Source organism: Netta rufina, assembly GCF_964035555.1.
Source record: "Netta rufina genome assembly, chromosome: 1".
Classification (NCBI taxonomy): Eukaryota; Metazoa; Chordata; class Aves; order Anseriformes; family Anatidae; genus Netta; species Netta rufina.
This window is the reverse complement of record NC_140123.1, coordinates 199,068,300-199,206,718: the sequence shown is the minus strand read 5'-3', so window position 1 is coordinate 199,206,718 and position 138,419 is coordinate 199,068,300. Positions and strand designations below refer to the sequence as shown.

The 138,419-nt window shown below is 43.0% G+C and overlaps 1 protein-coding gene across 1 annotated transcript; it reads left to right on the top strand.

Annotated features, from left to right (window-relative positions):
• Positions 1-32,089: 32,089 nt before the first annotated feature.
• Positions 32,090-131,362, top strand: ELAPOR2 (endosome-lysosome associated apoptosis and autophagy regulator family member 2; the record flags this gene model as incomplete). The annotated part of the gene is made up of 22 exons (XM_084299442.1): positions 32,090-32,209; positions 82,481-82,601; positions 97,417-97,612; positions 98,625-98,772; positions 101,800-101,886; positions 104,273-104,378; positions 105,002-105,154; positions 106,224-106,312; positions 109,485-109,665; positions 110,379-110,507; positions 111,469-111,559; positions 114,208-114,310; positions 115,395-115,532; positions 115,768-116,031; positions 116,940-117,113; positions 118,584-118,773; positions 123,447-123,543; positions 124,578-124,679; positions 126,081-126,207; positions 126,975-127,153; positions 128,119-128,284; positions 131,303-131,362. 22 exons carry the CDS (start codon positions 32,090-32,092, stop codon positions 131,360-131,362), a joined length of 3,021 nt encoding a protein of 1,006 aa, XP_084155568.1.
• Positions 131,363-138,419: the final 7,057 nt, after the last annotated feature.

Genomic DNA, 138,419 nt, shown 5'->3' with positions numbered 1-138,419 from the left:
TGACTCCACCACCTCCCTGGGCAACCCGTCCCAGTGCCTGACTGCTCTTTCTGACAGAAATGGCTCCTCATTGCCAACCTGAACCTCCCCTGGTGCAACTTGAGGCCATTCCTTCTGATCCTATCACTAATTACTTGTGAGAAGAGGCCGACCTCCAGCTCCCCACGTCTTCCTTTCAGGTAGTTGCAGAGATCAGTGAGGTCTCCCCTGAGCCTCCTCCAGACCAAACACGCCCAGCTCCCTCAGCTGCTCCTCACAGGACTTGTGCTCCAGGCCCTTCACCAGCTTTGTAGCCCTGCTCTGGACACGTTCCAGGGGCTCGATGTCCTTCTGGTACTGAGGGGCCCAAAACAAATTCATGGGGTGACACAGGGGGGCCTGCCCAGGTTGGCAGTGCATGCTGACAGGAGGAGGCTTCTTGCCCTTCCTCCCTGTCAGAAGCCCCTCTTTCCATTCAAATTTCCTTTGTGGCTCTATCTGTCATTTCCCTCCTGCTTAAGTAACTGATAAATCACGTAGTAACAAAACAAACAAACAAACAAACAAACAAACTAAAAAAACACAATCAAACAAAACCATGCAACACCAAACCAAACCAAACAAAAACCAAACCCCCACCTCACTAAACAAACAAACAAACAACAACAACAACAAAAACACAAAATGCTCAAGCCCTAAAATTGGAAATAAACAGGCATCTGGCAGTGTGTGGCTTGTGGTACTTGCCACCTCATGGGCCAGGTGATGCAGGTGGCCTGGTCTTGGTCAAAAAGGCACCTTCTGCCTCTTCTCAGAGCCCAACCTGGTAAACCAAAATGTGATGGATATATCCCAGCATTAAAGGTGTGAAAGGTGTCCCCCAGCTTCATTTGTCCATGAAATCAGCTCATTGCATTTCTACCACAAAATTATTTTTTGGTTGCTTTGTCTTATAAAGTGGACCTTCAGTGGTGACCTCCCCAAAACCTTCTCAGAAGCTTTGAAAAGTGCTCTTGTTACTGACAAACAGCTCTTCTGCACACCTATAGGCTGTAGTGATCCCAAAGTGGTTTGTCTTTTTTTTTTTTTTTTTTTTTAAATCATAAAATCCATTTTGTTTTTCTAATAATACTTTTATAGGAGTTCGAGCAATAGTTTTCAATGCCAGAATAAGTATTGTATAAATATTTCAGTGAAAATGGGCTAGAGATTTTGGTTGCTCAAGAAGAGGCATGGTTTCACCTGTGGTGAGGAAACTTGTCAGTGCAATGCTGGGGGGACCAAATTGCTGAGGAGGCATCATTGGGAAATCCCACCCAGATTTAGCCAAGGTGGGAGCCTTTGAAAATCACAGCTGACATGCTGTTAGGAGACATGTAGGCAGGATTCAGTTTCCCTAAATGTCTGATGCCCTTTAATACCTGAAAATCCCCAAACCATGAAGATGCCCTCAGGGAACGAGTGAACATGACCCAGGGACCTGTGTGCTTCTGAACCAGCAACAGGAGGGAAGCCAGGCAGGAGAGAGACCCCATCTAGTCTAGGATATCTCAAAAGGGACTAGATGTCCATGGTTCAGCAACTGCATCTTCTCCATAAAGTTTCAGGTCTTTCTTCTGTAGAAGGGAACAAAATGAAGCCTGTCTTTTTACTGTCTCTTATTCTACATTAAAACATAGCCATGAAGAAAAGCTGGGAATTTATATCTGTAAAACATAGGTTTGTACTTTGTACATGAAAACAGAGGGGTGAAGACTCAATTTTATTGGGAACACGAAACAGGTTAGGGAGGAGAAGAGACATTGCAGCTAATTTTAAGGATATGGTTTAGTGAGTGATACTGGTGGTAGGGGGGTGGTTGGACCAGATGATCTCAGAGCTCTTTTCCAACCTTAAGGATTCTATGATATTATGGTGGTGAAAGATGAAGAAGAAGTTCATGTCTGGGACAAGGAGAAGGTAGGTGGAACAAGGAGCTGAAAACAGGAGCTTTTTAGCACCTGATTTTTTCAAAGCACACTTAAATTAACTTCGGTGTCTATATACTTTGTTCTCCTGGACATCAAATCTTGGGGATCTCAAATTCCACATATAGGTGTTGACTTCCACGGAAAAAATATCTTAAATGCCCTGTGTCCCTAGGTACTCCTCAGCAAAAGCAGAGGTGGAATCTGCTTTTCTAGGGTTGCATAGAGCTGTTTGATTCACCAGCCTGTGAGATCCTGCAGATCCCTGATTATTATCTATTTATTTATTTATTTATTTATTTATTTATTTATTGTTTCATACCTTATGATTTCTGCAAGAAATGAAGCAGGGACCCTACGGGTGCTTTTTTTTTTTTTTTTTTTTTTTTTTTTTTTTTTTTTTCCTTGCTTGCTATAAAAATATCAACATACCAGTTGGTTGACCTTTACCAAAATGGATAGTCATTTTAATAATCAAAAGGCTGTGTTCAGATTATACAGAAAGCAATGATGTTGACATTTCTTATATCTCAGTCTTCATCACATGAAGAGTTCTAGAAAGACCTCATGTGGTACAAAGCAGACACAGAGGACTTTTTCCATACCAGGTTTATTTTTCTCATATGTTATCCTCTGTATAAAATATAAAGTCTTTCTCCTTATTCTCTTTTTATCGTATTTATTGGGATGTACCTTCTAGAAAACAGTAGTATAAATTCAAAATCCATACCTGCTTTTATGCAGCAATGTTCTGGGATGCATCGTAGTGAGATATGATGATGATGAACTGATTCTGTAGGGTCACACAGCAGCACTTTGTAGACTGGGAACAATACAGCCACACTCAGGAACATTTCCTTTTTATTGAGTTCAATCCACACATATGTGGAAAAAGCAATGACTGCAGTTCTCTGGCGTTTAATGAACAGGATGAAGTCTTGTTCTGCGGAGCAAGTGGGATTCATATATCCTGATTTGTCTTTTGTTAAGGAAAAAAATATATATGCAAATATACGCACTTAGGCGTATAAAAGAATAAAACACAGAGTTTACTATGGACCTAACAATTCCTCTTTTAATTAGCATTTTTTTTTTTTTTTATTCATTCATGTTGTTTCTTCCATAGAGCCTATTTTCCCTAGCCACCAGGTGTCTCCACTGCAGCATGCTCTGAACCCACCAGTTGCATCCCACAGATGGAACTTTCCTCCCTTGGATGTGATGAAGATAAAGTTCAATTAACATTGCCCTGCAGGTACGGTACACTCGTTCCTCATTAAAGGAAAGGAACCTGTTCCTTTACCTGCATCTTTTCCTTTCCCTGATGTTGCTCTTTATTAAATCTTCCTGGGCAGGGGCTCCACACGCTCCCCTAACCGGCTGGTGTTTTGACACACAGTGGCTCATTTATGGTGGTATCAGAGCCAGCTGGAGCAGATGTGACTAGACAAGCCATGGCCTCATCCCACACTGGACACCTGCAGACTGTGGCTGCCCAAACCCTGCCAGCTGTGTAGCAAGCTGTGTAGCAAACCTGTGAAGCAAGAGGGCTTTTCACTCCTTGTGCTGCAGAAAAAGGATGGGGATCCAAGGGTTTTGACTCCTGGAAGTTCACATTGGACATTAAATGATTAAATGCAGGATGAACTATTAATTTCAGTGGCACTGATGGGCATCAGGGCTGCCATGCAGTGCTTTGGGATTCACATTCTAACAATGCGTCTTTGTGTCAGTCATAACAAATTTTGCTCCAGGCAAAGTCCAAGTCCACAGAGAAGACCAACACTATCTCCTGCAGACTATCCCCTTTCTGAGCCTTTATATGTGCTTTTTTCCTGTCCTTCCCCGAGGAACTGCATCTTGCTGCCGCAGACATGGAGATGTAACCCTCTAGGTCAGAATTTATGAGTGGAGGTAGCACTTGGCACAAGCTGGAGGGAACAAGCCCAGAAGGAAAGACAGCTCTCCTCACTGCACCATCCTGCAGTCTGCCTCCTGTTTGCTTATGAGATTGTTCTTATTTACATAAATTTCTGTCTGTATATATATATATATATATATATATATATATATATATATATATATATATATATTACACGTGGGAATAGCGAATATATTCATTGCTTATTTATAGAAAAATATATTTATACAGATAAACAATCTAGTATTTCTAAAACACTTGCTCATTTGTGCACTTACAGCTTGGTAGGTGCTAGCTATGGAGGATTGCTCAGGATCTGAAGAGATGGTGTGAAAGAGAGAGATGCAAAGAAAGAATAACAGAGCACGATGTGAACCTGTGTGGCTTCCCCACACAGACAGAATGTCTCCTAAGAAAAATAATTACCTTGGTGCCTGGCCTAGGAAGAATCCTATAGAAAGCTGTGAGTCATCTGGAGACTTCAGACCTTGTCTGTGGTGACAATATCAAATGTTTCCTCACTGGAATGTTCTGATCTCCCTTGAAGGATTCTCGTGATGTATTTTGAACACCTGCTGTGTCATTTACCCTCTGTTATAGTCCTGGAAAAAAATAGAGAATGTGGAAGTATTCAGGAACCTCCATACACAGTCTGTGGAGCTGGGAAGGAGGGCAGTTTCCTCTCTTTTTATTTCCTGAACCCCTTACCTAAATTAGGGTCACAGTTGGCCTTGGTTGTATGGGCAAGCACCACTACCACCCGGGTGGTCACACAGAGGTGCCCAGCTCTCCCCATAGTCCCAGTGGCAACCCCTCCTAACCTAACAAGCCTAGCAAAGTTTGTGTGAATATTGATACAGCTCAATGTGAAGACAAAAAAGGAACTGAGGCACAGAGAAAGTGAGAAGAGGGCAAGCTGCCATCAAGGTCTAAGTGGGTCTGGGCTGCCAGAGACATTGGAATCGTGCATCCTGCCTGCTAGTGAGTACAGCAGGAAGGGAACTGCAATCCCATAAAGGGTTTGGTGGCTGGAGGGGTTATCTATGAGAACAACGAGGAGGAACCTGTTTCTGTAGGATGGGCACATGCACAGCAGAAGAGGAGAAGGAACGAGGCTTCCCAGAATTGCTGGTGGAAGAGGAGGGAGAGAAAAGGATAGAGCAGATGGGAGGAGCAGATGGATCCCAGTTGGGAAGCGACTTGCTGTGTGCCACCGAAATCAGAGGCGCTGGTTGCAGGGGGAGGCAGGGCTTTGCATGAGGGCTTGGCATGAGGGTGGCAAAATTCAGGCTTTGCCGTAGGAGGGACAGACAAAAGTTGACAGGCCCTTTCTGCATGGTGTCTTACAGAGACTGGCTGTGAGGGCTACGGGGGAAAGAACTGCAGCTGTGTGGGGACAATATGGGGACAAGAGCTGGTTCCTTGGCCAACGCCACCTGAAAAATTCCTGTGGCCGGAGCTGTATGATCACAATCCTGAACTCCCTGAGGAGCTGTGGGGAGGATGTATTGCACCATGGAGAACCATGCCCTGGTTTGGAGATGAAGGCTGATTTAGCTTCCACGTAGGCTCAGCATTTTGGCAGTGTTTGCTAAAAGCTGGTTACCATGAAAGCAATGACAAAGCTCCTGTGCATTTGAAGGGGACAAGATGCTATTTCTAGGCAATATGTACGATTTGTCATGTAATTCTACTGTCGGCTGGCAGATGGTGCTGTGATATGTCCTGGGCCTGCGAACCAGTTTTTCAGCTCCTGGAACGCAAGCAAGTGACATCTACTTTGTATTTTTGTTCTGGTTTGTTCCTAAATTTATTTTACTCACTACCAAATGAATTTCTTTGCCTATTTGTTGTTCTGCTTCCAACTTCGAGTATAGAAGCAGGCCAGCCAGTTTTATTTTTGTCATTTTGGATTATCACAGAGCTGGCAGGCAGAACTCAACTTCAAACCCAAATTTTTCTATTGGTAGGAAAATTATTCATGGCATTATTCCTCCCTGATGCAGGATTTTCTTGTGTTTAAAAACCCAGCATTTTGGGCCCAAGCTGATCTTGCAGCCTCCCTTTAACAGTAGTTTGGAGTTTCTGTTGGTGGACATACCAGTTACACAGCCTAAGCAACCTCTCAGGGTCACTTCTGTCCCAGTTTTTGTTTTCTTTTATCTCACTTTTTGATACTGTGGTGCATTGGTGATGGTTTGTCTTGCTAAGTACAATGCAATTAAAGGTTTCTCTCAGTGGTTTCTTTCTGGGAAACAACAACAACAACTACAATAAAGCCCTAACATTTTTCTACTGAAAAAAAATATAATGGGGGGAATTAATAAAGGGTGGGATCAGTCTCTTTAATCTCTAAATTTAAAGGTCTTAAAAGTTGCTAAAAAAACATACAAAAGGAAACAAGCACCATGTTCTTTTAATAAGAAACCAGTCCATTTGGGATGTATTCTGAGGTGATGGCCAGGTGGATGGGTCTCTTAAGGTGTTGGTACCAAACTGGATGCTTTACAGTCAAAAAGAGACAGAAGCTAACTTCTCCAGAAATCTCCAGAGGCGCTTTTCTCCCTCCTCAGACATTTCAAGAAATGTCTGCATTTGCATCAGAAGGACCAAGGCTTCTGAAGTATAAGCATACCTGGGCATCAGGTAATAATTTTCAAACACTTCGTAAATAACACCAAAAACCAACCCTGCATGACTCCAAGTTCTCCAAACACGTATCTCTTACTGACTGCAACACCAGCTGAAGTCACAAACAATTAAAGAGTCTCGGTGCAAGGCTGTCCCCAGTGCTAGTGCCCAGTTTCAGTGGTGATATGATGCACCCATGTTGCTCTCCAACGTGTTCAGAGCAAGGCTCAGACATGCCGAGTGCTGTAGGACATATGTCTGTGCCCATAGTCGATACACTGATATTAGGGATGTTGTGCATGGGTGCGAGGAGTTCATCTCCTGGAAAATTCATTGCAGGGTCAGGTTTGAATCCTGAGCCATAATCAAGCTGTCTTTTCCTACCAGAGATGTGAAAAAAAAAAAAAAGGTAAGAATAATCTTCAGAAGCAATCAAAGCAATAAATCAAATTTGGCAATTTACAGGGCAGTGGCCAGGATAACACTATCCATTTCCCAGTGCGTCAGTGATGTTTCTGGACATTGAGCAGGTCTGCATTTCCATGGGATTTAGAAGAAATATATTTCACATTCTAATCTGATTTGCTAGGCTAGAGAAGAAGTGACTAAATGAGCTGATAATACTACCTGGCAGCTGTCAAATGACTTTTTGCTGTCAAGAGAGAAAACGGAAGAACATATGTTCTGAACCCTTGCTACTTAAGTTAGAGGAGGAAAGAAATAGAAGGGGTTTAAGTTGGAAATGAGATCATGCATCACGCCCTTTGGACAGCATGTAATCTGGCTAATGGCATCAAGTAGCTATATAAATAACTTCATTAAAATGAACTTGTTTCAAATGAGCTAAATAAATCAGGCTCATTTGTCAAAGAGCTGGGATGAAATAATCAGGTTAATTTAAAGCTGTGTGCTGGGGGAACGATTCCTGAACTTCTTCTCCTGGTGAAACTGCCACCAGTAGATCCGACAGAGAGAACTAGTGAACTTTGGCAGTTTCTGTGAAACTCAGAAGGATAAATTGAGCTCTTCAAGCTACAGATGGACTTGCTGCTCTGTGTTCCCAACAACCTTTCCCTTTCTGGGTTGATGTAAACCCACTACGCTCCAGTGAAGTCAGCCGAGCTGTGCAAATTTAGACCAACTAAAGATGTGAGTCCTGGGATAGTGAATGAGGGGGAAAGTTGTCCCATCTTCTTGTGGGCTATCCATCCATCTGTCTGCACACACTTTTCTGCAAACCTGAGTTCTGAGCTGCTTGAATTGTCCTCTGATAGAGCAGTAACTGCCCATACCATCATCACACATTGGCTTTTTTTTTCTTTTTCCTACAAGGTGGAGGAAAAGGATGTGGATCTCACAAAAAAAATGAATTTACAATGAACATTTACAGACAGCTGCCTTTCAAACAGAGGAGTGGGAAATCAATTCTTCACTTTTATACTGCCGACATCAGACTTTGGGGTATGACATGTTGTGCTCTTACGCAACGAACCTGCCCTGAAGCATCTGTAGCTGACAGCTATGGATTTATTGAATGAGAAACTGGACCGTGAATAAAGCTCTCAGCAATAAAAACCCTTTCAGCTTTTTAATACGTCTGGGTCCTGCCCTTTGGTTGTGCTCCTGCAGTGATCCCTCAGCTCAGGTAAAGGGCTGTGCAAATGGCTTGAGGCTACCAGAGGAATTCCTCATCCCAGGGACTCTGGTTTATCCAGCTTGGTTGCTGATAGCAGCTCCTGGGCTGCTTTAGCCCTGTGAAGGGAAAGAGCTGTATGGATCTGCTCACTGAAGGCTTGGTGGGTATGTCAACCACGCTCCTTGCTCCTTTGCTTTTATCTCTGCCAGCTAGGTGACACGGCCTGAGGACAGGTTGTCCTCTGGTTCCCAGCCCCATCTGGAGATGTTCAAGGCCCATCTGGATGCCTACCTGGGCAGCCTGCTGTAGGGCACCTGCTTTGGCAGGGGTGTTGGACCCGATGATCTCTGGAGGTCCCTTTCAACCCCTACAGTTCTGTGATTCTGTGATCTGTACCTGCAGAGGGGTACACAGTTGCTTCCCTGTGGAGTGCTCTGGTCCTGTAGGGTCTGCTTTGCTGTTTTAGCTTGGTGATTTATGGTTTTAGCAACTTGGGACCTCACGTGGTCGTGACAAAAGTCACCAGCCAGCTCTTGGAGCAGGTGCTGTGCAGAAGCTAAAATGCCTTCCCAACATTTAGGGCATGGGGTGAGTGTGGCAAAGAGATCCCCAAGAAAGGGCTGCAGAACTTAGCTCACAACCTTCTTATAAAGGGCCCGAGCTAACAAATCCTACACTTTACCATCCAGATTCTTCCCTTGTCTCAGGTTCTCTCTCCCACCTTCAAACCCAAGCTATGGGGCTGCTGTCCCCTCAGCCAGACGTTTCCAAACACAGCGCCTCACCTCGGGCTGACACATCTGCAGCGTTCATGCGAGTCCTGTTGGCACCAAACAGCAGCCAGATGTGTGGGGCTGGAGGTTTGCCCTGCGGTGAGTTTGCTGCGGTGTGGGACGACGTGCTAATCCCTTAGCAAATGTCGGAGTGCTGTCTGCGGTGGAAATGGGATCATGTCCAAGCAGAAGACTTTGCCTCAAGTATGAAACTGGTTTGTGGTGCTACGAGTTTCTTCGTTACAATAATTTTGATAGTGGCAGTTTCTCTCTGTAGGACTGTGACATGTTATCCTCCAAAATGAGCCTGCTAGGGATTTGAATGCACATGAAAGATCTTTTCATTACATCTTTATTTTATTTTATTTTATTTTATTTTATTTTATTTTATTTTATTTTATTTTATTTTATTTTATTTTATTTTATTTTATTTTATTTTATTTTATTTTATTTTATTTTATTTTATTTTATTTCCTGCCAGGTGGGTCATACCCTTCCTATTTAAATTGCTCTAGAGGTGGATTTCTCCCACCTGGCAGACCCTCATCAGAATCTGTCCAGTGATTTTAACAGATTTTCAGCCAAAACCGATGGAGTTGGCCAATAGAGCCACTCTTACTAGTGAACTGAGCAGGATTTACACTTCGGATATCATATTCAATCCCTTAACTCCCTTGTAAAAATGTTCCAACGATCTCAAGCGAGCTAGAATTAAAATAAAGCACAAACTACTACTCTCACAAACATACGGTTGCTTTCTTTTATTGTAGCAGTGAGTGCTATACTGCAGCCTGGCTCCTGATATAATTTCTGTTCTCATTTGCTCTCTTGTTTTTGAGATGAATTTGTTCTCAAATTAATTCTGCACTCTAAAGAAAAATGTTGTGGGTTTAAAGGGAAGAATATATGCTATGGATGGAGTATGGCTTGCCAGCCTGAGCATGCTGCCCAAAGGCAAGCCTGTGGCTGCTGGCAGGGCACCTTTCAGTGCAACTCATCATCTAGATGGAGAGGGATGCAGGGGAAGGAGGTGCAGGTGATGGCAGAGGTGATTCGGTGATAGCAAGGGATTTGGAGGGGATATTTCAGCTAGTGGCAAAATCTGCCCCTGTATTTCCAGCTCCTTTCATTAAATCCATTTTTTTTTTCCTGAAATTTACAAAAAAACCTTTTCAAACACTGATGCCAAGGCAAAGCTACCAGCAGACAATGAGTCATTATATCATTAAAAAAGCAGTTTTAGCCATCAGTCTAATGAGCAGTGAAAGGACATCTGGCCTGCCTCTAACAGGTGATTTTGAGTTATCCGAGTAAGAAATTCTTTTTTGTCTCTGCAGCTGGTGAGGCATGTTAGCAGGGATCAGAAAAATCTCTGCTCGAGAAAGAAAGGCATCTCTGCAGCAGGAGTGACAAGAAGAAAAAGGAATAAAAAATAGCATTTTTTTCCCTCAAATGAACAGTAAGCCAATTAAAACGTTCTGTCATCAATCAGATAGTTTGGAAAGAAAGCTGAAAGTTGTCAATGTTAAGACTGCAGTCTTGAGATCCATTTCTTTCCTATTCTTACCTCTACCACAACGTGACCATCCATATGAAGGAAGCGCGTGCACTCAACACCTGCAGGGGCTTCACTTTTTTCGGCACAGTCCTGCTGGGAAATTGAAAATATCAACTCTCAGGATTCACAGCATGTAAATACGTAAATATATTCTGAACCTCAAGCATGACAAGTTGACAGGTACTGTGAATTTACATGAGGAACATACACTTTGGGAGTCAGTGCCAAACTCACAATAGGACCCTCTTCAGACCCATTGAAATCGAGGGAGTATTTTGTAGAATTTAAAGAGGTTGAATTTCAGGTCCTTCCACAATTACATCAAATCCCTTTCAGACTTTTCTTTGCAGATCACTGAGGAATATCATTCATTATGTCTTGGACAGCTATGGCAAACAGCCCTGTGATCAGGAAGCCTAGCAACTCCTGATGCTTTAAGAAAAAAAAAAGTCAGTTCTGGTTACGCATATGAAAATACCTAGAAAAATACCCAAACCAAATGCATGGCTGAAAAGATGTCAGATGTCACATCAGCCTTTTCAGGTATTTTAAAGCATCTCAGCCCTCTTGAGTTGACAGCTTTCAATAATTCAGGTATCGCTGTAGTGTGCATTGGTCGTCACATGTAGCTGTGAGCAGTAAAAGGGAAATATGGAAACAAAGCCAAGACATTGCAATGTACAGTAAGGGCTCAAGTTTTTATTCAATAAAAAAACAAATAAATATTGCTGATATATGTGTAGAGAAGTGGCTGAAATTGGTGGCTTAATTTGTTATTTTGTGTTTTTCTACCTTTTTTGCCTTTTTATGCTGTGCCTTTAATCCCAGAGCTGCCTGCAGCCTGCTCTAGCAGCATCTGTGAGCCAGGCCAGTCTGATTTCCAGGTTTGATGCACACCAGGTCTTGCCTTTTTCCCCTGCCTTTCCCTTTGTAATGATGATTCAGCCATAGAAGCCCTTCTAATTGATGTTAGGGAGGATCCAGCCTGTTCTATCCTGCTTTTTCAGGCTGGTGGAATTGTGCTGGCTTTAGGACACTGTTCATTTGCAGGAAAAATGTCAGACTCCAACATTAAAAATTAGGTTTCAGGTGCGTGTTTCCAAAGTTCTCTCCACTCAGTTCTGAATGTTTCCTAAACTGGAAGCTGCTCGTAGCTGAGGTCAAGGCTGAGAGGCAGAAAAGGCCACTTGTGGAGACTTTATCTACATGCAGCCTTCACCCAGACTTGGTAGCATCCAGATCAGGGAATTTGGATGTGACTCCTGTCTAGGTTCATCAGGATAAGTTGTGTGCCCGAGTACAGTGTGAAATTGTGCAGAGTCCCCAGCTCTGTGACCTTCAGGGAGCCTGCCAGCTAAATTCAGTCATTTCTGTGCAGCTATTCTTTATCCTCGTGGTGCGTAATAGCTCCATTATGCGCGTGAAGAGCTCGGAGAGATGTGAAAATAGCACTGAAGAAGTGACAAAAGCATGATGCGCTTTCCCAGAAATATTCTATAGAACTTCATTACATTGCTTATTCTCAAAAAAATGTCAGAGAGAATTAACTTCTTGGTAAATTAACAACAACAACAAAAGGTCTGTTTTGTGCTCTGGCTGTGGGGAATAGGTGAGTCCAGATTAACATATTTATCACAAAGAGAAAAAAATAATGCAAAATCATTTCAAAATGACAGTAACAGCCAGCAGCATCTATGAGAGATGGATTTCCTCAGAACTTTCTCTGGTTTCCATTTTCTCATGGCAAATAATGATTACCTTTCAATTTAACAGCTTTATGTGAATGCATTACATCCCACAGCTGGATGGAAGAAATCCCTGACTGCTGTTGGCATATGGAAAGAGGTGAGGTATAGGGGTAGGGTCACTCATCCTGGTCAAGAATAAGCACTACTCAAATTTCAAATCACCCTTTTCTAAAAATGAGGCTTTTCTCAAAATTAAATGAAATAAAATGTGATAAAGCCATTATTAGTGACATTCTTGGGGGGGGATTTGATCACACACTAAAGAAGTTTTGAAACAAAAATTTCTGGTTTTCTCTTCAGTAAAATATTCATTGACATAAGAAATATCATTAAAAATATTGTTATCAATACTCAAAGTCTTTCTCTGATAAGGAAAATTCTGAGCTTAAAATAGATTTGTCTCTGGAGCATCCCCTGTAGCACAGCTGTTCTCATGGTGTGACACATCCCAGTTCGGGCTCCTGTACAGACATTCACGGTTTCACGACAGGGTTTTGTAGCACAGTTCAGTTCCACCTAAAGGCAAATTTTAAACTCTGGTCCAAGCACAGTTATAGGCTAATGTATTTTACCACCTCTTTATCTCTCCCCTATTGTGAGTTTGGCAAGTTTTCCACTTCTGAGGTAAGAATGACATTATCTATTGTCCCAAAATGCTGTGAAGTTTGATTAAAATTGATGCAATAGCCCCAAAATACCTCGCTGGCAAACATCTGTATTAGTTTGTTTCTTGAATTTGAACTCTTTCTTTAATGTTGCCTTCTAGCATGGCTACTTAGACAGCCATTGCCAGTTTCATATCATTTTCCAGATGGACGGGCACGTGGATTATTGTGTGTTTGACCATTTGTCCATCACAGTTTGGGAAATACAAATCTTATCAGAGCAGGGGAAGCTGGATTTGCAGCTCCAGCTGTGCTTGCCTCAGGGTTTCAGAAGCAGCAGTTCCCAGTGGCACAGACAGAGCAGAAATAGCTGCAGGAGGAGGTGTGCTCAAGGCTTGATCCTGACCCGGACCTCTCCCTACCTCCTGAGAGCCCCAGACCCCCTGACTGCTAGCTCCTGGCATAATTCTCAGTTTCTCCCATGAGATATTTTCCACTTTTTCTAAGCAATTAAATAATCTGGTCAGCCAGAGATTTCTCTGCCTTGGAAGCAGCCCATTTCAAGGTGGTTCAGACACAAGGATACACCTCACAGCCCAAACAAGCCCATTTATACAAGGATCTTGGCTAGTCTGAGGGTTTTTTTCCTCCACCTTTGCACAAACGAGCTTGCTGCGTGGTGCAGAAAGCAGGCTGACAGCAGGCTCCAAATATCACAAGATGGAAATAAATATTTCCGGGCTGTCAGTGTTCAGGATGCTACGCTGGCAAACAAAGAAATAAATAATGGGATTGGATAACTGCTGAATGATTGATAACTGGAGACTGGATAACTGCCGAATCTTCTCCCCAAACATCACTGCTGGGGTACCAGTGCAAGTTCTATTTATTTGCAGGGGCTCAGCATGTGTTAGCGATTAAGGATGAAATCTTATTTCTTATTTACTGCTGTTTGCATGGATCCAAAATATCACAGCCAAGACCAGAACCCCCTCGTGTGGCCCAGAGCACAAAGAATGAATAAAAAGATGATTTTTGTACCCAGAGTTTATAATCTAATCTTCTTATCAAAGAAAAGGCAACAGGTGGATGTGAATAAACAGACTGGGGAATGATACAAATCAGGGATCTTGATCAGCATGATCAACGGTGATTTGGGTCTATTTGGTGCGTTTTCATGGCCAGCTTGTTTGCAGGGACCACTCCTGCATGGGTGAGGATCTGAGGATTTTTATTTTATTTATTTATTTATTTAGGACCAAACTTTTTTTTTATGTGTTGTTTTGAACCAAACCAGGTTGTTAAAAGTAAGATCTGACCTTTGCTCTCGCTCTGTTAGCATCCACGGTTCCAGCCTGCTGTTTATGAGCACTGCTTGAAATCCATCGTTGCTGAGCCAGCTGCTGTTTGCTTTGGCTCTTGTTTGCCCTTTTTCTGTTACACCTGCAGTGGCAGTTTTATGGCCTTCCCTTTCCCCCTGTGGCTGGAGAGTCAGGCAGGGAGAAAAACTCTCTCATATAATGTAGATGTAGGCAGACATCCACCATAACATGCAGCGGGCTGAAACCAACCCTTGTTAGCAGGTTTCTTGTTCAAGCCATTCTGAAGGGGCAAATGGTGCTCTGAGCATCATCTTCTGCTCGATGGCAGTCTATGAATTAGACCTGGAGACCCCACATTCCAGTTGGGAACAGTATTGTTGTGCATCCATGCCTACTTTCAGCAGAGGTGCCACAAAATCAGATTCTAGTTAGAAGAGAAGGGTCCACTGTTGCCTGTAACTCCCCTCATGCATGACACAAACCCTCCCCTTCCACCCAGCAGTTTCTGGGGAATTCTGTTTCAGCTGTAGCACACCTTTTGGAATAACATCCGGCCATGATTTCAGGATTTCTGGTAACACACAATCCACACAACCCTCCATGTGCTGTTCCATGACTCACCTTTCCTGTCACCTTTCCGTGCCTTATCTTATTTTTAGTGTGAGATTATTTAGCACCACCTCCAGCTGGATGCCTTTTTTTTTTTTTTTCAGGGGGAAGAACCACAGTGAGCCCAAAATATTTATGTTACATGGGGTGTTAAAGAAACGCCTTTTAACTTTCTTTGAATAAATGGGGGAAATGGAGCATCTTTTTTCTCTTGCTGCATGATGAACTCCTCAGACTAATTTAAATTAATTACATGTCTATCTTTTTTTTTTTTTTTTTTTTTTTTTTTTTTCCATTTGAAGATATGATAGGGGTCTTCAGTGCCTGCATTTTCTTTCCACCATTTCACAGCCTCAGTAAATGTCTCCTGTGGCTGAGCCGACAGCCTCACACTGTAAATATTCTGTGGAAATTCAGAAACCATCACACGTACGTTTATTACAGCTGTGAAGAATGGGAAATTGGGGGCACCCAGCACTGCAGCTCCCGTGCCTTGAACAAAATGGTTATCATCTCGATTAAGGAATTAATCTCCTAAAGAGCTGGGCTCCTGCCTCCAAAGCGTGCATTTCCTAGACTGTATCAAGTCAGTACTTCTCTCGACTGAACACATAGTTAATATCTACATAGCTTGATGCACTAATGTAGCCTTTCACAAATGCATTAAATAGTCAAGAAAAAAGAAGTGAGAAACAAGCAGATATAAAGCTTCTCTATTGCTTTGTGTCACATATCCAGCAAGGCGTGTCTATTTACTAAGTCTTTTCTTGTTTCCAGTTCAGCTGGAAGGGCCCTTCAAAGATATCTCATCCAACTGCCTGACCATGTCAGGGCTAACCAAAAGTTAAAGCATATCACTGAGGGCATTGTCCAGTTGCCTCTTGACCACTGATGGGCACAGGGCATCAACCACCTTGCTAGGAAGCCTGTCACAGTGTGTGACCACCATCCTCACAGCTGGAGCTGCGCTCCAACCTTTTGTTTCCCAGTCTGTGCCAGTGTCCAGCATTACTCCACCCCAGGTGCAGACCCTGGCATTGACCTTTGTTAACCCCATGCCATTGCTGATTGCCCAGTGCTCCAAACTATCTAAATCCCTCTGCAAGGCCTCTTGTCCCTCCAGGGGGTCAACACCACCTCCCAGTTTAGTGTCATCAGCAAACTTGTAAAGGATGCACTCTAATCCTGCATCCAGGAGTGGCTATATATATATATATATATATATAGCTGTATTGTCAGTCTATTGCTAGGAGACAAAATAGTTTGATTCTCCAGCAAACCCTGAAGTGAGTGCTCACTTATAGTCCAGGTGTTTATGACCCATTTAGAGCCCATTTAGAGCATTATCAATTTAGGAAGAAAGAAGGAGGGGGGAGGGAAAAATGGGGGGAGAAAAAAGCAGATTTTTGTTCAGATCTGACCTCTGAGTAGGACGCATCTGGATCCTGCAAGAGCCCCGACATACCTGAAGGAACAATATTGGATAAGTGGGAGAAAACTCACTCTCTTCTTGCATTTAACTTTTGTGGGTGTTTTAATGCTATTGGGATGTGTTAAGAGGTCAAAATGTTAATATAATCTCTGTTTCTGCCTTTAAAAAACTCTCAGAGAGCCTGAGTTGACATGACCAGACCTATTTCTGCTCCGTGAAATTTTAAAATCAGCCCTGCACAAAAACACATGGGCACACAGTTAAATTCTTGTAATTTTAAATGAGGGCACTTCCAATGCAATCAATGCGATCACACTTAAGACTCTGCAGGAGCAAGACAGGAAGGATTCTTCAGAACTCGTAAGGGAAGCTCGTTTTCAGCATTGTGCAGCTCTGCTGACTTCAAGAGGATGGCAGAGAGCTGGCCTGGAGGAAGCTGTGGGTTGCACATGGAGCCAGCACCAATGTGCTTCAGTCTGCATCTGCACAGGACCAAATCACCCAGCTCCCATCATCAGTGTTACAAGGAATGGAGTTGGGCTTTTGGAGCAGATGCTCCCTCTACACAAATCAGCCTTCACACCCTACATAAATTTCATGGCTGGTGTGTTGCTGTTGCCAGCCTGGTGTTCAGCTTTGTGCTTCATTCCCAGAGGGATGAATGGCTCAGGCTTTAATTTGCCAAATGGGGGAAAGCTCACGCAGTTAGAAGCAACAGAATGACACATGCAAAGGCCAAACAGGACAATTCTGCACTGCCTGCTTCCCGACATTGTTCACGTTGATTTTTCTGGGCATCCAAAATGAAAGATAAAAAGAAACGAGGACGTGAAGAGGGAGTTCCCCTCTCACCTTTCCTCTCCTGTCAGAGCATTCACCTCTGGCTTTGTCAGCAATACGCTGTGCAGCCTTTGCGTATCACTCCTTTACGGTTCTGGATTCCTCTCAATGCTTTGTGAAAAAGAATTGGTTATTTCGGTGCAAACCTTTCCAGAAATTTAGCATCTTACCGATTATAATCGCAAACCATCCCATGAATTTGTAAAAAAAAAAAAAAAAAAAAAAAAAGTGATGTGAATGATTTATTAGGCAGATTCCAAACTGATTCTTCAGCTGGCACAAATGAGAAGCATGAGTTTGTCTTCGTGAGTCTCCAATCATTTCCAGACTGAAATAACCTCAACATTTTCCATTTGCTCCCCGATGCCTTTAGGGGAAGGTGTTTGGTGTATCAGAAACCCCAGAAGCATATGTCACAGGAATTAAAGATGACATTCTTACAAATTTCATCATGATTGCATCTGATCAGCTTATTTGTCTTTGTGATTCTACAAGGTTTCTAAGCCCTGGAGCTACACTCACCTGGAGTAATCATTGTTTCTGAACAAACCAGCTTCAGACTGGGGTGCACGGAGTGTGAAAATCCAGGGCAACAGGCACAAAGAATCAGAGCAAACCTCAGCTGGTCTGACACGCGATATTTAGCTACATGAGCATCAGCTGCCCTAGCAGCCAGATGGTTCACAAAACCCTTTTTATGGCCTTTGCTAGTGTATGAGCATCACATTCATGGCTATGACCAAAAACATCTATATTTGGAGTGGAAATGGTGCTGGAGTGGAAATAAGGTTTGAAGGCAAGAGCAGGGGGTCTCATTCCGTTGTAACCTAATGGAGAGGCCATTCCTTCCTTGGCATGCACAGGGGCTTGTTAGGCAAAAGGGCAGGATTTGTAATGTGTTTGACAATTTAAAACGTACGTGTATCCACATGCTTTCAAAATAACATCGCCTGAATTATATAAAGTCATCTGATTTCAATTATTACTTAATAAAGGTTAACAAATCCTATGCAAAACCACATGGCATTGCTTTTCGCTGTAGCTCCTCTAGAAAATGAATTTAGTGTAGTTTTTCCTTAACCTGCTCTGGCTGGGTAAAGGGAATAAATTGTATTAACTGCTCTTTTCCTTTAAAAGGTTTATTTGTCCCAGAGTTGAGTAGGGCACAATCATTTGATTTTAACTCTATATTTTCCAGGCAACTACAGGAAAATATATGAAAACTGAACGTTAAAGTTTTGGGAACCCAGAATGTTGGTGATTCAGGAGGTGTTTCCTGAAGCACTTTTGAATTTTGAATTTCAGATGATAAAGACATATAACAAAAATTTACAGGGCTTACCAAAGGAACAAAAAAAGTGGTTTATACAATAATAGAGGAGAATTCATTACTTTTATGGAAATGGTCAGAGATTCGCAAGCTTCTGTTACACTACAGTTTTAATACATTTTTATATATACTGTGAAATGTGAACACATACAAATTGCCATTTTTAATGCGTACTTTCAACACGGCACATATGTTCTGTGCCATTATTTTTGAGATAAACAAGATGACAAGGAAATGGGTACCATGATTTGCTCTGGAATACCTTTTGGTATTTTACAATTTTTGCTAGCTTTTCCACCCATTGTTCTGTTGTTTTTGGGCTACAAGTAATGGATTTTGACAAGATTTTATCTCTCACTTCCTTAGGTGTCCTAGGAAACAGCAAACATTTCTGCAATGATGGAGACCCTAAGTCAAATTTGTCAATATTGAGAGCATACCAGAAGAAAGCTAAAGACAGCAACAAACGCAGCAGCTGTCCCAGGAATCCCCAATTCCCTCAGGGTAGAAAACTGCTGTTCCTGGCCCCCTCACCATCCAAGGTGAGAACTGTCATCAGCCATTCTAATTTGCCCAAGGTTTTTTCACTCTGGCCCATGTTTCACAGAACCCTTCAAAGCTTGCTGTGACCACCAGAGATGACCATGAAGAAGTAGCTGGCCATAGAAGATCTAAATCCAAGAAAATATCTGTTTTTCTTATGAAAGGGCTAGAGAGGTCAAGAAAATCCTCTTGTTTTAGAAAACTGGACCACATTCCCGCCCATGCTCTATAGAGACTTCCCATCTTAAAGATCAAGAGAAGCTTAGGCACCCCTGATAAGGCCCATTTTAGAAGGGCACTGTTAGGCCACAACATCAGCCCAAGGACAGCAGCGTGTACTGGTGACACTCAGGAAGGTAGAGATCACCCAAACCAAATTGCAGCTGAATCTTCACCTAAGGATGATGACTTCTTTAAGGTGTCTCCTCTTCCTTGCCCTTGCCACAAGCTGGTTTCAGCCCTGCTGGTGTTACCACTGGTCTGGACCTACCTTGGCTCCTAGTTGCAGCTCTCTCAGCCTTTTGGTTTCTGGAGATGCTCCCCTCCTAATTCACCTCCTTCATGGAGGTTTGCCTCACTTTCCTGCCCTGCTCAGCTTTTAGAATTAACCCCGAGCATGTCTAGTACCCTGACCCAGCCTCAACCAACACCAGATTTTGTTCTCCATTCCCCTGGCTGAATCCTACAAGGGCTGAAGAGATTCCTGCAGAGCCACCGCAGTGCTTCTGCAGTCAGGCATGGCCATTTCTTCTGAAATGCATGAAATTGGATCTGAGGCTCCTAATCTTTTTTGTCATTCTTCTGTCATTTTAACTTCCTACTCGGTCTTCATTTTGTAGAGTATTCATTTTGCAGTCTTACTGTGCTGGGATATTAATTTCCCATTTGCAGTCTATAAGAAGAGATTCTTAAATGCTCCTTAAGTAGATGGCTCAGAGTAAAAGCCATTTCACTGGATCTGACCCAAATCTGATGTTTATGACTGAGTATACTCTGAGTACACTTCAGGGTTTTCTTCTCTGCTAGTAACAAGCTCATCAAATTTGTGGGGAAGTCTCTTTTTTATTGCTCTCAGAGAATGACTTTTTTAAAAAAAAATATTTATTTATTTATTTTTCTTTCTCATTTGCTATGAGTAGGAACTGAGAAACAATTCTGGAGATGACAACTTTTTGCAAGGCTGATCTGGAATACTAATTCAAAACACTTAAAGTCACATTAAACATCTGATCAAAGTGTTTTGGGTTCCATTATCATGAATTTCTTAAATGGAAACAGATGGTATTTTACTGTGTGAAAGCACCAAGAGTGCTTGCATTTCTGTTTTTATCTAGGAGAAATACTATTCATATGAATTCTTATGTAATTCCTAAAAAGAAGAAAAAATAATCTAGCTTGGTTAACAGAACTCTTCCTACTGTGGTAAGTCATCCATCTCTGTATCACTCTTTATTGCACCTTCCAAAACAGAACTTGGAAGTATCTGATTCCCCATGATTAAAACACTGGCACTCAAACAGATTTCATGCAATTTCTGTCTTTGGGTCCAGCAATGTTCCCCTTACAATAAAATTGGAGCAGGAAATCATGCCTGTTCTTAAGCATCACCACAGACAGCAATTATCTAGGAAGCAAATCCCAGATGTGAGGGTCATGATGAAGTCCTCTCTCTTATAATTGCAATAATCACCTGAAATTAACCCCAAAATTATGTATAAGCTCAATTCTCCTATGAAAATTACCATGGGGCTTCACCCAAAAACTCTGCCGATGCCATCAGCTGGCTGAGAAGAGGCCTACAATCAACGCTTCTGTATATTTCTCTTGAAAATCACTCCTTTTTTTTTTTTCTTTTTTTTTTTATCAAAGAAACACAGGAGTGACATTGCTCCCTCCACACCAGCGCTGCTTCTGCTCCATATATTCTTTGCCATTGTGGTGAAATTGCAACTCAATAACTTTGTAAGTCTGCAGGTCTGCCTCTCCTTTACTTTCCAAAGAAACATATGCTCCAGGGTTACAGTGCAGACTGAGAAAGCAATTTATGCCACTCCCTGCCCAAATCTGTTCTCCAAGGCAAACCAGGGCAGCTCCGTGCCTCTGCAGATCTGCGAGGTGACTCTCAGACTGGTGTGATTAAAGACAGAAATTCTTTGGGTGACAAAAGTGGGAGCTCTGGGGGAGATTTTATGAATTGAGCAGGCAGGAGTGATTCTGTAAGCCAGGATTTGCCTCACCTGCTCTAAATCTAAATGAAAACTGAACCTTTTTCTTTTTTGCTGTATGGAATAATAAGGACTTCAGGAGTGTCAGACTATTACCATGTCAGATGTAAAGTGAATCCTGGCTCTTGACGCTCTGTTTCTATGAATTTTGCATGGAGGTTAACAAAGATAATGATCTTCATAAAAGCAGCTCCCAGGACCACTGCATGAGGCTGAGTGTCGGTGCCTGGAATGTGGATGAGGATCCTGTGCTCTGGAGATCACTCCCAGACCTGTCTTTTTAAGATTAGCAAGGGTCTGGCTTTTGGTTATGCTGCATAATGGCATCATGTCAACGGGGCACGTTAGTTTAATATCATTGTACACGATGGTTGTGAATTTCTGTTCAAAATAGGTTGATTGTTTTCTGGCCAAAAAAATGAAAGCACTGTTAAAAAAAATATATAAAGCATTTAAAATTCAGTTTTATTGAGAGGAAAGAGGCAGCTTTTGCAGTTTGGACTGCCTAGCGGACCCTGACTTGGAGAAACAGCCTTGGGTTTGGACATGGTTTTGGTGAGAACAGCAGTCTTGATATGGGCTCAGTCATTTGAAGGCTTTCTAGGAGGTTGTAGGGTTACTGCCTAGTAAAACAAGTGGAAATAGCAATGTCAGTGATTTTCAGTTAGCCTCTGAAGCTACCACTAGTTTGAGATTCACCTGAGCAAGCGTGCATCTATAGCACAGTCCTGCATTTCAGCTAGCTGCCAGACTCTGCTAGCCAGTGGAGACAAATAGGTATCTATTGGACATCATTCATCCCATTTTTCAGTGCAGATGTCTGAAATAAGCCGTATGAATCCAAATGTGCAGCAGATGGCTCTGAAACATTTGATATTCAGGCTGCTCCACCTTAAAAATCATTGAGAGCTTTCGCCTATTTTTAGCAAATCTGTGTAATGGGACAAAATCCTTAGATAACTCGATGTGTCACAATCATCCCACCATCTTGTTCAATCAAAGCTGTGGCTGGTACAAAACACTCATGTTCTTAGCTCGAATAGTAAATATCTATTATAAACTCAATGTTATAACCGTGTGGAGACCCCAAAATCTCTCCCCCCAAGGCCTTGTTGAATATTACAGCAGCTTTGGTTAACACTTGCTGATGAGAGTCCCTTCTCCATCAACTTAGCTGCCAGCTTCGCAGCAGCTCTGCCGGTGCCAGCTTTTGGGGACTCCTGACTCTGCTTCGGGATGCTTGGCACAGCAAGCTGGCTTTGTTTTAATAGTGTTCTTCCTTGGGTGACGCTCTGCCAAGAATTTTTGCAGATCTCTCTGAAATGATCAAGGAGGATTTAAGGTAAGAATGAAATGAGCATCACTCACTGAAGCACAAAATGAGAAATCTGTTATTAGATTTAGAGTTATCTACCTTATGGTAGGGATGGGATGCCTGAGCACTAGGTGGTGAATGTATTACAGGGGGAAAAGGTCCTGGCTGGCTGGCCTGATATGGGCTGACAGTCCATTAGCACAAAACCCCAAGCTTGTGGGGTTGCAAATTGTGGCATCAGACTTCATAGTGGATGTTGTGCTTCTGTTGCCTCCGGATACCTGAATTTTTGTTGATACTTTATTGACATCCCACTCACCTGTGTCTGACTGAGTTTGCTGGAGACATGCAAAGGGATACACACAGAGGGCAGCCTTTTGGGAAGCTGGGTGTTCGTCTGTAGATATCCATGTAAAGAGTGAGGAGAGCTTAAAAGAGCCCAGCTGCAATTGGGGCTGGATGACTGACACAGTTCATCTTACACAAGTGCCAACAAAATCTTTTATCTTGTCTTTCTATCGAGCTCAGTGCCATGGGGTTGGTTTTCCTTGTTTTCTTTCCAGTGGGGGTTGAATGTTTTCCTGAGATTTCCTAGGGAGAAAACAGGGAAAGCACTTGGCAGTCTAAGCCAGCTGCATTGGCTAGATAAGAAAGTGTTGCATTTGGAAAGAAATCACCCTTTCCTCATTTGCTATTTCTGACTTTGTGGTTTGGCTCCACAAATTCTTGTCTCCTGTGCTTGCATCATGCTCGGCAAGGCAAAGACCCATCATCATCAGCCTCAGGCACTGATGAGCTCCCTGTACAGCAGCAGCCTGTGCCTTCAGCCGGCCAGCTCAGCACCTGTGACGTGGAGGTGACATCTTTGGTGACACAGCAGGACAAGGGCTGAGTCACCTCTGTCATCCTCGGTGCTTAAAATGTCTTTAGCCTGCTGGATCGTCTGGAGCATTTGGGGGTCAGGTGGGTCACCTCTACTTATCGGGCCACTTCGGTCAGAAAATCAGAGGGTAATTTTTATGGAACTGATGTTAAAAGCACGTATACCCAAAGATGTCCCTCAAGTCAAGCTGATGGCATTTCTGTGCATTTGTTAAAAAAAAAAAAAAAAAAGCATAACATATGTATAGGTATATGCTATATAGTATATATATGTTAAACGAATATAACTATAAGTGAAAATAAATAAATAATAAAAATAAGTATATATATATATAAATATATGTATATATTTAATTAACACTGATGTTTAGCAGGAATTTGCTAGGAAATAAGAACCAGCAGCCTACAGGATTTGTCCCTGCCTGTTGGGATGGGATAGAGAAGTGAATTGTCCAGCTGCTGCAAAAACACCTCGTTGTTACAGTGTGTGAGTTGAGCACAACCTCCCATCAGCTTTTGAAAATGCTTGTAGTGTTTTCATTACCTTGATAAATATCAAGGGTCACTCTGAGCCTTAAAACAGAGATTGCTTTGACAAAGCTTTTAACTTCAGGCTGACATTTTGCCATACCTCAATAGCAAAGCACGTTTTTAGAGATTAATTCAAACACACTATTCACTCCGCAAGGTTAATTTCAAATTCACTCAGTCTGGTCTCTTGCAGGTCTGTGAGTTTCTGATGACGCTAATGTTTGTATTTTTTAAAGCCGGAGGTACCAGAGATTCCCCTTGCTCTCACCTTCACTGATTCTCAGTAATATCTAGGGGTGAGTTAATGCATGGCCTCACAAGGGGTTTAAAAAAACCTTTCAAGCCCTCATCAAGTAATGAAATGAGAGTAAAACACAGGCACTCTGACCACTTTTCTGGTTGGGATGGCCATAAGCTGCCTCACTTAGAATCGTAGAATCCCAGAATCATTAAGGTTGGAAAAGCCCTCCAAGACTGTCTGGTCCAACCAACCCCCTATCACCAATGTCACCCACCAAACCATGTCCCCAAGCACCACGTCCAACCTCTCCTTGAACACCCCCAGGGACGGTGACTCCACAACCTCCCTGGGCAACCCGTCCCAGTGCCTGACTGCTCTTTCTGAGCAGAAATGGCTCCTCATTTCCTCCCTGAGATGCCTGGTCCTCTGCATGGATCTGGAGGCCTGGCTGAGCCCATGGAGCTTCTGGCAGGCCCCAGCTCCTGGTGTCAGAGACCTACTTGTGTCTCTTCTTGGGCAGGTCTAGGAATGAGCACCCAAGTACCAAGTGCAAGCCCCCAAGTGCTCCAGCATGAGCATCTCTGGTCCTGTAGGGACTTGGATCAAGGAGACATGGACTCCAGCTTCACTTGCTAGATACCGCGCTTTTTTTAACTAAAATCAGGTGGCAGAAAAATGTCCAATTCCTTCTGCCTAAGTCGATCTCTTCCTAGCATCTCAAAGACTGAGTCATAACCAGGGGGCTGGTAATGAAGCTGAATCTGTACCAGAAATCAGGGTTTAAGGTGACCCAGAGTGCCACACAGACTTTTCACAATATTTTGTTTCTTCACAATATTTTGTTTCAAGTGAATTTGTATACAAAGAGTGCATTGTGAAAGACTTTGGGGAAAGTATATCTTTGGGGAAGGTAATAAGTTCAGCAGTAGTTTAAAGAAAGGGGAAATCTGACACCAAGAAAAATCGTAATGAGAAAAGCAAATCTGTAAGAGAACAATTAAGAGATTAAAATTACAAGTATTCTACTTAGCCTAATGCCACTTTAGAACTAATATGTTAATGATATAGGCTATTTATAGTGCAAAAAATCACTTCACCCCTTGAATTGCAAATTTCCATGTGTATATTTTGAAGACTGTGGTGTGTTACTAAATTTAAAGGAGCTGACAGAGCAATCAGTGCTTTGTGGGGCAAACCAAGCTGAGACTTTTTGTCTCAGGGAGGTGGAAAGGCAAACAGATGGAGTCAAAGGTATATTCGCTGTTCAAATACTGTCATATTTCATGTGAGTGAAACAGCTTTGTATTCCTAAAGAGGTCGTAATATGCTTTAAGCTGTAGGACTCAGAGCATCTGGTCAAGACAGTTTGTCAACAAACCATGTGCAGAGCATCTGGGATTGACTCAGACATCTCCTGGAGGTGGGGACAGGGCTGTGGTGGTAGGTACACATCTGCTCCCTCCTGCAGGAAGCCCAGTGATGGTGTCTTTATTTTTGAACATGCAGGCATTGGCCCGCAGCATCTGAATGAATGGCTGCAGGGGTTGTTTTCAGAAATTCAACATAACTGGGCCCAATGCACTGCATAAATGCTCCATGACTAATACAAACTGCAGAAAACCTGCACGGTGGCTGTAGCAGTGGTAGGATGAAATAAATTCCCCAACGCTCGATGCATGTGACAGTCAGACGTGCTCATCTAATTGCAATAACTGACAGACAGAAGAGGAGGTCATTACCAAGGCTTTGCCTTAGTGCACACGTTTGATGGCATTTATCACTGCTGCTGATGGAGACAAAACCCTCCCAGACACTGACAGAGCTACTAACAGTGCTGTGCATTTTCAGGTCTACCTGCTGTAGCTGCTACAACACCTAACACCATGCTCTGCTTTAGCATCCGTGGATCCTTACCCACAGAAGGATGCTTTGCAGCACTGGGAGCCAGGTATTAATGGTGGAGTGCATGTGGCTCCTTCCAGCTGAAGCCTCCCAAATATAATTGGGACTTCAGGTCAACTTGTAGGTCATCATGTTGGGGTAGATCAGGCTGCTCAGTCATGACATCCCTTTGGAGTCACCATAAAGACCAGTTTTGGCAGTGTGCTGGTGTAGGGTCAGCACAATTTCACACCCACATGCGTGAGATCAGAATCGGGCTCTCCACATCATAAATCACATCTCTGCCTTCTACTGAAATGGCTTTGTTACAATCTTTGACATTTAGTTGGGTTCTTTTTATTTGGAAAAAACTGTTCTTTGAAAGTTTACAAAGGCTCTCCCGGGAGCAGAAAATCAATACCCATGTTAATACCGAGTTACGGTTGTTTGCTGCCATTGTGTGTGTCAACACTACTGGCAGTGTCAGTGCAATTAATTCGGCTGCCAACCGCAGCGGCAATGCGGTAATAAAATATGTCATATCTACAGAAGTTCCTGTTTATCGAGCAGGTGGGACTTTCAAAGCATTTTAATGTTGGCTCACTATGACTCCCAATGATGGGCATTGCTTTCTTTGAAGCTTTTGAAGAGCAAGGAACTGTCATCATTGATTCTGGAGCACAAAGACCATTGAGAAGACCCTTGAAAATTCACCTTTTTAATCACAAAAACCTTCATCAACATCAAGCTAGTTAATGGAAAATATGAACTTCCTTCCTTTGGAAAATATAATGGAAAATATGAATTTCCTTCCTTTTTCACACCATGTGAAAGCTTCATGACATTTAATTTAATTTTTTTTTTTTTCTGGAGATGAGAGGTGCCTCTGGTGGGGTGGATGGGAGATGGAGTTTTTCTACCACAGCATGGGATGGTAGCACCTGATGCTTCCGTGAGGATGCGAGGGACAAATGGTGGCTGGAGATGATGGTTAGCATGGGGACCCTTTGGGCAGGGTTACAGCACTGCGTGAAGGCTGCTCTGCCTTCACCTCTTTCCTAGAACCAAGGACATGCACCCGCAGATACCCTAAAATGAAGATGATCAGCCTCAGTATTCCCAGCATTGCCATAGAAAGGGCTGCAGGACTAGCCCAAATAACCCTTTTTTACCACAGAAAGTTATTTATTCAATGTCATTCACCCTGTCATTCACACTTCATGCACCAAACCACCACAGCCAGATCGCATAGATTTTAGCTTTTTAACGGTTTGCACCTCTATAAACAGAGCCACATTACTTTTCAGCTGGCTCACAACCCCCAGGCTGCATGTCCTTGCCGGGCATAACCACGCTGAGCTGGGTCCCCAGGTGTCGCCTAACAAGGCTCAGCTCTGCACGCAAAGTCAAGGGAGCCATCATTAGTCAAAACACTCCCGTGACCTGCGAGCAGATAAATAGCTCTGCTGGGAAAAGGCAGCCGTGGATGGATGGCTGAGAAACTCTAATGGCAACAGCAAACGGGGTCGGAAGCTGATCCTGCTGCCTATCAGCAGTTATCTTGGCAATATTTACCGGTGCTGTTCCTCCGTACTCAAAGCAAACACGCTCGTCGATTTTAATGCAGCGGTTGCTGCTTTTTATTCTACATGCACCAGGGGAAAAAGAAAATCACCTGGACTATATGTTTTAAAACTGAAAATGCATATTTTCCCTTTAGTCTGGAAAGCAAAGAAGGAGCTGTCAAATCATATTGATATCTCAAAAGCAGAGCAATTCCACTCATATTGCTGAATTTCTTGTGATTCAGATTCAAGCAAGGCAGCTTAGCTCTCTAACCTCTCTCTCCAGGTTCATAGATTCAAACAGCATCAAGTGCTTTGGATCTTTCATGCCTAACCTTTGCATACCCAGTATTAAATTGTATGTATTAAAGAAATTCTTCTAATGCCAACCTGTGAGTTAGATTTACAGGAAAAGTCAACTTAAGTCACAATGAGGAAGGACGAACAACTGGAGGGCTCTCAGAGGTTTAAAGGGGATCCAGAAGATGAAGTGTGCTGGAAAAGTAAAAGACAGATGCTCTAAGCATCTCTAGGGAGAAGATGTGAAAATACAGCATTTAGAAACAGGGATATTAAGAAAGGAGGGGTAGGGATAAGTGCCGAGTGTTACATATGGGAGTGAGAATTATGAGAAGGCAGTATAAGCCAATCCTGACTTATCTTTAGCCCAAAACACAGCCTTTTGCAGGGGTTTTGCAGGTACAGGTTTACATAAGGACACTATGGCTACGTGATGAAGCCTGCACAGCCCAGGTCACGTAGCCCAGTAAGCATGCTGTGCTCTCCTAGGTCCATCTCACCGTGTTGCTCTCTGGTTTGGATGCAAGCAGGGCTGGGGGTGTGCTGTATAATCCAGCCAGACACGTAGCACATATCAGACACCGAAAGCTGGAGGACATGAACCTCATCCAAAGAGCACCCTAGGCAGAAAGAAATTATCTATGGTGGGATTCATCTGACGATGTGTAGGTGTTCATGTCTGAGCTAGCTAGACAGATAACGGAGAGAAAAGACATTTCTAGGGTGACATTCAGCTCCTCCCAAATATCTGATTAAAACATGTCAGAAAAGTGCTGCTATCGCTTGCAGCTCTGGACACTTCAGGGTACCATTTAAAGCAGATTTTAAAAGTTTAAAACATGTTTGAAATTTCTCATCAGACTTGGGAAGGAGCCATGGAAGGAGTCCTGCATCTCCTGGGAAGCCACCTGAGGGCAGGTAAGGAGTTTTCTGAAACAGAAAAAAGTGAAAAAGGGTTAACAGTTTCCTTTCCCCTACCAAGTAATCCCACACAAGGCAATGTCAGCCTATGGGCCTGACTAATCCCGAGTGCAATTACTAATTGCTGTCAGCCCAACGGGAGCTGGCAGCCCCCAAGATTTCCCTTTCTCTGGGTGTCATTAACAGCAGCAACAAACGGCTGCGCCTCTGCCCCGGCCAGCTGGCTGCTGGGGGAGCTCATGGCCTGAGCTCTGCAAACACCAAAGTCCAAGATTAACTCCAACATCGCACCGCTGGCAGGAAGAGGCATTTACAAACCTGGGTTCTCAGTGCTTAAAAGCTGTCAGTTTTTTTTCTGAGCGCAGCACGAAGGTGCACTTTTAAGAGCATCTTTAACACCAGACACATGGAGAGGCACACTAAAGCACAGGAAGCTCTGGAGATGGAGCTTGAAACAAAGCTCACAGTGGTTGCACTATAAATTATTACTATGTAGCTTTCTTCTTCTTCTTTTTTTTTTTTTCTTTCTTTTTTTTTTTTTTTTTCTTTTCCTTTTATACTTAGAGGTAGAAGGGCAGGGCAGTTGTTTGCAACCCAGATTGCGTGATTCTTCTGAACTGCTTTTGCATCCTCTCACTTGAATCAAAATATTAGGTCAAGATTTCAGATACAGGTCTAAGAGCTGCCAGAGTCACTTACTGTTGTGTGCTTTTAGGAGATACAAAAATCCTTTAACTGTGCTACTGCATACATGTTACTTTTTTTTTTCTGTTATAGTTACATGATGATTCCAAAATCCTGCATTGCTTCTCTCTGCCTCATTTGTCTATCTAAGCTGATTAATTGTTATTGGAGTATCTTTTTTTTTGTTGTTGTTTTTGTTTTTGTTTTTGTTTTTGTTCCTTTTTCCCATTTATTTATTTATTTATTTATTTGTAGGCTTCATGCCTACTGGGTACTGCAGAGTTTTGGCACGCTCCCTTCAGGTAAGATTTTCAGAATTTAACCTCACAGGCATTTCAGACCTTATTCAAATAAGGTTTTTTTGAATAGACCCTATTCAAATGGGTTGAAAGGGACCTCAAAGCCCTCCCACTGCCACCCCCTGCCATGGGCAGGGACACCTCTCAGCAACCCAGGCTACCCAAAGCCCCATCCAGCCTGGCCTTGGGCACTGCCAGGGATGGGGCAGCCACAGCTCCTCTGGGCAGTTTCACCACCCTCAAAGTAAAAATTTCTTAATATCTAACCTATGCCTACACTAAGACAACCAGAGCAAGAAGAACACTTTTCTGGAAATTATGTTTTTTCTTTTTTCTTGTACAAAAGATGTGCTGAGTCCAACCAACATCATTTTCTTCCGTATATTTCCATGTGACTCCCCTGCTGCATGTCTAGGAGTGCCTGCGGCTTTGTGTGCTTTGTTTTAGCAAATGTTAAAAGAACTGCTGAAAGCTGCTGAAATTACTGTTCTCAGACATTTCACTCTTGGATTTTATCCTGCAGTTAAGGTGAGCAATGAATCCCTGGGACAGACTTTGGGATCTACCTGAACCCGGAGCAACACAAGGCTCACAGGTCCAGAAGCACAAAACATGAAGCATCACCACAGCTTTTTTCCTGTTCCCCATTTCATCTGAGTAGAAAACATAAATTGACTTCATTTTTTATTTTTATTTATTTATTTATTTATTTTTGTGAAATGATGTACACAAGCTGCTTTATTTGACACCCTGGCGAGGGCTGGGGACCCTCAGTCCAAGGGCTGATAACTCATTTTCATTCCTGAAGCTAAAGCCAAAAGCAGAGCAAGGCTCAGGCTGAGAACAAAAGGAAATTTCAAACTTGTCGGTGTTTGCAGAGCAGCACTGAGCTCCCTCCAGGCTGCTCCAGCAAGGTCCTCAGATGACACACAAAGATTTAATGAAACTGTTTTTGTGTTAGCATGGAGTCACGGTGATGACACCAGGCAGGGGTGGTGAGAGGGGTCACACAATGCAGTCAAAATCTGACTCTGCTCCTCTCCTCCTGATTTCCCTTCCAGAGATGAATAAAGGCTGAGTCAAAGCTGGATCACAGTGAGCAGGAATTGCAGTAAAATTGCAAAAAAAAAAAAAAAAAAAAAGTCACTCAACAAATTAGAAGTACAACAAAAAAAAGGCATTATGTATTGGAGTTAGAAAAGGTGGATCAATAGGGCCAGGGACATGCTGTGCTGGTGACGTGGGGTGGCTCTGTGGCTGTGCTGGGTGTTGTAGGAGATGGAAAGGGGCAGGAGGGAGCAGAAATGTGTGTGAGCACAGCAGTGATGCCAGGCAGGGTGAGCAGCAGTCTGAAGCACTAAAGCGCTTCATTAGGAATGAGTGGTTGGGCACTGCTGGGGAAGGGGAGACAAATTCCAGAGCTGAAACACAACCAGAGGGGGAGAAGTGGGTGTCATTCTGGGGGTGCATTCAGGCTGTGAATGAGCCGCTCTTCTCTCATCCCATGGAGAAGGGTCACTGTCACACTTTGGTGGGCAGGGGAGCGATCTGTTGTGCATCCAGCTGTAGATCCCCACTCCATCCTATCTGGAGAGCTCCCCTGCATCTTACTTGGAGTTCTTCCCTGTATCCCAGCTGGAAATCCCCCCTGCACCCTACCTGGAGATCCCCCTGCATCCAGATGGAGATCCCCTTTATCCTACCTGGACTTCCCCTCTACATCCTACCTGGAGATCCCCCTTTATCCTTCCTGGAATTCCCCCTGCATCCCACCTGCAGCTCCCCCTCGCATCCCAGCTGGGGGGATCCCACCTCCGTGGGGTACCCGAACAATGCAAGGACCCAAGGAGCAGGGAGCTGGGTGCCAGCTCTCCCCCGGCACACGGGGGTAGGAGCAGAGCAGCTGAAAGCAGGACCGAGGAGGATTTCCCCCAAGCAGTGCCGCTCCCCCCCAGACCCTTTTGGGGCCGGGGAAGGTGCAACGGGGGTGGATGCAAGCACCCAGCTCCTGGGCTGGCTGAACCTCGGCAGCATGCGCCTGCGCTGGCTGCCTGGTTGGCTGCTCGCCTGCCTTCCTCCTCCTCCTCCTCCTCCTCCTCCTCCTCCTCCTCCTCCTCCGGGCCCCTCCTCCGGGCTCTGGCGGTGCCTCCAGCCGGCAGCCGGCGGCCGGCGGGGCCGCTGTCACCCGTGCCAGCGCCGTGCCCCCTTTTTTCCCCCACCTCTTCCCAGGGGTTATGCCCCGCTGCAGGGGGGGCTCAGGGTCAGGGCCAGCCCCTCCCGGAGGCAGGGGCAGGCAGGAGGTGTCCGGCAGGGAGCGGGGACGGTGACCTCCCCCCTCCAGCCCCTGAAGGATGCGGAGCCGAAGGATGCGGAGGCTCGGAGCGGAGCGGGGCTGCGGGGGCACCGCCTGGCTGTGCTGCTGGCTGCTGGGCTGCCAGGCTGCCGCCCTGCAGCTGCCGCCTTGCCAAGAGGTGAGATTTGGGATTATTATTATTATTATTTTATTTTTTTTCCTCCCCCTCGAAGGGTTTTGCCCATAGATAAGGCGGCACCCGGGGGCTGGGAGTGGGGATGGGGATGGCTGTGCCCCCGCCAGGGCTGCCCTTTGGGATGATAAGAGGAGATGGGACCCCTCTCCGAGCAGCTGAGCCCCCCCCCTTTGGGGCTCCCCCTTTGCAGCTGCCCCTTTGCCTGCCGGTCCGACCCCCCAAACCCTTGCTGCTCCCTCCCGTGCGTGGAAATAACCGAGACCCCCCCCAACGCCCCCACCCCAAACCAAAAGGACTCGATTGGCGCTCGCTGCTTTTCTAAATACTGCCCTGAATCGGTGCAAAAAGGGATGGGTGTGGGGGTCAAGCTGTCCCACGCTCCCCCAGTGTGTCACTCGGGGGTGTCCTAAGCTGAGCCATGAGTGTGATAAGGGCAGAGAAACTTTCTGCCTCTCTTCTGCTGTAAAAACCCGACCCAGGAGGGACACAGCCGTGGGGCTGGTGCTGTGGGACTGGGGTGCCCAGCCCAGGATGAGCCTCCATGGAGGGGACTGAGGCTGCCCCTATCTGCTCCAGGGTTTACGTCCTTATCCCTACAGGCAGGGAGAGTCTCTCTCCTGCTTTTCAAGAGCAACCGAGTCCTTCCCGTGCTTTAAATCTGGGTGTGGGGGCTGTGTACCACCTCCCCAAACTGCACTCGGTGGCTGTAGAGAAGCAGAAACCTGTGAGGTTGTTGGCAGTGATTGGTCCCCTTCTTATACCTCTCTGGGGATGCTCATGGAGCTTTCTAACCCACTGGGGCTGCGGTGTTTAGCAATAAATATCTGTGTATCCCTAGATAGATGGAATGGTGGGCAGAGGGTCCTGTCCTGTTCCATGCTTAGGGGCTATTGTGCCCTAGGACCTCAGCTGGAGGTGCAGAAGCCCCTGTGTCCTCCCTATGGGGAGAGAAGGCATCCCCAGCTCTGGGAATATTCCCCCTTTGGCTCTCAGATGTTTTCTTTTTGCCTTCCAAGCCACAGACCCTCACTGGGAGAGCTCAGGGTTAGGTTAGTGTGGGAAGTCTCACAGTACGGGGAAGTGTGGGATGCCCGAATTGGTGGCTGTTAGGGGCGTGTTTCTGCTAAATGTTGGCCATCCTGAAAGAAGGGGGGTCACGGAGCCACCTGCGTTATATCACCTGCCTGCCTTTGCAGCTGGTGAAGGAAAACAGGCCCCGTGAGGGCTGCTCTCATCCTAATGTCTTTGCTCGGAGACTGAACCTCTGCAGATAGTTAAAGGTGACAGCTCAGTCTCAGCAGGGGTACCCCAGGGGTGCAGCTGGTATTTTGAGATTTGCAATTTCTCTGCTGGGACCCAATTTCTGTGCACCTTTGGATCTGGACCTGAGAGCTTTCCCCTCCTTTTCAGAAGGATGGACAATATTGTTTTGCCTTAAATTTTCACTTAGGTACCCTCTGAGGCAGAGACTTCCCTCGCTCATGTGGTGAAAGAGTTGTATGTAAACTTGTGTGTGTATGCACCCGTGCAATCTTATATCCCAGGGAATATAATTGCAAACATGTCTGGATTGATTAAAAAAAAATAAAATAAATAAAAACAGCTTGCAAAGAACCAGGCTGGCAGAGCAGCTGATTTGCAAAAGGGACGAGCAGAGCTGGTGGCTCATGTAAAACATGGCTAATGCCTGGCTGTCATGTGTCGGTCTCAAAACTTTTTGTTGTAACTCGGCCTTGTTTGAGCGATCTGGGTGTATTGCCTTTAAAATCACAACTTCTCCTGCTGTGATTGACTCTGGGCTGAGCAGATTCACAGTGAAAAAGCACTGCCTGTAACATTATTACAGCCCTTTGAAGACTCAGGGAAGGTCTTACTGGCTTGTACCCAAAAGGCATGAGAAGCACAGGGCTTAATGCTCTGGCAGATAGTTCACTGTGAATCTATAGGGGATCTTGCCTTTAGCTGCACTCTTTTTTCCACCCCCTTCTTTGACAGCTTGTTTTTCTTTCTCCTCTCTGCTATGAGAAATACGCCTGTCTGCCAGTCTGTGAGGTTTCCACGCTGGTGCAGCATTTGCAGCAGTGGGATCTCCGGCTGTGCCTGAGGCTCCACGGTGCTCTGATAACACAGATAATAATGATAATAGAGTGTCGCAGTGTCACGTTCCAGAAATCTTTTTGACATTGCTTTCTTTCGTCGGGGCCAGAAGTAGTTCGGCACGCTGCATTTGGGAAGGGTACGTCTGTGCTGCACACCAAATGTGCGAGCAGCGAGAATGGATGTTCCCGTGGGTGGTTTTCATGGAGCACATTGATGTAGCCACGAGCTTCTGGCATACCAGTGTTCATCCCTGGTGGTGATGCCCATTTGTATGTACCCCGAGCTCTGTGGTGCTGGCAGCTCATCCGAAGGTGGGCTGGGTGCGACCCCAAGAGCTAGAGGCAGACTGGGCTTGGGTGGTTGGGGTCCCTGTGGGGTGCAGGAGCTGGGAAGCCTGACCCACTGCTGCATCCCATGCTTCTGGCTAGCTGGTGACTCGATTAGGATGAGAATAACCGCTTGGTGAATTCCTTCTGCTTGTGCCAGTGATGAATGGGATACTGATGGAAACGTTTCACGTGTTGCATAAATTCTGACTTCGCGGGGAGTTGATGACACCCGTGTTTGTCACTGGCATTGAGTACGTGTTTAGCTGTTATTATGGGAATGATGAGATACTCGTGCCCATCCCCCTGCCACCGCAGGGTGCGTTTTTATTATGCCTCGTGTTCTGCTGCCTTCCTGTTGCTCTCTCTAAATTTTCAAATTGAATGAGTCTTCGTTGGCTGCCCCTTAGAGGCTCTCCCAGATCTGAATGCATTTTTCTTTTAGGACATTTTGGCTGATGCTCAGCCTAAATGGATCATTTCTTCATTTAATCATTCCTTTCCCTCTGTTGTTTTTGTAAAAAAAAATGACTCTTCTACTTCCCATTCAGCCAAATTGTTTGCAAAGAGAGATAAGAAGTATCTGAGCTGCTAGACAAAATGTTTTCTCTCATATACCCTCTTTGCCTCTCAGTCAGTGTGCAGGGTGAGAGCAAATGCACATAATAATTTTGATGAATGTCTGACTGTGATGCTGCTATATTGGATAGTTTACCTGCCTCCTATAATGGCAGGCAAACCAGGTACAGAATTATAAAATGAATGAGTAGAAAAGGTAATGCTAAATGCCTTCTATATGACAGAGTATTTTTGTACTAGTCTGCTGGGATATTTCTGGAGAAGATAGAAGCAATAGAAATAATTTATTTGGACAATCGAAAAACCTTTCACGAAATCACTTGCAAGACACAGCCAAGGAAATCTAAAGGAGAGAGAAACTGGGTCAGGTGCCGTGGATTAACGATGTTGAAATAACGTCCATTTTCATGATGAGAAAAGGTTAAAAAATGGAATGTACCTAAGTTAAGTAAGAGGTATTTTAAGTATATTAGTATGTTAAATCAAGATAATAGGTACTAAGATAAGCAGTTTGGGAAGCGAGGTGAAACTCTGTCTTTCCATATTAAGGATGGAGAGGAGATATGTGTCAGTCTTGGAAGGATGTTGTGTAACAGAGCTAGATAAAGTCAGCACACCTGTCACCAAAGATATGCTGGCAGGAAAAACAGGAACATCTGCCAGAAGGAATCCAAGTGTCTTTGGCACTGCTCTGTTGTAAGAGAACTGTACCTGCTGTGGAAGAGGGCTGGGGTCATCATGGGGGGCCCCGCAGGGACAACATCCTATGGGTGATGGTGAAATAGGCTGGATGAGTGATTTTAAAAAGAGAGAGAGAGAGAGAGAGAGAGAAAACATGTAAGAGTGTTCTTGTGCCTTATCATTAGTGCTTGGGAACTGTGAATAATTGTGTTTGTGCTATAATTGGTTAACAAATGTATGGTGATCAAAGCAGAGGGAGATGGTGCTGAGGTAAGGAAGGAGTAACTCAAAGGAGGGTTAAAAAAAACACTTGTTAATGCAAGGGGTAGAGAAATCTAAAGAGATAGAAGTCTTTAGGATAAAGTAGAACTAAAAAGGCTCTCTGTTTCTTTGTAAAGCTAAATGTTATTACTGTTAAAAGGATATGTTTTTATTTTCATGTAGCTGTAAACAGCCAATATAATGTCTTTGTTTCTGGGATTTAGTCTCTGCTGGCCTTGAAGTCTCTGAAGGGATTAGCTCATCACTAGACATTTAGGAAGGAGTTTTACTTCCCAGTAGGTTCTGTCACTGTCCCTTCTTATTATCCTTGTCCCTTTCTCTGAAGCATCTGCATTGGCTATTTTGGCAGCAAAGTAGGACCTATCTGTACCAGCTGGTGGGGTGACCTGGTGTTGTATTCCCTGGTTTCTAAACACCCTTAAGAGTCTTAGACTCCTAATTTATGAGCAATTCCTATTCAGCAGAAGAAGCCGTGGGAAGATTCCTAGATAGTTCATATTAATTTTATCACCTCTTCTTATGCAGCCTTGTGTCTTTGAGATGAGAAATGGACAGCTTCCATTTGCCACTGTGATGGAGGGTCATAAAATGAGGAAAGAAAAGCAATAACACTGCTATAAAACTGCTGACAATAAAGTCAATGGAGTGGAAACAGGTGCATAAAAGGTGAGAAGGCGGATACCAAGGCCTAGGTCCCCAGCAGAAAGCATCACCGCCATAGCACATAGGCAGACCGAGGTGGGAGGTGGGGGAAGCACAGGAGAAACCAGCATTGTGTCTGAATTTGAAACCTGAGATGGTAGTTTGAAAAATGGAAAGTGAGCCGTGGTCATAAAGACTTGAAAATAAGAAAATTAGCTGCAATAGAAGATGCAATAACAGGCCATAAACTCAAAAGACTAGTAGACATTAAACCAAGAAAAGATTGCACTACTTCCTCCATCAAACTCTACTTGATCATTCAGGATGAGTATTTACAGTCTGTAAAGAAGCCTGAGATTTTATCTCTTCTTTTTTCCTCTTCTTTTCTCTTCTTCTTTTCTCTTCCCTCTTCCTCTTCCCTCTTCCCTCTTCTTCTTTTCTCTTCTTCTTCCCTCTTCTTCTTTTCTCTTCTTCTTCCCTCTTCTCCCTTTGTTCCTCCAAACTTTTGTAGCTTTAGAGATGGCGAGTGGGGACGCAAGCACTGCTGGTATTCCTGACACATCCATGCACAGTGTCGTGTTGGGTCTTCTGGGTGCTGGGAGGGGTGTGTGCAGTGATTTGGGTTATCTGTTGATTTGGGCAGTTGCCCTCCCCACCTGGGCCACATTTTCCACCGGGCATCAGCTGGAAAAGCCTTGGCCATAGTGTGCATTCATTTATGCTGGCTGAGGACCTGGATCAGAAATATTGGATCTGCTGGAAGGATTTCCATTATCAGAAATACTGGACCTGCCCTCGCCTCTGTATCTGACCCCGTGCTCATCTAAGCCATTGACAGGGCTTCCACTGACTATAACAACCATGGGGTAAAGCCAGAGGTTATCACATCAAGACCTGAAGGGCTCGCTCTGTGGACAATGGGAAGATGAAATTAGAGCAGGCTTTCCCAGTGTCAAGGGAACGCTACACATGCATATGCTATACATATGCATAAGTCACTATCAACACCTGTTGGAGGAAGCAGTGAGCCCAAGTTAAGCAGAAAAAGCATAAAGTGGAGAATAGATCAGGAGCAGTAAGAAGAAAGGCAGCCTTGAACCCCACATGCTTGAGGTAAGAAACAGTGTTCGAGGGGTGTCAGGGAACAGGTCCCATACATCTCCCAGAGGTTGTCATGGTTTTTCCAGGGGCTGCTACTGCAAAGGTGCTGTGCTGACATCCAGTATGGCCATGTATTTCCTGACTCTTCTGTCTGCCTGGAAGAAAGTATCCCTCCCACTCCCCATTGGTAGCATTTTAGGTATTATTCTTGGCCTGAAAATCTGTTTAGGTTTTGATTGTTGGTAATAAAACCCTTTTTGGTTTTCAGTCTTTTGAAAGTGAAAATCTCTATAAAGAAGAGGAATGCTCAAAAACCCTTTTCTCGACAACCTCTTTTTTTTTTTTTTTAGTTTATTTATTTATTTATTTTTTAAATGAAAATACTTTCAATTTACAAATCATCAACCAAATCTAATAATGACCTTGTTTCAAAAGCTTCATGATGCTCAGTTTTATAAATAGTGCCAGACAGTAATCTCTGTATGCTTGGGACAAGGGCTCACAGCCGATTTAAGGTGATTGAAGATGACGAGTGCAGCTGAGCTGCTGGCTCCCCTGTGCTGGTGCTGGTGACCCCAGCAATGAGTCAGAGCAAATGCTGATTCGGCTGAAAATGAAACTGCCAAAAAATAAAAATATAAAAAAAAAGGAGGTGGGAGGGAAAAAGATGAGTTTTTAGCTGGGTGAAATGCAGGGATGACTCAGTGTTCAGTCCCCAGTGGGCCTTTAGAACTCACCAGGCGTAAGGGTGGTCCCCTCTTGTTTTGGCTGTGGAATATAAAACTGTGGTCAGATAGAGCTAGTCTGGATTTACACTGAGAGCATGGCAAGGAGACTATTTTCTGGTGGAGGAACAAGAAGAAAATGAGATATTGGTGTAGAAGAACTGGATTGATGTCCTCTGTTGTGGAGCTGTGATTTCTGCCTTCAGAGATGCAAGGAGAAGGATATTTGTTGGCTATGAGGCATGCTTTCAATGAAAAAAACAATTATTTCAAATGTTGGGCTGTTCCCAACTAGAAGATTTCTCTGACAAATTATTTTTTTTTTACTGCTACAAAGAGAAGGCAAATCACTCGGCCACTTGGTATAGCACTAAACTCTCGTCTGTTAGTATTTTATGGTCAAGGAGTATGGCACACAACAGAAATGGTTTATGGTGATATTTGAAGATATTTGGAAAGTGCCTACAAAAAATAAAATAAATGATAGGAACTTCATTATTTGGTGGTGAAAATGCTGTGAAGCTCAGCATTTTTTATTTGTTTAGATTTCCTTCCATCTAAGAGGTGCAGATATTTTCCAGGGATGATCTACAGGATCAGGGTGTTTGGAACTAGGTAAAAGTCTACATCCATCCTTCTCCCATCAGGAGAAGAGATTCTCGTAAGCAGAGGGAGCCAATCCATGACACTGGACAGATCCCTGGCTTTCTTCTAGTTACCAGGGTAGGCACAGCCAAAACATCTGGTTTCTATTCAGTAATTGCCATTGTGGGTTACTAACGCTAATCTTATAATCCAATTTGATGAAAAAAAAGAACCTGTTTTGGGGAAAAGATGAACTTTTCCTCTGAGTTTGGAACTATTCAGAGCTTGCTTAGAGATATTTTTATTGTAGCAAATAAAGTCAGGAAATTGAAATATGTTGGATAACCAAGCTAAAGAAAGAAGCAACAGGGAGTGCAAAACCTTAAGGTGCCATTAACATAACTGCTGCTGGGTTGATTAAGTACAATAGATGTTTAATAGTAGAGGAATCAGTGTGTACAGTGAATGTATACTCCCAGAAAATGGAAATACTGTGAAGTGGCGACTCCCAGCAGCAAACTCAAGGGTAGAGGTGATTTAGACCTCAGCTGTTGACTCTCAAAGTGTTAATTTCCTGTGGTGCTTCTTGCAGCATATGAAATCCTTCTGGTTTTGTTCTTGCTCTCTGAACTTTCTCAAAGGAAAATCCTCATATGGACTGGTTGGGTTTAAAAAACATGCAAGGGTAGAGCCGTGCCTGTCGAGAGATGTGCGTCGGAAAAGGATGGCTTATGATTTTTTTCCCAGGCTTTTATATCCATGGCTCCCTCCTGCTGGCAAGTCAACAGTGCTGATCAAATGCTGCTTGTTTCTGGTTGGCTCCTTTTTATCCCCAGCACTGTGGTTCCTTAAAGCAAATGAAGAAGAAGAAAGATTTCCCAAGACAGTTCTTTTGTTTGGTCTTATTTCATCCAATTTAAAAAAGAAATAATCAGACATTTCTTTGAAGGAAAGAAACAGGGACCCTAATCAGCCTCCTTTACAGCAGGATTTATGCTTGCATGAAGGGAATGTGACCTGATGTGCATTTCAGGGATGCTGGGAGGCTGCTCAGTAGAATTAGAGTGGAGAAATGATTCAGCTCTTAGCACTGCACCTTTCTTGGCAAGCATCCATCCTGCAGACCTGCTGATGAGCAGCTTGTCTTGCCTTGTGACTAATGTCAAGTGTCCTGGTTAGTAAGGTAATGGCCGTTTTCCCTAGAGCTGCTCAAATAACACCTGAACCCTGGCCAACTGAAGAGCAGACAGGGTGACTCTGTTGATTAACGGTGTTTTTGGATACTGAATATAGGAGTCACCAGGACTCTGAATTCTCCTTTCTCTTTTGGCTGGAAGCCCAGTGAGCTCTATGTTAGCCTTTGCACGGAAAGAGGCAGGGGGTCTAAAGGTGTTGCTAAATCCTGCACCAAAGCAACGTCCTGTTAGTGTTGAGGGATTCTTATAGGGGTGCACACACCAGGCATCACAAATAATTCAGCCTTCAGCCCTATCTCCTTACTGAAATAGCTGTAATTGATGGTCAGATTCCCATTCACTTTAGCTAAGAAGAGCCATAAAGTGAAAAGGAATCAATTCCTCTCTCCTTTTGTTTTGCAGTATTTTTAACTGCACTTAATGCCAACACTGCTTACATGTTTGCTGGCTTCTCTGAAGAGCCATCTAATTTTTAGTTCCAGCTTTTAAATTTAAAAAGAAAGCTGTTTTGCAGCACTGTCCATTGCGATACTGACCTGCTAATCTCCTGAACTGCTTTAGTAAATGAGGGAAAAGATTTCTGCAAAGCCTCTCTGTGTGCTTATGCAGGAATCATAGTTCTCATTGAGGGGGGAGGGAGGAAGGTAAGTCTGCTCCCACTCAGGATTGCAGAGAGAAGTTGGAAAATGTGAGAAGTTAAATGAACTGGAGCTAAGTTGTATCATGTTTTAAGATACTGTGGCACTTGAATAAATTGCGTGGATTTTATGGGGCATAGGCAATGGTGCTTGACTCAAGGTTTTGGGAGGCTTTATGTGGCTGTTACTGAAAGCACAATTTGGTTAACAAACTTTGCCATTATTCACCCTCAGTGTTTACCCTGTGGAGTCAAATGGAGACCCAGCGGCACCTCATTAGGAGCCAGACATATGGGAAATAAAAGTAAATTATTTAGGCAATATCCTGCTTTCACAGGCAGCCTCTGTCCTGTTAAATATGGCAGGCCTTGTGTTTGGTTAGCATGTTCTCTAGCATGGTTTTGTCCCATGATAACTGGTGCAGTGGGTGAACGGCATTGTGTCTGACTTTCTCAGCAGTTCTCCAGCACCAGTCCTCATGTCTACCCCAGGACCTGCCACGTACACCGAGATTCATGACACATCAGTGTTTTATTCTACTGGGCTGCAATATCGCCAGCCTGGTATTTCAAGCACTATGACTGGAGAGGAGAACAGTTAGAGAGGAGAACATCCTCAAAACACCGGTGCCCCAGGGCCAAATGCTTGTGTGAATGAGTCTCTGTGTGGTCCAATAGACTGTGGAGATATTTCCGACGGTAAAGGTGAGTGGAGGTAATTTTGCCATGGGATCACTGTAATCAAGTCCAGCTTCTTGAGTACCTACCACATTAGAAGGACATGTAGCACCCTCTTAGCTCTTCAGGACAGCAGAAAATCAGTGAGGACAAAAAACTTGCTCTAGTGACCCATACACAGACCAAGCATGTGGTCCTGGGTGTAGCTGAGCACTGGGCAGAACCAGCAGTTCATACCATGAACAGGACTTATTTCACTTTTCACTACAGAAGTTAGGTGTCTAGGCTGACCTAAATGTCTAATTGCCAAAAGTGACAATCACCCTTCAAGGCTAATTTTTCCCATCCTGTAAGGTTGGTGTGATTTTTCTGCTGAATGTGCCCATTTTTTCTATTGACTACAGAGGGATGTCAAGTAGACACCCAACTTTTTGTTATCTAAAGTAAAATAAAGTGAATCTAGAGCCATCAGTAGAATCAATCTCTGCTGTAACTGAATTACAGTAGCTGTTATACAAGTCCAAGGTTGCTTGCAAACTGCAGGGGCAAGCCAGGATATCACAGTGGCGGAGCTAGGTCTCCACAATGGCCTAATTACACTGAAGAAGGAACTTAAATCTTTGCCTGTGAACGACTGAATTAAAGTGGAAACACAGCAGGAGCACAGCCTTGGTCCTTAGTTCTGGGGAACTATTTGTGAGCAGAGTTTCATTGTTTTGCTTTATGGCAGCTTCCTCCAAAGAGGTGTTATCACACAGCAGTGTCCCTTCCTATCAGAGGAATAATTAACACCAAGTTCCTGCCAATGTAAATTTTTGTTTATGATATATACAGGATTAAAGCTGTAAGCTTGCATGTAATGATCAGATTGTGATTTCTTGGGGCTGTTTGTCAAATGGGCTAGACCTGTATTTGGATTTATTTTCCCCGTGTGAAAAGGAGGGTGTTGAATTTATGATTGCTTACAGAGTGCATGATTACAGGCTGACTGTGTTACCCGGGCAGGAAAACCAGCTACGAATGCATTTCTTAATGTTGTAGACTAGATCATATCTTGCAGGCACAGTCAGTAGCAAGGGACAGCTCAGAAACCGTGCTTGAGCACAACTCTAATCTCTTCCTTGTCCTGCCTTTTCTCCACTCTGGGGGCTGGTGAGTCACTGCTGATTTATTTGACTGATCCGGCCGCAGCGATAACATGTGGTCCTGCCCCTTGAAGAGGATTTAATTGTGCTGCAGCCCAAGTTGTGCCTACTGCTGTCACCCCTGTCTCGCATCTCAGCCCCAGCCATGGTCTTGCATGAGAAGGAAGCTTGGAGCTCCAGGCACCATCTGGCTGCTGGAAATGCTAACGAATTTGCATTTATAGCTGCCTTAGCCCTGTGGGTAAGTCTGCTCATCAGAAGAAGTGTGCACTGAGCAGCGCTTGGCTGGACCCCACTACTGAAGTTCAATTTGACTGGGGTTAGCAGCGTGCATACAGGGAAGAAGCTAGGAGCTGAATGCAGCCGATGGCCATGTTAAACCTGAACTGCTTTTTCTCCATTGCTGGCCTAACTCAGGGAGCCTTGGGCAGTTAGCATGTCATGGGTTTTATTTATTAGTTATTCTTCCAGTGGAAACAGACTCTGTGGGCTTGGAGGTAACCCAAGAGGGAAATATAGGATGAGATTTCCTCATAAAAGTACACAGCTATGTATTTTTTCTTGTCAGGCTGTGATTTAAGATCTTGCTTTGTTCAACGAAGGGGGTAATTTCAGACATGTAATGCAGTAAAGCACTCACAAAGGGCATAGTCCTGTTCTGGGACAAGTGGTTGCAAGGCAGGCAGAAGTTCTTGACCTCCCAGACTTGAGCTCCATATGATGCTACAGGTGCCATCAGTCTTGTTTTTGTCTTTTTTTTTAATTTTCTGGGAGGCAAAACTGGGATATTCATTAAAACATTCAGTATTCCCAAAGTTCAATATCATAGAATCCCAGAATGGTTTGGGTTGGAAGGGACCTTAAAGCCCACCCAGTGCCACCCCCTGCCATGGGCAGGGACACCTCCCAGCAGCCCAGGCTGCCCAAAGCCCCATCCAGCCTGGCCTTGGGCACTGCCAGGGATGGGGCAGCCACAGCTTCTCTGGGCAGCCTGGGCCAGGGCCTCACCGCCCTCAGAGTGAAGAACTTCTTCCTAATGTCTAATTTAAATCTACCCTCTGTTATTTTAAATCCATTCCACCTTGTCTTAGCCCTACATTCCTTGACACACAGTCCCTCCCTAGCTCTCCTGCAGCCCCTTCAGGCCCTGGCAGCCCACTGGGAGGTCTCCCCAGAGCCTTCTCTTCTCCAGGCTGAACCACCCCAGCTGCCTCAACCTGACTCCTGAGCAGAGGGGCTCCAGCCCCTTCATCATCCTCGTGGCCCTGTTTTTGTCAACTTACTCATCACTGAATATGTCTCTAGCCCTTTATTTGTAAATTGAGTTCTTCCATTTTCTGAGATTTAAAATTTAATATTTTAGTGAAACAAAAGGTTACTGAAAAGGGTTCTGACAAGAACCTCATGAGGTTCACACAGGCCCACCTCTTGGGCCTGCCCAGGTCCCTCTGGATGCCATCCCTTCCCTCCTGCGTGTTGACCGCACCACACAGCTCGGTGTTGTTGGCAAACTCTCTGAGGGTGCACCTGATCCCACTGTCCATGTCACCAACAGAGATGTTAAACAGTGCCAATCCCAGTACTGACCCTGAGGAACATCACTCGTCACTTACCTTCACCTGGGCTCTGAGCTGCTGATCACAACTCTTTGAGCACGACCATGCAGCCAGTTCCTTATGCACCAAGTGGTCCACCCATTGAATCCAAGTCTCCAGTTTAGAGACAAGCATATTGTGTGGGACTGTGTCAGATGCTTTGAGCAATCCCAGGTAAATGACATTAGTTGCTCTTCCTCTATCCCTCAGTGCTGTAACCAGAAGGCCACCAGATATGTCAGGTCTGATCTGTCCTTAGTGAAGCCCTGCTGGCTGTCCCCAGTCACCTCCATGTTTTCTATGTGCCTTAGCATAGTTTCCAGGAGGATCTCCATTATCTTGCCAGACACAGGGGTAAGACTGACGGGCCTGTAGTTCCCTGGGTCCTCCTTTTTTCCCTTTTTAAAAATGGGTGTTATGTTCCCCTCTTCCAGTCATTGGGAACTTCACCGGGCTGCCACGACTTCTCAAATATGGTGGAGAGTGGCTTAGAAAATACATCTGTTAGTTCCCTCAGGACCCATGGATGTATCTCATCAGGTCCTATGGACCTGTGCACCTTCAAGTTTATTAACTAGTCTTGAAGCTGGTCTTCTACACTGGGTGGTTCTTCGTTCTCCAAGTCCCTGCTTTTGCCTTCTGGGATTGATGAAAATTCAGCTAAAAGATGTCTTATTTGCTGTGGATTGCCTTTTTTTTTTTTTTTTTCTTCTTTTTTTCTTTTTCCCTGTTTGAAAATATGCAGCCATCTGGTCAGCAAACAAATAAAATGCTGTGTGATATTGGCAGCAAAGAGTACACTGAAAACCAACTAATCAGGGAAGAGAACTGGTTTTGGTTTTGCATTCCCCCACCCCCCAAAGACTCCTGGTGAAATTAATGTTTCTAAAAAGCAGAATCTGGTCATGATTTTCATATAAGTAAATACAGCTTTGGCAATAAAACTCAATACAAACATTTATATTTTTACTTTCCCCAAGAATTAATTAGGTTCTGCAAAAGAAGAGTAAGTTTTCCTCCGTATTGGAATCCTTGGTTTGTAATACTGCATTGTACGTGAAACAATTAAAAGTCCTGGTTAGAAACAGGTTTTCTGTCAATGTAACTACTTTGCTTAAGTAGTGTTTCTATTGCAATTATGTGAGTTTCACTTGTAGTGCAAAATCATTAGTCACAGAAGTGATTAATTCCCTAGCTCTTATTCCTCTTCTTTTAGGGATTGTACATACTGGTGGAGAGCCCTTGTTTTGGGCTAATACTGGCACAATCCACGTTCAAGGTTCATTTCAGCCTATCCCTGGTACCTAAAGCTCAGCATTTGAGGGAGTCGGGGTCTAAAAGTGAAAAACTGCACACAAAAGTGAGCCAGACCTATCCGTCCCCATGTCCTGAATGAGAAACACACCAAAAGTACACAAAACTGTGTAAATAATGACAAGGAAATGAGGGCTGGGCTTCTCACGGCTGTACCCTGCTCCTGCCCTGCCCAAGCTAGAGAGCTACCTGATGTTTTCCCATATAATGTCATCTCTCAAAAGAGAAGAGGAAATGTGAAGTGAATGCAATTGGTAGGAAATTGTAGAGGAGGTGACAGGGCATAAAAATGCTACAAGATTAGATGAGGGAGCATAACCCAGACTTCCCTCTAATAACAATGTTGTTCTTTTTCTAATATTTTCCTGCTACCTAATGCACTGTGAAAACCCCCCACACCTGACAGGAACTGATAACCAACAGCAGAAGGGTGAGCTGGGGCTCTGCAAAACACTTATATGCTTGTTTTTAAACACATGAATAATTCCACCAAAGATTTTTTTTTTAAATTCCTTATTTAACATGAATTTTATGCTGAAATACTGTGCTGTATTGAGGTCAGGGAATTCTGCAAATTGCAGAGAATCAGTACTCTGACATAGCTGAGATATATTACTGAATTAAAACCTTTTGTTTCCATTAAACCGAAGACTTAACTTTAGGCGCAGTGTTGAAAAAAATGCATTTATTGATGTTTAAAAATATTTAAATGTTAAGTCAGTTTGGTGGTAGTTTCATGCTGTCTTTTGTGGGTTCTTATAAAAATACTTATTTTGTGCTGTGTACATGCAGTGGACTTTATCAGGCTACTTGTGATGTTCTTTTATATGCTTTTTAAAATTTAATTTGTGTAACAGATTGGACAGGATGCTGCTGTGGGACTCTGTTACTGGAGAGGAAATGCAATGAAATGGGACCCATTGATTCTTCAGATGATTAATTCTGGCCATAGTTCAGGTCCTCACTGGATTAAAGTGGACGACTTGTAAAATTGGATTATGGCTCCACATGAACCTGCCTTAAACCCTGCCAGGATGAGACGGGCGGTTCGGTGATAGTTTGTGAACCGAATCCTTGAAGATTTATTCTCCTGTAACTTCAGAAGTGAAACTTGGTTCAGAGCCATGGCTCAGTGATGTAGTGACCATATGGAAGAAGTTGCACAGGCTCTAGGATGTACTTACACGTGTCCAAAAGTGTTTCTGTTGCCCTAAATGTTTAGGCTTAGATTGGGGGAGCCTCATAGATAAGGATACTATAATATTTTCTTTAATGCTTGCTCCTTCTGTCTTATTTTTTTTTTCTTGAGCACAGAGATATTTTTCCCATTGAAATTATCAGCCTAGGTCCTCTCTGAGGTAAAGTGTTTTATCCCACTCAGCTGTTTTATATACAGTTAACTTCTAGTTTTTTAACTTTATACCTTCTCAGGAGTGCCAAAGTTGGGGATTTTGCTGTGTCCTTTATTTTGAGAAGATCAAAAAGGGCCCAGATTTACCATATTGTCTTACATCTGATAAAGAAAGGTTGTGAGAAGACATGACAAGAAGTGTGTTCACTTGGCTGATGCTGAAGGAACCACTGTAATTGGGCACAACATTCGTGCAAGCATGCAAAAGAGGGAAAAGAGGCAGAAACGAAAAGGAAAAAGTAGTCTGGGGGAATGGAAAGCTGAATTCTCAAGGGTGGTCTGGGGAAAGCTGGTAGGTCTGTGTAATGGAGACCTCCTGGGCAGGTCTCCCCTGATGCTGGGGACCAAAACCTGCTTACCTTGAAGCAGTTGACTCCTCTGGTTGGTATTTCAGGTCTGGAGCCTCCTGATGGCCTTGACTCCTTCACAAACAGAAGCTCAGAGAGTTTCCCTGTGGCTTTAAGATATTTGATGTGATTCTGCAGGTACCATAGGTAATGGCTTTCTTGGGATTTGCTTGTGGGCCATAAAATACTCTGAACTCTTTGTATGCAAATTATCTTCTGAACAGGCAACAGTCAGCAGCATATATACTTAAAAAATAGGAGCTTCTTTCATTTATGAGTCTTAAGCCATGAATAGCTGGGGATAAAACATCAAGGTTGGAAAGGAGGAGGAATGAATAAAATCCAGCATATTAAAAGTTATAATTAGACCTGTGATCAACTTTGATACTGTCAGGCCTTCCCAACTGTAATACCTCCATAGCTCTGAATAAAAAGCCTAACCATATTTGCTGTGAAACGCAAATCTTGTTCTTGGAGAGTGCTTTGGTTTATTACACTGTGCCAATGTGTGTGAATTAGAGTATGCTCTACTGAGATCGTGTAGGTGGCTTTATATAGTGTCCATATGCACGCAATGTTTGCATAAGACATACCGTATAGTTGATGTTTGTGTTCAATAGGCACTACAATGTAATTCTGGAAAACAAAAGCTGGTTTGGGTATGGAAGTCGCCTTGTGTCAGTAGATCTCCACTGACGTGCCTGAAAGTCGCTCTGTAGAGAGTAAGTGAGGGGCACCTGGCATCTCAGAGTGCTTTGGGGAGCACCTTCCACCACTACCCAAAGCTTTCCTTGCTGTTAGGGAAGGCAAACGTGTGTCATCACATGGGTGGGCTTGGAAGAGCCGTCAGTAGACAGCGTGGACATCACCTGCAGCTCTTGGCTGAAGCAAGGTTTGGAAACTCCTTGCAAATACGGCACATGGAGTTGATGTAGGATGATTCCCTCTGCAAGACTGGTTGTTTGTGCTGTGGCTGTTGAATAGCAATATTTAAACAACAACATATAAGAATTTTGTGAGTTTTCTTCACTTTTTAACGTAGAAATTTAGGACAGTAGGTGAGAGAAAATATTATCAAATCAAAATAATGAGGTGCTACACCTCTTTTTCCTTTTTTTTATTGATACTAAAGAGTAGATATAGAATAGATTATCAGCAGTTACAAAGGCAAGTACTTGAGCTATGGATAGGATGATTAAATATTGATAGTTAAAGGCTGTAGCCCATTAATTCTATTTTTGACGGAGCTGCATGGGATCATGAATAATATCATTGAATCTGACATTTTCTTCCTTAAGCCTAATGTATCTTTTAATGCTTAATCTTTCAAGCTGGTAGGAATGTATCAATTACTTCTATATTTCAGGTTTAAGCCCTAAGATTCTGCTTTGGCATGGCATTGAAGGGATTGGTCTTTTTGACTTGAGGCAAAGTTGTGCCCAGTACCACTGTGACCTTGCTGTCCACCAAAAACTTGCACATGCAGTCACCTGAAAACCTGTTGTCATAAAAAAAGAATAAGTGAAAAAAAAAAGTACTTTTAAAAATAGTTGTTTTGAACATTGGAATAGGGCTTTCTGTTTTAGAAGAGATAACTTCAAGAAAATGTGTTATCTCTGGTCTGGAAATCTGATAACTCCTGGAGAAGCTGATTGTTGCTGTGTGGAAGGAAAATGATGTGAAGCAGTGGGGTGAATATTTTTAGGGTACTGTGACATAATCACAGATTTACTAACTGAGATAGTGAAAGTGTCACTGAAGAAGTTTAGCCATGCATCAAGAGCTGTGAATGTTTATTAAACTTTTAATTATTATTACATGTGCATTGCTTTGCTTGTAGTGAGTGAGGCTCTCTTAAAACAAAACAATAAACCCTTCATGGATAACCCTTAAACTATAAGATTTTCCTGTTGTGAATAGTGAAGGATAGCTGTCATATATTACTTAGTAGTAATAGAAGCCATTCTCCCTTTGTGTGTTCACTTTGTGAATATTTATTTGGCTGTAAATCTAAGAGGAAAATTAAAATTGGAAATGTCCTCCCTATTGCCAGGAGGCGCTTGGCATTCTCCACGTTTCTGTTGACATTGGGCTTGATATCAATATCTCTTTCTGTATTTACATTTACATTTCTTACCTTTACATCTCTGCTACAGGCAGTGTAGCAAACTTGGGGCTCACAAGAGGGAAGAGTCTGTGAGATGTATCTGACCTATCTCATGCTAAGTACTCCCTCCTCATGTGCTTGTTGACAAGTCCTGCCTCTTAAACGTCTAAAATTAAATGAGATGGATCCATCCCTCTTCTTCTGGTGTTCATCTAGCAATGATGGTGGACAGTGGCAGTGCTAGAGAGCTGGGGAAGTCGTGTCTTGGAAGTGTATATTGTGTGAGTGGGACTTAGAACAGTGAATTCATATTCATGGAGGTTAATTTTCAGGAGGGAAGACTCTGAACTCTCCTTTGGGCTCTTTTAATATTTGTAGAGCTTTACAGGGATGAAAGGCTGTGTTACAGTTTGTAGAGATGGAAGATGACATGTCGCTGCCCTGTAGTAAGCCAATGTACTGCTGACAAGTCTATTACAAGTAAAGTCTGACTCTGGCTTATTGCATTCAGTATCTTTTTACAAAGGATAAAGTGTTTTAAAGAGTTTTGTGGGAGGACTGTGACAAAATGATTGCACCAATTTACTTGCTCTGTGCCAAAGACAATGCCTGTGTCAAAGTAGCTGACCCCCTCCCAAGCAGTTGTTATTTAAGGCCAGAAAGTGTAAAATCTGGCCTCACAGTCAAATCCAACGTGCTATTTACACCACAAAACCCTTGGAGAAAGGTTGTCTGGATCAGGACAAGCAAAATCCTGAGTGGTTTAAGCATTATAGCTGGATGACAGTATGTCAGAAATACATTGGGTTGGTGCTGGGAATCCTGAAAGGTTAGCAAAGGTTAGTGAAATATTAGAGGCAATCTAGGGACTGGGGAGAACAATAATTCAAATTGTGGTGAGATGCTGATGGTGATAACTGGGTACATCACAGCTTGGCAGGAGCAGGGATTGTCTGGAAAGGGGGGATCATTTGTGCAGTGGAGTCCATTTGATCTGCTCCCTTGTCTTGGAGACTGGCTGGCTGGAAGCTGGATGGGCTGATTATCATTTAGTTTGCCCATCCATTCCCCCCAAATTGTATACAGTTACACTATTAACTAAATTATATATATATAAAATCTTGCATTACCTAAATAGGCTATTAGCCCAAGCAGTACTCTTAACTAGGCAGCTCCTTATGTTCTCCTGCTTGTAAAGTTTGTATTAACCCAGTGAATGCTGCTGGATTTCAAGGCACAAGTTACTCTAGAAAGGCTTGTGACAAGCTTGGGGCTTGCTAGCCTTACTGGCTGGGAAGGACATCTTCTCGCCATGAGAAGTCCCCTCTCCTTGATGGGCTGAGAGGTGTGAGGGCTGTGTTGGCTGACCGATAGAGATGAAGGGAAAGGATGGATTAGGTGAGCTGGTCAGGCTGTAGGTGGCAAAAAGGGTGAGTTCAGAGGTGTGGGGAGTACAACTGTGCTCGTTTCCCCCAGTGGCATCCCAAAGATGTTTTGGAATCAGAGCAGAAAGCTCTTGTTGTTTATGTGAAAGGAGAATCCATATAATTGCTGCTGTCCATTATTCACTGAGTTGAGTTCAAAATTCATTAAAAAAAAATCAATGAGTTTTGGTGCTATTGGAGAAAAGTCTTAAGCAATTGTAGGCTGTGTGTGGGACCAGTTCTTGCCTGTCTGTGGTACGCACATGGGAGCCTCATCTGGCAATGCTCCAGTGCCTCACAATAAACTACATATATTTTCTTGCAGGGGCTCTGTAGCAAAGCAGATTTCTTCTAGCTTTATTTTACAGACTAAAAATAATTGCTGCTTTCTGTGTATCCAGATACAGTTCATAAACGATTCTTCCAATCTGGCGCACAGTTCTGAGAAGTGGCCATTACAGCCCCAGCATAATAATGTTTCCATGCTTCTGGGTTTAGCTGATGACAGGTGGTATTACGGGGCTCCTGTACCTGAGATCTGTCCCTATGGGATAGAGAGAGGTACCAGACCGGGTCCCTATCCTATTCCAGCTGCCAAGCTGCATCTTCTGGCACGTTGTCAGAAAAACTTTCAGAATTTCTGCCGGATTTTTTGTTTGTCTTGATTATGGTGAATTTAATAATGATGGGAAAAAAATGATGTCCCAGATCATGGGGAGAAGAGGGGGAAGTGTTTTACAAAGGATTTGATGTCGTTCTGGTTTAGTTTCCATTGAAATGGGTGGAATTGACTGCTGCTACTGATTGAAATGAGTGTGTCTCTGAAAGTTTTATCCTTGTTTTTTCATCTGTTTGTTATGGTATTTCCTTAAGGTTCCCAAAACTATCAACTGAAAGTCTGTGCCCAGGTGAGATCCTGGGATGGATATATAAAGCTGGGCCTTAGCAATGGGGTTGTCTGAAAGCGATGTGACTGAGAAATGCATCCCCCCATTTATTTGACCTGCCTGCATTAAACTGCCAGATGTGAGCCAGGAGGTACAATTTTGGGCTTGGAAGCCTCTTACAGCAAGTTTGCATTTTCACAGGAGCTTCCCTCCTATTAAAATATTATTACCATGTTATTTTTCTTTTGATCAAAACTGTTAACAACTTCTAATGGAACCTCAGCTGTGTTTAATACAAATTCGGAATTATTTCAGAGTTTCTTTCTTTTCAATTCAAATAGATTTTAATTTCTACCTTCAGAGATATAGTGAAGAAAATAAACCCACGTGGAGTAAAAAGGAAGTCCTGGACGACACAAATTTCCTCAAAACTTCAGTTTTGGTCTCATTGCCTTGCATGGCTGATTTTCAGCTTCAGCCCTGCAACTGGCCCCATGGTTAATGTTATCCCAGTGCCAGGCCCTGATGGATGGTGTCTCCCCACCACCCTGGGTGCTCTGGTTCTTCTTGCTCAGGGGTGTACCCATGCCCTGGGCACCATCAGCAGCAGCTCTGAGCCTTGGAGGAGCAGTTTTGTCCCCAGGGTTTGGGTAGTCCCATCACTGGCATGGGCATGGGGAAGCAAAGCACATGAGGGTTTGTGTGCTGGTGCTACATAAGTACCTTGCTTGGATGGGAAAATGTTTGGAATATCAGCTGTAAAAGAACCCCACTGTTCCCCAAACCCTACAGCTAAAGGGAGAGGTGACAACTTTGTACCTCACATCTCCTTGTTAGGGGATTAGTTAGCTGGGCTTTTAAAGAGATGCTGTTAGTCTTAAGGTTCTTCCTTTCCAGTTATTATGACTTCACTGATTTATCTACAATGCTTTACCTCTAAAATTGCACATCATTTTCCAGCCTTTGGGCAATTTCAGTGTTCAAGTTGTTATTTTCCCTCGCTGTTTTGGTCTGATAGGATTTCTTCCTCTAATTCTACGAAAGAGGAAAATTGACATTTTCAGAAAAGTTTCTCAGCCTTCTATGCAGGTTGCACAGTATTTGCTTTTTTTCTTTTTTCTTTTTTCCTTTTTCCTTTTTCCTTTTTCTTTTTTCTTTTTTCTTTTTTTATTTTATTTGTTTTTCTTTTATTTTTTTTATTTTTTTCCTAGAACAGAGTAGGGATTTAGCAGTTGTGAAGTCTGGTCCTCGTCTGTTACTGGAAAAGAATCCCCAGTAATAAGAATAAAATAACAGGGGAAATCGTTTGCAGATTGTTGTTATTTTGCCTTTAGGATTAAGTGACGTGATACTGAAACTGGAGCCCTAATGATGGCTCTGCATTATTGGATATTGCCTTTTGAATCAGTCTCCAGGTCTTTGAGCTAATCATTTTGAGGAGATCTGAGTGTGCTTAAGTGTTCCCTCCCTTCCCCCCTGCTGGCATGGCCAAGGAGGAGAAAAAGGACTTGGGCAAAGTCCCATAAAAATGCTGGCCCTGTCTGGGTGAGTTAAGTAGGAGCTGGAATTACCGATAGGAGTGTTGAGCTCTGTAATCCTAACAAGAATGAACATTCAGATAAGAAATGCTTTGGATACTTAGATGAATCCATAGTGAAATTTTAATTATGCCCTTTTGTGACTAATCCTAAATTGCTGCCTTACCAGCCTTCCAATCAGTAAGGCTAAATGAAACGTTGTTAAGTAACACTGCTTTGTATTAGCACGTTATCACTAACGTTTCTTTGGAACAAGGCTTCTCTGCATTAATTTTCCTTCAGAAGGATATTGTGTCATTTTTTTGCCTTGCTCCAGCTCCTGTTGATGCCGAGGGATCAATGTTCACCTGCTGTAGCAGGAGCTGGCTCCATCTGGGATCTGCTGATGTGATTTGGAGAGCAGCGGGGTCGATTCCAGCTGTTGAGTGCCCAGGGGAACACAATATCCCACTGCAACTGGGAGATTTGGGTTCTGCAGCCGAATTTACCCATCATAAGTGCATGGGTTCATGAAATCACAGACCGGCTGGGGATAGAAAGGAGCTGTGGGTCCATCTGGTCCTACCAGCAGGGCCACCCAGAGAAGGCTTCCTAAGACTGTGCCCAGGTGGATTTTGAAGATAACCAAGGAGAAGACCCCGCAGCCTCTCTGGGTTAGGTTTAGCCCCTGCTTGTCTTCTCCGACTAGCGGATGGGGTTGAACCCTGCATTACTGTCAGGAAGTCAAGCAGCCTATAAATAATTGCACCTTGCTTCAGATGTTTCCACATTTTCAGCAGTGAGGCATAACACCATGTGCTGCAGCCCTTGACCATTGGCATACTAAGACATTACCAAACCTATGGATGCATGAGTGCTTGTGTCTTGCAATACCTATGTCCTGTAGAAGATAACTTTTAAAAAGATGCTTTTAGGCACTTCAAGATGCGGAGATTTATGTGGGTGGCCCAGTGATTCTCTCAAAGTCCCACAACAGCTCAAGCTGGTGGCAGAAGGAGGATCAGAAGCTGTAAGCTCTATTCCCACTGCTTGCTCTAAGCATTAATGAACACATCTTTTCCTAATGCAAAGCCAAAGTGTAAAGTCTGCTGTGAAATCACCAAGAAAGTGAAACTCAGGATGTTTATAAGTCAGTTATCTTTAGCCCCTCTCCCAAGACATTTAATAGAGAGTCGCAGTCCTGACTCACTCTCCTATACCATTATGAGTAATAGAGCTGGTGACATGATGGGAATATCTCTGATCACTTACAGCAGTTTCCCACATTCAGGGAAAGGCATAAAGCTAATGTGCAATCTAAGGTGACTTCTAAAGCTACCTACAGATCAAAGAGCAACAGTGCTTGTTCTTAGGTGCACGTTTTGGTCTTACTTAGTCATTGCAGGACTGCTCAGAAAGGAAAGTTAAAATATATAATTGATTAGGTGGGATATTGGAGAAAAGTGGGTGGGAGATGAGTCACTGAATCTCTAGTTGTTATGGTACCCAGATGTGCACGTTGTGGACAGGTCTAGGAGTTTCATTTGGGTGCGTATTCATGAGTAATTCCCTCTTCCCTTCTGCCGTGCAGAAAAGAGCATCTGCACTCTCATTTATTATTTATCTATGAGCAATGTTTTTCATTTAATTAGAAATGTCAAGGTAAAATGATCTTTGCTGGAAATAGAAATGTACTCTTGTACTTAAAGGGTAATGTGTGCTTAGAAAATGTTCATACATTTTAATTAGCAAAAACCATGTTAAAACTAGCGTGCTGCACAACATTTTGTAGAAATAATGTTTTGGAGGAGATTTGTAACAAAAAATGAAAAAAAAAAAAAGCAACATGGCTTTTGGTGAATCCAAGTGGTCATAAGTAGATAATTAAAGTGCATCCTTTTTGTGTGGGACGATATCATCCTTGTACATTATAAAACACTTCATCTGGGGATGCACGTGAAGTGTAGCGTGTAGGAAGAGACACACCACTACATACTACCTATGCTTTTCTCTTTCTCCTCTTTCACATCTAGTCACATCCCATTTGGCTGCACTGATTGCTATCCATAATTAAATTCTCAGCAGCAAATTCAATTTCTGAATGGGTGTGGGGTTGAGCATGCTCTTCCTGCATCTTATTGCATGGTACTGCAGAGAAAAGCAAGGGTGCATGCACAATTTTTCAGCAGTCTCTAGTAGTAGGGCGATCAAGGAGGGAAGCATGGGTAAGGGTTGGTCCTGCTAGCTCTACAGACCCTAAGAAAAACATTGCTTGATTAATGGAAAAGGCTGCTGTCTCTTTGGGATTTGGTGTCTGTTCCCTTCCTGCAGGCAGCAGGGCAGTGGGAGCTGGGATGCTGCAGGTGGTCCAGCCTCTGGTTCCATGATAGAGACACCCGAGCAGGGCACTTCCCAAAGGGATGCTGCTGTTAGTGTTTGATGTCACCTGGGGGCTATAACACCTGATGAAAGCCATTGATATTAACCTGGGTGTGCTCAGACCCAGCCGTGCTATGGGCAGGTCTTACCACATGGCTTCCTATTCGTTTCTGTGTCCAAGGGGAATCCACAGGTTGTCAGTCTTCGCTAGACAACCCAGTTTCACCATCAGTCAATCTTTTAACATTTTTTTTTAAAGAACAAGTGTAGTAAGGTTAATACATTTGAAAGCATCAGTTGTTGAAAAATATTTTTTTTTGGGCACCTCTGGCTCCCATGGGCAGTTTGATTGAAGTCACTAGGATGACTTGCTTGAATAGAGGCTATTAGTCATTAAACCTGGCTCTGTACATCCCTAATGAAGTGTGTGTTACTAAAGGAAAGTTGCTGCCTCTAAGAGGATGACACAGCTCAGATTTACTGAATAGACAATGGTCTTGTGGGCAATCATCACCGTTCAGTAGCTTCATCATTGTGGGAAACATGACTCAAGGCATTGTTTCCTTCCAAAATTCCCATTATATTTTTCTTTGGATGTGTTTAGATGCCAGGCAGAAGTCCCCGTTAGCCTAGAAGCTGTGTACATTCCTGCCATGAATAATAATCTCTGACCTCTTCATTTGTCAATCAGTGACCAAGCCTTTGGTGGATATGATGGCTTTACTCCCCCTAGCTTCACTAGTCGTGGTGTCTTTAGCAGGTTAAAATGGTAAAAATGGCATGGGATATAGCAAAGCTGTTAAGTACAGGCATTTAAAAGGAAAACCAGGGCTAAGCAAGCCATCCAGTTGAAGAGATAGCAATGGTTTCTAATTGACCACATGGCTGCACATGAATTTTCTTCAAGTTGCAATGCATTTTCTACTGTCAGGGACAGGGTAGGAATGGCTGGAAATGAGTCCACAGCTTTAGCTGTACTGCTGTTGTCTTTTGCTGTTGTCTTTCTCTAGTGGCCTATATCAGCAGACCTTTTTGTACGGTGTGTTGCAACATAGCACTGGAAGGATGCTGTCCTATGAGCTGTGTACCCAGCAACACTTGAAAAAAAAAAAAAAGTCCAGAAAAATAAGCAAAGATTAAACATAACAAAATAGGACTTCTGAGCCTAGACCAGGTCATGATTGGGGGGTTCTGGAGCACAGTCACAGAATCACAGAATCATCTAGGTTGGAAGAGACCTCCAATATCACCTAGTCCAACCTCTGACCTAACTCTAACAAGTCCTCCACTAAACCATATCACTAAGCTCTACATCTAAACGTTTTTTAAAGACCTCCAAGGATGGTGACTCAACCACTTCCCTGGGCAGCCCATTCCAATGCCTAACAACCCTTTTGGTAAAGAAGATTTTCCTAATATCCAACCTAAACCTCCCCTGGTGCAACTTTAGCAAATTTCCACTTAGTCAGAGCGCTCTGTGGGGCTGAGACCTCCTGCTGAGGGTGCCCAGCTCTGCATGGCTGGGCTGGCTCATATTGGGATATGTCAGGGCTTTCTCTGTGCTCTTCTTGGGAAACGGGGGAGGAACTAGAAAAGTCCAGTAGAAGTAAAAAGATGGAAATTTTTTCATAAAATATCGTGGGACAGCTATCTGGAGCTCTTCAGAAAAAGAACCAAATAATAAGAGCAACGATATAACAGAAGCATGAGGTTAAAAATATCTGCCGTGGGAAAGGTAAACAACCAGATGAAGATATAAAGAAGCATCTGTGACTAATAGGGGAAAAACAGTAAACAAAAATGATGAATTATGTGTATTATGTAAAATAGGTGATGTTGGGCAGTGATGTTGGCCAAAATATATCAAGGGAATGGAGAGAGCTTTCACAGACAGAGAGAATAATGTTTACCTTACAATAACTCCATTGCTGATCATGTCTTAAGTAATTTATGATGGAGAGATACCAACCTGTGAAATACCTTCATGGAAAATAATTAGAGGGTGGTTTAGAGCTTGTAAAATAATTGGAAGGATGATTTGAATCTAGAAAACAAACATTGAATTTATGTACATAAAGGGTTCCGTGCAATAATGAGTCAGGGAAATTCTGAGAAATGGAAAAAAATGCTGTACTTCTTTTGTTCGAAAAAAAGAAAAAAAATAGTCTTGAATATCACTCGCCCATAACCCTGACTAAAACAGTGTAACAAATAACGAAGGAGAGAAAATCATTATCTAGCTAATAGTGAAACCACAGATTTCACTGGAACAAATGATGTCAGACAAATTTCATTGCTTGCTCTGATAGAGACAAATCAGGAGATGGGGGTGACTACAGCTCATGTTATTTAAGTCTGGCCTGCGATAAAGCACTAGCTGTCGGATTGCATCGAAACCCGCTCATAAAACAAATGGAGCCTGTGTTTTGGATGCTATTGCGTAGATGGATAAGTGGCCAAGGAGCTGTAAACAAAGCAGTGACACATCCAGACAGAGATTCATAGCAGGGCAACTGGAGCATGGAGCAAAAAAGCATTTCTATTTCATGTTGCATTTGGTAAGAGGAAGTTTCAGCTACCCTGAGAAACTTTGTAGATGGTACTGAATCAGTAAACGTACACAACAGAGGAAAAAGGGATAATTCCTGGCATGGAGATATTTGATTGTCAGGAATTGATTGAATTGATTGGCATTTGATTGGCATTCAATACAACATGTACCAGGGCTGGTAACAGAGTGTACATACAAATCTTGGCCCCTGATCTGTCAGACGCTACAGGCAGATGCTTAGTTCACAGGCTGGGCTGGCTACTGGAAGAATAATGTATATTTTTGGTCTAAATGGGTGGAAATATATCTTTGGATTAGATTTTAGGAAGAAATTCTTCACTCTGAGGGCGGTGAGGCCCTGGCCCAGGCTGCCCAGAGGAGCTGTGGCTGCCCCATCCCTGGCAGTGCCCAAGGCCAGGCTGGATGGGGCTTTGGGCAGCCTGGGCTGCTGGAAGGTGTCCCCGCCCGTGGCAGGGGGTGGCACTGGGTGGGCTTTGAGGTCCCTTCCAACCCAAACCATTCTGGGATCCTATGAAATTCAGACACATGCTGGAGTGCCGTACTGAATAACTGCAAGTGAGAATGCTCCCGAAATGCCTTGGTTCCTGCATGCCATCTGATATCAAACAATAATAAAAAATGACTTTCTAATGACTTCTTAGGGAAGCAACCATTATATTAACCAGAAAAAATGACTTCCAATTAATAATTCAAGTATCTGTAGCAAAAATAATCCAAAAGACCATTTCGGTGGAAAGCAGAAACCTGGAAATAAGGAACATTCAAAGAGATCCAAGAATACAAACTGGCAGCACAGTAGGCTAAATCTGTCATGTAGCACAGTGAAAGAGATCAGTCTGGGGACAGAAAGTTCTGGGCTTTCTCCTGGTGGCTTTTGCCAAAGAAATAGTAAAAGATACCAGCGATGAAGGGTGTAAATAAATGACTTAGGGAAAAAATCAATTCAAATTCAAATTTAATTCATACTCAATTCAATAATTAAATTTAAATTCAAGGTGAACTTAAATAAGTTGTAACTGATCTTGACTTTCTAAATCCAACCCACGTGTCATCAGTGGCAGTGCTGGTAGAACTGCTCTCTTTTGAAGACCTTTGCCAATGCAGGTGTAAATATTGTAACAAACTTGATGCTGCTTTAAAGTCTGTTTCATGTCACTTTATCAGAGCACCTGTAGGTCCCATGGGGTTCAGGGATGATGTGCCCACTTTGGTCCAGCTCTGGTGGCAGCCTATGCAGCTAAGGCAGCCCCAAAGCTGAAAGCTTTGTCCCCTCCTGACATACAGCTCTTGCCAGGGGCTGAAGCCATGAAGGCTTTAATGAGTCTGCCTCTCACAACAGCGAAGATGAAGAGCCAATTAAAGGAGGTGCTTAGGTGTCTGGATCATTACATTCATCAGGGGAACAAATTCGAGCTCCTGTGAGGGTGCTGTGTCTCGTAGGCAGATTTGTTCTTCCTGCGGCCTTTGTCCACAGCCTAGAAACAGCGAGAAAAGCTTAAAGAAATAATAATAAAAAAATCCTGTTGGAGGAAAAACAGATCAATGTAAAATTCAGCAGTGTGCGATGAGGCCAACCAGAAATGTCAGCTGTCCTTTTGGCTTTGCATAACCATGCTGCAATGTTAGCTGTGTCTAGTTTACTCTGCGAATGTGGAACATAATATAATATATTTCTCCTTTATAATGTATTTCCTACAGTTAAAGCTACTTCTTCCCTCCTCCTCAGCAGTGAGGACCTTGCCTTTGGCCTGAATCTTTGTTCTTATTTCTTCCTTCTCCTTATAATCCTTCTGTTAGCTCCTTTGTCTACCGGTTTCTGCCTTCTCCCCTACTATAGCATAGCTGGGTTGAGAGATGATTTTATGAACTGAACTTTGCAGAGATAAAAAGCCAGCTCCTCTGCGAGTCCTCTGTACATAACAGACCAATTAACCTTGAGAATCAGTCCTGAGGGAAGCTGTGGAAGGTTTCGGCTGCTCATAAGCCTATGCCTGGATTTTCCCCCCTCTTTTCTTTAAACAGTGCCATGGGATCAAATTGTAAAGAAACTCCATTGACTTCCACAGTGTAAATTAAATTGCATTTTGCTATGGAGTTTGACTGACAGTAGTTTTCTTTGAAGAATGCATGTTCTGGGGAAAAAAAACACCATAATAAGTTGTAGATACAGTAAAAATGTAACAGGGTGACTTTGGACCAAAGAAATTTCTTTTAATCAAGAGAATTGTAGAAATCCTTGTGGTTTGCACTGAACGTTTCTCACCGCTTGTTCTTTGGAGCAGAGATTTCGCTTTGTGAGGTTTGATGTAAATGCACCAGGGGTCATTTCACAGACTGTTTCTGCAGATAGGAGCTATCAAAATAGAGCAAGCCATTTGTTTAAAGAACAAGAAAACAGGCAACAAAGATAGAGAAAGAAAAATACTGGCAACCGAATTCTGTTCTGCTGCAAGGATAACGTGGTGGTAATTCTAAAGATTTAAAGGAAAAGTTGGTTCTAGCTTTGTAATGAAACCTTTGCATTTGTACACAAGCTATGCAATGTATTGGAAGCTCTTCTTGCTTTCTTAGAGGTTTGTAGATTTTAATGTGCAAGTGTGCTATCTATAGATACCCCTGATCTCAGTAAACAATTGATCCTTGTTTTGGAGAATGCTTTGACCAGTCTAAATAAGATCTCAAGTCTGACATGCAGCAAGTTGGTAATTATATTGGATTTATAATTTTCTCTCTCTCCAAATTTTACACAGCTTAAATAAAGTCAAACTAAATTAGCAGAATTATCATTTGTGCATGGAATCATATTTGGGAATTAAAAAAATCACGTTAGGGAAATCGAAGGAAGGAAACTGTTACTACTAACAGGAAACTGATAAGAAACCACAAGTGAAGCCAAGTTGGACCAAGAGCCTGGAAATTCATAGATATTTACAAGCTGCAGTGTGGCAATCCTGGAAAGCATTGAAGCTGATAGGAGAAAGCTCTCCTCAGTTGAACTTGAGGATGATTCCAAGCTCTGAAGCAACCATTTTTAGGTTTTAATTGTTAAAAAAAAAAAAAAAATAAAAATCTGGAATGCAAATAACCCTCAACTTATACAGAAGGAGGGTAGATTCAAAGTGTTTTGAAGAGAGTTTTTCCACTGATTTCAGGGGTTGCTGGGACTGCTCCATGTCCTCCCTGCCCTCTATCTCTCACGTACAGCCTGTGCTCTTGTTTCTGTAGCTGTGTCATAGCTTCTGCACAGTGGAAACACAGTGCTGCTCTTTTTATAGCCGGCTTTGCAGCAGTGCCATGAGATGCTCTAGGAGTAAAATACATTAAAATTATGGGGATGTATGAGCAGTTCGAAGCTGTAATAAACCTCTTCTTCAGCCTTTCCTTATGGCTCTGCTCATGCTATGTATTCCCAGCTAGACATAGGAATTAGGTTGGATGACAGACCTGACATTTTCTGTAATTTGCATAGCATAAAGATGCTGTGAAATCATTGAAGATTATGTCGCTATTAAACCTTTTCACCAGGGTGTTTTAGGAGCTCTGACTGAGGACGGAGCTGCTTCTCCACATCTTCACGCCTCTTGCCTTTTTTGTGTGATGCCCCTTGGAGGTGGTTCCTGCCCCAGAAGATTTTCTTCTCACGAGGGTGAGGTGGGGAGGTATGGGTCCCACTGGTGCCTTTTCTCTTACTAGTGCCACAAACACAAAATCTTTGTGTTTCCCTGGGAGGAAGGTTGCTGTATGTTTTGGGAAGGAAGGGAGGCTGTGACATGGCATGACTTCTGATTTCTTGGCTTACAGTCTTAGCAGTGCCCTTTCTCCACTTTGTTACGATACACTAGCCATGTCCCTGATCCAAGGGGGCCATGGAAGACCCCATGGTAGGCATAGCTGTGCAGCAAGATGTGGTGGCAGAGACATTGCTCAGCATGACCAGAGCACAAGGGAAGGTTAGTCCTGCACGCTGGCAGTAACAGCGCATATGATGTTGAATATGCTGCTTGCTACCATTAGTACCTGCTAGACCCCTCTCTGTGGGTTTAAACACGATGACCAGAGGTACCACAAACACTTGGGAGGAGCAGGATATTATCAGCCTCACGGAGTTGCAGCAGATCTGTCCCTTTCCTTTTTGCACCTGATGCCAACTCCCTGATGCTGTTGGTGTTAGGGGTTGCTATAAATGCTTGGACAACCTTTGCCAACCTATCATCATTTTACAGCTGATGATCCTTGTGGCTACATCTTGGTCCCCGTATGGTCAAATAAACTGCTGTTGACATTAATGGCTATATATGCCAACCAGGGGACTTGTGAGGAATGACACTGCTGTGGGAGTGAATCATAGCATCATTTAGGTTGGAGCTGACCTTCGAGAACATCAAGTCCAACCACCAGCCTGACCTACTGAGTGCCATCACTAAGCCATGTCACTAAGCACCACGTCCACACGTCTCTTAAATACCTCCAGGGATGGGGACTCCACCACCTTCCCTGGGCAGCCTGTTCCAATGCTTGACCACCCTCTCCATGAAGAAATTCTTCCTAATATCCAACCTAAACCTCCCCTGGCACATAGAAAATGGGCACAGCATGTCCGAACCCCTCCAACGCTGTGATGCTGTAACCTTCATCTCTGCTCTGGGTTGCTGGGATACAGAGCACCAAACTGATGGATACAGGCAGCTTTAATTACCCATTTCCCTGTCAGCAGGCTGACTGTCAATTCTCCATGCAGGTTGCTCTGTTTTTCTCTGACTCCAGCTCTCTCAAAAGCCCAAAAGCTGAAATCTGGGCTGGGTGGTTTGTCCTCACATCTACTTTTAAAATATTTACTGTTGTGTAGAGAGCTCTCCTTTTAAGAAAAAAATGTTCCTTCTCCCACTTAATTGCTCTCAGGCAGCATCCACACTGGATGTACATGCTCACAGAACAGGGATAGTGCTGTCAGCTTTGCTCTGCTCACTTTGGCTTCTTTACGACTCTAGAAACACCAATGTGGCAAATGCAGTCAGACAGAAAATAGCAAAGCATGAGCTGCTTCTCCAGCAAAGCAGAGGACTCTTGCGGCCGCTTAAGGTACAGATAACACAGGTTTTGCAGACCACTTTTTGAGAGATTATGAAATATTGCTTTTTTTTTTCATGCTAATTTATAGAAGTGCCAAATTCCCACTGGCAGGAAGGACGTCGGATTGAATCCCAGGTGGCTTTTTGGACCTCCATCTTTTAAGGAGTGCAGCTCTCTTTTACACCATGGAAATCCAGAGAGTTTGGTGTATTATAAGGTTTCACCCTGAATGCATTGGTTGAAGTATAGTTACTGACTTAGTGGATTTGGATGTTAAGAGCTGAACTTCTCTAGAGACAGCTGTTGCCCTGCTCAGCAAAAGCATTAAAAGCTCAGAAGAAGCACAGTTTAGTTCATTACAGATGCAGAGTTTCATTTTTGAACTAAAAAGTGAAAAATTTGGAAAATATTAGATGTTAAAAGTTTATCTACTCAGATTTTAAAATATTCTCTACAAATATGAGTGAAAAACTGAATAATCTATATATTAAATGACTAAGGAGGACATGGGGACAATGTTGATTTTCTAAAATGGTTCAATTGGAGAAGTGTACCAAAATGTGGTCATTTTCCACAAAGTATCTCAGCGAACCAATGCAAGCAGCAATTTTTCTTTTTTTCCAAGCAGCATTTATCACCCAGAAACTCCCTGTTGGTTCCTGTCCATGAACACCTTCCTGAGCCAGAGCTTCTGCCAGGGTCTAGCTCCAGATGAGGTCCTCCTGGATAAGAACCATGCCCTGCTCTGGAGCATCTCGGCAGTGGTGCACCTCTCCAGCCTGTCACCGTGTCCCCCACCTTGTAGGAGAACAGGAGTGGGTCTGTGTAACCTGGGTGTATTTGCTGAGTAAGGAGATGTTCCCTGAGGGGTGGTCACTGGCCCTGGTACACACAAAGTGCTTCCCCTCTTGACTTTACAACCAGTTGTTTTTCCTATAGCTTTCCCCTGGCTCCTCTTCCCAGAACAGTCTATTTTCTGCCTTTTCATCTGTAGCCTCTTAGCATTAAGCTTACAAATGTGCCGTGTTTGTGCTGAATATAATCTATTTAACAGAAAACGAGTGCCTGAGGCTGAGGCTACAGATTTTAGCCGAGCATTAGGCAGACCTAATTCAGCCGCGGTGCCTACTGGCCTGCAAAAGCCTCTTTTATTTATTTATTTATTTTATTCTTCTTTTTCCTTTCCTGGCTGCATAAATCTTCAGAGAATCCTTAGTCATGTGGTAAAGCTTGTTTGGCCTGAGGAGTTAATCCTTCCTAAGACAAGTCTTTCTCTCTCACATGTCTGGCTATTCAGGAAAGCGTGGTCTAAATCCAGGAGAGTTTTCTTTAGAAACTCGCGGCCTTCTGCAGAGGAAGGTACATTATTCACCCAGATACGAGGCCCCCAGAGCTGCTGAGGCCTCCAAATCCACTGTCTTTGGTCTTTTCCTTATGTATCATAACAGCCTTCATTTAGTCTTCACTTTGGGAAATGAAATTAATTGCTGGAAAATTGATATATTTTTTTTTAAAACAGGGAGCACCGACCCACCTGTCCCATTCTTCTGCACCTCCCACCCAACCTGAGCAGCAGGGGCTAAGAACTATTGTGAATCCTCTGGCATTTAGTGGGGTTTGATATGCCAATAAATCTGTAGCTCTCCCTCTTCACCGCCCAAATTTCTTCTCATAAAAATTATTTTTTTTTAGCTGTTTGGGCTCACATTCATTTTCACTCGGGCTCATTGGGACTTCAGGGGGAGGCTAGTTAAATGTGACTGAACACACTTATAAAGAGCACTTTTTTTTTTTTTTTTTTTTTTTTTTTCCTCGGGATGAAAGGATTATGGTTCTGTGAACTGCAATATTGAATAATGAGACCATTTGTAACACTAAGAATTATATGTGGGATTCTGTTAGGTAAAAGGACAAATTTGGCTTGCATGTAAGTACAAGAGAACCTTTGTACTTTTCAGATTTTCCAATTAGAGCAGACATTTTCCTCCCTGAGCCACCCAGTTAGGGCTGTATTAAAACCACGAGCTCCAGACACAAGCAATTACAAGGCAAGCATCCCAGTTGGGGAGCAGATGTGCCAGCTTTCCCTAGAGAGCATGTACAGCCCTGCAGTCCTCTTTGTGATCCCAAACACAGCTCTACATAGAGCCTCCCCATTCACCTTCCCCTCCAAGCCTTCACACCATCCTACCCATACACCAATACACAACTCCCAATGTATGAGTTTTGTCTGCTTTTCCCAGGTGCATTGCTTTCTTCTTGGTTGCCAAACAGCTGCGAATTCACCTTCTGCACCACGTGGGCTGTCTTCAGATGGTTTTGCCCTTTGGGAGCCCTACTACAGGACCCACGCAGGTGAAGCATCTGTGAGTGGGCATATCCTAAATATCTACAGCTACCTGAAAGGAGGTTGCAGCGAGGAGGGTATTGGTCTTTCTTCTCAAGTGATAGGATGTGAGGAAATGGTCTCAGGTTGCACCAGGGGAGGTTTAGGTTGGATATTAGGAAGAATTTCTTCATGGAGAAGGTGGTCAAGCATTGGAACAGGCTGCCCAGGGAAGTGGTGGAGTCTCCATCCCTGGAGGTATTTAATAAACATGTGGATGGGATGCTTAGGACCATGGTTTAGTGATGGGACTCGGTAGGTCAGGTTGATGATCAAGGTCTTTTCCAGCCTAGGTGATTCTCTGATTCAGCTGGGCTCTCGGCTATGCCTTGTGGGCTGTGGGTTTCTCCACACCGACTCAAAAGTAGAACATTGTGCTGAGTTTCCCATGGGTGAGGAAGCACTCCAAAAGCCTGCTTTTTGCTTCTATCTGCCATCACCTAACATCAATTAGTATATGATTTGGGTGGCATATACCTGCAGGAGTTAAAGAAAAATAACAAAACCAAAATTTAATTTTCACCTGGTAGCATCAATCACATTGTTTTTTATTCCTTAAAAACACGCACATCATGTGAGTGCAACGCCAATCTTCATGTGCATTATTATCCACGAGGGCCAATTAATGGGTGATGCCATCATCTTTCTGCCTGCAATGACTCCCAGCACCTAACGTTTTGCTGTGTAATAACGCAGAGATGCTTCTTTCTTCGAGGCTGTCTCTGTGAATCACTGTAATGTATGTGAACAGCGAAAGGGATTTGGAATTAATTTGGTGCAGATCATGGCTATTGATTTAGCCTGCCTTTCTGTTTGGCAGCGTTTACGTGTTTTTATTGAGAACGTGTCGAGCACGGGTTGTGTTGCGCTGAATCATTGTCCGTAGAGCAGCAGGTCAAGTCGCTTTTTTATTTCCAGCTGCCTGTCCTGTGGGTGGGGATGGCTGTGCTCCCAGGGCAGCTCAGCCTCAAAGGGATAGGCTGTTCCTGCCTTTAATTTCATTGTAATTTGCTGCAGCATCACACAGTGAAAGGGGAAAAAAAAAAAAAAAAAGCAAAGCCCCAATCTCAGGCAGATGGCCTGTGCTTGTAATCCGTCATCGTAATGGCTCCTGACAGAGCAGCTGTAGTTCACTGCTAGCTAGTGTTTTCCATCAGAAACAACAGTTTTCCTGGGATATGAAACTTGGCTGTAGCACTTTGCTTTGCTTGAGCGTCTCTCGTGCAAAACAACAATGGAGGAGAGGGGAAATACTGCTTTGAAAAGAGAAGCAACCTCTCTCCCTTTGAAGTAACATGCTGGCATAGGACTTTTGCTCTTTTGCCCCATACTTATGTATTTGTACAAACAAAACAAAACAAAAAAAAACCACCACCACAACAAAAATTCACAGCTCAAAAAGAGTCTCAAGTTGCAGCAGGGGAGGTTTAGGTTGGATATTAGGAAGAATTTCTTCACGGAGAGGGTGGTCAAGCACTGGAATGGGCTGCTCAGGGAAGTGGTGGAGTCCCCATCCCTGGAGGTATTTAATAGACGTGTGGACGTGGTGCTTAGGGACACAGTTTAGTGATGGGACTCGGTAGGTGAAGCTGATGGTTGGATTCAATGATCTTGAAGGTCAGTTCCACCCTAAATGATTCTGTGGTTCTTTGACTCCATAAAAATACTTGGCCAGTGGTGGTGGATTTATAATTATTTATCTCCTTGCCTAATGGCATGTACTTGTGTATTGATTTGCTGCAGTAGACATGATCAGACTAATTTTGGTGAGTCATTATGAGCATTGAGTTATGGCAGGGCACACCAAGCACTGGGCAGGCAGGTGTTTAGTGTTTGACAAGTTGTGCTTAGGTAGGACAAAGTTACACAAAAAAACAACCACATTGCACAAAGAAAGGCATGTGGAAGGTGGCTCTGTGTGACCTGGCAGGGTTCGGGCTGCTCCATCCGTGGAATATCCCTGAAAGCCCTCAGTTGGGGTTATCTCTGCATTCGGCAGCTCACATTAAAAGAAATATTTCCTAATCCATTTCAACAAGCATGCTTTTAGCTGGAAAATAAGCCATGTCCTGTTGAAATGATATATCTGAAATACCATTCTTTGCTTTTCAACTAAAACAACCCAACAAAACAAAAACCACAACCTCTTTTCTCACTCCCTCCTTCCTTCTAGTCTTCATAGTGAATGACTTTGGCATCCAGAGTGGTTTCACCCTAAGGAACCTCAGATGCAGAGACCTGTCTGAGGTGACATGCTGTTCTCAGGAGGCCCTACCTTTCAACCTGGACTGTGAAAGGAGCCATTTAGACTCCTTTAAATGAAAACTACAGACTTTCAGACTCCCACATCAGGGTGGATCTGATACTCTTGAAACTGGTAGTTTGTGGAAAAAAATGGAAATGAGCGTATTATACCTGTGTTTATTCTGATTTTCAGAGCCAGTTAAGAATGTATTTGGTTGCCAACTTACAAACATGTGATGCCCGTATAACACTGCTTCATTCCTACCTGTCCTTGACCATTGAATCTTGCTTAATACTCCAATGCTTGCAAAGCACCCTCTGATGGGTGGTGAGAAGATGGTGTGGAAACCCATGTGCTATCTGCTGAATTGGTTGGAGAAGCACATGCCCCTTGCAATGAACTTCCCTTGGTGAGATGACGGATGGATGATCAGGAAAGCTTTGCAGAGCTGCAGAAATGGGGCCAAGTGCTCGTGGCTTGATCCTTCATGGAGCTTTGCAAAGGAGCTGCTTGGGATTGCTGTAGCAGGGGCTGCTCCATGAGGTTTCCTTCTGCTGTGGAAGCCCCTCTCTTCCACACTAAAGATTTAGGTTGGTCTTAAGGAGGAGATTAGTCCAGTCTTTAGACCTTCAGGAGACCTGCATTCAATTTTCCCATGTGCCACCTTATCCCAGCACTTGGGGCAGCCCTCAGAGCTGGTCGGGAGCCCAGCTGTAGTGACAAGTGGTGGCTAAGGAGCAAGGCTTTTAAATAACTTTTGTGAATCTGGGCCTAAAAGTCCTGGGCCCCTGTGTGGTGTAAAACTGGGGATAACAACACTCCTCTTCCCCAGGAAGGTGCTATGAGGATAAACACAGCAGATATCCCAAAATGTGCCTTCACATTCTGTATCATAAGCAGATGCACACTAACTATTTAATTATAAGATTTTTCATAATTTTTCATTTAGCATCTCAGATCTAGAAGCTGAGAAGAGCGATAAAGAGCAGGTATTGATGTCAAAACTGTTCTCACTCATTCAAATGAGTGAATATTTGGGCATGGCATGGCCACCACTTCAGAATGTCACTTTTTCAAGTTAGGGTGGGAAGAGGAGCCCCTGCAGCTGGACACTACTTAGGACAGGGATTTGCAGCAGGTTGGGGGAACATGAACCTGTGTGCAGTGTGTTGGTCAGGAGCTCACCTGCTTAACTTCAAGCACGCTCACAAAACCTTTGCTTGATGGAGACTGACTCAAGCATATATTTCAGTCTTTCATTGTGCCCTGAGGTGATGCTCCGGTTATGGAGAGAGGGGTAGGTTTGCTCTTTCCTTGTGATTTTAGCCTTGCTTTGAATTATGCCTCTGGTACTTTTTGGGTTGATTTCTGTATATTTTAGCATTGAGGTGCTGGCCCTGCAGCTCCTTCCCTGGCTGTCCCATGGGACAATGTGAAGCGGTTGTGTCTGAGCATCCATCACTGGTGGCCTGGAACAGTGCTGCGAGACTGAACGTTCAACCCTGTAAATCCTTATAAAGCAAGGAGTTTAATGATTTAGAATAATAATGCATATTTACTTCCTTATTCAGGGAAAACACATGATAAATTTAAAAGGAATTGGATGCAAATTCTGCAGCCCCAGGAATAAAAATGTGCCTGCTTTAGCTCTGCATGCAGTCAGACCCGTGCAGCTTCTCCTGCACTCCATTGCAGCAGTCGGCGCAGGCTTGTTTCTATTTAAAACCTTGACTGATTGAACTTTTGTTTTCTGAGGGCTGCATTTCGGCTCTCTTCCTCCGTGCTACGTGGAGAGGAACTGAGCAGTTTTCCTGCGCTATTGTTCCTGCCTGGGGCAGGTCCCAGCAGCTCGGCCCCCCTGCATAGGGGGTGGCAGCAAGGGACAAGGTAGGAGGGCTGGCACCTGCAGGGGGGTGACCTGGGTCTCCTTGGCAAGAACACAAGGCTGGAAAACCATCAGTGTCTCGAAGGTGGAGAGGGAAAAAAGTTGTCAGCAGCCCAGGGAAGTACTTGTGAAATCGCTCGTCCTGTTCTGCTTGCTGAAAACTGTCCAAATCTTTTGTGACCTTCTCCCCTGCGAGTTTTGTGTGGGAATACGAAAGAGAAATAATGAAAGGGGGAAAAATGATTATGCAGGGAAGTATTACTGCAGCTGTTTGAGCTGGAGTTTTAGGTCACTGTCTTTAAAGGAAGGGGAAGAGCCTTTGGTTGCTCCTTGCTTCCTTGGCTCCCAGTTTGCCATGCAGGTCTAATCCCTTTCTGCTCTGTCCAAGTTACATTCTTGTCCTGTGGTTCTCGGGCACTTACATCCCTTTCAGATCCACAATGTCCTGCACTTTTCTCGGGCCAGGTTAAGGCGTCCTTCTGCTGGCAACCACCCAAATTCAGAGCAGCACACGCCTGAAGCATGCCTTTTATCTCACCAAAAGGCTGAGGTTAAGCACAGACCGGAGCACTGAGCACTGTGAGCGGGTGGTTGCATTGCGGGGCGATGCGTTTCCCCCTCCACATCCGTCAGGGTGCTCCACATCCAACCCTGCAGACCTTACGGGCACAAAAACCTATTTCCTTGCTGTTGGTAATCCCTCATCAGGCTGATCCCAACCCCTGGGCAGAGGTAATTGGAGTCATCAGGCTTGTGTTCCCATTTATGAAAGATGTTTGTATTTGTCGGGATGCTGCAGAGACAGCTCTAGCAGAGGCTGCAGGAGGGAAGTGCGAGTGGTGTAGTGCAGGATGAGGAGAAAAGATTTGTAATCAAGAGAAAAGAACAGATGGCTTTGGTTGTAGTGCCTATATTTATATTTAATGTTAATATTCCTCCCAGGCCCCAGTGCTTCAGTGATATGTAACACAGCCCAGAAGCATCTGGGGAAGGAGGGAATAAGGGAAATGGGTTTGTCACAGCCTGGGAGGGAATCCATCCATGGACTTTGCTGTGGGGTTTCAGTGCATGTGAACAAGCCAAGAAGGCAGAATTTCACTACAGCCCTTCTCCAGAGCACTGTGGGCATTGCCTTGACATGCCTATGCCACAGACCTCAAGGAACCACACTGGGACCCCATAGTATGTGTGCCCATGGCCCCAACTGGATCAAGCTGTTGCATCGTGGAAGAAGCAATTTCTGCTTTAAAGTAGCTTTCTTTCTTTATTTATTTTTAATTCCAAGACAGGGAAAGATGTCAGGTCCATGCTCTTCCATCCTTGCTGACCGTGTCCTCGTGGGGACAATCCCATCCCATCTGTCTGCTAAAGGGTCTCCTTATGCTAGTCCATGGTGGGATTTACTGGCGTGCTTGGAATTGCTTTCTGAATGCAATTAGTTATCAGCACACAGGTGGAAGATGAAAGTTAATTCTGCAGCACCTAATTAGCTGGCGTTGCTGGAAGGGTTTGAAAGCAGAGACAAAAAGCTGCAGTTGTAGCTGTGTGTTTGGGGAGTCCTATGGAGCAGCAGTGTGCTTCACCTGAGACCTCTGCGGTATCTTTAATGACCTTTTGTCTTCCCATGAAGAGATAAACAAGAATCTTGAGTCTCTGCTGGTGTAAATCAGTGTAGCTCTGCTGGAGACAGAGGAGATCTGCCCAGCTTTGTCAGCACGGGAGATCTGGAGCCTGTGAGTTGGATGGTGGCAGAATCACCCTCGTGTGAGTTTGTGTGTGCATGAAAATGCACATCACTGTGTGTGCGTGCCCACACACTAGTTAAAGGTGGCTGTTTATTTATCTGTTTGCATTTAGTGCACCTTGGAGGTCCTACCTAAACAACAGCACTAAATTTGATGCCATCTGATCATTAACATGTCCCCAGCTTGTTAACAAAATAATCTGATGGTTTACAGTTAAAAAAGCCAATTAAAAGACTCACGGAGTAGTATTCCTTCCAGGCACATGCATATATTAGAAATCCATCTGATGCAAAGCTTAGGACGAAAATGATCGATAGCAGGTTACAGCGCTCTTTATTACAACGAATTAATTGATCATGTCTAGCAGATTTTCCTCCCAGCGGAAGCTCTGAGTATCGAACGCGTTTCTCTTTCCTCCTCTACCCTTGCTGCTGGAAACATGCCAGGCAGTTTCACGCCATCGTTTAAATTTATTCATGACCCGAAAAAGTTGTGTCACCCTTGAGGCGGTTAGCTTCCAGCTGAAAAGTTTGGTGATGTTGTAGGACACAGAATCACAGAACTGTAGGGGTTGGAAGGGACCTCCAGAGACCATTGGGTCCAACCCCCCTGCCAAAGCAGGTTCCCTACGGCGTCCAGACGGGCCTTGAATATCTCCAGAGAAGGAGACCCCACAACCTCCCTGGGCAGCCTGTCCCAGTGCTCCGTCACCCTCACCGTGAAGAAGTTCTTTCGTGTGTTGGTGCCGAACTGCCTGGGCTCCATTTTGTGGCCATTGCCCCTTGTCCTGTCCCCACAGAGCACTGAAAAGAGGTTGGCCAAATCCCTCTGTCTCCCACACTTGAGATATTTGTACACATTGGTAAGATCCCCTCTCAGTCTTATCTTCTCAATGCTGAACAGACCCAGGTCTCTCAGCCTTTCCTCATAAACACATAGGGATGGATGCTACACAAAGATTTCCTATGAGAAGTTGGAACTCCTTGATCCTGTCCTGCGTCTGCAGGTCCCACCTGAGAGCAGGGCTCAAATGTTTTCCCTAATCCTTGATCTACTCTTACTTGACTGGCATCCCATTGTAAAATCAGAGTATTTCATGGGTAAACCAGCACCGTTTTTCATAGTCCTGGGCAGTGGAGCCCAAAAGTGACCAGCTGCAGGGAATATCCCTTCAGCCTACAGAGGTGGCTTCTTGTGTTGGACGATGACAGAGATGTGTTGGTGGAGAAACAGAGGGGGATGCTTCTGCTTCTTTCTGTGCTATTCTGTTTGACAATTTATGTCCTCTTTTTGGTGGGTGTTTGGCAGCTCTCATACATGGCATCACCTGTCAGAGTAACAGGGACAGGATATTAACCTGCTGCTTTCACAAGCTCTAATTTGACAGAGGTGTCCTATTCAAGGCTCCTGAAACTGGCATATTATAGAGCCTAAAATGTAAAGAAAATAAATGCTCCAAGCCTTTTGTTCTACTGAAGCTATGCAGACAGTAGATGAAATACTGCGGCATTTTATTAGTTAATTTAGAAGTGTTGCATTTTTGCTATTACCTGGTAGAATAAGGAGTATTATCTGTTTAACGACTCAGCTCCTGGATGCCACTCCTGACTTAATTCATAATTTGACTTTAGGTAAGGCACTCAAAAATATGGTCTGACTCCCCAGAATATCTGCAGAGAAGTGTGCCATCTCCAGATGTGCAAAGTGAGATTGTACTTGTGGGGCAGGCGGGTAAGGGAACTTCTCTGAGACCCCACAGCAAGCCAGCAGTTGATCAAGGAGGAGGAGCAATGCCTCTGGTCTAAATTAGCCTACCTATGCATTGTAAAAGGGCCTTAATCCTCCTGCTTGCCAAGGCTTAGTTTTCCTACCATTCATTGAAGGTGTCATTTACTACTTTCATCTCATCTGCTTTATCTGAGATGTATCTACAGCCCTCACTCCTGCACTACTGAATGATCCAAGATATAGGCAGGAATTGGAACAGGGTGGAAGGGCTTAACTTTTACTTTCTCCATTAGGAAACAAGCATTTTAAGCTTTACGATGCCTTACAAACTCATATATCATGTTTGAGTTTCTTGATGAAGGTTTTCCTGGGAGTTACTCTATGTAAAGAAGGAGGGATAAAAACAGGAGTGAGTCTTTCACCAAAGATGCAGTTGAAATATGAGTTCATTCTTTAACACGTTATTTTTATGGCCTGATTGGCATTAACAAGTCTCTTTCTGGTGAAGATTTGTAAGGTTTTGTTGCTATGATCCAGAGTATGCATTTGGAAATTCTGTTGAGTGGCTGTGGGGATGTGTATACTTAGAGACTGTTTTAATTTCCATATTCATTAAACTGCTCTGTGGCTTTTGCAATTTCTTTCCCTGTGGCTGGGACCAGGGTGTTTTGCTTCTTGAATAAGATCTTGAATAAGATCTGCAGTCTTGTGCAGGACCAGGTGGCAGGGCAGCCACCTCCCACACACGAGGTGTGAGGAAATGAGGCTTCACGTCGGGAGGAATAAAGGAGTCACAGATGACTCACAGTTGTGTGTCTGGGAGATATTTCCTCTGCCGCTCTTTCTCTTTTCATCTTTCCACCTTGGCCACCCATTGCCACTTTCTGCTCTGTGCTTGCAGTAACACTCATGCAACTGTGTGATGAATGGGTTGAGGGAGTTGTTCTGAGTGAGAACTGGTGAAAAAGAATGACTTTCTGATGGATCAGGTTCTTCTAAGCACATGGCACAAGGGAGGAGGAGAAACCTGGACTGGGGGAGGCAAACTGCTCTGTTCCCATTACTGTTATTAAACTCTCACTGGAGAAGCCTCCACAGAGCTTTTCTGGCCAAAAATAACCTCTTCCAGGGCCATTTTGCACTGACTTGTAGAATTCCGCATTTGGTATCACCTCCTGTGAAATGCAATGGGATAATCTTAAAATTATCCTATTATTAAAAAGCAAGAGGTGTGCTTTTTCTTGAGTTTTACTTGCAAAGATGGCAATGCCCATCACCTGCTCTTTGATACTTAGGGTGAGGAGTACTTGAGCTGATCGACTGTGGCTCATCCCGTTGTCCTTTGAAGTCAATAGATATCTTTTATTGACTTAACTGGGCAACAGATGAGGTCCTGGATGAAAGAGTCACTGTTTTACTACGAATTACTTGTCTCTCTGGGTTGCAAAAACAAATAATCCCAGACGTTTTCAAAGATGGCTGGGCTGGTGCTGCACACAGCTTCCTTGTGAAGTTGTGTTTAAAAGGAAAATAAATTTTTCAATCAAAGGACTGCTGGCTGGCCTGACCTTTTCAGCCTGCAAATGGCCACTGAAAGGATAAATGAGATAATGATAATAAAACTCCTACTCGTTACTGGACTGCTGCTGAAAGGGATTTGGCAAAAGCTGAAGAAATGTCAGAGTGAAGAGCACAACATCTCTGCTGAAAGATGATGGTGTCTGACCCTGCCTGTTGCATGCTGAGACTGGTGAAACCTCCACTGGTTTCTGTGAGAGTGAAGGTGGCTGAAGGCCATGAGGAAATGCTGCTCAAATGCATCCATGAAGTTCTGTACTGGTGACGCTGTGTTATATGGGAATGCACTGTCCTTAACAAACCATCTGCATGGGGTAGTAAATGAAGTTTCTTGGAGGGGCATGGTCAGCCTTTGGTGTCAGCCATACTCTCTGAGTGTGTTTAAGTGTTGAAATGGTACTGCCTGCCTTTTGGGCTGTAAAAAGTAATAAATAAATAAATAAATATATTTAAGTAAATAAGACATCAATAAATTCAGTAAATAATCCATTAATAACAGCCCATGGTACTGGCTGCCTCTTGGGCTGTAAAAAGTAATAAATATATATATATTTCAGTAAATAAGCCCTTTGCCCCTATATCTTGCTTCTAGCTCTTGTGCTCAATGTCCTTGATGATGATAACTGTTTCATTAGCTGCCTGATAAATGGCCCAGGTGCATTAGCAGCATTTTATCTATGCGGTAGCTGTGAGCTTTACTCTGGGAAGTTAATTAACATCCATCACTGGAGGTTCTCTGTGAAGTTAGGCAAGCTTATGTCAGGAATGGCTTGTGTATGGGGACAAGGAGATGGACTAAATGGCTTTGGAAATACACTTCTAGCCTTGCTATCTCTTGCTTTGAAGCTCTGCAAAAGTAATATCGCATTACTTCTGTGGAAAGCATTTCTAGGAGGCTCTGTTATGGGGTAGAATAAGGGGCTGGTCAGAGGCTGCACCGCTTCATTGAGAACTGAAATGACAGCCCAGCATGTCACAGCTGAGCACAGAGGTACAGAGGGAAAGACTTGTCTGACCTAACCTCAGATGCTTGGATGAAATATCCACGTCTAAGCTAGGCTAGCTAGCTCCTCCAGCTCTGGAGGGAGAAACAAGTACAGTGTGTGCCCTGCTAGATGCCAGACATCTGAGATGCACTGGAAGCACCTCCTCTCTCTGGTGGCATGCATCATCCCATGGCGCAGCTGGCCAAGGGCAAGGCAAGTCCTTTGACCTAGTTCATGTGAGAGCTCAGCACCTTTCTCATTTCAGCTGGGACACAATATTCATCCAAACACTTTTATATCAGCTGTTTGTTTCTAAGCATTGACAAGGGTTGTCTTTGTCTTCCTTCTGCTGATGGAGCTGCTCACAGCTCCCTGAACCCTACCATTCTTCAAAGGTCTGCCCACTGCAGCTCACTCTGATCATTGGCCATTTGTTATAATGATTTTGTATGAGAATCCTGGAAATTATGTTTAAACAAGTTACACACAAACTCACCTAAAATGTCATTTATTCTGATTCCTCACAAATATTGATGATATATTTTTGCTGAATTTTGGCTTTCATTCAGTAAACCTCTTCACTTAATCGTTACTTTGCAGATGGCTTTGGCAGCGTTTCAACCTGTGCTTCTGGTGGTTGAAACCTGGTGTTTGAATTAGGCTCAAGATGCAAATAAGCTGATTTTCAGAAAGTCTGAATATCTGCAGCTGCCTTGTGGGGTTCTAAGCAATGCAATTAGGGCTGGGTTTCTCACTGCCAAGAAAGCCACAAATAAATTGGGAGTCCAGAAAGAGAAGTGTGACAAGAATACACAGAAATGACTTCAGGAATTTGGGCATTTAGGAATAAAGTTGGTAATAATTAAAAGCCCAGCTCAAGATTTTAGCTAAAAAGCACTAATATAAGTAATGTCAGAGGAGATTAAGGTGGAATGTTTATACATTCAGGAGCAGTTTAGAGCTAGGCATTGACTCAGAAGGAGAGGTGAGGCAGAGCCCTGCTGATGGATGGTGTGCTGCTCACTGATGGCCTCAGGATGATAGAAGCACGGGAGGGGACAGGAATACTCTTTGATGCCAGAGGATATAAATAGAAATAAAGAGTGCAGTAAAAGAGGAGGATGTGCTGGATGCCCCAAACTAATAAGAAATGGGAAGTTGTATCTCCTCTTTCAAAGCCTGGATTAGGAGAAGTGACTGACGGGCAGCCCTTGAAATACTGGAGTAGTCTCAAAGTGTTGAGTGCTTGGTCCCCGAATGTGTTAACATTATGGAGGCCAGATGTGGGGAAGCACAGCCACGGTATCTGCTCCAACTCAGCAGGCAGAGAGAGAGACATGTTTCTGTATCCCTTGGGATATCATGTCCTGGAGTACAAGGAAAGTGAAAGTGTTGTCTCCTCTCCGCTGTGATTAGTCTGGGGAGATAACAAGAGCACTCGATGGGGTTAGACTCCCTTCTTATCTCCTCCTGAATTCATTCTTTCCTTAAAGAGGCTTTTATTTGTGTGATGTTGTTGCTTTTTTTTTTTTTTCTTTTTTTTTTTTTTATAGAAACGGCTAATCCCAATTGTACATACATGTATAAATATAGGTAGCACATGGGTCTGTAAAGATTACAGGTGCTCCTTTTGGCAAACAATATCTTTTAATAGCATTGTGTGCAGTTAATCTGGTTAAGCAAAAGTATCAGTGGAACAAGCAGTGCAAGTTCAGGGAAGGAATAAGTGACAGATCTGACAACTACTGTTTAGTAATATTGTGGCAGGTATGCTAGAAGCTGCTTTTTTTTTTTTTTTTTTTTTTTTTGTTGATGTCTGTGGTTGGAAAACAACATGAGTGGAGCAAGATATTAAATTTCAAACCTACGCTTGCTATTATATTTCATAACAGAGAAGGTAAATGTTTATTGCTCCTGGTCTTCATCCATTGTTCCTACCTGGATCAAATGTTCAGTGCATCAGGAGCCGGTTGTAAGGGTTTGTGCCCTCTCTGCCCTTCAGTTTTGATTAAGTGGGAAAAGCTTCAGGGCATCTCCCATCTAGTTAAAAAGAGGGAATTAGAAAATTGGTGCAGAAGAACAGGAATGTATTGATGTGGCTGTTTCTCCTTGTCACGGAGAAAGCTCAGTTCTACAGGGGTTTCTTCGGGAGAAAGCTCTTCAGTTAAAGTAGAGGAAAATGATACTTGCAGAGTTTCAGAGAGACCCTGAAATAGGCCTTTACTTTTTGAAGACAGGAGGTAGCAATGCCTGTGTCTGTCAGCTGTTGTAAAGGACCGTGAGGTGAGTAGCTCACACAGAGAGGCCTGCACTGGAGACACGGAGCACCATGTGCACCAGGTCAGTGGTGGTTTAACCCAGCTGTGCAGCTGAGCTCCACCACAACTGTTCCCTTTCCTCAGAGAGAAAGGGGGAGAATATACGATGAAAAAGGCTCAAGGGTTGAGATAAGGACAGGGAGATCACTCAACAATTACCGTCACAGGCAAAACAAACTCACCGTAGGGAGATTGAAGTAATTTATTGCCTATGACTAACAGGCTAGAGCAGTGAGAAACTAAAAGCAAACAAAACCACCTTCCCCCAACCACCTTCTTCCACCTCCTCCCTCCAAGTGGTGCAGGGGAAAATGGGGGCTGTGGTCAGTCCCCGACGCTTCATCTCCGCTGTTCCTTCACGGTCCCTCTCTGCCCCTGCTCCCCATGGGGTCCCTCCCACGGGATGCCATGCTTCCCGAACTGAGCCTGCGGGGGCTGCCCACAGGCAGCAGCTCTTGAAGAACTGCTCCAACATGGCTCCGTACCACGGGGTCCATCCCCCAGGAGCAAACTGCTCCAGCACGGGTCCCCCATGGGTTGCAGCTCCCCCCAGACCCCCTGCTCCTGTGTGGGCTCCTCTCCATGGGCTGCAGCTCCAGCCCGGGGCCTGCTCCTGTGGGGGCTCTCCATGGGCCGCAGCCTCCTCCAGGCCACATCCGCCTGCTCCACCGGGGGCTCCTCCATGGGCTGCAGCACGGAGATCTGCTCAACCATGGTACACCAGCAGCTACCCAAACCCTGCCATATAAACCCTATACACCAGTGGGGCAGGTGGCCAGAGCAGGGCCATGGAGCTGTGCCTGCAGGGCAGGAGCCGTGGGTGCCCTGGCTGCAGGACTTTTGCATGGGAAGCATGTGAGGGTGGCAATACCACTGATCTGGTATTGATGCTTTATGAACAGAGCATGCTGGACCGATTCTGCTATTTTCTCTCCCTCTGGCAGAGCTGTGACCAGTTCACCATCCCTTTGATGTCACGTGCATGTACAAGGGCATTTTTTTGGGATGCAATGTCCTTCAGAGGGAGAATATGTACATCAGAGTGTTTCTTCTGATAGCTTTTCATACAAGTCTACGTGTGATTTCACTAATTTTCCAAGAATAATGAGGCAAAATACAGCACAGAGTAAAACAAATGTTCTTGTCTATTTTTGGAGGCCTTTTTCAGGTTACTGTTAACCTTTCATTTGAAATTTAATGCTGAGGACTACACGTTGATTCTGAGCAGCTTCTTGGAAGAGCGTCAATTTTCCATTTAGAAAATTATCTTTTCTTTTTTTTTTTTTTTTTAACCCCATATGGGACGTTGTTTGTCAGTTCTTTCTGAGAGACATTTTCCTATGCAAGTGTACACTTTAGGCCTGAAATTCAAACTGGTTTTGCTAAATCCCAGGAATTTTGAGCAATAAAGTAATAAAGTAGGAAATATAATAGGAAATAACAGCTGAACTGGGGGAGGGACATGTTTAGATCATTAAGGCCAAGCCCAGAAAAGTAATAAAGCAGTCAGACTTGTTAAAATTAAACAGGCCCATGGCCAAATTTAAAGATACTATATATATGGATGATAGTGGGGAAAAAAAAACGTTGAAAGCAAAAACAGAGAAATAGCTGGCAGCAGATAACATCTGGAGCAGATTTGCTGTGAAATTCATTTCAGAGAACTGGTGGGTAAAGAAATTTCTCAGTCAGGGAAGAGAAGAAATCCCAGCGGAGTGAAACTGTGCTTTTCAGTGAGATGCAAAAGAGCTGTAGTGCCCCATGATGCTGAGGCCTCCTCTATCAACTTGCTATATTTGGAAGCTCTGATTGCTGAGGCAGATTAGGAACCCTGAGCCTGGTAAGCCAGCGTTAGTGGGAGATTTCCAGCGCTCACCTACATCACATTGGCTTTGAGGATGCGCCTGCTGCAGCCAAGGCATGCTTTCAGCTCATAGGAATGTATCTGAGCTACTTTGGGTGCCGAAGATGGTGTCACCATGAGTGCTAAAGCAGCTCAAAATGCTTGATCATTTAGCTGAACCTGAACTTCTTATAGGTGTATTCACGTGCTCAAAGTAGCCAAGCTGCTTAGTTTGAAGCTGGCCAGTAGTGCAGCCGAAGTTGGGAGCTGCTGTCTTGCCCGTTACTGCAGTGGAGCTCCATGATACAATAGAACAATAGTACAGGGGAGAAGGTGGTGGTGATGGTGGCTGGCAGAGGTTTCAGAGGTGTGCATGTGTGACCATGGGCAAAAATCCATTTTCAGAGTTTTCATTACAGTCCAATACCAGAAAAATGGCAAAATCCATGGAGTGGTTAACAGACATAAAGTTGAGTTGATAGTCAGCTAGAAAGCAAGTTAAAAAAAATAAAAATCTATCTCTTCTTCACACAGTAGAGGCAAAGAAAATGGAAAGAGTTCGTTTAAGAGCAAGGCTGTGCTGTATAACTTCCCTTGTGAGTCTTAAGACTTACACAAAGGGGTGGTCACAGGGAAGGACAGGTTTTGGGTACGTCTCCCCTGGAAACCTCACCTGGTAAATCTGGAGAGATGTCCATGGAAGTAGGGGAGAGATTGAGACCTGATTCTTCTGTCTGAATTTGGCAGGAGAGCAAAAAAAAAATTTTTTTTTCTATATAATTTTAGCTGCCGTCCTGAGCTTTGACCCTCTGGTGATATACTCACATTCAGATGCCATTAGAGGGGATGTTTTTGCACTGTGCTGTACATCCTTGCTACCTGCATCACTTCTGAGAGCCCCTTCTTGGCTGCAAAGGGGTTGCATACTGGGGAGACATCCCCAAAGTGCACTTTCAGAGGGTGGCTCTGAGAGCAACCTGGACTGTTGACACCAGACTGCTCTCTGTAATTTAGTTGACATGGTATGAAATAGAAAAAAAAAAAAAAAGAGGTCTGAACATGAGTCAGGTTCAGAGGTTTTCAATATCCTTTGCATTGCTTTACTCCAGGCTTGCATATTTAATTTAACAGATAATTTTTTCTTATGTGATATGAATTAGGAGATGGATCTATTACAGATATGTTGCATATATATTCTGGTTGCCTCATAGGCAGATTTCAGTATCAAGATGATTAAGGACTTTTTTTTTTTTTTTCTGTTCCTTGAAGATTGTATAATGAGATGAAAAAGGGAAAATGCGAATTTTAATTGAGTATATTCAGGGTGTTCAGAGTGCAGTGTATCATATTTCACGTATGGCTGCAGGTTTTGTTCTATCTTCTTATGCTTTGCTTTATTTTTTGAGCCAACTATTTTTTGTTTCCAGTGTGCTGTTAGTTAGGTTTCTAACCCATAAGTTGAGCCACGAAGACTTGTATTGAACAATAAAGATACTAATTCCAGAGCAATCAGAATATTATTTGCAGTTGGATGCTAAATATCAAAGGCTTTATTGATGTTTAGGTAGGACTTTATTAACACCCAAATATCTCTGGAGAACTGTGATAACAATAGGAAAAATATTAATCTCAGTATGCTTTGGTTTTCTGTAAGTAAATAAGAATTTAAAGTCTTGTGAGTCAGCTGAATATTTGCGGGGATGCACTAATCTATACCAGAGCTAGCACAGACCTACCTTTATCAATCTAATTCCCTTTCTTCTGCTCCATGCTGCACCATGTGGCATGCCACTGCTGCAAGGGGTCATAGGAGGAACAGGAAAAGATTGTCCCCCAGGTAATCCTTGTGTGCACAGAGGACATGTTTCTAGGGCAGCATAGGTTAGGATAGGTGTCTGTAGGTCAGATACCCTGATGGCCAGAGGTTTGGGATCAATCCTGCTCTAAGAGACTAGGAAACAAAATTCTGTTGGAATTTGTGTCCCCTCTCTCAAGTGCTTTTGCAAATCCCACCCCCTCTGCCTTACATTTGTGCAGCACAGCTCTGGGCACGCTTTGTGCTTGCTCTGTGATGATCCACAGTGATCATCAAAGCAGTGACAGTGCTGCACACTATGTTCCACGGCAGCTACTTCCTTTCTGTTTTAATTATAACTGAGTTTGCTAATCCTGGTCTTGATTAATGTGCTTAATATGCAAATGTTATGATGAAACTGAAACTCTTTGTAATTGCTTGCAGACAGATTACCACTTCGAGTACACAGAGTGCGACAGCAGTGGCTCCAGATGGAGGGTGGCAGTCCCAAATCCGTCGGTGGAGTGCTCTGGACTACCCGACCCTGTGAAAGGGAAGGAATGCAGTATGTCACTTTTCATTTTACAGACCATTTCTGTCTGTCTGTGCTATTTACCCTATGTGGCACTGACGCCAATAAAACCATTGGAAGGGCTTTGAGATGCAGATGATATGGTTCTTCCTAGCTCTGTTGCCAACATCCCGAATGTCCCTGAGTTGTCCTTCCCTTCTGGGTCTCTTGTGTATCCCCCTCCAGTCCTTCCCCTTGTCTTGGAGCTGTGGAGCAGGGACTGTCTTCACAGCACAGCTGTAAAACTCAATACCTGCTGCAGGTACCCCTGTGTGGTAATTCACAGACAAGCCAAATCTACCACAACACCTCTTGAAGAGTTGTGGTTGCTTGCCTTGAGCTGCCATAATGTTCTGCAGCTCTCACGCTCATTTCTAGCACTGGCCAAAATGGTGATGTACAGTGGCCAAATTATTTCTGCATAGTGTCCATGCTTTCATCACCTGCGTTATTTAACTGATAATAAGCTAAAGGCATAAGTAATGGTAAACGTCTTACCTTCCTGTGCTATTTTCATGATGAAGATTTTGTATTTTATTTATTTATTTTAACAACTCAGAGTGTTCTCATAGAACTTGATACTGGTGTGTTTTTTTTGTTCTTTTTTTCATCTGGGGACATAAGCAAACTGCCACTCTACAAGCACATTTGAACTGTTCTCTTGCTGATTTGCAGCTTTCCCAAGGTGAATACTCCTTCCCATCACACTTCCTTACTCTAGCAATTCTTTTCACCACAGATCCTAGCGGTGCTTTATTTTCTCAGTAATTTCTACCAGGGGCTATGAATCATTGTATCTGACAAACGGGAAGAATGATGGCCATGTCCTTTCAGTATTACTGTAGAAGAGGTGACTTTTTATTCACTTCTGACTCTCCTCCTGTAAAGGTTTATTGTTCATTTCATTACAGCACATGCTCCAGCATATGGCACGTAAATGTTTCCTATAGCAGCGTTGACCATGGGAAGATTTCTGACTGCCTGAGAGCATCAGCTGAAAAGCTGCCTGTGTCTGTCCTGGTGCTTGCGTTTTGTTTCTGGGGTTTTAAATGTGTGATCTATGTGGGATTTGATTTACAGATTTGATTACAGAACTATGGGACTGGAAAGCACCTCAGGTGATCCCCTCATTCATGCCCTAGCCCAAATGGCTATAACACTTGTGACTTTGTAATTTGTGGCTTATATTTGCTGGGCTGTTTCCAGGGACCTCTGATGATAAAGAGCCCACAAGCTCTCCAGATACTTGCTTATATATTTTGTCCTATTAATTTTCCCTCCTGTTATTTTTTTTTCCTACTGTTGAGTCTCCCTTGTACTTCAAGCCTCTTTTTTTTTGCTGTCTGCTCCATAAAGGAGCAGATAGTGTTTTCCGTTCTGATGCACAACCACTTCTGGCATACTCTGAAGTATGTGGGCATAATTCGTTTTTTTCTGATGCACACTATTTCTTTGCAAACCTTGTGATAAATGGTTTAAGGTCCAGCAGCATTACGTTCTCCCCAGCTTTCTGGTACAGATTTTAACAAATGGTGCACTTACCTTGTTTCTTCTCCTCTTATTTGCATGTCTTCCTGGTCTTAAATAATTTCCAGAGGAAATTCAACTGTTTTATAACAACAGCTTCTCCATTTCTGGCACCCTGTTAGACAAGAGAAAAGCTTTGCCCAGTAGATTGGCTGTGATATTACATACAAAACACGGGATTCTGTTAAATTCACTGGAAAACTCATTTCAGTAGATGTCTCTCCTCCTTGTAGTGTTGCTTTTAAGTCCCATGGCAATTCAGCTGCTTTGAGAAGCAATTGGATAGTTGACTTTTTTTTTTTTTTTTTTTTTTTTTCCTGTGGTATATTATCTGGCTTCAGGAGATGTCTGGCTATATTCTGATTGGAAAAGTCATTTTAGATTTCACATCTCTTAATCTTTCACCTCTTGCTTTAAGAGCAGCTAATCCTTCAGGCTGAAAACGTGATTCTGTTGGCAGCAGTCAGTCACTGTCAGACTGTCCTGGGAATAAACCTTACACTGGGTTTGGCTAACGTGGTGGGTTTTACAGCAAAATATCCGAATGTTTTCTCATAGGCCTAGTGTTTTCATCCCAAGGAGCACTGAGAAATATCGTCAGTTTGGCACCTGTTTTGAGATGAGTCTTTCTGGCCATTCTACACTCCAGATTCTGCTGCATTTTGTAGATCCTACCCTGTGCCAGAGCATCCTGACACTGGGACTCCTCCTGACATTTGGTAGTGTCCTGGACTTCTTTAAAGTTTCTCTTTCAGTCCTTCACCCTACAGAGCTGGGGACGACAGTACAATCACCACAAATGGGGGGACTTCCAACTTTGGAGACTTGTTATCTTTAGAAGGTATAATTGGGTTCCAGTAGTCCTAAGATATAGCTGAGCCAACTATGTCTCTGCTCTTAAAAGAGCAGCTGTAGAGCAGCATGAGCTCTGAGAGCTTTTTTTGTCTCCTGGAGGTTGGCAAAGCCTTCAGTGGTCCCTGCTGGCAGCTAGGACACAGTGGATATGGAAGAATCTGGGTGAGAATGTGTTTTTTTGGAACACATCTGCCACTGCTGCTGACTTCGTGATGTTTTGTTTGCGGTTGTTTTCATCTATTTGGAAATATCTGCCGCTTGAGAATATCTGCTATTGATCTTTACTCCTCCCTGAAAACAGAAGTGACTTGCAGGCTGTCATTAATTTTGGATCATGAGAATACTGCGTGAACCTCTCCAGCTTCCAAACGCTCAGCAGTCTTTCTGTTTAAATTGCGCCTGAACTAGGAATTGGAAAGATGATTTCACAATATGTTAAACGTCTCCAATCATCTCTGTAAATATGTCTAGACTGCGGTCTCCAGTGGAGTGCAAAGACACTTGAGATTGCTAAAAATGTATTAGCTCAGGTGCTTCACGTATCTGGGGCAATCTAACTATGGCACGGATCTCGGCTGGTGTCTCAAGATGTGCTCATTTTCAGGATGTTGTGTTTCCCTGCTTTTCATTCAAATGAACCCATTTAACCCATTGGGTTGGGTATCTCCGTGCTCTGCTGTGTTTAGAAGCGTATGCTGACCTGCAAAGCATAGTGGATGGTGACCCACTGAGAGCGACTGCCAGCATTTCCTGGCATGGCTGTAGTCTTCAAAACATGGATTGAGACCTTTTTTGAGTCTTCAAAAATATCATCAACCAAGCTTACCTGCAGAGAAGACTGATCCCTCTGAGAATTAGTCAGAGGGTTCAGAGTAGGAAGGACTGTCATATTTTGACTGCTTTATAATGTGGTATAAAATGAAGGATTTTTTTTGCCTTTTCCTTGCCATGAGCACAGAGCAGCATAAAGACCCACCATCCCCTCCTGCCACGCTCCCCTCCTCATCTTTCCTATGCAGATTGGAGGCGGGAGGAAAGAAGGAACCTCACAGGGCAGGTATTTGTGATGCTGCAGGACGTGCTGCTGCCCTGTGACCCAGATGCAGGAGTGATGGTGCAGAAGCAGCTCTGCAGGACAGAAGCTCACTCACAACGCACTGGGGCAACACGACCTTTCTGCAATTCACTCCAGTCCATCAGAAAACCCTCCCTGCTTTTTCTGATCTCCTTGCCCTGTGGGGCTGCAGCAAGCACCACTTTCAGACCCCACATTGGTGTCAACCTGCCTTTTGGTGCTCAGCATGCTGTGTTACATCCTGCTTGGCCAATGCTTCTGAATGGCCTCATTTTGCTCTTTCTTTCCTTCATGCTCATGTTTGCTCAGAGATGAGTCATGCTTCTAACACCGGCACATCACAGTTGCAAGAAATCCTGGAAAGAGACGCATGAAATATGCAGCAGCGAGGATCTTGGCTAGGAAAAAGGCAATGTTTATTACTTCTAAAGCTGCTCTTCATGGCTCTCCTCTGCTTCATGTTCAAGATGTCCTATCCAGGTGCTTACTGAGGGCTTTTTGGAGGCCTGGTACACACACGGAGGATGGAGCTGGGGGAGGTGGCAGGCAGAGCCTCCATCAGTGGGATCCAGACTACTTGAATCACTCCATTACTTCTTGACAATCAGCAGCGTGCTTAACTAATTTGGTCTCGTTCATTTTTAATTACCACAGGTCTCACTCTAATCTCCTCACAAGCCTGATAGCGGGAAAGGAATTTAGCTGATAAGGATCACAGCCACCAGGGCAGTATACTTGGCTTTTTCAATGGAAAATATTTATTGCGGTTGATGGGAGCAGTTTGCTCTTGGGGCTAAGCCTGGACCCCCTCTATGGCTGGTGTCTTTGAAAGCCCTTTATTTTGGTGTGTGGGCTGTATTTGGTGTTTAATAGGGACCTTTTGGCATTGTGCTCCTGCTGACACTACACTACAGTCTGTTTCAGTGGCCACAGTCAGGCTCTTACTCCAGCCTGACCATACGCTGCGTGTTTTACACTCAGATTAAAGGTCTGAGCACAGAGCCTTCCTTCTTTCCTGGTCTCCTTCCCTTCCTCTCTTTGTCTCCCTTCACTCCAGCACAACCCAAATACCTGGTTCAGGGCGTGCCCTTACTGTACACAGATGCACTGATTCACTCTTCAGAGCTGTTTTCATCAACAAAAAGGGCTTAAATAGTTCATGTTTTGACCTTAAATACCTTTTAATATTAACTCTCTTATTGAATAGAATGATGAGAGTATTTTCGTTAGTATGTTTTTTTTTTTTTGTTTTTGTTTTTGTCAGCCTAAACAAATGAGCTTGCACCTTATCTCATAAATATCTGTTAATTTTAGTGATGCTATTTACATAATTAATAACAAAACTGTACTGAGCATAATGAACAGAACAATTTCAAAAGGAGATGAATTTACTGTGTTCAAGGGAAAAGAGGACTGGTAAGGTCCCTGTCAGAGTCAGCATCCAAAAGCCATCTATAATTACAAAGTTTTCTTAAGAAAGGAGGCACAAAAACATTGATAATATGGAACTATTCATGGTTCTGCTTGGCAAATTCTACCTCTACCTGGTACTACTAAAGAAGAGAAACTTTCTGGAAATCAGAAACATGCTTCAGTTTTAAGGCAAGGTGTGTGAGCACACACCGAATGGTGACTGTGGAAAGCTCCACTGACTCCGGAAAATAGAGCATCCTTATTTACAAGGGACTATGCTGGGTCCTGAGAGAAAAATTTGTCCTGATTTATTGGTACTGAGCTGTGTTTGTTGAGTTTATTCAAACTTGTATAATCTGCTCCTAGGAAACCACAGGAGGAGATATATATCTTTCTGCTAATTACAGCGCACTTTAGACACAATTAAGGCAAGTGACCTTTTTAAGACTTGTAGGTTTTATAACACTTTAAGGCAATTTAAGTGATCCACAGGAGTTTTGATTTTACTGTTCTGCTTCTGCAATGGAAAACAAACAGAAGTTTAAACTTAAATAGAAACCTTTTGAGTTTGATATCCTCTCTGTCTCTGATAAAATAGAGTAATCTGAGCTTAGCAAGGATCAGGTCTGATCTTAATTCCGTTGAAGTCATCGGGTATCCACAGATTTTGTAAGACAGTACATATGTATGAATAAACACACATATCTTTAGATGGAGAATATAAAATAATGTTAAACATCTGACAATATCTGTGTGCTTTTGCTACAGCCTTCTGATGGAAAGTGTCAGTTTATATCTCTTCATTGTCAACTACTGCTTGTATTCAGGAAAATTCTTTTTAGTCTTCATGCTAAATAATTTATTCTTCCAGAGATTTTACCTAGAATTTAGAATTTTGGCTGAAGAAGCCTTGAAAATAGCAATGAGAATTTTTAGTAGTTTCTTTAATGTTTATATTATTGCAAACGTACACCATAAAATCCCAGAATGGTTTGGGCTGGAAGGGACCTCAAAGCCCCCCAAGTGCCACCCCCTGCCATGGCAGGGACACCTCCCAGCAGCCCAGGCTGCCCAAAGCCCCATCCAGCCTGGCCTTGGGCACTGCCAGGGATGGGGCAGCCACAGCTCCTCTGGGCAGCCTGGGACAGGGCCTCACCACCTGTAGCACTACTCACAGGCAGATATTTGTATGTACATACAAATTTGTATTTTTTTGTGAGTAGTGCTATTTATTAAACAGTGACATTTATTTAAGGCTTAGAGAAGTCCAGAGTTATGGCTTTTGAAGCAAATGTGTAAATCCTAACACATAATCAGGGAGGTTTTTTTTTCCCCTTTTTATTTGACATTCATTGAGGATTATTTTCTGGTCTTGTTAAAGGGCTTTCAAATAACTGGGATTTCTTTGTTTCAATTGAAAAGAGTGAATATGTTGATATCAGCATAGCTCTGAGGACTTGGCATGTATCTATTCTCTTTTTTTCTCATGGCTTGAAAGGATTAGATCTTGTCTAGCAACCTTCATGTACTAACATTTTTTTCAGACATTGTTGCTTTGGGTATTCACCTTGGAAGAAACTATGAGATCAAGCTATTATTGATGGCTGCTGGTGTTTAATCACGTCATTTAGATCTGGCATGTGCACATAGATACTTACACGAGGTGACCGATGCCATTGGGTATCCTGGGGTGTAGGAAAGTACTGTTTTGAGGCAACGTTCAAGAAGCGTATTCAGAAGTTCTTTCCTTTCATTCCTCCATCTTTGAGATTGCGTCCTCTAATGGTATATTCTGACCTTCTCACTCCTTTCAACTAATACCTTCCCTTTTCTCCTCTCAGCTGGACAGTCACACGAGTCCCGTGAAGCTGCTGGTCAGCATGTAAGAATCCATCCTCACATAGGGAAAGTTGCTCTCAAACTTGAATACCAAAAAAAAGGATTCATACTGGGGATAAAATTGAGGAAATCTGAGCATTTTTCAATTTGCTGTAGATTTGGCCCTTCTCCTATTATGTTTTACCTAGTAATTGAAGATGTCAGAGAGAGAAAAATAGTATGTAATTCTGGCTCTGCAGTGAGCTCTGACATGAACAGCGAGATGTGCGAGAAATAGATTTCATTGTTGTGGTCATATAGAGGGGCACTTTTGTGCATATGAACTGCAGGACTGGGCAACTCAATTTTATCTGAGCTTTTTTCATATTTCTAGGAAAGTTTTTCTGTTTCTTTTCTTCTTCCTTTTTTTTTCTCTCTCTCTCTCTCTCTTTTTTTTTTTTTTTTTTTTTTTTTTTTTTCCTGGAAGGAATGAGAAATGCTTTCACACTAGGGTGCAGCGGGGAGGGGACCATCATACAGCAGCAGACACTGCTCTGAGGACTGCTGTGAAACCGAGAAATTAATACAAGGCTGCCAAGAAGCAAAGATGTGGAGCTGGCAGTGGTGTGCCTGGCAGTTTGAGAGCCACAGCTGAAAGGCTGTGATTTAGCAAAGCACTCCTACAGATGTGTATTTCCATTCCTCTTGCAGCATCAGAATTAAAGAGCTAATGTTTCTAACTTGAGTCAGCTAGGTACATCTTACTGATGGCATTAGGGCTCTCACCTGGGCTGAGACATGAGGCTACATTTTATCTTGGCTTTTCCTGCCTGGATGTTTTCCTAATGCGTATTGCTGTCCAGGGAGATAATGCAATTTTACAAGAAATTGCTCCAGACTTTTTCCTCTGTGCATGAGCAATGTGGTGTCTTTTGAGAAAAAGTTGCAGTTGGCTTTTTGATGCATAGCTCTTTTTAGGTAAATATTTAAAAAATCAGAAGAGTTTGCTCTGAACCCACAGAGTTTAATTCCCAGGGAAGCGTTACTGAGAATTGTGCATTGCTGTGTGTATTGAGACTTCCAAGAGGAAGATTGGCCTTAGTGTCCTTTGATGATTCCTTTGCCCTACTTGTGTACATGATGCAATTAAATAAGTTAAACACAGCTTCCTCGGAGTCCTCTTCCAACGGGAAAGAAGCTGGCAAGACCTTGAGATTTGCTGTGGCTTTGTAGAAGGATAAGAGGCAAGCAGAGAGACTGTGATCACAACAACATAATAGGATGGAGGTAGCTGAGCGTTTTCAACCAGAGTTGCTATTTGGGGTCCACTTGTAATCCAATTAGTGGATACCTCAAGCTCAATGCAGTTGCTCAGACACCGCTGTTTTGGGTCACTTGGGATTCCTTAGGATTTCCTGTCCTTTCTCCAGTTACTGCATCAGGACAAGAGTCTCCTGTAAGACCTCGGTCACGTTTGCCAACCCACTGCAAAAGACAACTCCAAAGTCACTAGAAGCCAGTTGTACTTTGATTGGTGAGCAATGGAAACGAGCCCAGTAGGGACTGGAGAGCTACTCACTGACCTTACAGCACATTTCCTACTGACATATTTCCCTGACATCTCCAGTGCAGAGCCATTACGATGGCTGTTGTATCCCAGGCAGCAAATATACGTGGTAGCCTTTTGGTGATGTCTGGCTTCCTTCCCTCTGTGTCCCACTTCCTTCATGAATTTGCTGAATAGTCCAGTTCCAAAACCACAGCTTTCAGTGCCCATCTGATGAAATAAAAGCGATAATAAAAATGTCCCATAAGCCATGCCAGCTGGGGAAAATTGTACTGTTCCTGTCAAAGAGGTGAAGCAGAACAAGTGTTGGTTTATTTTGTCATTTATTGGATAAAAGGAGAAAATATTTACTCTCAAGAAATGGAAGGGTCTCTTCCATGGAAGTTACTCTTCTCCAGGTTAGCTCACCTCTCAGTGTGATTGCATTTCAAGTCCAAACAGGCTTGACAGACTTTTTCCTTAAATTAAGATTCAGTCTGGTTCCTGATAACACATTGGGATATAATGACTGAAGAAAACGAACATCAATTATTCACAGTCTATTGGAGAAGCCTTGTATAAATTATTCACAGAAGACATTCTAAAGCTGGCTGAGATTATAGGAAACATTAATAATAAAGCAATGAATTCCGCTCTTCCTTTGACTTTTCTTTTTTTTTTTCTCTCCTCATCCCACATTTTGGTTAGTCCTTGGTGCCATGTCATGTGGACCCTGATGTCGCAGGGTATCACTGAACAGATGGCTCGATGTACTTGTCCTTGGCCATGTCTTCCCATCTAGGTTTGTGGCATGCATCTGCTGAACCCAGCAGCTGTTCAGAGGGACAACTGCATGATGCTGCCAACCTCATATCGCCTTTCTGAGTTAAGGTTTTTGCCTCTGCCCATGGGAGAGTGAGATATAAATCAGCTCAGAGCCTGCCTGCAGGAGATGACAATGTTGCAGGGACTCTGAACAAAGGAATGGAGAGAGAGAGTTGGAAAGTCAATGTTTGAAGCTATCTTTCCTGTATACTTTCACTGGTTTAAGTAGAATCATTTCATTTTTACCCCTTCTAATTTAATAATCTGGCAAAATCCAATCCTGTGTCTTTATTACTATTATTTTATTTATTTATTTATTTATTGAGAGCCAGGGTGAAAGGAAAGATGCACACAAACAGAATGAACATTCAAAATGGACAGAAGAGCAGAAATAATTGTAGGTATCGCTAATGAGAAATGTCTGGAGGTAAATGCCTACTGAGAAGACCAGTAGAAGGAGAATTATTGGGCATAAGTGGTGTGGGATGTGAAACTAGCTGAGGGAAGGTGTAAGATGGGCCAGGGCAGCATAAGGGAGGAAAGCAATAATTGAATAGGTTGTGGTTTTGATGTTGGAGGATGCTGGGCATCAAGGCAGCTTTGATTTATCTTCTGGTGAAATCCCAAATATCCCCCTCATAGGACAGCAATATCTGAGAGACATTTGATGTGAGAAAACACTACAGAAGCTGGTTTCAGACCTCAGAAGGAGATGAGCAGGAATATATGTGTGAAGATCTACCCTTGTTAGTCCAGTCCTGTTCAATGACGAGCCTCTCCTGACCAGCATCAGGAGGTGAGGCAAGGTGAGAGTGTTAAAATCAGTCACTAGAACAGAAATGTGTCAAGCAACTTTGGCACTAGCCCATTGAAATCACCGGGAGGGCCAGAGCTGTATTAAAAGGCAGCATGTGACCCTTGCAGTCAAAGATCAAGTGAGGCAAACCCACTTACGGTTTGTTTTGCCCTCCGGGGAGCTGTTTCCACGTCTGCAAAGTGATTGTAATGTGCTATCAGATCTGAAAAGTAATGTATTACAGGCACTCTTGGAAGCAGCTATGCAGTGGGCAGGGCTCTTGTTTCAGGACACCCCGTGTTGATGGTGTACCCCAGGAGGGAGGTAAGATACCACCACTCTCAAGTCACAGAGTTTAAGAGGAGGGAGGTTAATTATTTTCACTAGTTTGACCTCCCAGGTCATTAAAATGCATTCAGTTAGGCTGATGGTGAGGCTGATAATTTGTATCTGGCGCGAGCTTTTCTTCCATATGGTGTCCGGTTATGGTATAAAGCACTTGAGAGACAGAGGGTCCATCACATGCCACGACAGATTGTTCCAGTGATCAGTCATCCTTGCTATTAAAACTGTGCATGTTATTTCCAATTTGAATGTGTCTGGCTACAGCTTCCAGAAGGTAGCTCTTGTTATGCAGTCCCTTCCTCGATTAAAGAGTCCGTGGGATCCTATATTTTCTCCCCCTGGAGTTACTTATATGTTTATTGTTGATACTCAATCTTTCCTGATAAACTAAACAGACTAAGCAGTTCAAAAGCAGTTCAAATCTTTCACTGCAAGGCACGTTATCTGTAATCTTGAAAAGTCTTTTTTCTTTCTTTCTTTTTTTTTCCTTCTTTTTTCCTTTTTTTTTTTCCTTTTTTTTTCCCAGCAACCTCTTAAAAATGCAGAATCAGAACCATATTTAATATCAGAACAGCCCTATTGCCCATAACACACACGTTTCATCCTACACGTCTCTACTTCCACCTCTGAATATATCCACAGATCTCATTAGCTTCTTTTTGCACATCATGACAGTGAAAGCTCTTGACGAATGGCAGACCCACTCCAACCTTCAGGTTTCTTCTCTCTGGGATGTGCTCTTGCTTTCTGCAGGCAGGGCTAGAGCCCCTTGCCTTCAGTGGCTTACCTTCACCGTGAACTTTGTTAAAACACACTGACTTTAGCTTCGTTCAGGACTGCCAACAAATCTGAATCCCTTGCACTGCCTTCAGGTTTACCACTCAATCTCTCACCCCATTTGAATACTGTTCTTTTCCTGTTTGCCTGCAGATTATTGATAAAAACGTGACTTAGTGCCACAGGAGGCAGAACTGCCCCCATCCTCTCTGGTTGGTGGTGATCTCCCACCAACCGACAGCCCTGTTTGAGATCTGTTTCTCAGGCAGTTCTTAATCCAATTAAGATGTGCTTTACTGGTATTGTGTGGTGCTGCCTTCGTTTGTCAAAATGACACGCCAAACTTAGTTAATTGTCTTGGAAAGCTGAAGTCTGTTACATCCGCTCAGCCACCTTTATCAGGTGGCTTGTAATCCTTTTAGAGAATGAAATGAGGTCTGTTTGACAAGACTTATACAATGCATTTGGTGGGTATTAGCCCTGTAGCTCTCGTTAATTTTTTATGAAGTGAATCTGTGTCAGCTTTATTGCATGCACGTGCGAGTGTGTGTGGCTGCACGTGGCAGTGTCTGTACATTACAGCATCTTTTGTCACTGAGACTGGTTCCCTGTACAAACCCCAACAAAACTTTTTAAGGTGTTTTTTTTTTTTGTTTGTTTGTTTGTTTTTTTTCTTTTCACAGAGAGACAGAAGATCAAATTTGGTCTTCACAAGGTGTATAAGCTGGTGTGTAGCACCAAGCTGATACTTGGAAAGTGTAATAGGATGGTTTGCAGTTGGAGAGGGAGAGCAAAAATGTGCTTCAGAGCAGTGAGGTCTGAACCTGATCAATAGTTCTGGGAAAGGGTTTGAGAATTGCCTACGTGATTCAGCAGCCTTAGTTGTGTTTTCAAAACAGCATACAAATGTTGGGAACTATTCAATAAGGATGTTTTCTGCAAAAATGTAGTATTGAATCCTTAATCAAATGGTTTCTGGGGTCAGGGGTAGGTGATGTTTGCAATGGCCACTTCTAACCAGGGGGATTAATTTTCCATTGAGAGCATGAAGCGAGAGGGGTGACAAGTGAGAGCAGACACCCAAAACATATGATGTAGGCTGCTGTAACTTCACCTCACAACTTAATTTCCTATTTGATGGTGCTGTCCTTTGACAGCAGCTTGCCCCACAAACACAGCGGTGCTGCGATCTTGCCAACCATTTCTGTGGACAAGGTGTTGCTGGGTCTGTAATGAGACAGAGCAGCCACGAGCAAGGCACAGCGCCAGTGCCCTGGGATGGATCATCTGTTTGTGCCCTGTCCCCTGGCCAAGTGTCTCCTGGCCCATCGTGAGGGACATCTGCTCTACGGGGTCCCTCTGGGCATGGCCACAGCCTGCCCGTCTCCAGCTGGGACGAACACCTGAATCGATGTTGCTTGCATTGGTGAAATTTTGGCCTGGCTTTTGGGCTCCCCTGTTGCTGGAAGAGCAAGCTATGTGATGCCAGGAGAGGAAACCATCCCAGCACTCGTGGTCTTTCTTCCCTTTCCCCCTCCAGCCACTCTCCACTGCCTGGAAGGAGCCCAGACGAGGCATCTGTTCCAATGTCAAAAGCGGCTCATGTTGCCATTAGCCATGTTCAGCCCCAAATTGAACCTGGCAAGCAGCTGGCATGCTCAGAGCTTAGTTTGCTTGCACACCTACGTGTTTTGATGAGAAGTGCTGCTCCCTCTGAAATGGGATTCTTAGAAAAGAGAAAAAAGGTAATTTTCAACCTAAAAAGGCTCATCCCTCACACAGAAGGTGAGTGATGGATGGCAGTGCTCTCTGTGGCAGCTTGTTTGATCTCTTGTACTCTGTTTTTCTCTCTCTAAAATGATTGGGCTGCAAGGAGTTAAAAGATATTAGTCCAGTTAAAGCAATAATCTCTGCTCAACCTCGCTCAGTTTGAAGAGGAGGCTCTGCTGCCTGCTGCGTCTTCGTTATGGCAGCAAAATTCTCTCGGTTACTGACTCCTTATTCGAAATTCACAAATATGGAACGTGTGGTTAAGCAGCACTTTCCATTTCTTGCTATTTAACTTTCTTAAAAAACATGTTGGAGCTGTTAAAGGATTTGAATGTCAGGATGGAGCTCGCTTTTTTATTTCCCTTCCTGATGGTTTCTCTCTGCAACCTTCAAGGAAAAAAATAAGGCAGGGTATATTAGCATTGCCGAAACAGTAAATTTACACTTTTAAGGTGAAAAGGTGAACTGTCTGTGGTCTTGATTCGGGCAGGCACATGGGGAAGTGCTCTTGGCTTGTCTCTGGGAGGCTGAAGAAAGCCGTGCTCCCACTGCAGCAGGATTTGCTTGCGTACACCCAGCACCCATCCCTGCTGGCTCCTGCTCACTTTCAGTCTCAGTGCGTCACCACTGAGCAATGGGGTTAGAAGAACAGGTTTGTTGACTTGACTTCCACTGGTTCAGGTTGAGAGTATGTCGATATGACCAAGAGGGGATAATGGCCCTTTGGCAGAGCTTTCCATCAAAAGGGACCTTTTATCTGCATTCCGGTGCTGCCTGTCAAGGGCAATTACACAAAGAAATGTCGTGGGAGCGGGCTTACAAATGGGAGCCTGAGCTGCAGGTTGGGTTCGGATGGAAACTGCTGTTATGCAGCCACGTCTTTCTCAAAATTCTTACTGTCAAACAAGTTTTTCTGCAGTTAGATAAACATCAGCACATCTATAAAACCACATATGCCGGGACTTCAGCTGGCGTCAGTTGTTTTGGGCCAGTTTCACTGCTTTGGCTAGCAGTCTGATCTCGTCCCACGGCTTCTCAGACTGTGAGCTTCTGTCTCTCAAAGTGAGTTTATGGAATATCTGTCACTGCACAGTGTGGCACGTGTGAAACTTTCAGTAAAAATTCCCAGCATCTCTTGGGATGTGAGTTGTATGCTTCGCTCTGTGTTCTACTTGGGTTGAGTGGCACAGTTATGTTTATAAACCCTCCAACCACCCAAGACATATTTTGTGCTTTGGAAAGTGCTCATTTGGTTTCCATCCAGGGCATCAAGTCTCGGAGAGGATGAGATGCAGCACAGGGCTGTGGGAAAGCAGGATTATCACTTCACACACGTCTTCTATATTATACTTCCCCTAGTTACATACATTAAACTCCTCTTTGCTATGCTGGAAATGAGCGTTTATTTTTTCAGCATGCTAACAGCACCCCAGTCAAACTCATTTGCTAGACACAGGCTCATTGGTGGTCTTTCCCAAGACCACCTGGTCTATCAGAAGACATGTGCAATGGTTTTTAGGCAGTCCAGAAGAAGAGAAATGTGGAGAGAGCTTTGGATTAGGTCTGCAGCTTTCATCCAAGGTTTGTACGGTTACATTAGAGCCTGTGTGCCACTGTGTACTCTTCATAGTACAAGTGGGTAATGTGAGTCTGCTCTCTCAGGTGCTGCTAATTTTAATTGAGCTCAAGGTATAACAGGTGAGTGAGAGTGAGGGGAACTGTATTACAAGCCCTTATTTTCACAAATTGCTTCTGAGCATAGTTTGTGGGTAGAGATTTAATTTCTAAATCTTGTTTTGACAATGGAGACAAGCTGCGAATCAGGAGCCCTCATCTGAGATTTGGTTTCAGTGCCACCACATTGGTGAGAAAACAAGCACTGGGGAACATCTGAATTTCACATGCCATGCTGGGAGTTCAGCTGTTGTGTTCCTGGGGTTTGGACATTTCCATTTAGTTCCTGTTAGTGTCAGTTCACAATTAATTAAGTGGCAAAAAATTAATGGAAACTATTTGGGATTAATTTTTTCCTTTAATACATTGGAAATGATTATCTCCCCAGCTTTCTCCTGTGCCTCTGGCGAGTACCTGGAGATGAAGAACCAGGTGTGCAGCAAATGTGCTGAGGGGACCTACTCGCTGGGCAGCGGGATCAAGTTTGATGAGTGGGACGAGCTGCCAGCAGGATTCTCCAACGTGGCGACTTTCATGGACACGGCAGTTGGCTCGTCTGAGAATAAAGCTGACAGCTGCAACAAGTAAGAAGTGCTGTGTGTATCTGGGTTACCTTGCTTTGGGTGAGCCTTGAGACAGCTTAAAAAGAGCTCCCACACCTGTGTGCTACAGGTCTTTGCTCAGCAGTGGGTGTGTGGTTGGAGGTGGGTTGTTGACATGGACACAGCTCCTGCAGCCAAGCCAGCAAAGGGATCTGTCTTGCATGATTTTGGGGAGTGACTTAAATTATATTTATGCTATAGAACATCCTCAATCCAGAAGTGGAGTGGTATGGACTCTTGGGAACAGAGTCTTCAAAATTTGGGGTTTGGCAAAGGCAGTGCCATTAGGCAAAGCTCAGCTCCATAAACACAGAGGGAAATATTTCTCTGTCAGAAGTGAAAATCTGTGTAAAACTACACAATGCAGCAGGAAGGATTGGTAGAGAGCGCTGTAGACACTGCAAAGCTGCACTGTGGTTACCTTGAACCTCTCAGCTGCACAAAGCCAGCTTAATGATTTACCTAAGCTCTCCAGAGGGCAAACAGCCCTAGTAATGGCAAGCAAGAGTTGCTGGGAAGCAAAGTTTTTAGCCATTTCTTTGCTGTCATCATAGTCTCCATGGACTCATCAGCAACTAGTGAGTCTAAGACCAGCTTGGAGCTGTGCTTATTTGTAGCTGGAAAGCTCTCAGGTCACGGTATAGTAAATGCAGCTAAAAGTTACTTTCACAGCCTATTTAGAGACTGATGGTGGTTGCAGGAGACTGTTTCTGGATATGACTGAAAGTATGTTGGACCTATTGATTACAAACCTTTACTGAGTAGGCTGGGGCTCTAAATTACTAGTACCATACCTCTTCCTATGAACAGATTTAATGATAAATATTATTTTAAAGTGAAAATTAAATGGGAATCTAGGAACAAATACCCTGCATTTAGCTACTGTGGGATTCTGGGTTCTTTATTAAGTAATATGTTTTTGTATTGTGCTGTAAGAAATGTTTCCTTGGTGCCTGTGATCTGAGCTGAGGTTTGTTTTGTTTACTTTCATCAGCTCTTCGTGGACGCCCCGAGGGAATTACATAGAGTCGAACAGGGATGATTGTACAGTTTCTCTCATCTACGCTGTGCACCTGAAGAAATCCGGTTCTGTCTTCTTTGAATACCAGTATATAGACAACAACATCTTCTTTGAATTTTTTGTAAGGCCTTTTATATGATGAATCCAACCTTACACTGTAAGATTTCAATCCAGAAAAGACTACCAAACCCAGCTTTTAACCTCCCTTTACATAGCTCTGGATGGGAAAAGCCTGGCATGGCTTTCACCACGCTGGATCCAAATTACTGAAATGATTTGATCAGATGGGACCCAAATGAGAAAGGCATCCTGGTTCTGCCCTTGTAGATAGAAAGGTTGGGGTCCAAAGAGCTGGGGGGTTCCCAGCACTGGGTTCTGCAGTGCAGTGTATGTGCCCCAAGCTGCTGAGATGCTTTAGAAGCTCCCACCAAGAGCTGCACTGCTTTTCCAGGCATCATTGGACCTGCTCTCTGGGACAGAGAGTAACTTAATGGGAGGGCAGCTCAGGACAGGAGAGGACTGGAAATCTTCAGTCTTATCCTCTGTTACTGCTCCTCTCCCTGTCTGGTGAGCTCTGTTTTTTGTCTGAAAAACACTGCTCAGGCTATCACACAGGAGTGTGAGGTCCTAGCTTGTGTTGGTAAAAGCTTCTTGGAGCTCTGACAAAAGTGCAAAGTGTCCTTATCCTTAGTAAGGATGAGAAAAGGAAATAAAAACAATGCGCTGGAAGCACCCTCCTAATGCTATATCAGTGCAATCTATCGCACTTGGATAACAGACAGTGCAGGTAATATCATATAGCCATTTCAGTTTTGTATTAGACCATTCTGCCTTCTTCAGATGGCAAAAGCAGCAAATATGCTTTCTGCTGTCAGATGAATGTAACAGGATTATGAATCCTAGCTTTAGTTTCTTTACTGGATGACTGATCTGCTCCCGCAAAGGAGAGAATATATTTTTTCTCTGAATGCTAGATTTGAAAATGGCTCTTTGATTGTTACTTTTATCTGTGTCCCAGTGATTCACCTCCTTAAATTTGTCATTCCCTTCTCAAGAATCAGTGAGTGGTGCAGCCCTGTATAACCTTTATAGAAATGCCCAAATAAATAACTCTTGGTAGTTCTCAGTATTGCATATTTAACACTCCTCTAAAAGCCATTTTTATTTATTTGTTTGTTTGTTTTTCCTTAGTATGTCTTTGTACTTAAATATATCTAAGGATGATTTTGACCATCCTTAAGGGATGGAATGAATTGGAAGAAGGGATGCCATGCAGAGAGACCTTGACAGGCCTGAGAGGTGGGCCTGTGCGAACCTCATGGGGTTTAACGAGGCCAAGGGCAAGGTCCTACATCTGGTCCCAGGCAATCCCAAACCCAAATACAGGCTGGGTGGAGAATGGATGGAGAGCAGCTCTTAGGAGTTAAGGAGAATCTCAACATGAGCCGGCAACGTGTGCCTGCAGCCCAGAAAGCCAACCGTGTGCTGGGCTGCACCAACACAGCGTGGGCAGCAGGGCAGGGAGGGGATTGTCCCCCTCTGCTCTGCTCTCCTCAGACCTCACCTGGAGCCTGCGTTCAGCTCTGGGCCCAGCACAAGGACAGGGATGGATCAGAGCGAGTCCAGAGGAGGCCACGAGGATGCTCAGAGGCTGGAGCCCCTCCGGGGAGACCTCCCAGCGGCCTGCCAGGGCCTGAAGGGGCTGCAGAAGAGCTGGGGAGGGACTGTGTGTCAGGGGGTGTGGTGGTAGAACAAGGGGGGATGGCTTTAAACTAAGAGAGGGTAGATTTAGATTGGATATAAGGAAGAGGTTCTTTACTCAGAGGCCCTGGCATAGGTTGACTACAGTAGCTGTCGTTGGGGAGAGTATGGTTGGAACTAGCTGATCTCTAAGGTCCCTTCCAACCCAAAGTATTCTATGTTCCTATGAAACTTTGGACAGCGGCATTTCAGTAGCAGTGGATTGCAAATTGCCAGGAAGCGGTGAAGTTTTCAGGTTTGCCAGGCACAGGTTCCTGCACTACTTCTCTGAGATCAAGCAAGATGTTCTCAAGTGGTGGAAGCAAGTGTGGATGCTTCTTTTTAGATACCCATTGATTCTGCCCTTCCTTACCGCCCTTCCCAAACTCTTTTTACATATCTAATCATTTTACATCTTGTGAGAATAGACTATCTTATCTCCATTTTCCAGATAGGAAGTCAGACACAAAGGTGTTGAGGTTGAGGCTGTGCAAGATAATCGTGGATCTGCCTCCTATTAAGGTGCTCCCCTCTTCAACCCCGGGCTGTAGGTCTGGGTGGGAATTAAGTGTGCAGGTGATCTGGAAGATGTGGGGTTATATGACGTATTTCAGGTGGGATGTCAAGCAAGTTTGAGGAAGACACTTGACCCCAGGTGTTCTAAATTGCAGTGCAAAGCATTGAAATGGCCTCTCTCCCTGTTGGAATAAAGGCTGAGTAATTGAAATCATACATCAAAGGGACTTGGTACTATATCTTCAGAGAAGACAGCGATGAGAAGAGTGGAAAGCTCTGAGGCCAAGTGTCAAATCCTGCTGTAAGGAGAAGCAGTAGGGCTGCACTGGGCCTGCCCAAGGGACAGCTGGCCTTGTACCTCTGCCAGGACAGACCCCATGGCAAGTGCCCTCTCTCTGGAGAACATCACTCTCATCTCTGAGGTCAGGAGGCAGGGAGCCAAAGAGGTAGTATATATTGGCTGCACCAGAAAGCATGTTGGAGAAAGCAGCTTGTCATCTAGCCTTTGGCTGTCCACTCCTAACTCTCCCCTGATATAGGGGCTTAGGACCTCTAGGTTTAAGAACTGGCTCTTGTGAGCTTGGGTGAAGGAGGAAGCAGCCACAACAAGATGCTCAACATCCAAATCTAACCAGACAATGAGAGAACAAGGCTGAGATCTGCTCCTCCTGCTCTTTTTTTCATCTGCGTCAGGATTGCTGTTATCAGAAGCACCGTAAGCTTCCAGCAGGTTTTGAAAGTTTTCCCCCCCCTCCCCCCAATAAGGCAGCTGATGTCCTAAATATGTAGACAACAGGAACAAAGCTGAATTTTATCATTCCCTGCCAGCAGTCATTATGCTGACGGAAAGATGCATCTGATTGTGATCACTATCTTGTGTTTTAACTAACAGATACAAAATGACCAGTGCAAAGAGATGGAGTCTACGGCAGACAAATGGGTGAAGCTGACAGACAATGGGGAATGGGGCTCTCATTCTGTAAGTGTGCAAAGAATTACTTCATCAAGTGTGTTTTTTTTTTCTTTTTTTCTTTTTTTCTTTTTTTTTTTTTTTCCATTTATAAATGCCTGTGACTTCCTCTGAACAAACAAGGTTCAGATCCTGTGAATGCATGTGAAGAAGTCACATAGTACACTGCATAGTACAGCTTGCTGGTACTATGGGAAAAATCACCAAGATCTCTAGGGGGCTGATCCTGAAGCAGATGATAGAGATGAAAAACTTTCTATCGATTTCCTTGAATTGAGTGCTTTAAGAGGCTAAACAGATTGATGCAAATCCGCATTCCACAATCACTCGGCATGACTGTAATTGCAATCTTCTACAACAGTTGTTTGCTTGTGAGACGATGAGATTATTCCCTGTCACTCAGCCAAGGCTGCGAGTGGTGGGCACGTGTGTGATGTGTAGGCAGGCGGGACTGGTGTTTTATTCCCAAGTGCATGCACCCAACTTGTGCTTTTGAACTTATCCTGTTAAAAAGCAAGCTGGCAGCACCAGGGTGGCTCCTGTGGCAAACATAAGTGTGTCCACGTTGGGAGCAGTAGCTCTTTTCCTGGCTGATAGCCCAGCCTGCTGAGCTTGTTCGCTGTGCAGACCACGTGTAGACTCATTAGCTCATGCTAACGCCCGTTTTCCACTAGGCCATCATACCCTAATTCCCAGAGCCATGCCAGCAAAGGCCCAGTGTAGATGACATTATGCCAGAATAAAAAGGTTTTTATTGGCATAGAGAGCAGCCTGCTCTCTGTTTTCCATTGTCTGCTTATCTTCCTGGAGGACAAGCTGTGTTCCCGAGCCAGCTCTGGTTGGCAGCGCCTGCTAGCTCAGGTGCAAACCCTGCCTGAATCACGTTGTGAGGCAGGAAAACTGTGTCAGAAGGGGTGACTGGCATGGACTGAGAGGTGGACCTGAGGCCAGGCCATTGACTTGGGTGAACAAAAAGAAGTAGACTGCATCTGCACAGGATATGGTGCCATATGAGCTCCTCGTTCGGGATGTGCAAGTGCAAGTCCACTGATAGGAAGGCTGCTTGCATGCCTGGCTGAAATGTAAATGTGAGCCAGGTGAGATGGCTGTTCTGGATCTCCTTGAGGCATTTATCTATTCTGCAAATGTAGTCATGCCAGCTTCTCTGGCCCCAGCATTCCAGTTGCTGCAGCTCTGCTTTCAGCATGCTAGTCCCGCTGCACCACGGCTAATGTTAGGTATCTACACCATGAACAATGGCGAAGTTTGAATCAATGTGGTCCAAGTTCTGCTGTTGCCTGCAGTAACCCCAGCTCCCAGTGCTTCCCTGGATTGTAGTTGTCTGGGAAGTGGGGGCAATATGTGCTGTGTCTCTACTTTGCTGAGTTTTTGGACTCTTTATCCTAAAAGAACAAAACCTGTAGCCCTGTCAGGGCTGCTCAGCAGAGCTTTAAACCTCAATATGCTGGACTGTTATACTGGTAGAGTTTATCTCTCTTCTTGTGTAATGGTAGTTATACAAAGGTAGAACACCTTCAGGCCAGCATTGCTGTGTTGGCAGAGAGCATCTTGTACTAGTAGATGTGGTACAGCTTTATAGGCCAAGTAGGGTCTCAGTAAACCTGCTGCTCTTAGTGGCTAGAATGATGCAGTAGTAATATAGGCGAGTTGAAGTCAGCAGGCACCATCACACTACTGAAAGTAGTCCTGCCTTCCTCCTTCTGCTTGTCCTGGCCATGGTGTCACCAACCCACCACCCAGGCTTGTGCAGCTGCTTGCTGAACCACATTGTGAAGACAAGTAGGTCAAAGCAGCTGGAAGCTGGGTGGTTTCCTGTGCCTCCTTTGTTATTCAGGGTCAGTAATGAGCAGGAAGGATGGGACTGCAGACTGGGACGTCCATGGTTTGTGCTGGTTTAGTGTTCATGAAGTTGTAGTGTTAGGCAAAGCTTGATTTTTAAAGCTTTGCCTGTACACAAAACTCACATGTGAGCCTGGATTTTCAAACATTTGTCCCCCCCCTTTTTTTTCTAAATGTATCTCAAGGCTTTAAAAACAATGAATATCCAGCTAGAGGTAAATGTTCCTGAGTGCCAGGGGTAGCTGGATAAATGCAGGAGCAGATTTTCCTAGCTCTTTTTACCAGTTCAAAAGCAGCTTTGGTGTTTTTCCATTAAACTGGGGTGTCAAGTAGCTTTTTTATTACTTCTACTTTGGCACTCTTCAGAGATGTCTCTACAGCATTTGCCTAGGTGTCTCCCCATTACTTCCTGACTCCCTAAGCAGCTCAGGAAAAGCCAAGATCATTGCTTGGGTGCAAAAAATCTGAGTAATGGAAGTAAGAAATAATTCCTTGGTGAGGGGGTGCCTGCTAACTGTCATGCGTATTTTTGCAGGTAACTTTGAAATCAGGTAGTAACATATTATACTGGAGAACAACAGGGATTCTTATGGGGTCCAAGGTGGTAAAGCCAGTTCTGGTGAAAAACATCACAATTGAAGGTAAGAGATACTTGCCTTTTACGTGTTATGTTACTCTTTTGTCACAGGGTTTGTGAAGTGCTCTTTCTACTGGTGTGCTATAAACACCGAAGTGGCTTTTTTACTCTCCTTGTCTCCCCTGCCTTTCTTCTCTTCTAAAATACAAAAGGAGCATCAAAACTTCAGTCAGGGAAAAGGCTGAAAATTTAATTTAGCTGGTAAATAATGCCATCTACTGGAGAAGACTGGGTTAGCACGTAAAGAGAGGAAAAACTAATCAAGTTATCTGTATGTGTTATACAGAGACCGTGTTTATTGGCAAGCCTCCCAACAGTGAAAAATAGACATATTTATCATAACAATGGTAGTTAAATTACTGATTAATGAATTTATTTAATCTTGGATTGCTCTTTTGGTCCCTTTCTAAGTGTAATCAAGCTTGGGTTGCTGTATAAGGTACTTACACAGGTCAGACCTGCGTTGAGCAAAGATTAATCAAGAATCAGTAAAAACAGAGTTTTTAAAGTGCTGAAAGTCTGTGATTTTTAATCCAGCTGACAGGTTTTCCCAGATAAGCTGGTTGGCTGTAGTAATGGAGCATGCCTCTCTGTATTTCAGTGCTTTACCTGCAGTTTACCTTACAGGAGTTGCATATACATCTGAATGCTTCCCTTGCAAGCCTGGAACCTTCAGTGACAAACCAGGCTCATCTGGCTGCCAAGAGTGTCCAAGAAACACTTATTCTGAGAAAGGAGCTAAAGAGTGCATCAAATGTAAAGAAGAAATCTATTATGCAGGTACATAAATCAAATGGGATAAACAAACCCAGGAGAGTCTGAGTACTTAAGGTCATAAGAGACATGTGGTTCTGTGTGCAGGCGTAAGAACGATTTTATCCAACAATGATGTTTAGTCTCCAGTTGATACGAAAAGTGGACATGAAGATGGGGTTTCCCAAAAGCTGCAGAGGACACTTGTGTACATAATGGGTCACACACAATTGTGGCCAAGGCCACATATGCTAACATGAAGGAACAGAAATGATTTTTCAAATATATCATATGGGGGAAAATAACAGTCGTGTTGTGCCCTCTTGTGGTAATTTGTGTTATTGGTTGGCAATTCCTGTATTTGCTTCATCACTGCCTTCAGACTTGTTTCTAGGAATCCAATTCCCAAATCTTCCTCTGGCCCATCCCTGCTGCCCCTCTGGTTGGAAGATGTGGCACATCTCTAGTGCCTAAAGTCCTCTGTACTCCCAGTTGTTGTTGGCTGATGATCATGAAATAACATGGGCCAAATCCATTCTTAATGGTCAAAATAACTTTTTTTTTTTTTTTTTTTTTTTTTTTCTTGAAACTGTTTAATACGAAAGTTTTTGAATAATTGGCTACCAACCATAGCACCTGCTCTCACAGTTTACAGCAAATGCTTGGGGAATCTGTGCCTGTGCTCATAATGGGAACAGGAATTTTGCAAAAATATCTGGTGAAAGGAAAAATTGGGCTAGTTTTGTAAAGGACTTTCCAATCAGTCAGAGTGTTTTCATTCTTTGTAAGTAAGGAAATATTTCCATGCTTGGACAACTTACATGAATTACTGTGTGAAAATGAAGGGTTACGGTGACTCTGGTTATAATGACTTACTGAATGTCACAGTGACAGTATAAGCTTAGGTAGTATTTTCCTTGTTCCCCCTGCAGTTCAGAGGAAGTTTCATGTTGGCTTCATGTAGAAGTTTAATTTTTCATTCTGTTTTTGTATTTTTCTGCTGACTCACTTTGCTCACCAGATTTCAAGCTTGTTACTATTGTTTTCAGGAATCATCTGATAGATTAACATCCTGTTCCCCACACTTTCTTTTTAGAAGAGGGATCCAGTACGTGTATAGAGCGTCCTCCATGCACAAGCAAAGACTTCTTCCAGATCCACACCCCATGTGACAAGGAAGGAAAAGTAAGTAGAAAGTGTGGTATTATTTATAAGCTCTTTGAGCTTTCTGTGGTGTCTTGATTTGAAAACAAGGTTTTCTTTGAATTTCGTTCCCAATTACTTTTCCAATTTGCTTCCAGAACTGAATCTCTCTGAGTTGTGGGCATATCCTTTAGTTGCTTGCTCTGTAAAAATCTGCTCGTCTTGAATCTACTTAAAAAATCATTGTGGTAAATGCTAAGCTCCTTGCACTTGTGATTTTTCTTACTGGGTCCCTGGTGCTGCCTCTGTGCTCATACAAAAAATCAGCATTGGAGCACAGGCTGAAGTGCTGTCCCAGAATAGACCTTACTGTTCTGTCTTGAGCAATCTTTCCTGGCAAATGTTTGGCTTGTGCCAGTGTGCCCTGTCCCAGCAATGCCCTGGCATAATTCAGGTGCTGGCATAGCACAGGAGCACTGGGTGTGACTACACCCATTTTGGGTGGAAGAGTGTTTGATATGTGCCATGCCCCTTGGTTTTAGTGTAAAAGAAGAGTCTATGATCTGTTTAAATAACAGTATAGATATAGCCTGGGAGTGCATGTACTGCAGCAGAGCCTAACTGCATATAATGTGCTTGTCTCATGCGCCCAAAAGCCTGACCTCTCAGTGGGTTGTTTCACCCAGGGGTCTTAGGTCTACTGAGTCTCTCATAGGAGGATCTCTGGGTGGAGCAGCCTGAATTTGGAGCTCTCCTGCTCCTTGTCCCAGCAGTCACATGGTGGAATTTGGTGAAGTAACTCCCATTTATTGGGATGTGAAGCTCAGAGGTGGATGGGCATGTGGTCAGGCCTGTTTTGCCTCTTTTCTTCCCTTTCCTATCTCTTAGATCTGATTGGGACAGCAAGTAGACAAAATCTGTAGCACCCATGGGTTGATGGCCTAATACTTGTTGGCAGGGTGGACTATTTTGAGATCTCCTCATTGTCTGGTTCCAAAATGCAACTGAGAGACTGAGTGCTTTAATAAGTAGAGCATCAGTGAATTTAGTCCCAGAGCTAGCAGGCTGCACAACCTGTTCTTGTTTTGCTAATTCTTGCTCTGTTAACTTCTTGCAAGGACTTGAGGAATTAGCAGCAGTATTCACTCCTACACCCCCAGGTACTGAATCTTCTGGTTGGAATAAGAACATGTCATTAATGCACAGATACTGGCTGAATATTCAGGTCTGCTTGGTGCTTGGCATCTCTGGAAATCAGTCAAAGTTTGCAGTGCTCCCCAGCCTTTTCTCCAACTGACGCAGTTCAGTCAGAGGACCTGACTCTGCAGCCAATCTGCAGGTGAACAGTGGCTGAAAAGCACCAGCCTAAAGGTGTATTGATCCATGACTTACTAAAATCAGACAGGTTTTTCACTGGACATCAGATTGTTGTCTGCCTCCTGCTGTCCCCACTTCATGTGTAAAGTGGCTTTGGGAGATTTAAGCACTTGACTCCTATTGATTTTCACTCATCTTCTGCTTTAAAAATCCCAGGCTGGTTGCTTCAGCCCCAGCCTTAGAAACCCTCACTTTTGTAGCAGTGGGCACTCTGACCCCTTTCTTTCTGCTCAGCCACAGTAGGATTACCTGAGTGTGTATGGTGTGTTTGGGCTCTGGGCAACCACACAGGCACTTTGCTAGCTTCTGATCCTTTTTATTTTAAATGCTGTGTACCCTTGATGCTGCTAAAGTAGACAGCAATACTTCAGGAAATCCTGTAAGTGTTTGGGCAGGCTGATCAACAAGGGTTGAGGAGATGGGAGCTGAGGAGTACAGCAAAGGGTGCAGAGAGAGATGTCACTCTGACAGAAGGAGCAGTCCCATTGTACCTGAGCAAAGTGATCAATGCAGATCCAGCACCAGCAGCCAGATTCAGTCAATGCTGCCAAATAAATCCATAGTGATGAGGTAGGACAAATGTCAGGCTGGAACATCAAGTCCACGAGGAATGGTCAGGATATGGATCAGCAGGGTACATGGACTGGCATGGACGTGGTTGTAACACAGCTCAGGCAGAGACCACGGGTAATATCCTCAGTTTAATTGCAGCTCCCAGGAACCTGTGCATAGGCTTCTTCAACCTTTTTTACTTTATTTTTTTGAACAGCTTTAAAGCTGGTCAATACTTCTTGAGCAGGTCTGTGTTATCAGAGGGCTAGCCTTGAGCACAAGCTGCTCAACACCCATGGTGGCAGCGGCATATGCCCTGATAGCAAGGATCAAATTCAGAAGCTAAAATCTCCTCCACCAAACTCTGTACTCATGCCTCTGGTCTCAAGGACCCCTGATTGCACTGCTGGGATCAAAGGGTGGAAGAATCCAGAGTGGGAGCTCTGGCCAGGTTATTGTCTTAGCAATTGGATTTCTCTGAAGCTCAGCTAATTTTCCTTTTGAGATATTAAACCCCATGAAGGATAGACCTAAAGGCAGATGAAAATTTGAGACCTGACTCTGCAGGTGATCTGTCTCAGCCTCTTCCTGAAAACTTGTGTTGCCTTCAAGAAAGGTGATGGTGGAAAGGCAATACCTTTGTATATGGTAACGTTAAGGACTCACTCATGTTTGTGTTTGTAAATTACTCCTTATGCAGCGTGGTGGGTTTGGAGAAGAGTTGGGACTGTTCCTGTGTGTTCCTGGCATTTGCTCAGTAGGTGGAAATGACCCATGAGAACTTTAGATATTTGCAAAGAATAGACCAGTGTGGAGAAAATGCAAAGCTTGTGACATTCTCTGATAACAGATACCTTTCAGATAAAGGGATTTTATAGTTGAGAAGTAATATGTAAGGTAAGTATGGTCAAAATGCAGAGATTCCTTGTGGAGTTATTAGAATTCTTAATCTGGTGTTCCTCAGAAACATTTTTGTGGGAAAATCCGTTAGATAAATAGTAATTGTGTGGGAAAACTAGATAAATAGTAATGAACTGTAGTAGTTGTTTTAAGCTCATATTTTTGCTTTGCTCTTTAAGACCTGACATCTTGGAATTGCCTGTGAGCCCAGTCACTTCTGTTTTCCTGTTTTGCCTTTCCCTTTATTGTTCTGGTGTGCAAGGTTCATATTTGGCATAAAATGTTGGGAATACCCTCATTTAATATACAAAGGAGACTTTGATATGTGCATCTAGCCCTAAAGCTGCCTAACACGTCATGTGAGCTCAGTGTCTTCTCCTTTCAGACTCAGATCATGTACAAGTGGATTGAACCCAAGATCTGCAGAGAGGATCTTCCTGGTGCATTAACCCTACCTCCTTCTGGAGAGAGGAAGGATTGTCCACCCTGCAATCCTGGCTTTTACAGCAATGCCTCATCTTCCTGTACTCCTTGCCCACAGGGCACGTTTTCAGATGGTACACAGGGTAAGAGTCCACAAAAAACTGCTTGTGTCCCCAGAAATAGTTGTCTGTTTGCATGTGGCTGAATTTAATGACGCATCATCATAAGCTGGAATTTGTTTGGTATAAAATTCTCAGTAAACACCACTGGAGAGAGGGTATTGAATATCTGTTTTCCCTCTGAAGTCTTTTCTTATCAGGGATTGCTACTCTACATTGACCTGCTGTGTTCTGGATGCATTTCTTGGCTGGTATAAACATCCTACGGGGAATTTTAATGGTTTCTGAGAAGGGAATCAGAACTTTTACAGTCAGTAATTCTTTTTCATCTGTATTTTTGTCCATGCCAAGCTCTTCCCTGTGCAAATCTCATTTCAAGCACTGTCAGATGAGCACTCTGCCAACAACTTCCAGCTTAAATTATGTTTCATTGGTTCTGAGGTGTGTTGACCCAGTGGTCACCTACAGAATTTTGAGGGGACTTGCATTTACCACAAGTAGGGTCAACCTTTAAACTGAAGCCACTAAAAAGGAAATACAGCTTGGGGGATCAGTTGCAGTTCACTTACTGTGAAGTTATGATCTGCGATTTATAAAATGCTAGTCTCATTTATACTCTTCTGGTCCCCATATGTCTTTGACTATTTGATTATAAATAAGTTAATTATATTCCTAGATTATTATTTGAGATGTAGTTTCACTGCATTATTTCATTTTCCTACTCTCTCTCACTGTAGAGTGCAAAGCCTGCCCTGCTGGGACTGAACCAGCTCTTGGCTTTGAGTACAAGTGGTGGAACATTCTGCCAAGCAACATGAAGACTTCTTGCTTTAATGTTGGGAACTCAAAGTGTGATGGGATGAATGGTGAGCCAACGCCCTGTACTGTTACATGCTTGTCTTTATCCTGTGCTGGTCACTGTTGTGATGGAGCACTCATCAAAATGAACATGCTCTTTGCTGTGAATCACAAAGAGTTTCTCCCTCTTTTCTTTTATTTTACCAAGCTTGATAATTCCTGCAGGAAGCAGTGTCATTAAATATCACAAAGAGGAAATAAAACATTTTTTATACCAGAAGAGGGCAGGAGATACAGCTGACATGAAGTTCTGAGCTAAAGACATCCCACCATATACTTTGATGCATCTGAATAGCCCTGTTGATAAAAAAAAACAGTTTGAATTCTCTCTAATTTCTCTCTGTTCATGTTTTGTGGTAACTATGACTTTCAAAGACATACATAACTCTTTTGGAAAACTTAATTAAAGTTTGTGGTCTTTGTTCATTCAGCTCTCAGAGCTATCTCTCTGCGTATTTACTAAAATAGCAGCAGAGAGCAGTCACAGCTCACTTGTGAAAATGATCCCATTCAGGACTTCTCTCACCTCCAGCCTTTGCTGAGAGATTTCCCTCCATGTGATCTGCCTGGCAGGTTGATGTAACTCAAACTTTGAATTCTACATTTAGAGAGGTGCACTGAAGTATATGCTTAACGTTTAATGCACAGATTGATTGACTGATTGAGTTTTAAAGCTGGAAGAGATCAGATGGATCATTCCTTCTGATGGGAAGATTGGCACAGGTTAGGAAATGTTAAATGATTCCAAGCTGACATTTGCCTATGAAGTCAGCAATTAATGCAGTTACTATTTTTTTTTTTTTCTTTCAAAAGCGTTATTATACTGTTCTACAGCTTATACCAGACATCTGGTAGTAATGCACTGAACTGTTTAAAAACATATGGTAACACAGAATATATATATATATTTTTTTTTTCTGTATGACCAATGAACCATTTTGAAAACCTGTTCTTTTTTGTCCCATGAAGGTTGGGAGGTGGCTGGTGACCACATCCAGAGTGGGGCAGGAGGCTCTGATAATGACTACCTTATCTTGAACCTGCACATCCCAGGATTTAAGTAAGGAACAGGATTTTTTTCCATTTATTTCTCATTTACCTCTGCCTCTTACACCTAGTTCACATTACCTCTAGAATGAACAGAGTTTTCCTTTCTGAAGTGTAAAGATCGTAGAATCCAGGAATGGTTTTGGTTGGAAGGGACCTTAAAGCCCACCCAGTGCCACCCATGAGCCCAGGCTGCCCAAAGCCCCATCCAGCCTGGCCTTGGGCACTCCTGGGGATGGGGCAGCCACAGCTCCTCTGGGCAGCCTGGGACAGGGCCTTACTGCCCTCTGAGTGAAGAATTTCTTCCTTATATCCAATCTAAATCTCCCCTCTTTTAGTTTAAAGCCACTCCTCTTGTTGTACCACCATACCTCCTGACATAGAGTCCCTCCCCAGCTTTCCTGCAGCCCCTTCAGGCCCTGGCAGGCCGCTGGGAGGTGTCCCCGGAGCCTTCTCTTCTCCAGGCTGAACACCCCCAGCTCCCTCAGCCTGGCTCCACAGCAGAGGGGCTCCAGCCTCTGAGCATCCTCGTGGCCTCCTCTGGATCGCTCTGATCCATCCCTGTCCTTGTGCTGGGCCCAGAGCCGAACGCAGGCTCCAGCTGGGGGCTGAGGAGAGCAGAGCAGAGGGGGACAATCCCCTCCCTGCCCTGCTGCGCACGCTGTGTTGGTGCAGCCCAGCACATGGTTGGCTTTCTGGGCTGCAGGCACACATTGCTGGCTTGTGTTGGGCTTCTCATCCACCACCATGCCTTCTCCTCAGGGCTGCTCTCCATCCATTCCCTACCCAGCCTCGATTTGGGTTTGGGATTGTCCCGGCCCAGGTGCAGGGTTTTGCCCTTGGCCTTGTTGAACCTCATGAGGTTCGCACAGGCTCACCTCAAACTTGTAAAGGTCCCCCTGGATGGCATTTCTACTGTGAAAGATCTCATGAATGAGACAAGAAAGAACTTAGATTTAGTCCTGTGTCTCCAGTCATTCCATAGCAGCAGACAATTCTGTAAGACTTTGGTTTTCAGTAGTGTTTGCTTGAGTCTGAGATGCCAGCTGGTCGGTTGTCTGGAAACGGAGAAAAGATATCCCTCTGTTTCTAAATCATCCCAAATTAACCAACTTAAACATGCCATGGAGTGGATATGGGTCCCATGTGACTTTGCACTGCAGCTCCAGACAGCCTGTACAGTCTGTGCTTGCCCTAGAGCCAATGGAGAGATGCAGGAACCTTGGGAAAACAGGACATCCCACCTCTCATGGATCCTCAGATAGGATGAATTACCTTGTGCTTGTGTCTCTTCTTTTTCAGAAGAGTGAGCTTAGACTCGTAGCTCAGACCCAGTATCAAATATTATTTATATTATTATTTATATTATTATTTATATTATTATTATATTGTTACATATTGCACCTCAAATATTGTGTTCAGCTTTGGGACCCTCAATATGAGAAGGAAATTGAGTTGCTTGATCACGTGCAGAGAAGAGTAACAGAGCTGGCAAAAGCACTAGAAAATGAGTTATAAGGAGTGAGTGAGGGAATTGGGATTGTTTAATATGGAGAAGATGAGGCTGAAGGGGAGACCTTATTGCTGTCTCCGAGTACCTGCAAGGAGATTGCAGCAAGAAGGGTGTTGGTTTCTTTTTTCAGGTGACAAATGACAGGACATGGTGCAATGGCTTCAAGTTGCTCCAGAAAAGGTTTGGATTGGATGTTAGGAAGAATTTCTTCATAAAGAGGGTGGTCAAGCATTGGAATAGGCTGCCCAGGGACATGGTGAAGTCTCCATCCCTGGAGGTATTTAAGAGACGTATGGATGTGGCACTGAGGGACATGGTTTAGAGATGGGACTCAGTAGGTCACGTTGATTGTTGGACTTGGTGATCTTGAAGGTCTTTTCCTACCTAGATGATTTTATGATTCTATGATTAAGATGAATAAGGTATGGCAAAACGCACCTCACCTTCCCTTTGCTGTATCTCAGCTGAGTGGGGTTGTGATTTCTTATATCAGATGAGCAAACCCTGCTTTTTATTTCACAGTATGGCCAAAGAACAATGAAAATAAAAGAGAAGCAAGGAACATATCCATGGAAAGCTCAGTGTGTCCCAGCATTGCTCCACTGCAGTCATTTCTGAGCTGCAGTCATTTCCATTGCAGGTGTTTCCTAGTATTTCTCTGCTGTAGTCACAGGGGATTCTCCAAAGTGGTCCCTGCTGCTGAGTGCTTGGGGGAGTCAAGGGTATTTTTAAGCATTTAATACTTAGCAAGGGAACACTCTGAATATTTCATGGTTTGCATGAAACTCCTGAATGCATCTTCTAGCGGTGAAATGTAGATTCAAATGAATCAGTGCAAATCACTTAAAGCTACTCCTATGTAACAGATTTAAGTGATAAGATTCCCTACTGATACCTTCAAATTTGGGTATTGATTGTAGGGAGGGAACTGTACCATAAAGAAGTCAAACCCTTAAAAATAATCCTGCTGTGCCCAATACTCAGTGCAGAGCTGCTGTGCAGACCTGGTCTCTGTGGTTCTGCAAGGGCAGGTTTTATGTGACAGGATTTCAGTGGTTTCTCTGCTGTACAAAAAGCAATTGGGAGGATTGACTACTGCATGTCTGGAGAGCACCTTGTAAATGTTTCATTCCGTCTCTGTTAAATAGACCACCGACATCAGTGACAGGAGCAACTGGGTCAGAACTAGGACGGATTACTTTTATTTTTGAGACCATCTGTTCAGCAGATTGTGTGCTGTACTTTATGGCGGTAAGTGAGACCTCTCTCTCCATGACTGATGACTGAGCCTGGTATTCCACATGTCACTTTAATACCTCTACATTGGCGTGATTAGTTGCACTTGGTTTATCATGACTAAGATTAAGCATGACATTATTTTAGTATCTGCGGTGCCCTTGCAGAAAGGATTTAATTAATGACCTAGCAGAGTTCCTCCACCGCTTGAATTGTGAGCCATTCTTGGTTGTCTGTTTATTTTAAAAGACATCATTTGACATCAAAGAGCCAAACTTCCCCTGTTAAAACTCTCAGTGGCTCTTGTGTGGTCAGGTTTTCCCCCAGAAGTTCAAAAGCATTGCAAGTCAGGGAATAGGACAGAGGGATGGGAGAAGGCAACTTTGGAAATTTAGTCTTGGTCCTGCCAGTGACCTGGAGAATCTGTAGTACAGCAGACATTTGTCTGTGAAAACAAAGTGCCATTGTTTTTACTTTTGTTATCCATCAGCTGAGGAAGGTAATGGAATGTCTGACCACTCCCTTGCCCCTTCCATTGCAGTGTGATGCTGGTGCTTTTTTTTTTGTATTTAGTGGTAATTTAATGAAATCTACTTCATCTTCCACTGGGTCATTTACAGCTGATGGAGAATAAGAAACAAAAAGATAGACGGCACGTTTCTTTTTCTCACATAAGTATTGATGCTGTTACACTAAAGACACCAGCAAACTGGATATCCAAAGGTGGTAGAAGCTACAATATTTCTTTGAATTTTAATCTTCCCTTCTCTGTACACTGATACCCATGTATTTTATACATAAACAGAATTTGAAATCTGAAAGAACCATTGTGCTGAATCTGTCCTCATAATGTTCATAATTTGTCATAGGACTTTAAATTAACTGCTGTGGGAATAAGAACATCTTTTTGAATAAACACTTATTCTCAGGTGAAAAATTGCCAGTGATGAAAAGCAGGATGAATATGTTTTCTCCTTTATTAAATGTTAAATGCAGTTGTAAAGTCCTTTATATGTATATTAATTACTATATTATAAAATACTAATGTTTAGTATAGTATAACCCCGCTTTTTTCTTTTTAACTGTCTCTGTTTTATAGGATATTAATCGAAAAAATACTAATGTGGTGGAATCATGGGAAAGAAGTAAAGAGAAACAATCCTACACTCACATCATCTCCAAAAATGCTTCCTTCACATTTACCTGGGCATTTCAGAGAATAAATGAGGGCCAAGATGTAAGTATTTATTTACACACAGGCCTTTAAACACAGCTTTCCTTGGACACTCATTGTGAGAGCACTTGCCTTCCCTCAAAGCTCACAGTCTTCTTGTAAGGGGTCACCATATAGCATCACTTGGGAGGCAGTTGTGGATAAGCCACCCACGCTGAAAGGCAGCTGCATGCATAAGTCAATGCCCACATGCAATGGCATGATGGAACCACTGTGGTTTCTTTGACTCTCATTTCAGAGCAGGCAGTTCATCAACGACATGGCAAAGATCTACTCCATCACGGTGACCAACGCAGTGGATGGAGTCTCCTCTTCTTGCCGGGCCTGTGCACTAGGCTCCGAGCAGTCGGGCTCATCCTGCGTGCCCTGCCCGCCGGGACACTACATCGAGAAGGAGACCAGCCAGTGCAAGGAGTGTCCGGCCAACACCTTCCTGTCCATCCACCAGGTCTATGGCAGGGAGGCCTGCATCCCATGCGGGCCTGGCAGCAAGAGCAACAAGGTACAGAAGCTGTGATTGTCTCAGAGTGAGGGATAGGTTGGAATATAAGCACTCAGAGGGGCAGTTTGAATGCTTTCCTACAGGTATGTGCTTTGTTAGCACGGGATTGTGATTGTAACCAGTAAGTCCATTCTTCCAGATATGCCCCTAGTCTAATTTAGGTTTGTACACTTAATAAGATAAAATTGACCACACTGGCTCAAAAAAATGGTCCAAGAAGCTTTCAAAATGCTGCACTGGGACAGTGTAAGAACAGGGCAAACATATACATTACTTTCACCTAAAACTGTCTCAGACTCTTGCTGGTTTAAACTTAGGGACTTACCCAGCTGCATGATGTTTCTGTGCCTTTAGGAACCTGTAACAAATTTGTCTTGTATGAACTTGCCCTTAAACCTTGATAAATGTTTATCACATGCAGTATCCTTTGGCAAGGAACTGCACAGGGGCTTGAAGAACAGCTCAGTTTCATTCATGTTCTTCTTGTCTCCAGCTGAGTTCATATCCTGTCCCCGTTTCTTGAGCTCTGATTTTTGGTTTCCTTTGCAAGATACAAGTGTAAGTGAGGCCATGGTTCTGGTCTATCTACAGGGTTTTAAGCTGGGACATTGGGATCCTAAAAGCACCCACAACAAAACAAATCAAGAAACTGCATTTTCTTGGACAGCAGAAAGTCAAGGCTTAGGAACTTCAAAGCCCTTCTGAGATGTGATTGCAAGGGACTGAAACAAGAATGGGAATTTTCCCAGGGGAAAGGTGAATCACAGAAACAGGACAAATCCCCCTCCATCCTTATCAAGGAAAGCAGTCCTGTCTGCGCCTCCTTGTTTTAACTCCCAATTGCTGACTGTATGGTTTGCTGCTGGTTCATAACTGCTCTTTTAATGTATTCCTCTCCTCCTCTGAAGGACCACTCTGCCTGCTTCAGTGACTGCATGGTGTCATACTTCAAGGATAACCAGAGCCTGAATTATGATTTTAGCAACCTCAGCCAGGTGGGCTCATTAATGAGCGGGCCCAGCTTCACCTCCCGTGGGACCAAGTTCTTCCACTTCTTTAACATCAGCTTGTGTGGGAATGAGGTGAGCTCTGCGGGCATTGAGGGCTGGGGGGATCACACTGAGACAGAAACTGGGCTCCCCTCACAGCTGAGCTCTCACCATCACTGTGCAAATGCTTTCCTCTGGATCTTGTCCCCAGTCAGGTGGCCATAAGCAGCCATGTGATGTGCCAGCACGGAGATGACAGTGGTTAAGGCATAAGTAACCCTCAGAATCGAAAACATGGTCACATCCTTGCCTTTTGGCTGTTCTCATGCCTTCAGTCTTTTAGTTCATCCTCAGAGTCTGAGTGTTTCAGTTGTTACTTTCAGGACTACTTTCCATATGTTTACTTCTTTGTGACTTGGCTGGAGATGTTGCTGTCAGCACAGCCCTTGTCACCCTGCTCTCTGCACACTCCTAGTCAGGCTTGCCAGTGGCCGAGGTGCTCATTGCTGACTTTGTCTGCAGCCTTTTGAAGTGGTGTAAAAATGTGTGTAGTCCACAAGTGTGAACAGTTTCTGCTTCTCCTGTGGCATATTACAGCCTGATTCCCTGAGTCAGGGTTTTCCCTGGGATTTGGAGGATACCAGAGCATATTGTCACATACATACATTGACATTTTGGAGCAGTAGCAGTAATGGGTATTACCCCATGAAAGCCAATGCGTGCAATTTACATTAATGTTTTTCCCTGTAAAGTTCTGAAGTTTTTTTTCCCATACACCAAAGGGTATGCATAAGCTCAGGCAAGTCAGTAGTCATATTTCTTTACAGAGTTTTGCATTCTTTGGGGCTTAAATACGTATTTACCCACCTGAATTAGTTGTTGACAAACAGATCCACAAAGGTACTCCCCTGTGGATCTGGTTTTCATTTCCAAAACATTTTTCCCTACTACTACAGTACTGTCAACCATAGCACCAAGTCTGCCTGCTTGGCATTTTGGAGGGTCAGGCCTGCTGAATTTGCTGATTTGTCTTTCACTGCTGCTGTTCTGAGATTCTAACATTGGTCTTGACATGTGACATTAATGCAGCCTTGAAGGCTATGTATCAGTTTATGTTTTTCACGTATTCATGCTTTGAGAATATTTTATCTGGTTTAAACTCCAAATAAAGAGATATTCTACAGTATATTATTTACAGGCAATATGTGGTTTTTTGTTTTTGTTTTTTGTTTTTTAATTTTTTTCCAAGCCATTTTATTATGCTCTGCAAGCACTGTGCTGTCAAGATAAACAGAAAAAAGTGCTTTGTACACAGGTTTCTGATAAGACATATAGCAGAGGTGACATCTTGTTCCCAAGTCTATACGAGGCCTTAATCGGAGCCTTCACAGTGGCAGTTTAATGCTGCAATTTGTTTCTCTTGTGATAGAAACATCAAGTTGTTTCTAAGACACAGGAATGAAGCTCATACAGTTTGCAATCAGGAAGTTTGCAATTTCTCCCAAACTTCTCCACATCCTATCAGCCACCAACAGCTTCCCCATTTTTCCTGGTTGTCTGCAGGGGAAAAAGATGGCTATTTGCACTGACAATATCACAGATGTTACTCTGAAGGACATGGTTGCAGAATCAGAAGATTTTTCCAACTTCGTGGGAGCTTTTGTCTGTCAGTCCACCATCATTCCTTCAGACAGCAAGGGTTTCCGAACAGCCCTGGCTCTGCAGTCCAACAGCCTTGCTGACAGGTTCTTAGGTATGTGCTTTGTCCTTTGCATGTTGCTGCAAGTTAATGCTTTAGATCACAGAACAGAACAAACAATAAAACCAAACCACCGTAAATGAGACTTTTTAGTCCCTGAAAACTGAATGTGCACCTGGACCACATGCTTAGTGTGTTTCTGTGGGAAGCCCGCTGTTTGTTATGGTATTTTGGCTCCAAAAACGTGGGAAAGAAAGCTATCACATACATCCCTTTCATCCTTCTCCTGTGTTTAAGATGTACCTGATGTATGTCTAGGATGTACCTGACATGGAGCAAATGTTTGTATTCTGAAGTCCTGTAGAAGATAATTATAGAATCATAGAATGGCTTGGGTGAGAAAGGACCTTAAAGCCCATCCAGTTCCAACTCCCCTGTTGTGGGCAGGGGCACCTCCCAGCAGCCCAGGCTGTCCAAACCCCATCCAGCCTGGCCTTGGGCACTGCCAGGGATGGGGCAGCCACAGCTCCTCTGGGCAGCCTGGGCCAGGGCCTCACCACCCTCAGAGTAAAGAATTTCCTCCTAACATCCAATCTATATCTCCCCTCTTTTAGTTTAAAACCATCCCCCCTTGTCCTGTCCCAACCTGTGCAAAAAGTTGCCCTCCATCTTTTTTTTAAGTCCCCTTTGAATACTAAAAGGCCACAATGAGGTCTCCCCAGAGCCTTCTCTTCTTCAGGTTGAACATCTCCTGCTCTCCTAGTCTGTATTCAGAGGAGAGGTACTGCAGCCCTCTGATCATCTTTGTGGTCTCCTTTGGACCCACTTTAATACATGTGGATGTATTTTAGAGAGGAAACTTGTCATGGATGTTGTCTGCACTGCAAAGGATTGCATTTAGGACTGCAAAGTAAATCCTTCTCAGCTCAGCAGTGCTGCATTACCATGGGGGCAGAGTAGGGAGCAGTCCAAGATTCAGCCCCGGGGTCAAACTTTGTTTCTGAACTGTGAAGCAGATCTTGACAAATTCCATTGCTTTTACTGCTGGTTCAGTTCAGCTGATGGCACTAGCAGAAGAGTAAGGGCTCACCCTCATCCTTTGTTTTCCTTGCCTGTATTAATCACTCTTCCCAAGTTTCGTCTTGAGGGTCCCATGGTGCATAGAATTTCAGCACAAAAATCTGGAGAATGTAACTAAAAAGAACTCATTTTCTTTCATGTTTCCTGCCCATCTTGTGTAGGGTAAGACCAGTCACTGTAGTAGTCCCATTAGTCCAAGTGTTTCTGCCCATGCCAAGTCTCCACTAGGCAATTTCAGAAGAAGCTGGTGCTGGGACATAATTAGGTGAGGAAAGAGGAGGCTTAGAGCAGCATGGGGCAGTGCACACCATTATGTCTTGCATTGTTCTGGCTCACAAGTTCCCAGAGTCTAAGGCCAGATCAGGCAATGAAGTCATTTAGTCTGTTCACCTATCCATTTCAGGCAGAGTGTTTGTACTTGCTCCCTGGCGTTGAGCCCAGAAACTCGTGTTTGACAAAAGCACATCTTTGGAAGAGCATTCAACCTGGACTTTTAAGACTGCCAGAAATAAAAGCTTTTCCATAGTTGTAGGTATTTCTTTATCATTTTTTTTTTTTTTTTTTTTTTTCCCTCACTGGCCAAACAGCATCTCTGCATTTTATTTTTAAGCAGCTTTGTTTCCTGTTTGAGTTTGCTTGGCATCAGTTTTCAGCACTTGTTTCTTGATATTTTTCTTCCATTTCACAGCCACTTTTTCCTTCCTGGAGAAATATTTTGTACACTTGGTTCTTCACACCTGCTCATCACACCCTGTCTTGCCTACTTTTCTCATAAACGAAGCACACCAAGTTTGTCAAATCTCTTGCTATCATGTATTTCTCTCAAACATCTGAATACTTTTCTGAGTCTTTTTCTGCAGCCTCTGTAACTTGTTATTTATTTTCTTAAAGTGTGGCATCAGATTGAAATACTATTCCAGCATTTAATTCACAATAAAGGGAATGAAAATCACTTTCATGTTTGCATTACATGCAGGGATTGAATATCAGAGCCCTTCCAAACTCATGGGATTTCATGATGTCTTCTTAGTTCTGTTGCCCACTCTAGATCTTTTTCAGAGTTATAGTATCCAAAGGATGTTCTTTCTTCTTCAGGACTGGCCTTCATCTCTTGCAGCACCTGGCTGCATTACGATATGTTTAGTTTCAGTGGGACCAGCTTACCAAGTGAATGAAGTTGCTCTGTATTGTATTCCTGTTCCTCTTAATTTTTGTCTTTTCTACACTTTACCAGTAGTGATTATATAGTTACTTGTATATCACTGATGATCATCATGCATTTTGGGACTCCAACATCATTGCCTAGAGAAGTCTGGTGTCATATCATATTTGATGACAATTTGCCATGGCCAGATAATTTCATAATTGGTTAGTTAAATATTTTTTAATCCAGAGTGTGTACTTAATTGGTATTACACTACTAACTCTTTAATTAAAATCTTGTTGTAATTAGTGAAATACTTGATAAATTTACATAATTTTCTTTAGAAAACAAATTCATCAGCACTCAAGGAATGAAATCAGATTTGTTCAACAGGAGCTGTTCTCTTAAATTTAAGTTGACTGGTACTTATTATGTATCAATCCATTAACTATAACTCATCTTCCACTTCCCATTTCATTTAGTCTGCCACATCATATTTGTTAGCCACTTTATCATCTAGTTCAGTTTTGTCCTCCCTGGATTTCTACACCATATTCCCTCTCTATCAGTTTTCTGGCATTTCACTATTGTTAAAAGCTCTGTTAAGGACAAATATTTGTATGTGGGAAATCCCATTGGCCTGGTCACTGTTAGGTGTGAGTTTGCTAGTTTATAAGTGTGCATCCCAAGTAGATGAGAAAATCCTTTTTTGCTAGGGGGCTGGAAGAATGAGGTGTTCGGTCATTGTCTTGGAAAGCAAGCAGGCAGTCCTGATCTTTTCTTAATACAGAGAAAAGATATCAAGGTCTTCTGCTGTTTTTTCTTTACTACAATGGTTACATTTTAAAGTGCTTGAAGTTTGCCTTTCCCATCCATAAGGTATATTTTATTTCTAGTATTTCTAAAAAAGCCTCAGACTTACAATTTTTCTAGTGCTGCCAAACACAAGCTTTTCCCTGAAGTCTTTAGCATCCATTATCATATTTCTGTAACTCATAACTTTTGATTTAAATAGAGTTTTATTTGATTCTCTATTCCCCCTCCATTAAACTTGTGCCAATGTTTTTATTTAAATTGCTTCTTTACTGCTATTTGGATCCAAGGTGGACTCTTAGTCAAAACTATCATCATTCTTGAGAGAGTCATTGTGGCTTTTTAGCTATCTAATTAATATCTTCCAAGGAATAACATTTTTTTTTCCCACACTTGGTTTTGCTTCTAGTGTTCTTATTTTTGGGAAATGGCACTTAGGGATGCCAACTGTGCAGTTCTGCATATTGAATAGGAATATTCTCTCATTGCCTCCGTTGAATATATTAAGGTCCCTAGGAGCTATCATCTTCCAGTATAGTGAGTAACGAGTATCTGTCTGTTGGGTTGAGATCCAAATTTAAGTTACTTTGTGTTAGATGCAATGTCTTTGATGAGAAGAAATTATCATCAAAGTGATTCCTGTGTGTGTTCTCAGAATGGAAGCCCCTCCACAATAACATGAAGCCTTTCTCTGCATGTTCCTGATGGCTGCTGCAGCACAGCTTATTTTTGTTCTGTGTTGCTATGATGTTCTGCAAGCATCCTTCACCTGCATGACCACCTCAGGAATGTTAATAGGCGCATCGATCTCTGTGCTTCCATGATCACAGGCTCTGACTTGTGTAGAGAATGCATCCAGTTTGCCTGACCTGTTGCAAGAACAAGAAGAAAACTCTTTTCTTCAGCCATGCCCATCTTCCCATCAGTTGCTGGCTGCTACCATTTTGCTTCTATTACAGTTCTAGCAATTGTTCACCTCACCAGGAGGATGCAGTCTGTCCCATTTGTACATCTCCCTCTTTCTGAAATGTTGTAATGCAGCACCAATATTTTCTGTTCTCCGGTTCATGGGATTGAAAAGATATGCGAGAAATTGGGTTACTTGAATTTTCCTCTTTCTCAACTCTCCTCCAAAATTCATGCAGACCTGTGTTATTTTACACATCAGCCTGTCATTTGTTCCAAAATTTGCCATCAAGGCTTTTCTATGAATCTATAATCCTTCTGAATTTTGTCATTGCATTTTTTTTTCCTGCAATACTACAGATTGCTCTGGGTGTTATGATTATGATGTGTTAAGAGTTATATTTATGCGTATCATAAGCAAGGCATATGTTTTGAGCAGTTGGTTGGATCACACGATCTCCAGAGGTCCTTTCCCAACCTGAGATATTTTATGATTCTGTAGTATTTTCTGGTAAACTTAAATTTAGACAAAAGAGTATAATCAATTTACATTGGTGTTCTTTTAGTACTTTTTATTTTGTTTTGTCTGTAGAAGGAAATCAGACGGTATGAGGAACATACAAATCTGCAAAGTTCAGTTAGAATAAAGGAAAATGTACAATGGTCATGAAATGCTGTTATGTGAGAACCATACCTTGCAGACTGAGAAAATATTATGCGTGAACCCCTCAGAAATCCATTCCTAGCTTGTTCCTTTTATTTTTATATTTTTCTCAAATTTTAGGAGCTACCGTTGAAACAACACTGGAAAATATCAGTATCAAGACAGATTTGTTTCCTCCTTCTCCAAGCAAAGTACCTGATGTGCATTTCTTTTACAAGTAGGTAAAAAATACTGTTTATTAATACCTCTACTTTCATTTGTTTAAAGGGAACTAAAGCTGTGAGGGAAGATCTTTAATCCACCTTTAACCTTTCTCACTTTAATCACTATCTGGCTGATATTGATTGTCACATTGAAGAACATCTTTTGAAATCAGCAAACACTGTTTACTCAAATCTAAATTACACTTGATGTGTGGACAGACAGTGATACCAGAACTTTGATTCATCCAAGTGCCACTTCCAATATCATTGTACTTTCTATACGTTCTCATATATGACTTTGATACATCCATTGTCCATTTTTTTCTACATTAATTTCTTATTAGTTTATTACAAAAATGATACGAACGTTAAAAAGAATTGTTCCAACCTGCACAGTTGTTATTATGCTTTTCCTATTCTTCACTTTCCTCCGAATCAGGAATATCTCAACTGGGGTAAGAACTAGCTCAAATATCACCTCAATTAAGATGTCTACATGCTGGTGTCTACATGTGAACTGAGTTTCTAAGTTCAGTCTCTGGAGCTGTGGGACATTTCAGGTTATCCTAAGGCACATACCTACTTCTGTTGCACTGATTGTCTCTCTGTGTTGGCTTCAGTGATCGTTTTTAATTGTCTATACCACTTTTGATACCAGCATTTCATGCACAAACATTTAAATTTCAGTGTCTGATTCTGCAGACTGAACCCCACAGTAGTGACCGTACTTTGAGCATATTGTTAATTTGTCTTATAGTGTTTGTCTTGCAGTTTTTGAATACTCTTTGCCTTCTGCTGTTTCAGGACAGGGTGATTCTAAAGTTTCTGAGCAAACACTGAGACATCATAAGCCCTCCATCAAAGTTACTTACCATACACAGTGCCAGGAATTCTGTTTTTTAATTGTTCTATCCTGTTTTCTGGCCAAGTTTATTCCTTGGCTCAGCAGAATTCAAACAGAGCAGCTCCCTGAGTGGCATCTCAGAGTACTTTTTCTGTAGTGGAAACATATTTCTGACTGCACATTCTTCCTCTTGTTTCATATTAGGTCTTCAACAGTGACAACCTCGTGTGAAAATGGTCGTGCAACTGTTGTGACGATGAGATGCAACCCCAACAAACCGGACCAAGGAGAACTTTCTGTGCCCAGGTATTTAAGTACTTGTATCCCAGTAGTGCCTCAGGCAACCTTTACAAAATTCATTAATGACTTTACTCAATAGCAATGAGAAGTGCTGTCTCCTTCATCAACCCACCAGGAGGTGTCACTCATTTCTCACAGGTGAAGGCCTTGCTCTGGGGACCTTTGTGCCTATTGCCTCCCTTCAGACCAACTGCAATTTAAGCTGTGTGGAAAGAGATGTTTCAGGTAGCTCATGATGTGAGCTGTGATAGATAATTCACCTGTGGTGAGAGTAGTAGTCTACCTTGCTTTTAACAGCATGAGGATAGGTAGAAACAGCACACAGATGATACGATATACTGTATCTCATTTCTTATTGACTTCTCCATTCCTAGTCCCCCTTTGATTAGCTCAGAAGTTGGACAGATGTTTTCAAACACTGAAGTACCTGATAAATGTCATATAGTATTGCATGTAACTCATTGATCCTCCAGACACTGTTTAGTATCATGTGAAGTTGCAGCATAAGACAAAAGAGATGAAAGAGGAGAAAGGTCTGTCAATGCTCTTGTCATACACAGCAAAGCAATATTCCATAGTCTAGAGAGCATAGTTATCAATTATTCTCTTCTAGCTTTTATCTCTGTGGAATTTTCAGTCCTTCAAATCAGGATAACAGCTTTCCAGATGACACAGGAAAAAGTCGATTTAAGAAAAAATTAAGTCAATTTTTCTGTATGGGTACATTTCACATTTACACAACCCAATTTTGTGCAGGCACTTTTGGTCACTGCTGCTGTTAGAACTGATGCAGTTGTCAGGAGCAAAAGCTGTGTGAAAGTCCTGGCATTGCCAGCACAACTTTGTTCTGCCGGCTGAATACATAATAGGTCCATTAGTCTTTCTTAGACTAAGAGAAGATGTTACCTCTTCATTAACTGGTGAACATCCTTCTAGTAATTAACCATGACAGGACAAGTACATTCCATATGGGTGACCTCACCCAGACATCACTGTAACAGCAGCAGGAACTGCTTGTAGCATTCATGTGGAACAATCACCTAGTGCAGGAGAATAGTGAAAGAGGCACACGCTGCTCTAACGCATGCTGGTGAAACACTGGAGTAGTACTGCTGGTCTCCAATGCTTGCTTTTTCTTCTCTTCATTGTAATTGTGTAGGTAGCACTCACTGCCAGGAACTCTGGACTGTTTCTTTAGACCTTTGACAGTCCAACATCTGTTTTCACTTGTGACAGCACTTTTTGAATGGAAAAATTCTTCCTCCAGATTTTTCCATCTGCTGATGTGGTGGATGTTTACCCATTTATCATACTTACCACTACCAGTCTTCAGCAGCAGAATGTGGAGAGAGGATGCAAACTCCAGAATGTTTCATAAGTAGTAATTAAACTTCTCTGTCCTCCTAGCTCATGCCCGGCTGGCACTTGCGATGGATGCACTTTCTACTTCATGTGGGAAAGTGCAGAAGCTTGCCCTCTGTGCACGGAGCAAGACTACCATGAGATTGAGGGAGCCTGCAAAAAAGGATTTCAGGTACAGCATCCCCAGCTCCAAGTCACATGGGTTCATTTGGGTAAAACTTGGATGCTGTTGAAATTCAGTGTGCAAGTGGACACATTAAGTGCAGGCAGAGTTAGGGAATCTCAGTTTATGCTCTGAGCTGGCTAGGTGCAAGCCCTATATCAGTCAGGAGCTGTGTTGAGACTCAGCTCCTGAGTTGAGACTTGTGCCCATAGCAGAATGGTTCCTGGAGGACAGCTGGGTTGTGCCTGTATGGGCAGGGAACCGAACTCTGGATTCATTCATATGTGCAGGCAAGCTGTTTGTGTAGGATGGAGTACTCAGAGGACTTCAGTCCCCAAACAGCCATAAACATCAGGGCACACTAGGGAAGTGTTCAGAATTTCCGTTTAGAAATTCGTTCTACTTTGTTTGCAACTTTTTTGCTATTGCCTTCTCTGGTCAAATATTTGGAAGTCCTTTCACTGTTTCAGAACTGTTGATAAACATCTCCAAAGCAGGCACAACCTATTTACAATCCCTGTCCAAACCAAACTGTGTCAGATGAAGATCAATAAAGAAGAGGAAGCCCTTTTGCCATGTCTGAACCTGCAGTCACAGTCAAGGGGACAATAGAGCAGACAAATATGACTGCACATAGAATCTGAAAACCTGAAGTACAAGCTTTGGTTTGTTTTTACTGAAAAAACATCTAACCTAAAACTTGCTTGTTTTCTTCAACTCCGAATAGTTCCTATAAACAGCTTACTTTTTTTTGTTCTGTGCTTTATGTTTGAAAGGAAACCTTGTATGTATGGAATGAGCCAAAGCATTGCATTAAAGGGGTTCCCTTACCAGAGAAAAGAACCAGCACTTGTGAAACGGTAGATTTTTGGCTAAAGGTTGGAGCTGGTGTTGGTGCTTTCACAGCCGTTTTGCTCATAGCCTTGACCTGCTATTTTTGGAAGAAGAACCAAAAGTAAGTACTGCAAATTGTATTGCATATCAAAGTAAGTTTGGTGTAGTGTACAGAAAGACATTTAATGGATTTGGACTTCTGACAATGTTGATGAAAAATGCTGTGTTGGATCATTTAATCCACCAAGATGAGATTTCTTCTGCCAACAGTGGCTGTCAAAAATGCTAGCAAGGAATATACGATAATTTGTTATGGGAAGATTTCCCAATAGGAACTGACTTTTTAGCCGCTGAGATTTTGAGGTTGACTTCAGGTCTTGAAGCAACACTGCTTTGTCAAAGTCTGAAGACCAAAAGGATCTCTCTTCAGTCTACTTCATACCGTTCAGTGGGGTTGAAATAGGTTTTGTGACTGTAAATTTCTCAGGTCTATTTGGGCAGGTTATGTCTGTTACACACCCAGAAGATCCCTGTCTCTCAGACCAAACTTACTGTCTATTTCCCATTCTTGTCCTCTGCATCTTGAACCTCATGCCATAAACCTTCAAACTGTGATTCCACCTCCACAGTATTTCACCTCCCCTTCTATATCCAGCTTCAGCAAACCTGGGTGCCAGCATTGTGGTCCCCACCTCACACTGTTACACACCTTTCTTCACCCCCAAAGCCTTTTGGACAGTGGCGTGAAGAAGATCCTGAGGAAGTCCTCTGGTATAATCTACAGTTTGGGAAGTCTGACATACTTACTCTTGTGTTTTTTTCTTTCTTTTTTTTAAATATGGATTTTTTTCTAGAGACTTCTAAAGTTAGAGAGCTAACCTGGAGAGCAGGTACTGAATGTATTGTTAATACTCTTCTGGTTATGCATTTTTAATGGTTGAAATATATCCAATTCATAGTAATTACCTCAGAAGTAACTATCTGGAAGGCCTGCAGATAATCTAAATTACAAAAACTTTGAATATGGGACATTCATAAAAAAAACACAAAACAAAACACAATACCTGTCTGGCTTTATATCTTCAGGCTGGAGTATAAATATTCCAAATTAGTGATGACAGCGAACTCAAAAGAGTGTGAGCTGCCAGCTGCTGACAGTTGTGCTATAATGGAAGGAGAAGATAATGAAGAAGAAATAGTATATTCAAATAAGCAGTCACTGCTGGGGAAGCTCAAATCCTTGGCAATGAAGGTAAGTAGTAATTACTAGTATTAATACTAAAAATAATTATTACCATTATTTATTACTGGATGTGATGAGGCTGCAATGCTAATTTGCACAGTGCGTTGTGCAGCCTCCCACACACACGTCACCCAGTCTGTAGCTGACCGGCTGAGATCCACAGAAGAAATAATGATAAATGCTGTGGGGCATTGAGGAAACGCTCCCTCTTCTGCAGAGAGCTTTCCACAGCATTCTTTTCTGTATGGGCCATGCCCCAGAAGAGCAGTCATGGTGGAGGGAACCCTGCTTCCTTGATTCCTACTGGATTCCTCCACTGAGGAAAACACAGCCATTATAGATAAAGAAAATTGATATTGGGAATATAACGACCAGCCAGATGTCTGCCGCTCACCTGGGCTGGCCTCATGGCTGCCTTGAGAACCATAATTTTCAGCATTATACAATTCAGATGAAGAGAGGCATCAGCCAAAACCTGTCACCCAATGCAGCAACCTCCTCTGTATCAGTGGGCAGCAGCAGCACTAAGCATTTTTTCTGCAGCACATGATGTAGAGTTGTTAGAAGTCTGAATCCTTTGATGTCCTTTCAATGTCCCTCAGGGGAGCAACAGAGGACTGTCATGGTAGATCCCACAAGCACTTTGGTCTTTATTCCAAATGCCTTGCAGTCAATGGGAAAGCTGTTATTGTCCTTAAGGCAGTCGAGCTGGGGCATCTATTATGACCAGGATAAAGGTTATTGACATTTTCTCTTTCAAACGGTTTTGCTGAAGATTGTTGTTTCAAAATAAGAAGGTTCCTTCACTGATAATAATGAAATATTTTGAAAAGTCACTTTTTTGTTTGAATTTTGAGAATTTTGAGTGTTCATTAATTCCTTTCTGTGAATGAGTACCATGTAACAAAACCTTTGTGTCTCTTTTATTTTCCCTTACTTTTCCCTTCTCTTTGTTCTCTTACATTTTTTGTTGGATTGCTTTCCTCTTTCCATGCTACCTGTTCCCCAGATCTCTCTCCTAGGAGATGGTACAGTTACACAGCTAATTTGCAGAACTTCCTCTTGCTCCCAGCCTGAATATTTGTCTGGCAAAATCAATATCTTTTTTTTTTTTTTTTTTTTTGTGGAAAGGGGCAGAAATGTAATGCTAAGAATATTGAAAATGTAAATAAAATGAAATCACAGCAAATTTTGTGAAGCTGTAGCAAAAATGGAAGTTGATTCCATTTTGAATCCTACAGGAAGGGAATGACTTTGAAACACTGATATTTTTTTGTGTGCATGAAATGGCTTGCCTGGCTGTGGCTGAGCGTAATGACCAGTGCTGCTGGTGAGGGTCCTGTTTTGCTGTATGCCTGATAACTGTAAAAGCTTTGCTGACTCCATTTGCAGCACCAACCACTGGCTTCTGCCTGATTATAAGTATAGAGATGATAGCATGGGAGAAGTGTTTTTTTTTTTTTTTTCTTTTTTCTTTAAAGTAAGCTTTAGTACTTTAGCATTCAGACCACTTGAATGCCTATTTGGACTCAAAAAGAGTTTTTTTAAAGTTCCTGTATCCATTGTAGCAGGCTCCCTGAGTATTCTCTCCTTTGTAAACCAGCCTGTCAAATATTTCTGAGCTGGTTCCTTTTTTCCTGCTAGATAATCATAGCTGGCAAACTCAGCTTACAGTACCTCATTAGCTTACTGAAATCCGTGTCCTCTATCCCTGCAGATAACTGGAATTTAATATATATTTCTCCAAAACAAATGTTATAGGCATCATTTTTCATTTGTGCAAAAGCTGAGGAAATTCATCTCCTGCTGTATTTGCATGTAAAATATAGAAAAAATACGTAGAGGAAAACGGGAGAAAAAGAGGAGAAATGTAAACTGAGAGATAAAGAAAAATTTGAAGCATCCTAACTATATGTTTGAGCTTCAGGCAATGGCATTTCTTTGAAGAAAAACATTTCAGCTATTAATGGCTTTGAGTACCCAAGGAATTCAGGTCTAGGCCTGTAATATAGAAATAAACAACTATTATTGTTAATGAGAATATAGAAATTAAAGAATTATGGAACTGCTCCAGGTTGGAAACTATTGTGTTCCATCTGTTGTCTCCAGCATAACAATCCCAGGTCCTTCAGAAGAAGGAATATATTCTCTGCTGTAGGCATGCATAGGACAATTTTCTTCCCTGCTTATTCTCACATCTGCACCAGGCTGTCCTGATCTCTGATGGAGACTGCTTTAAAGACTAGATCGTGAGCTTAGTTTAATATCATTTCCAGAATGTTTGCGTACATAAACAAGTATAAATGGTGGGTACATGAAGCAAGAGCCAGCACTTCCTAGTGAGTAGTTTTGTTAGGGTTCTTTGATAGCTCCTGTGTGGGCTGTTGGGTTGTTCACACACACAGTAATGCACGTGTCCAAACTTCATGCCCTGATACCTGCTGGGCAGATGGACTGGCCTGTCACTCAGCAGGAAAAACAGAAGGCAAAATCAACTTTCCAGCCCTGATTTTTAGACCCAGAGGATTTGTAGACTTTTTATCCTGGAGGTCTCCCAGAGGAGGAGTAAGGATGGCCATCCAGGAGTGGGGCAGTGGTGTTCACATTCACAGGCTTTGCTCTAAATATTTTCTTCAATGTAGTGAACAAATTACTAAGTAATTATAAGAATACATATGCTTATATTGCAAATCCCCAGCTCTGGCTATCTGTTGTATACTATGAGTATGTAATGCAAACCTTCCCTGCACCCTCTAAAGTAAGTACCATGATAAATTTTCTCTTTCTCTTCTTGGCTTTTTTCTTGTCTTTCTTCTTTACAGAATTTTGACAATTTTGCATTATTTCATTTTCATAATGAGTAGTTTTATTAAACAATAATGAAAAGGTCAAACTGTACTCTTAGTTACTGTGAAGTGAAGTCTTTGGCAAAAGCTGCTCTGGAGATATTAAGGGAAGTGTCTGTAACAAGTGGTGGAGTGAATTTGAGGAATCCCAATTGACTGGAACCTCTTTTTTCCATTGCAGGAAAAAGACGATCACTTTGAATCTGTTCAGCTGAAATCTTCAAGATCCCAGAATATATGAATAATTATTAATGCTGCCTTCAAAGAAACAAACCTGATTTCTATTTTTACAGGACCATATTTTAAGCATATTCTGGCACACATTGTAGTGTTGATCTCGGTGAGAAACGCTCAGCCATTTAGGAAGAAAGAAGACAGAAAGCAAACCAGAAAATTGGATTGCCTTATCACGCAATTGAGTACCTTGCCAAAAACGAAAGCAGATGCTTGGATTCCATACTGGGAATGAAATTCAACTCAGGAAGAGATATACATACTGCAAATAACATGATTTTTTGCATTCACCTGGGCATTGCTCAGGCATGCCATATGATTTATAGGTACCTTTCATTTCCTATCACTCCTTCTCCACATATTCATAAGAATGATTTTCAGAGAGGCTTGAAACCTCCTGCAAATGTTGTGTATTGTCCTTTAGTAGCATAACTGTGAGTCTTTCTTGAAATGAAAATTGTGAATGGTACTGGGAATGAGCCTCAGGTGAGTGTTGAACTCTGGAGAATGCTTTTGATTGTAATGTTTTGAAGGGCTCGATGGTCTGCATTGGCCTCTGATACAAGAGGCATGGTTTTGCACCTGCAAATTGAACCCATTCTGACGCCTAACTCATGGCAATCAGGATTGGGGTAAAACCTGATGCTAATGAATATAAATGTGTTAACTGCTGTTGTATGAATTGCAGATCTGAGCCCTTGAGTTTACAGGCAATAGAAAGCTTAGTCTCTATAAAGACAAGGAAAATGATATCTACAGTGGAAGTGGCACTCATTGCTCTCTGTGGAGGCTTGTCCTTTCAAGAGAGGTGGGTGGCAGTTTCACTCCCCTCCCTTGGGCTGCCAATATGCCACCTTTCCCTAGGCTGCAAGCCAGCAAAGGCTGAACTCTGGAAGTAAGGCAAGAATCTCTACTTTTGGAGATCAGAGACCAGCTTTATCTGCTGAGGGGCTTATTAGAAATACTCAGCCACCTCTGTTTCTGGACCTAGGCAAGGAATGAAGGTGGATCCCAGGGGAGCTGAGCATGGCTTGTGCACTTGTGCAGCTCAGCATCTAAATGCTTTCTGATGTCAATGCAAGTACCTGCTTGGAAAGAAGGGCACAAAACATGGCCCTGAAAACTGGAGGCTAGGTGGACTTCATAAAGTCAGCCACATTGTAAGTATGAGATCTTCATAACGCCCACCCTAATCATTTCCTGAAATTCCTATTGAAGTCAGACTCAAAGGAATCTGAAACTTAGGCAAAAAATATTAAGGAAAAAACATACAAGACTTGTATAGAGCCAGGAGAAAATGAGGAACCAACTTATGCTGACCTCCGGTCAGACTCACATTTCCATTCCTGTAAAATTATGTGAATTGTGGAATGCATCAAAGCCAGAAGAGACACATGGTCAGTAATGGTCTTTTTACAATAAAGAATAGAGATTTTTTTTTGGTTTTATATGACTGAGCTACATCTATCTATAAAAGAAGACCCTATTAAGTAAAATTTAAATTAAACTGAATTTTCTGCACTCCGAATATTTTATTATACTACAGATGTGGACGAAAAAATTATGAAGCTTAGATTTTTGTTTGTTTGTTTATTTGGGGAAAATTCAGCTCATCTTTTTTATATCTCCCATCACAAAACACAGGCTTTACTCTTTTGATGGAAAATACTTCAGGCATCTTTACAGAAGTGGTGTACATTTTTTGTTGTTCTTGAAAAGGCACTTCACTTTCCCAAGAAAGATTTTTATGGGGTATTGTTGAATGTATATTAAATACACATTCCTTTTTGTATATTTTGTATCATTGCACACTTATTATTGTACATTGTGTTTGTTGTCATGATGTCATTTATATATGGTTGTCAGAGATGATATGCTCACAGAGTAAATGGTTATGGCTGTGGGACTTCACTTCTTGGATCTTTTATGAAGAGGGTTTTTATGTCGTTGATTTTTATTCAACCAGTGTGCTGTAGCATCAAAGATATATATCTGATGGGCATTCATAAAATAAAGTGAAAATATATTTGAAATTTTGGACTTGAGGTGTTTTGGTGGAACTACAGCCTTTTCTGAACATTGCCAGTCTGCAGTGGTGGCTAGAGCTTTTTGCTGCCACCAAACTGAATGTGTCTACATCTCTTTTAATTTTTCCCCCTTCTCTCTCCATATGTTTTCACAGACACATTGCAGTTCATTCTCTAGAATAACATTTCTTCCTTCATATCTCTGTACTGTAAAAATGCTTTAATTATTCTGAATTATATTTCATTTTACTTAAAATCACAGAGGGTTTGTTTGGTTCCCTTCCCTTTCCCTTTTATTTTCTGTTTGAAATAAAAAGTGGCAATTTCTGTCAGCTCCGATGGACTTTGCTGGATGACCCTTCTCAGCTCTGCTTCCAAATGGTTTGTCCTGATATTGTTCAATTTTTTTCCTGGCAACCTAACAGCTTATCTGGTGCAGTACTGACATAGTGGGATACAAGCACATACTGTATTTGCTTTAAAATAAGGAAATTGCATTGTCTGGCAATTAGGTGAGTTTAAACTGGCATACTTAGCTGATTTTTGTGGTCTTTTGTTTCTGTTAAAGACATAGTAGGGAGGGGAAGTTTTTATTTTCCTATGAGAATTAAATTTTGGAAACCTTTAACACTTCATTAAGAAATCAGCTGTCTGGGACCTCTTCTAGTACCCTGCCAAAATATACTTGCAGAAACCTCCCCCATTTCTCCCACATGGAATCACATCAGAAACTGTTATTTGATGCCATAAAACAATGTGAATCAGTCTGTTATGTGTTCAGTTGATTAAATGGAATGCATTTTATTGCCGCATTTGCATGCTTTTCTTTGAAATCTGGAGTCAAGCAACTGAATCTCTTCAAGGATTAAGCACATTTTAGTGGTTTTGCTGTATAAATTATTGGCAAATTAAACAATGTTATTGTCTTAGCTGTGACAGCACTTGCTGGGGGGAAAATGTGCAAAGAATGTATTCTAACTTGGTTCTGATTAAGTTGGTTGATGTTTCTAATATATAACACGATTGATTTAGAGTCTAGGTTTGGGGAAAATTAAGTGTCTTAGAGCCACAATGAAAAGTTATTGAGTAGCTTCAAGGAGCTGTCATCTTTGTTCAAAGAGAGGATTTACTCTTTAAGAAGTTTGGGGATGCTTCATTAATAAAGGGGAAAGTTTTTAGTGTTTTATTTATTTTTATTTTTATTTTTATTTTTATTTTTATTTTTATTTTTATTTTTATTTTTATTTTTATTTTTATTTTTATTTTTATTTTTATTTTGGCCTGTCCTGCCAGAGCCAGGAATACCCAGATAATGGAGATACTTGATTGTAAGCAGACAAGGTAGAAGAAGATGTTGCCATTTAGGAGCCAGCGGTTGTTGACTTTGCTCCAGCAGCCACAACATATACTTCAATGTCAGAGTAAAAGCAGCTACGGTGGGTGCTGATGTCCCAATGACAAAGGCATTTCTTCCAAAGCAAGGAATGCCACTGGTTGGTCTGTGTCATGAAGCATGAAGGACTTCAATTGGTGTTCTAGGTAATGATAACCTTAAGAGAAAACTTGGGAAATTCTGCTTCTCTCTGGTGGTGTTCTCTCTGTCTTTCCCCTTGTATACATCTTTCACAGAATCCCTTGTTTCTATTTCTTGTTGCTTCGAAATGCATGGGAACAGTGCTTCATTGGCAAACGTGCAAGGAAATAGGAACAGAAATAAAAATTGCTAGGTTAGGGTCATAAAATGTAGGGTATGTGTCACTACAGATGGTGACATCTCCAGACACCCTGTTGGCTCTGCCCACAATGGGTAGCAGGGAAGAGAGAGACATGAAAAGTGGCTTGGGCACCAGCTGCAACCGTGTTTGGGTGTATATAATATGGGACCTCATCAGGAAGAAATCGGTAAAGCCCTGTGAGCTGTCTGGTGCTCTAACAGCACCTAAAAGCCAGTGAGGTTGTGGGTCTGGCTGGGATAGAGTTAATTAGCCAAACCCACCAGAGCCATTGGGCTGACGGTGGGCAAGGAATGGGGAGGGGACATAACCAGGCAGCAGACCTAAACTGACCAAAGGGATATTTCGTGCCATGTGGTGTCACAGTCAGCAATAAAAGGTGGGAAAAGGAAGGAGAGGGAGGGCTCTTGCTATGAAAATGTCATTTCATACCACTCAGAACAGCCCAGCCTGGCTTTGACCTCTTTTCTCCTTGCAGTGACAAAACTGAGTTTTTTCCTATGTTGCTGAGAAGCTTTGTGGTGGCTCTGGATATACAACATCAACCTTTCTTCTTGCAAACTGTAAATGGTAATGAGTAGGGAATAACATCATGGAAATCAGCCTGATGAGGTTTGGGGTTATTTTGGTCTCCCTTTCTCTAAGTGTAGTAATTGTGTGAAGGGTTGCATCAGAAAAGTTTTGAACCAGAGCTCACATTTTTAGGTGGAACCAATATGTTCCAGATATTTTGCAATGATTTTTTGGGTTGTTCAAGGAGAATATGATATTTTTAATGTAAGATTTGATCATTTTGAGACACGTATTAGAGTTTTTCAGTTTAAAAAGACTTTTGGAATTCCTTTTGGAATTTCTTTGACTACAACTAAAACCTGTTGTATCCGATTTGTTCAGGAAAAGCAATCACCTGAAGACAAAACAAAATTTTTTTTTTTTTTTTTTTTTTTTTTACCACAGTGGATTTTGTTTTTGTTTCCAAACTTCAGTCAGGACTTTAAAAAGAAACATCTCTCCTACCAAATAATAATAAAAGAACACCACCACCACCAAAACCAAATGTCTTTACTTCAGATCGATCTGCAGTTATTTTTTTTTTGAGTCTTATTTCTCTGTTCAAGCAATAAATACAACATGATCAGCTATTCACAGACCTTTATGATTTGTATCAGTGAGCTAAGGTGCTGTAAGATTTTGTCTTTTGAATGAAAAATGAAACTTGTCTGCAGCCTCCATAGGCACCACAGACACTGGGTTAACACTGCCTCACTCTCATCCCCAGTGTTTCCCCCTGCCCAGAGCTGGGGTGCCCGGGCATCCCATGGGCCCTGTAAGGAACCAGGGCAGGTCCGTTCTGACCCAAACCATTCTGTGATTCTACGACGGGAGCACTAAAGAGACCAAAAGAGTTGTATACTATAAAATGAAGTTTTATATAAATGCAAACACAAAAAAAAAGTATATTGTTTAAAACAGACAAACTCAAATGATGGTGTGAAACAGAAATAATAATAATAATAACAACAATATCAGCAATAATAAGAATAAAATTGCCCATTCTCAGGAGATTTTTATGCAAGTGCAGTGTGCAAGGGTTTTGCCAGACTTTGACATTTTCCTTTTGTTTTGCTGTGTTTTGAAACTGGATTACTTGAAGCGTCAGGCAATATCACATACCCTGAATCCCTGGTTATTCCAACAGAAAGCTGTAAAAAGCTTTCAAAAAACAAACTAAGTGAAATACAGGAATATCTGGAACATTAAATGGGGCTGGAACTCCAGAAGACCAATGTGCTTTTTTTTATTTATTTATTTATTTATTTTTTTTGTGTGTGTGTGTGTGTGTGTGTGTGTAAAAAACCCATAAGCAAGTGGCTTTCAAACCCCCTTAGTATTCATAACATGTGTTCTGACACAGACATTAGGTCATTTGCTCAATAGTGCTATCGAAATGAATGAAAACTCGGGGACAATAAGATTTTCACCTGTTATAAATTAGCTTCAGTGATGCCAATTTAGATTTTAGGGGCATGGTTCATCTGACACAATGCCGTTCTTTTTGGTGTAAACTTTGTGATCTGAACAAGCTGTGTTAGACCTTGCTTAGAGAGATTTATCTCAGTCTAAAGTAGCAAACCAAGGTAAGTCAGGGGACTTGTGCCCACTTCTATCCACAAAGTGAGAAGGCGTTGACTGTCTCATAGGTAGGTATCTATATTGTAGGCAGTGGGTGTTAGGTGAAGTAGATCTGACCCTAATTGTTGTTTCCCATAAAAACTGAGAAGAAATTCTCCCTCGCTTGGGCATTTTTAAGATGCTCATAAAGATGATGTTGATGCAAGCACATTAACATTATGATCAGATGTTTTGACCTTTTGCCGTACCGTGTACTGCCTCTTATTCTACCAAAGAGCATACAAAGGTCCCATTAATGCCACTGCCAAACTGGAGTTGCTTTGATGGGTCTTGACTGAGAAAACAATACTCCAAGCCTGTGCTGTGCATCAAGGTGAGCACCAAGCCTGAAACATCAGGCACTCTAGAGCTTGTGGAGATAAAGAAGCTGACAGCAGGGCTCAGCATGTAACATGGGTTGAGCAATAGCTATTTGGGGAAAGTCACAGGGATTTCAGTGCTGAACAGCTCCATGATGCAGAGGCTGAAATAGCTGCTCATGTAGCTAGCTGAAGAGGAGTAGACATCTAGACATCTTCACTGGTGAACACGTGGGTATGCGAAAGAATTATTCATCTACCTGTGAGTAGGAATTTTAAGAATGTGTTTAATTTTTACATTCAAAATGACTATTCCTTTGCCAGTTCAGCCCTAAGGACTTGCACCTTTCCAGAAATGTGTAAAAACCTCTGAAAGTAAATGAAAATTGGGCTCCAGAGAACTTCTATAATCGACACCATATATTTCTGGTCTCTGCCTTTCAAGCCTGACTGGTGTTGCCTTTGAAGTCAATGCGACTTTTGCTACTGACCTTAGCTGGAATGAGATCAACAGGAACAAGCCCTTAGGTAAATATGCCCAGACACATTAATCAAAGGTGTGTTTGTTTCCTTAATGACTTATTGGACCCAGCAGAAGGGAGGATTTCAGATTGTTTCAATAGAGCGAGCGTGGCTTGCAGAGAGCAGCTATAAAAACCAGACTTTAAGCGTATTTTGCAGTCATCTCAGTAGCCACTGTGTGTATGTGTCTTGAATTGTTTGGTTTGAATGCAAAGGTCACCCCAGAGACATGTGCAAAGGTCTCCTACATTTCTCTTTTGTAACTTTTTTTGGTCTCCGTAGCGCTCCAA